The sequence below is a fragment of the Salmo trutta genome, chromosome 14 (genome assembly GCF_901001165.1).
Source record: "Salmo trutta chromosome 14, fSalTru1.1, whole genome shotgun sequence".
In the NCBI taxonomy this organism is placed as follows: Eukaryota; Metazoa; Chordata; class Actinopteri; order Salmoniformes; family Salmonidae; genus Salmo; species Salmo trutta.
In genome coordinates, this window is record NC_042970.1 from 1,309,846 (window position 1) to 1,454,024 (window position 144,179).

General features: G+C 45.5%; 5 protein-coding genes and 1 long non-coding RNA gene across 8 annotated transcripts; 3 read left to right on the forward strand and 3 right to left on the reverse strand.

The window, feature by feature from the left end:
• Positions 1 to 6,713: 6,713 nt before the first annotated feature.
• Positions 6,714 to 7,895, reverse strand: LOC115207166 (5-aminolevulinate synthase, nonspecific, mitochondrial-like; the record flags this gene model as incomplete). The annotated part of the gene is made up of 2 exons (XM_029774150.1): positions 6,714 to 7,095; positions 7,718 to 7,895. Coding segments are annotated over 2 exons (468 nt in total), but the record flags the coding sequence as incomplete, so codon positions are not given.
• A 4,178-nt stretch (positions 7,896 to 12,073) lies between these two features.
• Positions 12,074 to 25,032, reverse strand: LOC115207215 (5-aminolevulinate synthase, nonspecific, mitochondrial). The gene is made up of 11 exons (XM_029774188.1): positions 24,857 to 25,032; positions 20,738 to 20,965; positions 20,204 to 20,386; positions 18,529 to 18,642; positions 17,449 to 17,668; positions 16,662 to 16,846; positions 16,288 to 16,467; positions 14,911 to 15,075; positions 14,024 to 14,292; positions 12,919 to 13,081; positions 12,074 to 12,545 (listed from the first exon to the last, which is right to left on the reverse strand). The coding sequence occupies exons 2-11, from the start codon at positions 20,940 to 20,942 to the stop codon at positions 12,385 to 12,387; spliced, it is 1,845 nt and encodes a 614-aa protein (XP_029630048.1). The 5' UTR covers positions 20,943 to 20,965; positions 24,857 to 25,032; the 3' UTR covers positions 12,074 to 12,384.
• Positions 25,033 to 33,831: 8,799 nt separating this feature from the next.
• Positions 33,832 to 64,582, forward strand: LOC115207216 (protein shisa-4). Its single transcript, XM_029774190.1, has 5 exons — positions 33,832 to 34,156; positions 50,793 to 50,955; positions 60,066 to 60,190; positions 63,119 to 63,352; positions 64,279 to 64,582. The coding sequence occupies exons 1-5, from the start codon at positions 34,093 to 34,095 to the stop codon at positions 64,479 to 64,481; spliced, it is 789 nt and encodes a 262-aa protein (XP_029630050.1). The 5' UTR covers positions 33,832 to 34,092; the 3' UTR covers positions 64,482 to 64,582.
• Positions 64,583 to 78,677: 14,095 nt separating this feature from the next.
• Positions 78,678 to 115,204, forward strand: LOC115207217 (inositol-pentakisphosphate 2-kinase). Of its 3 annotated transcripts, none has more exons than XM_029774193.1 (14): positions 78,678 to 78,830; positions 85,078 to 85,137; positions 85,816 to 85,911; positions 87,921 to 87,987; positions 88,551 to 88,678; positions 99,102 to 99,191; positions 99,795 to 99,853; positions 101,856 to 101,928; positions 103,196 to 103,324; positions 104,397 to 104,547; positions 105,633 to 105,768; positions 113,882 to 113,984; positions 114,456 to 114,535; positions 114,747 to 115,204. In XM_029774193.1, exons 1-14 carry the CDS (start codon positions 78,819 to 78,821, stop codon positions 115,003 to 115,005), a joined length of 1,443 nt encoding a protein of 480 aa, XP_029630053.1. In that variant the 5' UTR covers positions 78,678 to 78,818; the 3' UTR covers positions 115,006 to 115,204. The 3 variants fall into 3 exon arrangements, with proteins under 3 accessions (XP_029630053.1, XP_029630051.1, XP_029630052.1); XM_029774191.1 differs by lacking the exon at positions 78,678 to 78,830 and adding an exon at positions 84,403 to 84,649; XM_029774192.1 differs by lacking the exon at positions 78,678 to 78,830 and adding an exon at positions 84,403 to 84,649 and having other exon boundaries at positions 103,244 to 103,324.
• Positions 115,205 to 115,581: 377 nt separating this feature from the next.
• Positions 115,582 to 116,535, reverse strand: LOC115207168 (nascent polypeptide-associated complex subunit alpha, muscle-specific form-like). The gene has a single exon (XM_029774151.1). It carries the CDS (start codon positions 116,533 to 116,535, stop codon positions 115,582 to 115,584), a length of 954 nt encoding a protein of 317 aa, XP_029630011.1.
• Positions 116,536 to 125,452: 8,917 nt separating this feature from the next.
• LOC115207218 (uncharacterized) lies at positions 125,453 to 129,108 on the forward strand. The gene is made up of 2 exons (XR_003880941.1): positions 125,453 to 125,710; positions 125,759 to 129,108. It is a non-coding gene; the product is annotated as an uncharacterized LOC115207218 (long non-coding RNA).
• The last annotated feature ends 15,071 nt before the right edge of the window (positions 129,109 to 144,179 follow it).

The window sequence follows — 144,179 nt, forward strand, 5'->3', positions numbered from 1 at the left end:
ATATGGTCATACATTTGGCAGGAGGTTAGGAAGTGCAGCTCAGTTTCCACCTCATTTTGTGGGCAGTGTTGCACATAGCCTGTGTTCTATTGACAGTCAGGTCAGCCTACAGCGGCCTTTCTCAATAGCAAGGCTATGCTCACTGAGTCTGTACATTGCCAAAGCTTTCCTTAAGTTTGGGTCATTAACAGGGGTTAGGTTAAATGCAGAAGACACATTTCAGTTGAATGCATTCAGTTGTACAACTGACTAGGTATCCCCTTTTCCAACTGACTAGGTATCCCACTTTCCAACTGACTAGGTATCCCCCTTTCCAACTGACTAGGTATCCCCCCTTTCCAACTGACTAGGTATCCCCCCCTTTCCAACTGACTAGGTATCCCCCCTTTCCAACTGACTAGGTATCCCCCCTTTCCAACTGACTAGGTACCCCCCTTTCCAACTGACTAGGTATCCCCCCCTTTCCCTTTCCAACTGACTAGGTATCACCCTTTCCAACTGACTAGGTACCCCCCTTTCCAACTGACTAGGTATCCCCCCCTTTCCCTTTCCAACTGACTAGGTATCCCCCCTTTCCCTTTCCAACTGACTAGGTATCCCCCCCTTTCCCATTCCAACTGACTAGGTATCCCCCCTTTCCAACTGACTAGGTATCCCCCCTTTCCAACTGACTAGGTATCCCCCTTTCCAACTGACTAGGTATCCCCCCCTTTCCAACTGACTAGGTATCCCCCCCTTTCCAACTGACTAGGTATCCCCCCTTTCCAACTGACTAGGTATCCCCCCTTTCCCTTTCCAACTGACTAGGTATCACCCTTTCCAACTGACTAGGTACCCCCCTTTCCAACTGACTAGGTATCCCCCCCTTTCCCTTTCCAACTGACTAGGTATCCCCCCTTTCCCTTTCCAACTGACTAGGTATCCCCCCCTTTCCCATTCCAACTGACTAGGTATCCCCCCTTTCCAACTGACTAGGTATCCCCCCCTTTCCCATTCCAACTGACTAGGTATCCCCCCTTTCCAACTGACTAGGTATCCCCCTTTCCAACTGACTAGGTATCCCCCCTTTCCAACTGACTAGGTATCCCCCCTTTCCAACTGACTAGGTATCCCCCCCTTTCCAACTGACTAGGTATCCCCCCTTTCCAACTGACTAGGTATCCCCCCTTTCCCTTTCTTCCACTGTATAATCTCTGTTTAGGTCCAAATAGCATTCTAGACTTCTCTGTTTTTTTATTTCTTTCCAATGTGTCAAGTAATTATATATTTCTTGTCTTTCTCTCTTGTTTCTGTCTCTCTTCTCTCTCTTTGTCTTTCACCATCCCTCTCCTCTGGTTCCTAACTGAATTATTTTGCAATTAGATACTTGGGTAACAGTTGCTAGCCAGGTTAATCTCGTCTAGATATAGTTACATATCATGGGGGGACACATCCGAGGCCAAATGAGGCAACCAGAAGAGGAAGAATGCTTACAGGTAGCAGTATCCGTTGTCAGGTCAGTAGGACCTAGTAATAATATGACTAATAAACTATATTGAAACCATACACATCACACTCACAATACATCAACCAAATCACCTATATTTCACATCCGGTATTTCCACAAAGACATAGTTCCTTTATGTTTTTGGTTTTAAGAGATGTTGAAGCAACCTTGATACAGGAACCTTACACAATGTTTACCATGAGAGATGTAGGAAGTTAAGCCGACTCCTGGTTTGACTCTGTTGTGTATGTGTGCCCTATAACCAGCACGTTTCAGATATCCAGTATTTGAACTGAGACTGGTGAGCTTCCCTGCATTTCAACACGGGGTACTCCTCGACATTTCAACACCCCAATTCAGCTTCTTATCAACTGAAATGGTTGTATTGTTAATATCCTTGTTCGTTCAGTCCAGTCGTACTGTTATGTTTGTGAGCAAGGTAGTGGAGGACAGACAGACAGGTAGTGGAGGACAGACAGACAGGTAATGGAGGACAGACAGGTAGTGGAGGACAGACAGACAGGTAGTGGAGGACAAATAGACAGGTAGTGGAAAACAGACAGACAGGTAGTGGAGGACAGACAGACAGGTAGTGGAGGACAGATAGACAGGTAGTGGAGGACAGACAGACAGGTAGTGGAAGACAGACAGACAGGTAGAGGAGGACAGACAGACAGACAGACAGACAGACAGACAGACAGACAGACAGACAGACAGACAGACAGGTAGTGGAGGACAGAAAGACAGACAGACAGGTAGAGCAGGACAGACAGACAGGTAGTGGAGGACAGACAGACAGGTAGTGGAGCCCTTTCAGAGACAGTAGAGCTGCCAAGCCAAGCAGCATTTCTGTTATTATGAACACACTCCACCAATGGCTGTGTTGTATTTTGATACGCAGGTAAGAAGCTGCCCTGCATTTCAGACTGAGAACTGTTTTCTTTTATGGTGTGATATTGCTGTTGTGTAAAGGTGGTTGTTGTGTTGATTCTGGACCACTATGTTTTCATTTTGAATCTGGGTCATATTGTCTAATCATCCCCAGCTTACAATTGGCTCATTCATCCCCCTCCTCTCCCCGGAAACTATTCCCCAGGTCGTTGCTGTAAATGAGAATGTGTTCTCAGTCAACTTACCTGGTAAAATAACGGTAAAATAAAAAAATAAAAATAAATAAATAAAATAAAATATTAGATATCAGGGGTTTCCTGTTCTTCAGCTATATACCGTCAGAATAAGGCCTGGGTAATTACTCTACGCCACAGAGACAGAGCTGTGTCTCTTCTTGTTCAGTGTAGAGAGGAGACCCAGCCCTGCATGTGGTAAAACAGCAGCTGTCCTTGGTGCCTATTCAACAAAGCTGATGTAACAAAATGGAGTGGTCAAATCCATCATGATTTATCTGTTCTAACATGCCCACAATTTGGTTACTAAAATCACATTTGGATATACAGTTGAAGTCAGAAGTTTACATACACCTTAGACAAAGACATTTAAACTCAGTTTTTCGCAATTCCTGACATTTAATCCTAGTAGAAATTCCCTGTTTTAGGTCAGTTAGGATCACCACTTTATTTAATAATGTGAAATGTCAGAATAATAGTAGATAGAATGATTTATTCCAGCTTTTATTTCTTTCATCACATTCCCAGTGGGTCAGAAGTTTACATACACTCAATTAGTATTTGGTAGCATTGCCTTTAAATTGTTTAACTTGGGTCAAACGTTTTGGGTAGCCTTCCACAAGCTTCTCACAATAAGTTTGGTGAATTTTGGCACATTCCTCCTGACAGAGCTGGTGTAACTGAGTCAGGTTTGTAGGCCTCCTTGCTCGCACACGCTTTTTCAGTTCTGCCCACACATTTTCTATAGGATTGAGGTCAGGGCTTTGTGATGGCGACTCCAATACCTTGACTTTGTTGTCCTTAAGCCATTTTGCCACAACTTTGGAAGTATGCTTGGGGTCATTGTTAATTTGGAAGACCCATTTGCGACCAAGCTTTAACTTCCTGAATGATGTCTTGAGATGTTGCTTCAATATATCCACATAATTTTCCTGCCTCATGAGCCATCAATTTTGTGAAGTGCACCAGTCCCTCCTGCAGCAATGCACCCCCACAACATGATGCTGCCTCCCCCGTGCTTCACGGTTGGGATGGTGTTCTTCGGCTTGCAAGCATCACCATTTTTCCTCCAAACATAACGATGGTCATTATGACCAAACAGTTATATTTTTGTTTCATCAGACCAGAGGACATTTCTCAAAAAAGTATGATTTATGTCCCATGTGCAGTTGCAAACCGTAGTCTGGCTTTTTTATGGCGGTTTTGGAGCAGTGGCTTCTTCCTTGCTGAGCGGCCTTTCAGGTTATGTCGATATAGGACTTGTTTTACTGTGGATATAGATACTTTTGTACCTGTTTCCTCCAGCATCTTCACAAGGTTCTTTGCTGCTGTTCTGGGATTGATTTGAACTTTTCACACCAAAGTACGTTCATCTCTAGGAGACAGAACGCTTCTCCTTCCTGAGCGGTATGGAGGCTGCATGGTCCCATGGTGTTTATACTTGCGTACTATTGTTTGTACAGATGAACGTGGTACCTTCAGGCATTTGGAAATTGCTCCCAAGGATGAACCAGACTTGTGGAGGTCTACAATAATTTTTCTGAGGTCTTGGCTGAGTTCTTTTGATTTTCCCATGATGTCAAGCAAAGAGGCACTGAGTTTGAAGGTAGGCCTTGAAATACATCCACAGGTACACCTCCAATTGACTCAAATGATGTCAATTAGCCTATCAGAAGCTTCTAAAACCATGACATTTTCAGGAATTTTCCAAGCTGTTTAAAGGCACAGTCAACTTGGTGTATGTAAACTTCTGACCCACTGGAATTGTGATACAGTGAATTATAAGTGAAATAATCTGTCTGTAAACAATTGTTGGAAAAATTACTTGTGTCTTGCACAAAGTAGATGTCCTAACCGACTTGCCAAAACTATAGTTTGTTAACAAGGAATCTGTGGAGTGGTTTAAAAACGAGTTTTAATGACTCCAACCTAAGTGTATGTAAACTTCCGACGATAATACTTAGAAGTTGTCCTTTTCGGTTTTGGATCAAATGTCTGCTACTGGATGACTCCTGTTCGTATAAGCTGGTAGCATAGCTAGCCGGATAGAACTCGTTGGTGGTAGTGGATGCCGTTTTCAAGTGTAATGCAGATGATTGGTGACGATGACATGAACATGTGTTAGAGTTGACATCCATACCAATACCCATATCAACAATAGCCTGAATGTAGGTCAATGTTGCTGAGGGAAATGAGGGGGATTCGAATCCACAGGGGGATTCGTATGTGGCGTTTCCATGGCGTTTCCATTGTTTTGGTAGAATTCCATTGATCTCTTTACCACATCTATGAAGACTAAGGTCAGAGTGACCTGTCCTTCATCTATAGTCTGTCTACAGATGAAGGGCCTGTCGCCTCCTAGTTTTTCTACTCCTCAGAGACAGGGCTGGGTCTCCTCTCTACTCCTCAGAGACAGAGCTGGGTCTCCTCTCTACTCCTCAGAGACAGGGCTGGGTCTCCTCTCTACTCCTCAGAGACAGAGCTGGGTCTCCTCTCTACTCCTCAGGGACAGAGCTGGGTCTCCTCTCTACTCCTCAGAGACAGGGCTGGGTCTCCTCTCTACTCCTCAGAGACAGAGCTGGGTCTCCTCTCTACTCCTCAGAGACAGGGCTGGGTCTCCTCTCTACTCCTCAGAGACAGGGCTGGGTCTCCTCTCCACTCCTCAGAGACAGGGCTGGGTCTCCTCTCTACTCCTCAGAGACAGGGCTGGGTCTCCTCTCTACTCCTCAGAGACAGGGCTGGGTCTCCTCTCTACTCCTCAGAGACTGGGCTGGGTCTCCTCTCTACTCCTCAGAGACAGAGCTGGGTCTCCTCTCTACTCCTCAGAGACAGAGCTGGGTCTCCTCTCTACTCCTCAGAGACAGGGCTGGGTCTCCTCTCTACTCCTCAGAGACAGGGCTGGGTCTCCTCTCTACTCCTCAGAGACAGGGCTGGGTCTCCTCTCTACTCCTCAGAGACAGAGCTGGGTCTCCTCTCTACTCCTCAGAGACAGGGCTGGGTCTCCTCTCTACTCCTCAGAGACTGGGCTGGGTCTCCTCTCTACTCCTCAGAGACAGAGCTGGGTCTCCTCTCTACTCCTCAGAGACTGGGCTGGGTCTCCTCTCTACTCAGAGACAGGGCTGGGTCTCCTCTCTACTCCTCAGAGACTGGGCTGGGTCTCCTCTCTACTCAGAGACAGAGCTGGGTCTCCTCTCTACTCCTCAGAGACAGAGCTGGGTCTCCTCTCTACTCCTCAGAGACAGGGCTGGGTCTCCTCTCTACTCCTCAGAGACAGAGCTGGGTTTCCTCTCTACTCCTCAGAGACAGAGCTGGGTCTCCTCTCTACTCCTCAGAGACAGGGCTGGGTCTCCTCTCTACTCAGAGACAGAGCTGGGTCTCCTCTCTACTCCTCAGAGACAGAGCTGGGTCTCCTCTCTACTCCTCAGAGACAGGGCTGGGTCTCCTCTCTACTCCTCAGAGACAGAGCTGGGTTTCCTCTCTACTCCTCAGAGACAGAGCTGGGTCTCCTCTCTACTCCTCAGAGACAGGGCTGGGTCTCCTCTCTACTCCTCAGAGACAGGGCTGGGTCTCCTCTCTACTCCTCAGAGACAGAGCTGGGTCTCCTCTCTACTCCTCAGAGACAGGGCTGGGTGTCCTCTCTACTCAGAGACATGGCTGGGTCTCCTCTCTACTCAGAGACAGGGCTGGGTCTCCTCTCTACTCAGAGACAGGGCTGGGTCTCCTCTCTACTCAGAGACAGGGCTGGGTCTCCTCTCTACTCAGAGATAGGGTTATGTCTCCTCTCATTCTTCTGCATATACACTCGTTTACACAGGCAGTCCAATTTAGATTTTTTTGGCCAAATATTGGCAAAAGAGATGATCTGATTGGACAAAAGACCAATTAGAAGTCGGAATTGGGCTGTCTGTGTGAACGCGGCCATCAGTGGCGACCCGTCATTCAGGGCAGGTGGGGCAATTTTTTTTATATATGTATATATACTGTACATACAATAGCATTCAAAAAGTCACTTAAAAACGTCCTTGGTCAGTTTGTCATTTGGGAAGATTAAAGGATTAATTGTATTAATTCCGCGCACCTGAAATTTAAAGGTAATTTCTGATTGAGCTGACATACGCAGCGTTTACCATGAATGCAGTCTCATTGAAAGCGGAAACATTGCCTTTAAATTTCATTCACGCTATAGTGCTGAACCCTAAGTTGTAGTGATTCTTACTCTGACAGGGATGATGTGAGAGGGACAGTTGACGACGGGCAGTCCAGAGTCCATGAGCATCTGTCTCAGCAGCTTCACGTTACGCTGGTGTTTCCTCCTGAGGGCGCGGCCCTCCTCCCCTTTAAGGGTCTGGATGGACTCGCGGGCGCCCGCCAGCAGCATGGGAGGTAGAGACGTGGTGAATATGAAGCCTGCAGCGTAACTACGCACTGTGTCCACCAGGGCATCGGTACTGGCGATGTAGCCTCCAACACAGCCAAACGCCTTGCCTGGAAGAACACATCATTAACACTAATTAGGACAAACAAATTAAACCCATGTTTTCTTTGTGTTTTTTTTTTTTTTTAGGCGTTAATGTTAAAGGAGACATTCTAGTCCTTTAGAAAGCGCCCAGCGTGATGTTCACCAGCTGTTCTGTCTGGTCATCTTGACTTGCCTCTATTCCAACAGACAAAGCACCTCCAGAGTGTCCCAGTGTGTGTGTGTGTGTGTGTGATGATTGGTCTCTCAGCAGTCCCCAGGCTTAGAGGAAATGTAAGAAGCACCGTGGTCTCCTAGCAACAGGTCGTGAACAGATCCTAGTTCCTGTTTCTCCAGTGCCCCAAGGAGCGTTAAGCAACAACCTCAACCTCCTGTATTAGAGACCAGACATCTGGTTCGTCTCAGGGTTTCAGATAAACAAAGACTGGTTCAGGGATGTGAATGTAACAGACAAATCTGGAAGTTGTCTAGGAGACAGGGCAGTTTCAAATAGAACTGAATTCAGGATAAAGCAGGAATTCCTTGTTTTTCAGGACAAATCACATCCCTGATTTGTAAAGCCAAGTGAATGAACTTGAAAGTTTAAACATAATTCCCTGGGGCCATTTTGCTTGTTAGTTGAGTACTGACCCAGTGTTCCAGAGATGATGTCCATCTTGTGCATGATGCCGTCTCGGTCCCCGATACCTCCTCCCCTGGCGCCATACAGCCCCACCGCATGGACCTCGTCTACAAACGTGATGGCTCCAAACTCATGGGCCACATCACACAACTCATTCAGAGGACACACCGCTCCTTTAAGACAAGATACACAGTATTATATAACCATTTCAGCGGGAGGCATTTTAAACAAGGTTACAGTGGGACACAACGCTTTAAGAGACAAACGATTAATATCATATAATCCGTTTCATAGAGGTTGGATAGTATAGAAGAACATTATATAAACATTATATAAACAGGGCAGTGTTCATTTTGGAACCTATTTTAGAGGTAGTTTTAGTCTTAAAATATATATAAACTTAGCAAAATAAGAAACGTCCCATTTTCAGGACCCTGTCTTTCAAAGATAATTCGCACAAATCCAAATAACTTCACAGTTCTTCATTGTAAAGGGTTTAAACACTGTTTCCCATGCTAGTTCAATGAACCATAAACAATTAAGACACTAACAGCTTACAGACGGTAAGCAATTAAGGTCACAGTTATGAAAATGTAGGACACTAAAGAGGCCTTTCTACTGACTCTGAAAAACACAAAAAAAAATATGCCCAGGGTCCCTGCTCATCTGCGTGAACGTGCCTATGAGGACTGCAGATGTGGCCAGGGCAATAAATTGCAATGTCCGTACTGTGAGACGCCTAAGACAGCGCTACAGGGAGACAGGACGGACAGCTGATCATCCTCGCAGTGGCAGACCACGTGTAACAACACCTGCACAGGATCGGTACATCTGAACATCACACCTGAACATCACACCTGCGGGACAGGTACAGGATGGCAACAACAACTGCCCAAGTTGGATGAGGAATAGGGTCATTCCCCCCAGAAATGTCCGGGAACTTGCAGGTGCCTTGGTGGAAGAGTGGGGTAACATCTCATAGCAAGAACTGGCAAATCTGGTGCAGTCCATGATGAGATACCCTACAGTACTTAATGCAGCTGGTGGCCACACCAGATATTGACTTTTACTTCTGATTTTCACTTGTTCAGTTTATGAACTTGTTCAGTTTATGTCTCAGTTGTTGAATCTTGTTATGTTCATACAAATATTTACACATGTTAAGTTTGCTGAAAATAAACACAGTTGACAGTGAGAGGACGTTTATTTTTTTGCTGAGTTTTTATATATATATATATACACTGCCATTCAAAATTTTGGGGTCACTGAGAAACATCATTGTTCTTGAAAGAAAAGCAAATTTTTTGTCCATTAAAATAACATCAAATTGATCAGAAATACAGTGTAGACATTGTTAATGTTGTAAATGACTATTGTAGCTGGAAACGGCAGATTTTTTATGGAATATCTACATAGGCGTACAGAGGCCCATTATCAGCAACCATCACTCCTGTGTTCCAATGGCACGTTGTGTTAGTTAATCCAAGTTTATCATTTTAAAAGGCTAATTGATCATTAGAAAACCCTTTTGCAATTATGTTAGCACAGCTGAAAACTGTTGTACTGAGTAAAGGAGCAATAAAACTGGCCTTCTTTAGATGAGCTGTGTATCTGGAGCATCAGCATTTGTGGCTTCGATTACAGGCTCATAATGGCAAAGAACTTTCTTCTGAATCTCGTCAGTCTATTCTTGTTCCAAGAAACAAAGAACTTTCTTCTGAAACTAGTCAGTCTATTCTTGTTCTGAGAAATGAAGGCTATTCCATGTGAGAAATTGCCAAGAAACTGAAGATCTCATATAACACTACTCCCTTCACAGAACATTCCAAACTGGCTCTAACCAGAATAGAAAGATTAGTGGGAGGCCCCGGTGCACAACTGAGCAAGAGGACAAGTATTAGAGTGTCTAGTTTGAGAAACGCCTCACAAGTCCTCAACTGGCAGCTTCATTAAATAGTACCCGCAAAACACCAGTCTCAACATCAACAGTGAAGAGGCGACTCCGGGATGCTGGCCTTCTAGGCAGAGTTCCTCTGTCCAGTGTCTGTGTTCTTTTGCCCATCTTAATCTTTTATTTTTATTGGTCAGTCTGAGATGTGGCTTTTTCTTTGCAACTCTGCTAGAAGGCCAGTATCCCAGAGCCGCCTTTTGACTGTTTTTATTGTTCATTCTGTGTTTGAAATTCACTTCTCGACTGAAGGACCTTACAGATAATTGTATGTATGCGGTACAGAGATCATTAACATAATTTTTTTCATCATCATTATTGCACACAGGAGTTCAATTTATCAGACTTGTTAAGCAAATATTTACTGCTGAACTTATTTAGGCTTTCCATAACAAAGGGGTAGAATACTTGACAAGACATTTCAGCTTTTTATTTGTTGTAAATAAAAAATAAATAAAAAATTCACTTTGACATTATGGGTTATTGTGTATAGATCAGTGACACAAAATCTCGAATTCAGGCTGTAACATCAAAATATGGAAAAAGTAAAGGGGTATGAATACTTCCTGAAAGGCTCTGTAATACAGGGAGTTTATAGACAAGGAAACACCAAACACACCAACAGCCGTAAAGAGGTGACAATAACGCCTCTTAGCAGGGCCCTCAGATCCTCAAAATATTCTACCTCTGCACCATTGAGAGCATCTTGACAGGCTGCATCACCACCTGGTATGACTTGGCATCGCTACAGAGCGTAGTGTGGATGACCCAGTACATCACTGGGACAGTTCCCTGCCATCCAGGATCTCTATACCAGGTGGTGTCAGAGGATGGCACTAAAAAATGTCAAAGACTCACCCAAGTCATAGACAGTTCACTCTGCTAGGAACCTGAACAGTTTCTACCCCCAAGCCATAACACTACTAAATAGTTACCTGGACTATCTACATTGAACCTTTTTGCACTATTTTATTTAACTAGGCAAGTCAGTTAAGAATAAATTCTTATTTACACTGATGGCCTAGGAACAGTGGGTTAACTGCCTTGTTCAGGGGCAGAACGACAGATTTTTATCAGCTCGGGGATTCGATCTAGCAACCTATCGGTTACTGGCCCAACAACTCTTAACACTTGGCTACCTGCCGCCACTAACTTGGACTCATCACATATACTGCTGCTGTTTGTGTCACTTTATTCCCAGTTCTATGTCTACATCAATTACCTCGTACCCCTGCACATCAACTCAGTACTGCTACCCCTTTTATATAGCCGAGTTATTACTCCATGTGTAGCTATTGTTACCTGTTTACCTTGATTACACCTGTTAACTCTCTCTGCATTGTTGGAAAGGTCCTGTCAGTAAACATTTCACTGTTAGTCTACGCCAGTTTAAAGCATGTGACAAACACAATTTGTTTTTGTTCATTGGCTGCATTTAGACAGGCAATCCAATTCATATTTTTTCCCCACTAAATTGGTCTTTTGACCAATGCATTGGACAGACAATTGTAAGGCGTGAGATGCGACTGTAATTATGTGGTGAGGAAAGAGCAAGAGAGGGTGGAGGAGGCTTGAAGCACTAGGCATCTTATGGCATGCATTATCTGAATTATACCTACGGAGGAGCGGCATCTACAGAGGAACTTTGGTCCAAAGAGGTTCAGAGGTAGCTAGCAAGTGAACAAGCTTGTGTATGTAGCGTGGCACCAGAATTAAACTGAAGTCTTACTTTTTAGTAGTTAAATCCAATGTGAAACGTGATGACTATAGTATCCTTATCTAGTATTGAAAACATGAATCCAGTCTTCTCCAATTAAAAATCTCCCTGATTTCTGAATCACTCTTGAAACATTTGTAGGCTATGCTTGAGGGTGAGGGACAGGTAGCCTATATACGGAAAGATTTTCAGCCGTCAGATAGACATTGGAATAAGTTTGAGTGACAGGGTGATGGCTTTGCATAGGCTGTTTTTGTGGGACTGGGGGGTGTAAAAGATTTATTAAACAGTTCCCATGCGTTTAAAATGAACAGTATTGATTGCTTTTGTTCCTGGTTCTGTTAATTCAAAAAATTCCCTTTGTTTTTAGTCCACTGAACCGGTTCCAACCGCTGGTCAAAAGACCATTCAGTGGAGAGAAATAAAACAGTGTAGAATCCGTGTTAGGCTGTCTGTCTAAATTGCAGCCATAGAGTAATGTCAGGACCCAGAACTGTCAAGAGGCTACTTCCTATTCAGCGTGTATCTGGGGATGCCATCTATGATGCAAGCCTGATCCCAGATCTGTTGGTCATGGCAACTCCACATTCAGTGACAAGGAGTAGGCACTAAATCACCAAGACTGGTACTCTGGCTACCGTCATGAATATTAAGTATATAGGACACTGTTATAAAACGTCCTCATTGGAGTGGATTTCATGTTCAAACCAAACGACTTTAATGTGACCAAGTGAACGTGACAATAACACAGAAACATTCAAGTTATTTATTTCGACAATCTAGTGCACATGGAATACTCAATAATAAGTTATGACACTTATAAAATACAAATATAGATATAAATTCTATGACGTCACAAACGGTACCCTATTCCATTGTTAGTGTGCTACTTTTGACGAGAGCCCTATGGCCCCTGGTGAAAACAGTAGCGCACTAGCAAGGGAATAAAAATACAAAAAAGTGCCAATGACTGACGGAGGAATGGGTTGAGTGTATTCCGTAGTGTGTCATCATGCGTGAGCTGAGATGGAGTGACTCAGGCCTCTGAAGTAAGACTGTTCTCTCTCGGTCATCAGCTCAAAGTGAAGCGGCTGCCGGCAGAAGTTACACTCCGCTGATGATTGGGACTTCAGAGGTAGACCCGACTCCTTCCACGTCTGAACCAGCTTCTCTGAAGGAGGGGGACAATATTGTTTTTTTAAGGAGGATGTACATGGCTATTTCAGTATGTTTCCTTAAGTTATATGCTTACTGAAAAACCAACAAGGTTTTACAAAACAAAATCATAAAGTTATTATTTTACTACCGGGGTCTTCACGCTGTCACAAATATTATTTGTCCAGCTACAGAAGTATATCTGGATAAACATGGCGTTAAAGTGGGAGTTGAACCCTTGACCCCCCCACCTCAAAACATTCCCTTCAGTTTTATGCCGAGTACTGAACGACAAAAAGGTTCACAACAAAAAAAAAAAACGTTTGAGGAAACCATTGACCGCAGTCAGTCCCTGTTTACTAGCCAGCTAGACCGAACATGTCTCTTACCGACAAAGTAGGTCATCATCTGAGGGGTGTGGTGTGGCGTGGGGGCGATGCGTAGAAGCTCCTCCCCCCTGGCGACCGTGGGATAGTTGATGGCCTGGACGTAGATGTTGTAACGACTCATCATGATGTCAGAGACCTCCGTGTTCTTCTCCGCGTCGGACACCTGCAATAAATCAATCCATCCATTTAGGACCACGTCCATAGTGACACGGGTGAGGTCTATCAATAAACAACTGTGTTTTAGGTCAAAGTGTCATAAGGCTGAGGTTGTCGATAAACAGTGACAAGGTTGATGGAGGACAACACCGAGCTCTCTAGGTGTGAGAATGGGCAGGGCCAGGAGTTCTGCTCAGGGATAACTCTAGGCTCTAGTTAAGCTATGATCATGTCATGTGCAGCATCCTGCCGGTAAACTACACCGAGTGGACAAAACATTAAGAACACCTTCTGAATATTGAGTTACGTGTCTCCCCATCCTTTTGCCTTCAGAACAGCCTCAATTCTTCAGGGCATGGACTCTACAAGGGGTGGAAATCATCCTACAGGGACGCTGGGCCACGTTGACTCAAACACTTCCCAGTTAAATTTGTGTCCAGTTGGCTGGATGTCCTTTGGGTGGTGGACCATTCTTGAGACACACAGGGAACAGTGGAAAGTGAAAAACCCAGCAACGTTGCAGTTCGACACAAACCGGTGTGCCTGGCACCTACTACCACACCCTGTTCGAAGGCACTTCAATATTTTGTCTTGTCCATTCACCCTCTGAATGGCACACAGACACAATCCATGTCTCAATTGACTCAAGTCTTAAAATTCCTTCTTTAACCCATCTACTCCCCTTCATCTACACTGATTGAAGTGGATTTAACAGGTGACATCAATAAGGGATCATAGCTTTCACCTGGATTCACCTGGTCAGTTTGTCATTTGGGAAGATTAAAGGATTAATTGTATTAATTCGGCGCACCTGAAATTTAAAGGTAATTTCTGATTGAGCTGACATACGCAGCGTTTACCATGAATGCAGTCTCATTGAAAGCGGAAACATTGCCTTTAAATTTCATTCATGCTATAGTGCTGAACCCTAAGTTGTAGTGATTCTTACTCTGACAGGGATGATGTGAGAGGGACAGTGGACGACCGGCAGTCCAGAGTCCATGAGCATCTGTCTCAGCAGCTTCACGTTACGCTGGTGTTTCCTCCTGAGGGCGCGGCCCTCCTCCCCTTTAAGGGTCTGGATGGACTCGCGGGCGCCCGCCAGCAGCATGGGAGGTAGAGACGTGGTGAATATGAAGCCTGCAGCGTAACTACGCACTGTGTCCACCAGGGCATCGGTACTGGCGATGTAGCCTCCAACACAGCCAAACGCCTTGCCTGGAAGAACATATCATTAACACTAATTAGGACAAACAATTTAAACCCATGTTTTCTTTGTGTTTTTTTAGGCGTTAATGTATGTTAAAGGAGACATTCTAGTCCTTTAGAAAGCGCCCAGCGTGATGTTCACCAGCTGTTCTGTCTGGTCATCTTGACTTGCCTCTATTCCAACAGACAAAGCACCTCCAGATTGTCCCAGTGTGTGTGTGTGTGTGTGTGATGATTGGTCTCTCAGCAGTCCCCAGGCTTAGAGGAAATGTAAGAAGCACCGTGGTCTCCTAGCAACAGGTCGTGAACAGATCCTAGTTCCTGTTTCTCCAGTGCCCCAAGGAGCGTTAAGCAACAACCTCAACCTCCTGTATTAGAGACCAGACATCTGGTTCGTCTCAGGGTTTCAGATAAACAAAGACTGGTTCAGGGATGTGAATGGAACAGACAAATCTGGAAGTTGTCTAGGAGACAGGGCAGTTTCAAATAGAACTGAACTCAGGATAAAGCAGGAATTCCTCGTTTTTCAGGACAAATCACATCCCTGATTTGTAAAGCCAAGTGAATGAACTTGAAAGTTTAAACATAATTCCCTGGGGCCATTTTGCTTGTTAGTTGAGTACTGACCCAGTGTTCCAGAGATGATGTCCATCTTGTGCATGATGCCGTCTCGGTCCCCGATACCTCCTCCCCTGGCGCCATACAGCCCCACCGCATGGACCTCGTCTACAAACGTGATGGCTCCGAACTCATGGGCCACATCACACAACTCATTCAGAGGACACACCGCTCCTTTAAGACAAGATACAGTATTATATAACCATTTCAGCGGGAGGCATTTTAAACAAGGTTACAGTGGGACACAACGCTCCTTTAAGAGACAAACGATTAATATCATATAATCCGTTTCATAGAGGCTGGATAGTATAGAAGAACATTATCTAAACATTATATAAACAGGGCAGTGTTCATTTTGGAACCTATTTTAGAGGTAGTTTTAGTCTTAAAATATATATAAACTCAGCAAAAAAAGAAACGTCTTATTTTCAGGACCCTGTCTTTCAAAGATAATTCTTACAAATCCAAATAACTTCCCAGATCTTCATTGTAAAGGGTTTAAACACTGTTTCCCCATGCTTGTTCAATGAACCATAAACAATGCACTGCAGTACTTAATGCAGCTGGTGGCCACACCAGATACTGACTGTTACTTTTGAACCCCCCTTTGTTCAGGGACACATTATTCCATTTCTGTGGAACTTGTTCAGTTTGTCTCAGTTGTTGAATTTTATGTTCATAAATATTTTTCTGTTTGCTGAAAATAAAACGCAGTGAAAGGACGTTTATTTTTTTGCTGAGTTCATATTTTACACTTTTCAGCCTTCATTAGTTTTAGTTAAGTCAACAAACTCTGGACAATATGATTCTAGTTGTTTGTCAGTGCATTTCCCCCCCCCCCCCTCATTAAAAAAAATATATTTTTTAAAACTCAGAAATCATGTCGCTATTTCCTGGTTGCTAAAATTCTAGCAGTTTTCCTAAACTGCTACAATTTTCCTTCAGTTTATGACAAAACAAGCAAGTCTAGTGTAGAGAATCATTGTACCATCTAAACCACTATGAAATACATTTTCCACATTAAAAAAATATTATATTTTCATCTGGTGAACAATACATTAAAAAAATTTTTTTTTTACAGAAAGCATAGAATAGTGCACATAAAACAGATCTACCACTTCTTAGACTTTGATTTCAATGAGAATGACAGATCTATATAAACCATTTCTATGTTAATTTGGTCAGGTAACCCCCCAAAAAAAATTGAAAAGTAAAATATTGCTGATTTAATATCTACTGCATCAAGTAACACCAAATTTGTGTTCCAAATGTCAACCTATATAGTGCACTACTTTTGACCAGAGACCTATGGGCTGTGCCCCCCAGTCAAAAGTAGGGCACTATATAGGGTACCCTATTAGGACACATTACAAGAACTCCACTCACCATCCATGGAGTGGACCGTCTCGAAGGCCACGATCTTTGGAGAGGAGGGGTCTGACTTCAGCAGCAGCTCTCTCAAATGGTCGGGGTCATTGTGACGGAAGATGAACTTCTTGGCTCCGCTGTTCCTGATGCCTTGGATCATGGAGGCGTGATTCCCTGCATCAGAGTAGATCTCACAGCCTGGAGAGAGACGGGAATAAACAGGCTGTTCAGTACCATGAACCAGATCAACTCTAAAAATGCGCAAACTCTGCACACCTGGGCGATGCAAAAAAAAAAAAAAAAAAAAAAAATAATAAATAAAAAAATAGCCCATTGTTACCTGGAAGAACAGTTTATGGTGCTAGAGCAGGTGAGTAATGGGGTGTGGTTACCTGGCATCATCTTGGCCAGGGTGAACAAGGTGGAGTCATTGGCTACGAAGCAGGAAGTGAAGAGGAGCGCAGCGTCCTTTCTGTGGAGGTCTGCTAGTTCCTGCTCCAGTTCTACGTGGAACTTACTGGTCCCAGAGATGTTCCTGGTTCCTCCAGCCCCACTGCCGTGCTTATGCAACGTCTCCCTGTAAAACAACAGCGGGTAAAGTCAACAGCTGCCCTGGAACCAACCCAACATCTGTCAACACCACCAGGTAAACAGGCCAATTAACTAGATCACACCTTCACTGAGCCATTAACAGACTGCCCTTTGTGGGCATCTACATATAAGCCAAGGGATAGTTGATTGGTCCTCGGGGGAGGGGGGGACAGTGAAACTAACAGTCTGTTCTGTCCTCAGGGATCAATTAAGCCTCTTGTTTCCATGGTTGTGTTCAGTAGGCAGCATGAGAAAAAAATTGAAATGAAAACAGGTTACCTACTACTAATCTGGGGAAAGAAAAATGTAATTTGTTTCAAATGGGTTTTCCTACTGTGTGTTCTAGTAAACACGACCCACCCATCAAAACCACCGGTCTGTTCACCTCATTTCTCTATCCAGCAAATCAAATGTATTTATAAAGCCCTTCTTACATCAGCTGATATCTCAAAGTGCTGTACAGAAACCCAGCCTAAAACCCCAAACAGCAAGCAATGCAGGTGTAGAAGCACAGTGGCTAGGAAAAACTCCCTAGAAACTCCCTATCCATCCAACTATCCACTCGTCGCCAGTTGGCCAGCTACTTACGTGATGGAGTTGACGACCCGTGGATGTCTGCTCATGCCCAGGTAATCATTGGAGCACCACACAGACACGTCTCTCCTGTTGCTAAGGGAATCGGTGTAGTCGTCACCCATGGGGAAGTCCGTGGCCCGCCGGTTAACCGTCTTAAAGACACGGTACGTGTGGTCACTCTTCTTCTCCTCAATCTTCCTCTCAAAGAACTCATCGTAGTGGAAGTTAGAGACTGCAGGGAGAGGAAGGAAACATGATTACAAGACAAGGTAAAGACAGTTTCCTGTTTCAGTAAAAAGGGAACATTTCGTAACAACTGAAATATCCGGTATGGCCGACGACAAAGCCTCCATTTTTATTTCCGCCAACCAACCTAGCTATGATCGGGGCAATTTAAAAGTCCTGCCAACCTCTCAGTATAAAACATCACCTTTTAACTTAACAGCTTTGGCTGTAATTAATGATTCAACATATTGTCATTATGAAAAAAGTATAAACACAAACAGCAGTCCGTATTAACATGTCATCTGCTTGGTCCAAAATCAAAACGTTACATGCTCTATTTTTTACAACTAAAAATCCAAACTTTAAAATGTATTTAGGATTTATGGCAATCTAACAAGCCAGGTAACAACTAAAAGCAACTTTTCAGAGACAAAGATGTGGTTTGTTAACTAACTAGCTGGGTCAATTACCAGAACAAAAATCTGACAACATTCTGTTCAACCACTGCAAACTTTTTAAAATCACCATAAATGGAAAACACATTAAAAGGTAATGATTACATCTATGGTGATCTGATGACTGCGAACGTGAAGAAATTAATGCAATGTCACGTCTCCATGACATCATTCACAACACATTCAAAGTTTAACGTCACTTGGGACAAGCAAGGCGATATAAAAAGACTAACGCTGACAAGAATGGTTAACATAGTTGTTTGAAAAAGGAACCATAAACATGAACCAATTCTTTTTTCCCAGGACACATAGTTACAAATCCTATAAAAGACAGCTTTATATGCTTCAGGCTGCACAATTAACTTCCCTACAGGGATAATAAAGTTTGGTTTGAACAGGTGTTGTGACTCACAGCTGGGCATGTTCTCCTGCAGCAGTTGGGAAACCCTGATTGGACGTTGCTTCAGCAGCTTCTTCATCAGATTGGAGGTGTTGACCGGACCAGAGGAGCTGGCAAGGACCTGGGCTGGGGTCACATCGAGAGAGACACACCGTGATTATCAGTGACTGAAGACAGTTTACATTTTTATTATTTATATGGGCTGTATCTGGCAGACAGGTCATGGCTAGACCCTAGATGTACACTACATGACCAAAAGTATGTGGACACCATCCAAAAGTATATGCTCCTTAGACACGTCATTCTAAAATCATGGGCATTAATATGGAGTTGGTCCCCCCCCTTTGCTGCTATAACAGCCTCCACTCTTCTGGGAAGGCTTTCCACTAGATGTTGGAACATTGCTTCCATTCAGGTACAAGAGTATTAGTGAGTTCAGGCACTGATGTTGGGCAATTCGGCCTGGCTCAAAGCTGTTCAAATTCATCCTAAAAGTGTTCGATGGGGTTGAGGTCAGGGGCTCTATGCAGGCTGATCAAGTTCTTCCACACCGATCTCAGCAAACCATTTCTGTATGGACCTTGCTTTGTGCACAGGGGCATTGTCATGCTGAAACAGGTAAGGGCCTTCCAACTTTTGCCACAATGTTGGAAGCACAGAATCATCTAGAATGACATGCTGTAGCTTTAGGATTTCCCTTCACTGGAACTAAAGGGCCTAGACCGAACCATGAAAAACAGCACCATTATTCCTCCACCAAACTTGACAGTTTGCACTATGTATTGGGGCAGGTAGAGTTCTCCTGGCATCCTCCAAACCCAGATTCGTTCATCGGACTGCCAGATGGTGAAGCGTGATTCATCACTCCAGAGAACGTGTTTCCACTGCCCCAGAGTCCAATGGCAGCGAGCTTAACGCCACTCCACCCAACGCTTGGCATTGCCCATGGTGATTTTAGCCTGCTCGGACATGGAAACCCATTTCATAAAGCTCCCGACGAACAGTTCTGTGCTCACTTTGCTTCCAGAGACAGTTGAGAACTCAGTGAGTGTTGCAAACGAGGACAAGCGATGTTTACTCGCTACAGTAGTCGGTGGTCCTGTTCTGTGAGCTTGTAGCACCTACCACTTTGTGGCAGAGCAGTTGTTGCTCCTAGACATTTCCACTTCACAACTTGTTGGAAAGGTGGCATCCTAGGACGGTGCAACTTCAAAAGTCACTGATCTCTTCAGTAAGGCCATTCTACTGACAATGTTTGTCTATGGAGATTGCATGACAGCGTGCTTGATTTTATATAGCCGTCACCAACGGGTATGGCTGAAATAGCCAAATCCACTAATTTGAAGGGATGTCTACATACTTGTGAATACATATAGTGTATATAAATTAACTCTTGTTATGGCCTGAACAGTAATGTCAGTGTAATAGGCAGAATATCACCGATGAGGAAGGACATTGAAAAAGACAAGGAAAACATGTCTAGTATTTATTTTGTATGGCTTTAACGGCCTACATCTGTATTAGTCAAACAATATCAGCCTCCAGGTTATTAGGACTATTGTTATGTACCTGTGAATAATAAAGTAGATGTTTAAATTGTGAGCCTTAACCTGTAATAAAAGCCTATGATGCTTCTGCATTAGTACTAAAAGGCATATAACTCCAGCTGGTTTAACCTCTTGTTTACCTTTCTGGACGGTGCGGACCTCCTGCACATCCTCCTGCAGCTGGATGCTAGCCTGGCGCACCACACCACTGTTCTGGCCCATCTCAGCTGCCAGGAAGGGGCACTTTGAGGTACCCGAGGCTTGGCCAGAGAGGGGCATGGGGTGGCTTTGAGGCAACTTGATGGTGGTGCCCCCATTGGCTCCTAAAAAGGACAGAAGATACTAGGGTTAGCAGATGAAGAGCAACACACACAGCATTGAAACTACACCATACTCTGTCCTGGGGATCTCCATGGGTGCACGTTTGGGTTTTTTTGCCCTGGAACTACACAGACGATTAAAATAATTACAGCTTGACGAGTCAGTTATTGGAATCAAGAGTTTCTTGCCATGAGTCCCAGCTGTACTCCTATAGACTGTTGTAATGCCATAGAAGTTAAAAACTCATGTCTCAGGGCAAGAATTTCCCTGATCATGTGATCTGACCACCATGAAGATTCCTGCCTCAACATAACCCAGCAAGGTTCAGTCTAAGATGATATCCCTCCACTTACCTGGTGTCTGGGCTGAAGTCACGGTGTCCTCAGTCTTCTGCAAGCTAGCTGAGGAGGAGCAGAGAGAGCGGGCCAGAGGCTTGGAGGCCAGGTTCATCATCACAGGACATTTCTGGGCATAGACCACCAGGGACTTCCGGGCCTGCTGGAGGAAGGACTGGGGTACGCGGGACAGGAACGGGCAGCGGCGAATTAAAGTCTCCATCCTTACACAGTGATTTTCAAAGCCTGAGGGGAAACAAAGGTGAAGATTAGAACATCTCTCCTTTAGAGCCCAACCAGGCTAGACAACATTTCATTTAGAGCCCAACCGATATAGCCATTCACCCATGTTGTAGGCCGATATTGGCGCTATACATTGTGTCGGCCGATAACGGATAATAAATAGGATGAAAAGGGGAATGTCATGTGATCTGAACACTAGCGGCCATTCTCATAATGTCCTTCTTGTCACTATGTACGAAATCAACAATTGAAGCATAACTTATTGGACAGTTACTCTTTTGGATGGCAATTTATGAGAATTCAGTGTTGAAACATGACTCACTTCCCTGCTGTAAAACAGTCTATCAGCAGGTATATTGGTGTCAGACCCAAATTAACATACCGTTGGGGCTTTAATCTCCTTTGAGTCAGACTTTACAAGTAAAAAAAACATAAATAAATTAGAAATTGTGCTACTAATGCACATGACAGCACAAACACGTCTCGTCTCATAAAAGTAATGTTTTTGTTTGGTTAGCTTTTGGAACATTTTAAAATAAAACATTTTCCTTCTTTAGAAGTTCCAGCTAGGCAGGCTAACATAAGCGAATTCATTTGCTAGCTTTCATACAGTCGGCAAATAACATATTTAATGTAAGTAGACATGCAATCATAATTGACTTTAGTGCATATAAAGCACCCACAAGATACCGGTGGCTGAAAACAATCATTGCGGGACAAACGAGTGACGAATTTCCAGACAAGGGCAGTCCATTTAAAACGCATTCCTTCCTCCCTCGCCCTGCAAGTGTAAACTCGTCAAACGTCATCAGAAGTGTCCACTTAAAAGACACACCCTCAAGTTAGGTGTTTGGAACACAGACCAAGGTTTCCTAAACAACCTCCCTTCCTTGGAAACACTGTTGCAGTTGGAAGGAAGGAAACATCAAAAGCATGCCTCGTCTAGGACCGTGTTGTTCCAGTAGGGAGGGTAAACATTCAGGCAGTTCTGACCCTAATGAAGCTCTGTATACAGCCTCCAGTTAAATTGTGTTTCAGGTATTTTAACCAGTCAATTTTAAAAACTAGTAAAAATGTAATTGTTCCAATAGATTGGGAGTGGGCAACATACCAGCATCCAAAATAGACATGTTTAATTATTTTGGCATATTAAATTTTAGAATGCCCTAATTTCCCCCCAATGTAATCGGGACAATATGCATTACTACCTTAAGACAAGCTCTCATTTTCACCTCAAACAAGCGAGTGAAATTACACAATTTGTACCTCAGATTGTCAATGTCAAAGTAAGCTTAACATCTGATTTGGTACTGTTGAATTTATACACACCTGACAGGCGTGTATAGATGGACGCAGCTGTCCATTTCAGACTCAAATGGCGAAGAAAATTTATGGCGCCCTCTAAAAAAGAGCCACTGCCCACAAACAAACACACATGCCAGTCAAGCCAGCACTCAAATGAGATCCAATTCCTGTCTATGTAGAGATGAAGTTATCCAGTCAAAAATAAAGTTGTTTCATTGTTTGTTTTGGCCGTCTACCGTAAACTGTCCAACAGGTAGCCTGAAGGTTCAGAGCGTTGAGACAGTACTAGTGACCGAAAATACGCTGGTTTTTGAATTCCTGAACTGATTAGGGGAAGAAAAAAAAATACTGGTCATTGTGCCCTTGAGCAAGGCTCTTATCCAGAGCCACATACAGGAGCAATTAGGGTTAAGAGTGTTAAATGACTGACTATTGTAGTGTCTCTGGATCAGAGAGTCTGCTAAATGACTCACTACTGTAGTGTCTCTGGATAAGAGAGTCTGCTAAATGACTCTACAGTCAATGTAAACAAAGAGTTGATAAATGGCCACTACAGTTTCTCATGAAGTATACCCAAGTTTGTTGTGGTTAGTCTTTTAGCAGAGCGCAAAGGGCTCATGTAGCAGCAGAGAAATGTCCCAGTTTCAGTGATTTACATACAATATCGATGTGATTAATTGAACACAAATTTGTTAACATCTTATTTACTTAATTCAATTGACCGATTTCCTTATATGAACTTAAACTCTAAAATCGTTGCACACACACCATGACCTAAAGCATGTGGACAACTGCTTGCCAAACATCATCGCAAAACTATACGCATTAATATGGAGTTGGTCCCCCCCTTCAATGCTATAACAGCCTCCACTCTTCTGGGAAGGCTTTCCACTAGATGTTGGAACATTTGTAGCTGAATGAAACCAGAGCATTAGTGAGTTCAGGCACGGATGTTGGGCAATTAGGACTGGCTTGCAGTTGTTCAAATAAGTGTTGCAACCAAGGACAGATTTTTTTAAAAAAAAATTTTTAACACGCTTCATCACTCGGCGCTCCCATTGTGCGAGCTTGCCTGGCCTACCACTTTGTGGATGAGCCGTTATTGATCCTTGACAATTCCACTTCACAATAACAGCACTTAGTTGACCCAGGGCAGAAATTTGACAAACTGACTTGTTGGAAAGGTGTATAGTATGTCTGAATCTAGTTGATAATACCCATTAAAAAAAAAAGTTATAATTTAACTAAATAAAAGTAATATGAACAAGCGTGACATGTAATTGTAAAGAATCCCTTTACACCAAAAATATTGTATTTTCAGCTGGTGTACAAAACCTAATGTAATGCAAAAACAAAATGGAAAGAATAGAAATAGTGCACATAGAACACATCTACCGCTTCTTAGACTCAATGAGAATGATCTGTGTGAATTTCATCTGGTCACCCAAGAAGTTACATATTGCAGATTTAAAATAAAAAATAAAGTCTAAACTACCGAATGAGCCCAAAAACATGCTGATTTTTTAATTTTAACAAGTGAAAATGAGTTTGTCCTGCCTTCTTCCAGTCCATATGAATTGTTTTTAGTCATGTTTTTTCGTTTTTTTATAAACATTGTTTCTATTTAACATGCCATACTAATAAAGGCATTTTAATCAATTATATGAAGAGTGCCTTGGTCCTCCTTTCTTTTTGATGACAAAAAAACATGTGACATTTAAAAGTATTTTACAATCTAGTTAAATTACATGTGTGATCTGACTGGCCAAATTAAGTCAAGTGAGCCTAAAATACCAGCAGTTAGTTGTAAATCAATTCAAGACAAAGTTTCATATCTACTGGGTTAAGTATCTACACTTATATTTTCAATGCCATAACTCGCATGCCATAACTCGCATGCTGACCACACCGTTTTATTGAGCAAAATACAGTTACATGTTATTCAGTCACCGCACCAACACTTCTCACGGACGTCAAAGAGCGTCTGCGTCGCTAGCTGAATTACCATACAGGTTTAATACTTCTCGACCTGTCCCCAAATTAATATAGTTTGGTTCAGAGTTAGTTTTCATACACCCGAGTGTCTTGATGGACACATTTAACATGATGGTGTTGGACGCACCCGGACCAGTCAGCATGTTACCCAATCAATCACTTTAGCAAAAAAAGGTTTCTTTCTCTTATTTTAAAATAAATATAAATAAGTTAGCTAAATTAACTAGCAAGCTGAGCATAGTCTGTGTTAAACGGTATGTTTAGGACGCCCCATTGAAAGTGACAGTTATAAAAGGTAAAGGTTAGCCGAAGGAGCTCGGTTAGCACTGACAAGCTAATCACTGGCCCCGGTTAGCCCCTCTCCATGACGACCAGAACTCAATTCTTCCGCTTCTCTATACATTCATCCACTACATACTTCATTGCGGATAACAAACGAACATCAACGGTCCGTGATGTAACGTTAACAATTTGACCGGAGCCTAAATATTCTGGGTAGACATGCAAGGTTAGCCCTACTAACTAGCATACCGGGCATGCTAGCTAACGAAACCTAATAAATGAAGGACGAATGTCTATATCTAGTTTGCTTACCAGACTCGGTATGTTTCGGGTCACCTTCTCACGAACGAAGAAAGAAAGAAATCAAAAGATAACTTGGTAGGACCTCAACACTGGTTTCAGTGTAAATATAACTCTAATGCTTCGTTATCCTGCACTGAGGACGAACGGAAGGACAGGGATATGCAACCGGCTTATAACATCTACTGCGGCTATTAAATATCGCGAGAATGGGAGTGTGTACGTCATAACCCCGTCCCAAGACAGTACCGTCACTAGTTACCACAGCCACAAAGTCATTACCCCCCATCCCAGACAGTCCAGGCTATCGTCACTAGTTACCACAGCCACAAAGTCATTACCCCCCATCCCAGACAGTCCAGGCTACCGTCACTAGTTACCACAGCCACAAAGTCATTACCCCCCATCCCAGACAGTCCAGGCTATCGTCACTAGTTACCACAGCCACAAAGTCATTACCCCCCCCATCCCAGACAGTCCAGGCTACCGTCACTAGTTACCACAGCCACAAAGTCATTACCCCCCCTCCGCCTGTTTCTTCAATTTCGCTTCTTACAATGTTTTTAAATGTCACCTTCACTTAACTAGGCAAGTCAGTTAAGAACAAATTCTTATTTACAATGACTGCCAACCGGGGAACAGTGGGTTAACTAACTGCCTTGTTTAGGGGCAGAACGACTGATTTTTTTTTACCTTGTCAGCTAGGGGATTCGATCTAACAACCTTTCGGTTACTGGCTCAACGCTCTAACCTGCCTCAACGCTACCTGCAGTCCCAAATGTGATTGTAAACCTACCCTTAAACCACATTGCTAACCTTAAATGATGACCAAAAAGCTCATTTTAGTTTTCATGATTTTTTTTTTACAATATAGACTATTTAGATGTTGTGGCTGTGGTAACTAGTGGAAACCGCAGTCCCCCCTTGCCCCCAGGTAATGTTCCTTTATTTCAAAATCAACATGTATGACTCACTCATATCCTCTTTTTCTATAAACAATTAGCCTACGTGTAGCTAAACATTCATTTATGAAGTCTGCATTTAGAGTTTGTGGTTTCGAATACATGTTTTTGTAATTGTTGTCTTGGGAAATAAAATAACTTTCTTGAAAGAGAATGGTCGTACGTTGTATTTGGTAATACAGTTTAAATTGAATTGACCAAACACAATTTTAACCTTCCATTGTTGGTCAACTTAAGAGACCGTCAAACGTGTTACTGAAGATGGGGAAGTGCTGAAACAAAAAGCTTGACTGTGATTTGTTGTGTAAGTGCTCCCTTTAGTGGCAGAGCTGCAATATAGCAGCATTGCATCGTGTCCTTATTTTGACTTGATCAAATCAATTAGGTGAATGATATTCTGGATATGTGAAGCATCTTTCCATTCAACAATTTTCTGTAAATGATGTCTGTAAATTGAATCTTGCAGAGAACTTGTGTATTGAATGTTAAGCACGTTTAAATGCCCATTAAACACGGGGACAGCCCTGCAGTCAGCAGAACTGTCTTTGTTTCCAGCTATTACATTTGTGTAAAATATTCAAAAGCAATACGCTCAGATCTACTACTTAAAGATGGAATTAATGATAAGACCACCACTTACAGCTGCCACTTCTTCTGTGGATAGTTTTTTTTATGGCAGTTGGCAAACAACTTTAAGGTGCATTACTGCCACCAACTGGCCTGGAGTGTAGACCATTTTTTACATTTACATTTTAGTCATTTAGCAGACGCTCTTATCCAGAGCGACTTACAGTAGTGAATGCATACATTTCATAATTTTTTTTCTCCGTACTGGTCCCCCGTGGGAATCAAACCCACAATCCTGGCGTTGCAAACACCATGCTCTACCAACTGAGCTACACGGGACCAGAGACAGGGAAGGTATAAATCCTACCCAATAATCTCATAACATCCCCTGAAGATTTCCCCAGCAGTTCACTTAATCCTGGCTCTTCAACCCAATTATTCCTCAAATCTAATAACAATCGTTCCCTTTCTCTCACATATTTCTGGCACTGAAATAGAACACGCTCCACTGTCTTCATCTTCTCCTGACAACGATCACACCTCTCAGTCGGATGTTTTCCCACCAATTTCAATGTACTGTTGAGCCTTGTTGTGTCTCAGTCTCAGCCTTGTGATACACTTTCCTCCCTTCTCAGCCTGAGGACCTTCCTGCCCTCCACCTTTTCCTCGATTTTATACAGGTGTCTTCCCCCTCCCCTCCCTGTTCCTTTCCCCTCCCTGTTCCCCTCCCCTCCCTGTCCCTTTCCCCTCCCTGTTCCCCTCCCCTCCCTGTCCCTTTCCCCTCCCTGTCCCTTTCCCCTCCCTGTTCCCCTCCCCTCCCTGTTCCCCTCCCCTCCCTTTCCCCTCCCCTCCCTGTCCCTTTCCCCTCCCTGTTCCCCTCCCCTCCATGTCCCTTTCCCCTCCCAGTTCCCCTCCCCTCCCTGTTCCCCTCCCCTCCCTGTTCCCCTCCCCTCCCTGTCCCTTTCCCCTCCCTGTTCCCCTCCCCTCCCTGTTCCCCTCCCCTCCCTGTTCCCCTCCCCTCCCTGTCCCTTTCCCCTCCCTGTTCCTTTCCCCCCCTGTCCCTTTCCCCTCCCTGTTCCCCTCCCCCCCCTGTCCCTTTCCCCTCCCTGTTCCCCTGCCTCCCTGTTCCCCTCCCCCCCTGTCCCTTTCCCCTCCCTGTTCCTTTCCCCTCCATAGAAAATTTGTGGGCAGAACTGAAAAAGTGTGTGTGAGCAAGGAGACCTACAAATCTGACTCAGTTACACCAGCTCTGTAAGGAGGAATAGGCTAAAATTCACCCGACTTATTGTGGGAAGCTTGTGGAAGGCTACCCGAAACGTTTGACCCAAGTCCAACAATTTAAAGGCAATGCTACCAAATACTAATTGAGTGTATTTAACTTCTTACCCACTGGGAATGTGATGAAAGAAATAAAAGCTGAAATAAATCACTCTCTACACTATAATTCTGACATTTCACATTCTTAAAATAAAGTGGTGATCCTAACTGACCTAAAACAGGGATTTTTTTTACGAGGATTAAATGTCAGGAATTGTGAAAAACTGAGTTTTAATGTATTTGTCTAAGGTGTATGTAAACTTCTGACTTCAACTGTACACACATACCATTTACCACATAGAAGATAAATATTTTTACAATTAAATTATAGGTTGCCCTTTTTCTTTCATTCCTTTATCTAAATATTCTGCAAATGGAAATACCCAATGGACAAAAAAACAATTTCAGTTTCTCCTCATCGCTCAGCCACATAATACCAGGGTATATCTGGTGGTCTGTCTCCTCATCGCTCAGCCACATAATACCAGGGTATATCTGGTGGTCTGTCTCCTCATGGCTCAGCCACATAATACCAGGGTATATCTGGTGGTCTGTCTCCTCATCGCTCAGCCACATAATACCAGGGTATATCTGGTGGTCTGTCTCCTCATCGCTCAGCCACATAATACCAGGGTATATCTGGTGGTCTGTCTCCTCATGGCTCAGCCACATAATACCAGGGTATATCTGGTGGTCTGTCTCCTCATCGCTCAGCCACATAATACCAGGGTATATCTGGTGGTCTGTCTCCTCATCGCTCAGCCACATAATACCAGGGTATATCTGGTGGTCTGTCTCCTCATGGCTCAGCCACATAATACCAGGGTATATCTGGTGGTCTGTCTCCTCATCGCTCAGCCACATAATACCAGGGTATATCTGGTGGTCTGTCTCCTCATCGCTCAGCCACATAATACCAGGGTATATCTGGTGGTCTGTCTCCTCATCACTCAGCCACATAATACCAGGGTATATCTGGTGGTCTGTCTCCTCATGGCTCAGCCACATAATGCCAGGGTATATCTGGTGGTCTGTCTCCTCATCGCCCAGCCACATAATACCAGGGTATATCTGGTGGTCTGTCTCCTCATCGCTCAGCCACATAATACCAGGGTATATCTGGTGGTCTGTCTCCTCATCACTCAGCCAAATAATGCCAGGGTATATCTGGTGGTCTGTCTCCTCATCGCTCAGCCACATAATACCAGGGTATATCTGGTGGTCTGTCTCCTCATCGCTCAGCCACATAATGCCAGGGTATATCTGGTGGTCTGTCTCCACATCGCTCAGCCACATAATGCGAGGGTATATCTGGTGGTCTGTCTCCTCATCGCTCAGCCACATAATGTGAGGGTATATCTGGTGGTCTATCTCCTCATCGCTCAGCCACATAATACCAGGGTATATCTGGTGGTCTGTCTCCTCATCGCTCAGCCACATAATACCAGGGTATATCTGGTGGTCTGTCTCCTCATCGCTCAGCCACATAATACCAGGGTATATCTGGTGGTCTGTCTCCTCATCACTCAGCCACATAATGCCAGGGTATATCTGGTGGTCTGTCTCCTCATCGCTCAGCCACATAATACCAGGGTATATCTGGTGGTCTGTCTCCTCATCGCTCAGCCACATAATGCCAGGGTATATCTGGTGGTCTGTCTCCTCATCGCTCAGCCACATAATGCCAGGGTATATCTGGTGGTCTGTCTCCTCATCGCTCAGCCACATAATACCAGGGTATATCTGGTGGTCTGTCTCCTCATCGCTCAGCCACATAATACCAGGGTATATCTGGTGGTCTGTCTCCTCATCGCTCAGCCACATAATACCAGGGTATATCTGGTGGTCTGTCTCCTCATCGCTCAGCCACATAATGCCAGGGTTTATCTGGTGGTCTGTCTCCTCATCGCTCAGCCACATAATGCCAGGGTATATCTGTTGGTCTGTCTCCTCATCACTCAGCCACATAATACCAGGGTATATCTGGTGGTCTGTCTCCTCATCGCTCAGCCACATAATGCCAGGGTTATCTGGTGGTCTGTCTCCTCATCGCTCAGCCACATAATGCCAGGGTATATCTGTTGGTCTGTCTCCTCATCACTCAGCCACATAATACCAGGGTATATCTGGTGGTCTGTCTCCTCATCACTCAGCCACATAATACCAGGGTTATCTGGTGGTCTGTCTCCTCATCACTCAGCCACATAATACCAGGGTTATCTGGTGTGATTAATTGTGCTTTCTCCAATAAGAGCAAGTGTATATTGTGGTAGAAAAGGGAGTAGAGAATCAAATGAGTTTCATTCTCTATTTATTCGAGGTCACAATAATTACATATTCTTTCCCCTTCCGTTTCACCACAATACCGACCTGTTTCAATACACAGAGGCAACATCCCTGATCTGACCTGTTTCAATACGCAGAGACAATATCCCTGATCTGACCTGTTTCAATACGCAGAGGCAATATCCCTGATCTGACCTGTTTCAATACGCAGAGGCAATATCCCTGATCTGACCTGTTTCAATACGCAGAGGCAATATCCCTGATCTGACCTGTTTCAATACACAGAGGCAATATCCCTGATCTGACCTGTTTCAATACACAGAGGCAATATCCCTGATCTGACCTGTTTCAATACGCAGAGACAATATCCCTGATCTGACCTGTTTCAATACACAGAGGCAATATCCCTGATCTGACCTGTTTCAATACGCAGAGGCAACATCCCTGATCTGACCTGTTTCAATACGCAGAGACAATATCCCTGATCTGACCTGTTTCAATACACAGAGGCAATATCCCTGATCTGACCTGTTTCAATACGCAGAGGCAATATCCCTGATCTGACCTGTTTCAATACGCAGGGACAATATCCCTGATTTGACCTGTTTCAATAAACAGAGGCAATATCCCTGATCTGACCTGTTTCAATAAACAGAGGCAATATCCCTGATCTGACCTGTTTCAATACGCAGAGGCAACATCCCTGATCTGACCTGTTTCAATACACAGAGACAATATCCCTAATCTGACCTGTTTCAATACACAGAGGCAATATCCCTGATCTGACCTGTTTCAATACGCAGAGGCAATATCCCTGATCTGACCTGTTTCAATACGCAGGGACAATATCCCTGATCTGACCTGTTTCAATAAACAGAGGCAATATCCCTGATCTGACCTGTTTCAATACGCAGAGGCAACATCCCTGATCTGACCTGTTTCAATACACAGAGACAATATCCCTGATCTTACCTGTTTCAATACACAGAGGCAATATCCCTGATCTGACCTGTTTCAATACGCAGAGACAATATCCCTGATCTGACCTGTTTCAATACGCAGAGGCAATATCCCTGATCTGACCTGTTTCAATACACAGAGGCAATATCCCTGATCTGACCTGTTTCAATACACAGAGACAATATCCCTGATCTGACCTGTTTCAATACGCAGAGGCAATATCCCTGATCTGACCTGTTTCAATACACAGAGACAATATCCCTGATCTGACCTGTTTCAATACACAGAGGCAATATCCCTGATCTGACCTGTTTCAATAAACAGAGGCAATATCCCTGATCTGACCTGTTTCAATACACAGAGGCAATATCCCTGATCTGACCTGTTTCAATACGCAGAGGCAATATCCCTGATCTGACCTGTTTCAATACGCAGAGACAATATCCCTGATCTGACCTGTTTCAATACGCAGAGGCAATATCCCTGATCTGACCTGTTTCAATACACAGAGGCAATATCCCTGATCTGACCTGTTTCAATATGCAGAGGCAATATCCCTGATCTGACCTGTTTCAATACGCAGAGGCAATATCCCTGATCTGACCTGTTTCAATACACAGAGACAATATCCCTGAATTGACCTGTTTCAATACACAGAGGCAATATCCCTGATCTGACCTGTTTCAATACGCAGAGGCAATATCCCTGATCTGACCTGTTTCAATACGCAGAGGCAATATCTCTGATCTGACCTGTTTCAATACGCAGAGGCAATATCCCTGATCTGACCTGTTTAAATACACAGAGGCAATATCCCTGATCTGCCCTGTTTCAATAAACAGAGGCAATATCCCTGATCTGACCTGTTTCAATACGCAGAGGCAACATCCCTGATCTGACCTGTTTCAATACACAGAGACAATATCCCTGATCTTACCTGTTTCAATACACAGAGGCAATATCCCTGATCTGACCTGTTTCAATACGCAGAGGCAATATCCCTGATCTGACCTGTTTCAATACGCAGGGACAATATCCCTGATCTGACCTGTTTCAATAAACAGAGGCAATATCCCTGATCTGACCTGTTTCAATAAACAGAGGCAATATCCCTGATCTGACCTGTTTCAATACGCAGAGGCAACATCCCTGATCTGACCTGTTTCAATACACAGAGACAATATCCCTAATCTTACCTGTTTCAATACACAGAGGCAATATCCCTGATCTGACCTGTTTCAATACGCAGAGGCAATATCCCTGATCTGACCTGTTTCAATACGCAGGGACAATATCCCTGATCTGACCTGTTTCAATAAACAGAGGCAATATCCCTGATCTGACCTGTTTCAATACGCAGAGGCAACATCCCTGATCTGACCTGTTTCAATACACAGAGACAATATCCCTGATCTTACCTGTTTCAATACACAGAGGCAATATCCCTGATCTGACCTGTTTCAATACGCAGAGACAATATCCCTGATCTGACCTGTTTCAATACGCAGAGGCAATATCCCTGATCTGACCTGTTTCAATACACAGAGGCAATATCCCTGATCTGACCTGTTTCAATACACAGAGACAATATCCCTGATCTGACCTGTTTCAATACGCAGAGGCAATATCCCTGATCTGACCTGTTTCAATACACAGAGACAATATCCCTGATCTGACCTGTTTCAATACACAGAGGCAATATCCCTGATCTGACCTGTTTCAATAAACAGAGGCAATATCCCTGATCTGACCTGTTTCAATACACAGAGGCAATATCCCTGATCTGACCTGTTTCAATACGCAGAGGCAATATCCCTGATCTGACCTGTTTCAATTCGCAGAGACAATATCCCTGATCTGACCTGTTTCAATACGCAGAGGCAATATCCCTGATCTGACCTGTTTCAATGCACAGAGGCAATATCCCTGATCTGACCTGTTTCAATATGCAGAGGCAATATCCCTGATCTGACCTGTTTCAATACGCAGAGGCAATATCCCTGATCTGACCTGTTTCAATACACAGAGACAATATCCCTGATTTGACCTGTTTCAATACACAGAGGCAATATCCCTGATCTGACCTGTTTCAATACGCAGAGGCAATATCCCTGATCTGACCTGTTTCAATACGCAGAGGCAATATCTCTGATCTGACCTGTTTCAATACGCAGAGACAATATCCCTGATCTGATCTGTGCACATAGCGATCTCTTCCTTTTAGTTCGGTTATACATAATATATATCTCACATACGAATTCACCCTTAATCAAACAAAAGGTTCTCAATTTGGGTTTATGATTAATCTCCTCCACCCAGTTTGTTCCCCCACATTGCATCAACAGTTGTTTTAAAAGGTCAGATGTTCACAGTCAGACTGTTGAAAAAGGTCAGATGTTCACAGTCAGACTGTTGAAAAAGGTCAGACTTCCCTTATGGACAGATCCTATTGAAAAACTTTACTAGCTATTCTGGCAGTTGGCATATCCAATAGTCTGAGTGTGAAGAAGGTGGATTTTACGGTATTTATCACACATGTGATTCATTGTACTGCACAAACAAAACAACAAGTCCAAGAAACTGGACATTATAGTATCTGTGGCTGAAAAAGTGTTTTGGGGGTTTCCAGGAATTCACTATCAAAACATTGCAATGAATACTGTTACTCTTCATTCTCAGGCCCCAAAGCCTGTAGGGATCTGAATAATGAGTACATTGCGTTTTGTTTTTGTTTATTTTTATTGTGTTTTAAATGTTTTGGGCTGATAGTAAGTGGCGTCATGGACATCTAGAATGTGTTTGTGGACCACCGTAATAATCAAAGAGTCTGTACACTAGGTGGAGACAAAACACCAATAGGTGTAGTGTGCCATAAAAGTTTATTAAGGAAGAAGAAGGATAAGGGAGGGAGGGAGCTAGACAGCCTGCGGTACCGCTTTTGTGGACAACAACTCCCATTGTTGGGCGGAGAGACAAATATCTTGTTGGTATTTCCAAAAACCGCCATCTGTAGATCGTTTCGGATTAGTAGTATGCGTTGAATACTTGCATCAATCTCCCATCATTAGTTGGTTTAGTATTTTTGGTAGGGACATAGAAAGTAGCTGTTGTACCCGGTGGTGGGGGGCCGTGTTACCGTCTGCATTTAACGGAGCCATGGCGAAAAGTCTGTCCCTTCTTACTGTCATTTTGTGTGGGACTCTGATCCCCTTCGTGACAGGTGAGTTTGGTCATCTTATAACGAACAAACCTTTTTTTCTCCCTCTGTTCCAACTTTTTATATCAGTCTGGTTATTTGTTAAGTTTGGTTTTGTTTGTATTATTTCCAGAGCTAGCCTAGCTAACTAAGTGAAATGACATCATCTGCTGTTTGCATTGCTCAATGTCTTGAGGTGGGGCGAGTCTGTCTCTCTGTGTCTGCCTGTCTGCCTGCCTGCCTGCCTGCCTGTCTGTCTGTCTGTCTAACATGCTCATGTCTGTTGCTAGCTACATGTTTCTATGACTAGTTATAGCATGACTTTGCCTTTCTAACTAAAGCGTGTTTCAGACATCCAGTGGTATGTCGCCCAGTGCAGAAGTTGTGGTAAATCTGAGCTCTGCATTGGGCCATGCAGTATTTACGGTGATATGCAGTATTTACGGTGATATGCAGTATTTACGGTGATATGCAGTATTTACGGTGATATGCAGTATTTACGGTGATATGCAGTATTTACGGTGATATGCTGTATTTACGGTGATATGCTGTATTTACGGTGATATGCTGTATTTACGGTGATATGCTGTATTTACGGTGATATGCTGTATTTACGGTGATATGCAGTATTTACGGTGATATGCAGTATTTACGGTGATATGCTGTATTTACGGTGATATGCTGTATTTACGGTGATATGCTGTATTTACGGTGATATGCAGTATTTACGGTGATATGCAGTATTTACGGTGATATGCTGTATTTACGGTGATATGCTGTATTTACGGTGATATGCTGTATTTACGGTGATATGCTGTATTTACGGTGATATGGCCTCTGCAGAAGTCAGGAGATTCATACTTCCTGTGCTTCTTATCCTGGACATGGCAGAGTTGTTGCCAAGGAAGTGAGTTTTTGTGTGTTTTTTATACAGGAGCTCCATCTTTCACCTACCGTCAACCAGTCATGTGAATGCTCAGTCCTCCGCATTGTTAAACATGTTGAGAGGCGCAAAGCGACGCGGTATCGTCCATAGAGCCTGCGAGGCTCCGCATTTTGCGTCACACCATCCAGCTGGCAACTCCGACCACATTTTCAGATTTAACAACAACAAAAATATTTCCCCTTTATTTAACTAGGTAGGCTAGTTGAGAACAAGTCCTTTATTTAACTAGGTAGGCTAGTTGAGAACAAGTTCTCATTTACAATTGCGACCTGGCCAAGATAAAGCAAAGCAGTTCGACACATACAACAACACAGAGTTACACATGGAGTAAAACAAACATAGTCAATAATACAGTAGAAACATCTATATACAGAGTGTGCAAATGAGGTAAGGCAATAAATAGGCCATAGTTGCGAAGTAATTACAATTTAGCAATTTACACTGATATGTGCAGATGAGGAGGTGCAAGTACAAATACTGGCGTGTAAAAAAACAAAAGCAAATATTGTGATCGGTAAGCTGCTCTGACAGCTGATGCTTAAAGTTAGTGAGGGAGGTATAAGTCTCCAACTTCAGTGATTTAAAAAAATATATATGTATATATATGTGTGTATGTATGTATGTATGTATGTATGTATGTATGTATGTATGTATGTATGTATGTATATGTATGTGTGTATATATATATATATGTGTGTGTGTATATATATATATGTGTGTGTGTGTGTATATATGTATGTATGTATGTATGTATGTATGTATGTATGTATGTATGTATATTATATTATATTATATATTTTTTTTTTGCAATTCGTTCCAGTCATTGGCAGCAGAGAACTGGAAGGAAAGGCGGCCAAAGGAGGTGTTGGCTTTGGGGGTGACCAGTGAGCTGAGATAAGGCGTAGCTTTACCTAGCAAAGACGTATAGATGACCTGGAGCCAGTGGGTTTGGCGAGGACCAGCCAACGAGAGCATACAGGTCGCAGTGGTGGGTAGTATATGGGGCTTTGGTGACAAAACGGATGACACTGTGATAGACTGCATCCAATTTGCTGAGTAGACTGTTGGAGGCTATTTTGTAAATGACATCGCCAAAGTCAAGGATCGGTAGGATAGTCAGTTTTACGAGGGTATGTTTGGCAGCACGAGTGAAGGAGGCTTTGTTGCGAAATGGGAAGCCGATTCTAGATTTGATTTTGGATTGGAGATGTTTAATATGAGTCTGGAAGGAGAGTTTACAGTCTAGCCAGACACCTAGGTATTTGTAGTTGTCCATATTCTAGGTCAGAACCGTCCAGGGTAGTGATGCTAGACGTGTGGGCGGGTGCGGCAGCGAACGGTTGAAGAGCATGCATTTAGTTTTACTAGCATTTAAGAGCAGTTGGAGGCCACGGAAGGAGAGTTGTATGGCATTGAAGCTCGTTTGGAGGTTAGTTAACACAGTTTCCAAAGAAGGGCCAGATGTATACAGAATGGTGTCGTCCGCGTAGAGGTGGATCAGAGACTCACCAGCAGCAAGAGCGACATCATTGATGTATACAGAGAAAAGAGTTGGCCCAAGAATTGAACCCTGTGGCACCCCCATAGAGACTGCCAGAGGTCCGGACAACAGGCCCTCCGATTTGACACACTGAACTCTATCAGAGAAGTAGTTGGTGAACCAGACGAGGCAGTCATTTGAGAAACCAAGGCTGTTGAGTCTCCCAATAAGAATATAGTGATTAAGAGAGTCAAAAGCCTTGGCCATGTCGATGAAGACGGCTGCACAGTACTGTCTTTTATCGATGGCGGTTATATCGTTTAGAACCTTGAGCTTGGCTGAGGTGCACCCGTGACCAGCTCTGAAACCAGATTGCACAGCGGAGAAGGTACGGTGGGATTCGAAATGGTCAGTGATCTGCTTAGGCAGGATGGATATAGGTCTATAACAGTTCCGCGGTAGCTTTCCAATCTTTAGGGATCTCAGACGATACGAGAGAACAGACTGGTAATAGGGGTTGCAACAATGGCGGCGGATCGTTTTAGAAAGAGAGGGTCCAGGTTGTCTAGCCCAGCTGATTTGTACGGGTCCAGATTTTGCAGCTCTTTCAGAACATCTGCAATCTGGATTTGGGTGAAGGAGAAGCTGGGGAGGCTCGGGCAAGTAGCTGGGGGGGGTGGAGCTGTTGGCCGGGGCTGGGGTAGCCAGGATGAAAGCATGGCCAGTCGTGAGAAATGCTTGTTGAAATTTTTATTGGTGGTGACCTTGTTACCTAGCCTCAGTGCAGTGGGCAGCTGGGAGGAGGTGCTCTTGTTCTCCATGGACTTTAGTGTCCCAAAACCTTTTGAAGTTAGAGCTACAGGATGCAAATTTCTGCTTGAAAAAGCTAGCCTTTACTTTCCTGATTGACTGCGTATATTGGTTCGTGACTTCCCTGAACAGTTGCATATCGCTGGGACTATTCAATGCTATTGCAGAACACCACAGGATGTTTTTGTGCTGGTCAAGGGCAGACAGGTCTGGAGTGAACCAAGGGCTATATCTGTTCCTGGTTCTACATTTTTTGAATGGGGCATGCTTATTTAAGATGGTGAGGAAATTACTTTTTAAAGAACGATCAGGCATCCTCGACTGACGGGATGAGGTCAATATCCTTCCAGGATACCTGGGCCAGGTCGATTAGAAAGGCCTGCTCGCAGAAGTGTTTTAGGGAGCGTTTGACAGTGATGAGGGGTGGTCGTTTGACCGCGGGCCCATAGCGGATGCAGGCAATGAGGCAGTGATGGCAAGTTTTTCAGGATAATACAGTGAGGGGAAAAAAGTATTTGATCCCCTGCTGATTTTGTACGTTTGCCCACTGACAAAGAAATGATCAGTCTATAATTTTAATGGTAGGTTTATTTGAACAGTGAGAGAGAGAATAACAACCGAAAAACGCATGTCAAAAATGTTATAAATTGATTTGCATTTTAATGAGGGAAGTAAGTATTTGACCCCTCTGCAAAACATGACTTAGTACTTGGTGGCAAAACCCTTGTTGGCAATCACAGAGGCCAGATGTTTCTTGTAGTTGGCCACCAGGTTTGCACACATCTTAGGAGGGATTTTGCCCCACTCCTCTTTGCAGATCTTCTCCAAGTCATTAAGGTTTCGAGGCTGACGTTTGGCAGCTCGAACCTTCAGCTCCCTCCAGATTTTCTATGGGATTAAGGTCTGGAGACTGGCTAGGCCACTCCAGGACCTTAATGTGCTTCTTCTTGAGCCAGTCATTTGTTGCCTTGGCCGTGTGTTTTGGGTCATTGTCATGCTGGAATACCCATCCACGACCCATTTTCAATGCCCTGGCTGAGGGAAGGAGGTTCTCACCTAAGATTTGACGTTACATGGCCCCGTCCATCGTCCCTTTGATGCGGTGAAGTTGTCCACTCCCAAAGCATAATGTTTCCAACTCCATGTTTGATGGTGGGGATGGTGTTCTTGGGGTCATTGGCAGCATTCCTCCTCCTCCAAACACGGCGAGTTGAGTTGATGCCAAAGAGCATTGGTCTCATCTGACCACAACACTTTCACTCAGTTGTCCTCTGAATCATTCAGATGTTCATTGGCAAACTTCAGACGGGCATGTATATGTACTTTCTTGAGCAGGGGGACCTTGCGGGCGCTGCAGGATTTCAGTCCTTCACGGCGTAGTGTGTTACCAATTGTTTTCTTGGTGACTATGGTCCCAGCTGCCTTGAGATCATTGACAAGATCCTCCCGTGTAGTTCTGGGCTGATTCCTCACCGTTCTCATGATCATTGCATCTCCACGAGGTGAGATCTTGCATGGAGCCCCAGGCCGAGGGAGATTGACAGTTCTTTTGTGTTTCTTCCATTTGCGAATAATCACACCAACTGTTGTCACCTTCTCACCAAGCTGCTTGACGATGGTCTTGTAGCCCATTCCAGCCTTGTGTAGCTCTACAATCTTGTCCCTGACATCCTTGGAGAGTTCTTTGGTTTTGGCCATGGTGGAGTGTTTGGAATCTGATTGATTGATTGCTTCTGTGGACCGGTGTCATTTATACAGGTAACAAGCTGTGGTTAGGAGCACTCCCTTTCAGAGTGTGCTCCTCATCTCAGCTCGTTACCTGGGAGCCAGAAATCTTTCTGATTGAGAGGGGGTCAAATACTTATTTCCTTCATTAAAATGCAAATCAATTTATAACATTTTTGACATGCGTTTTTTTTCTGGATTTTTGTTGTTGTTATTCTGTCTCTCACTGTTCAAATAAACCTACCATTAAAATTATAGACTGATCATTTCTTTGTCAGTGGGCAAACGTACAAAATCAGCAGGGGATCAAATGCTTTTTTCCCTCACTGTTTCTGGTGCCCATGTTTACGGATATAGGGTTATACCTGGTAGGTTCCTTGATGATTTGTGTGAGATTGAGGGCATCTAGCTTAGATTGTAGGACTGCCGGGGTGTTAAGCATATCCCAGTTTAGGTCACCTAACAGAACGAACTCTGAAGATAGATGGGGGGCAATCAATTCACATATGGTGTCCAGGGCACAGCTGGGAGCTGAAAGGGGTCTATAACAGGCGGCAACAGTGAGAGACTTATTTCTGGAGAGATACATTTTTAAAATTAGAATCTCGAATGTTTGGGCATTGAACTGGAAAGTATGACAGAACTTTGCAGGCTAACTCCTCCCCCTTTGGCAGTTCTATCTTGACGGAAAGTGTTGTAGTTGGGGATGGAAATTTCAGAAGTTTTGGTGGTCTTCCTAAGCCAGGATTCAGACACGGCTAGGACATCAGGGTTGGCGGAGTGTGCTAAAGCAGTGAGTAAAACAAACTTAGGGAGGAGGCTTCTGATGTTAACATGCATGAAACCAAGGCTTTTTCGATCACAGAAGTCAACAAATGAGGGTGCCTGGGGACATGCAGGGCCTGGGTTAACCTCCACATCACCCAAGGAACAGAGGAGGAGTAGGATCAGGGTGAGCTAAAGGCAAGCAAAACTGGTCGTCTAGTGCGTTGGGGACAGAGAATAAAAGGAGCAGATTTCTGGGCATGGTAGAATAGATTCAGGGCATAATGTGCAGACGGGTATGGTGGGGTGCGGGTACAGTGGAGGTAAACCCAGGCACTGAGTGATGATAAGAGAGGTTGCATCTCTGGACATGCTGGTTATACTGGGTGAGGTCACCGCATGTGTGGGAGGTGGGACAAAGGAGGTATCTGAGGCCTGTAGAGTGGGACTAGTGTCTCCACTGTAAACTAAAACAATGATAACTACCCTAAACAACAGTATACAAGGCATATTGACATTTCAGAGAGACATAAAGCGAGGCATAAAGCAATCACAGGTGTTGATTGGGTGAGCTAGCTAAGACAACAACGGATAAGACAACAACCGCTAATCAGCTAAGACAACAACAACAGGTAAAACGGCGATGAATGGGCAGAGAGGGTCGGTTAACTACACACAGGGCCTGATTGACAGAGTCGAAAGCCTTGATCAAGTGTAAGTTGACTCTCACAAGGGGACAGCCCAGTCTATGCGATGGCCGCCGGTGACCATATTAACGAAATAAACAAACGTTATCGAAGTGCAAAAAAAAAACTACGCGTAACGACACAAGCGTGGATAAAAATGTATTAACATGTAACAGAAATTATTAATAAAAACCATTTTTTTAATGTTAAACGTGACTGCTAGTGTTAGCCAGCTAGCTAGCTAGCTACATAGAGTGGTCATGTTAGCTTGTCCTGCTGGAGGTATGTCTTGGTGTATCACCACACAGGCTACGTTTCCTACTGTGATTGTCAACAAAGACGCCACTGCTTGCTTCCATGGGCAGAGCACATTGGCCGAGCATCGATGACCGCTCTGCCTGGATATAATTTAGTCCCCCCCCAGGCTTCATTCACCCCCCCCCGCCTCCCGCCTAGGCTTCATTTCAATGGAAGGGAATCGGAGTGGGTGGAGGACCATTGGGTGGTGTGAACGTGACGTGGGAGGCAGTGAAAAAGTTCAGCATTTCCCAACTTTATGCAAATCACCAGCTGCGAACGCTGGGCGATGAGCAATCGTTTTCGAGTCCCGATGACTAATTTGACCGTCTGCGATACAACGCTGGAGACTTTCTTAAGCAAAGATGGCCGACAAAAATACTAGGATGGAAGCTAATGTAAGTAATTATAACGTCATAACAAATCATGCAAAAAATGTACAGTTAAGAGGAATATGTTAGTTCACTTCTATGGGCTACGTGGGGTGCTAGCGTCACAGCCAGTGCGGCAAATTCAAAAACAACAAAATGTCATAATTCAACTTTCTCAAACATACAACTATTTTACACCATTTTAAAGATACACTTCTCCTTGATGTAACCACATTGTCCGATTTCAAAAAGGCTTTACAGCGAAAGCAAAACAGATTATGTTTGGAGAGTACATAGACAAAAATAATGACAGCCATTTTCCAAGCAAGGACATGTGTCAATAAAACCCAAAACACAGCTAAATGAAGCACTAACCTTTGACGATCTTCATCAGATGACAATCCTAGGACATCATGTTACACAATACATGTATGTTTTGTTCGATAAAGTTCATATTTATATCCAAAAACAGCATTTTACATTGGCGCGTGATGTTCAGAAAATGTATTCCCACCAAAACGTCCGGTGAATGTGAACATCAATTTACAAAAATACTCATCATAAACGTTGACAAAATATATAACAATTATTTAAAGAATTATAGATACACTACTTCTTAATGCAGCCGCTGTGTCAGATTTCAAAATAGCTTTACAGAGAAAGCACATTTTTCAATATTCTGAGTACATAGCTCAGCCATCACGGCGAGCTATACAGACACCCGCCAAGTTCGGGGCAACCTAAACTCAGAATTAGTATTAGAAATATTCTCTTACCTTTGCTGATCTTCGTCAGAATGCACTCCCAGGACTGCTGCTTCCACAAGAAATGTTGTTTTTGATCCAAATAATCCATATTTATGTCCAAATACGTGCGTGCAGATCACTTATCCAAAGGCATAACGCGCGAGCGCGGAACCAGAGACAAAGTCAAAATGTTCCATTACCGTACTTAGAAGCATGTCAAACGCTGTTTAAAATCAATCTTTATGGTATTTTTAACGTAAAAGTGCGATAATATTCCAACCAGACAATAGCGTATTCATTCAAGGAGAAAAAGAAGGAACGGCGTGCTCGCGTGACCGAGCATATCCAATCCCTTTGTCCCCAGGCAGTCCACTCAGAAACTGAGCTCCTATACTCTGCCCAGTTACAGGAGAATGCTCAAACCACTTTCTGAAGGCTGTTGACAGCCAATGGAAGCCTTAGGAAGTGCAACGTCCCCCACAGACACTGTAGTTTCGATAGAGAATCAAAAGAAGAACTACAATTCTCAGACTTTCCACTTCCTGCTTGGATTTTTCAGGTTTTTGCCTGCCATATGAGTTCTGTTATACTCACAGACACCATTCAAACAGTTTTAGAAATGTCAGAGTGTTTTCTATCCAAATATACTAATACTATGCATATTCTAGTTTCTGGGCCAGAGTAGTAACCTGTTTTAAATTGGGTACATTTTTCATCTGGCCGTGAAAATACTGCCCCCTAGCCCAGACAGATTAATGTAGAGACAAACGATTATGCATAATTTACAAAAATCGCTATTTAGCAAGCTAACTGACTAGCGAACATTAGCTATCTAGCTTTATGGGCGTTTTGACTTGAGTATGAAATTGTAATTCATGTTGAATGTTTTAGGGAACCAGCAAACCAGGCTGTTGTCTTGTGAAACAGTGGATGTAAAGAATCTGACTAGCTGATTCATTTACTGCAAATTAGTACAATTCTCTATAAGCTTTGCCTTGCTGATATTTGCCATGCAATGCAGTTGAAGTAACGTAGCTAGCTAACTCTCTTCTTGTTTACTGGAGGATAGAAATACCTGTATGCCTATGGATGTGTAGCTAGCTATGTAGCCCATCTGTGTTTGGACCTTAAAACGGTTTGTATAAATATTAGTTCTTGACAGTGTTTTTTAAATTTTTCCCACCAATTAATCATTAATCCCCAAGAAATTGCAGAAAAAACTGTTACACACACATTACTTTTACATGTCAATATTAGTTAGCTGGCTATGAACCTCGGCTATGAACCTCGGCTATGAACCTCGGCTATGAACCTCGGCTCGGCTATGAACCTCGGCTCGGCTATGAACCTCGGCTCGGCTATGAACCTCGGCTCGGCTATGAACCTCGGCTCGGCTATGAACCTCGGCTCGGCTATGAACCTCGGCTCGGCTATGAACCTCGGCTATGAACCTAGGCTATGAACCTAGGCTATGAACCTAGGCTATGAACCTAGGCTATGAACCTCGGCTAGGCTATGAAGCTAAGCTATGAACCTCGGCTAGGCTATGAAGCTAAGCTATGAACCTCGGCTAGGCTATGAAGCTAAGCTATGAACCTCGGCTAAGCTATGAACCTCTATGGATTGAGTAGATTATAATATAACATTATTGTGTCAAGGATACAAGTCGTATATACATGTAGTTATTACCATGCATGAGATCCCCCACATTGTAGCTTGTACATTTGAATATATTCACTGATCACTCTACCTTGGCAAATAAAGGTGTGGTTCAGGAATGACAGACAGAACTTTCTCAGTCGTATCCAATATCAGGAGTATCGAATTACAGTCTTTGAATGATGGTGTGTTTGCCATGTATGTATTACAATGATACACTTTAACAGTGTTTACCACTCCTGCTTCTGGGACATAGACTAGAACACATGATTTAACTAGTTTAAAGGCTGATTTGTAACAGTACACTAGACTTCCTATGCATCATGTAAATACTGTAAAACAGGTTCATCACACCTTCTCATTTCCTTCCATCTGCGCTGATCTGAGGACACGGGAACAGGTGTAGTATTTCATCAAATGAGACGTTTCATTTCAACCCGTCGAGAATGTGAAACGCTTTAATGAATGAAGTTCATTATCCAAGTGTTGTCAATACATAATAAATCCATAATAAATACAAGTTCAATCAGTAATTCAATGTGCATCTGGTGTGCATTTATTAAAACAGTAAGAAAGAGGAGGTGGGGAGAGAGGTGTGAGACAGAACGAGTTAAGACCAGAGGAGCAGGGAAGACGACGTATGATTAATGAATTATAGTAGCTACTAAACTTTTAATATTCTCTCAATTCATCACAATTGCGTAATAGTGTCTCTTGCGGTGTCTCCTAACCAGCCTTTTGGCCACAGTTGGCCTTAGAGCGAGTGATGATGATGATGATGACGGAACATCTTCTCGCATCAAAACATACCTGCAGACGAGAGACAGACGGAGAGTCATATGGCAGGATTAATCCTTGTCTTTTTAATTCTGCAAAACTGACCTTGGATCATTTAACCCTGGGACTAACTACATCTCTATCTGTATTTCAATGTAAAGCATCTCTTTAATAATACTTCCTGTATAATATAAACTGACCTGGGATCATTAACTCTGGGACTAACTACATCTCTATCTGTATTTCAATGTAAAGCATCTCTTTAATAATACTTCCTGTTGACCCGACAGTGACCTCTCACCTCTGATCATACTGTGCCCTCTGTATCAGCCAGTTCAGAAGTGGAAGGGGTTCACCAACACAGCTGATATATATATATATATAACCTAGACCAGTGGTTCCAAACCTTTTTATAGTGCCGTACCCCTTCAAACATTCACGCTCCAGCTGTACCCCTTCAAACATTCAACCTCCAGCCGTACCCCTTCAAACATTCAACCTCCAGCCGTACCCCTGCAAACATTCAACCTCCAGCTGTACCCCTTCAAACATTCACCCTCCAGCTGTACCCCTTCAAACATTCACCCTCCAGCTGCCTACCCCCTCTAGCACCAGGGTCAGCGCGCTCTCAAATGTTTTTTTTTTTTTGTTGCCATCATTGTAAGTCTGCCACACACACACACACACACACACACACACACACTATACGAAACATTTATTTAACATAAGAATGAGTGTGAGTTTTTGTCACAACCCGGCTCGTGGGAAGTGACAGAGCTCTTATAGGACCAGGGCACAAATAATAATAATAATAATAATAATAATAATAATAATAATAATCATCAATCATTTTGCTCTTTATTTAACCATCTGTCATATAAAACCTTATTTGTTGATAAAAAATTGTGAGTAACTCACCACAGGTTAATGAGAAGGGTGTGCTTGAAAGGATGCACAAAACTCTGCAATGTTGAGTTGTATTGGAGAGAGTCTGTCTTACATCATTTCCCACACACAGTCTGTGCCTGTATGTAGTTTTCATGCTAGTGAGGGCCGAGAATCCACTCTCACATAGGTACGTGGTTGCAAAGGGCATCAGTGTCTGAACAGCATGATTTGCCAAGGCAGGATACTCTGAGCGCAGCCCAATCCAGATATCTGGCAGTGGCTTCTGATTTAAATTCAATTTTCACAGAACCGCTTGTTGCAATTTCGATGAGGCTCTCTTGTTCAGATATCGGTAAGTGGACTGGAGGCAGGGCATGAAAGGGATAATGAATCCAGTTGTTTGTGTCGTCCGTTTCAGGAAAGTACCTGCGTAATTGCTCACCCAGCTCACTCAGGTGCTTCGCTATATCACATTTGACATTGTCCGTACGCTTGTTCATTTGAACACAAAAATCATACAATAATGGAAAGACCTGTGTGTTGTCCTTGTTCATGCAGACAGAAAAGAGCTCCAACTTCTTAATCATAGCCTCAGTTTTGTCCCACACATTGAATATAGTTGCAGAGAGTCCCTGTAATCCTGGATTCAGATCATTCAGGCGAGAAAAAACATCACCCAGATGGGCCAGTCATGTGAGAAACTCGTCATCATGCAAGAGGTCAGACAAGTGAAAATGATCAGAAATCAGTAAAGAACTTTAACGTGTCAATACTTTGCCCCTTGATAACCAGCGTACTTCTGTATGTTGTAAAGGTGTTACATGGTCTCGCTGCCCATATCATTGTGTAGTGCAGAAAATACACTAGTTCAGGGACCTTGCTTTAACAAAGTTAACCATTTTCTCTGTTGTGTCAAACGTCTTTCAAGCTGTCAGGCATTCCCTTGGCAGCAAGAGCCTCTCGGTGGATGCTGCAGTTACCCAAGTGCCGCGTAACCACTCCACTATGTCTCCCCTGTCATGGCTTTTGCACCATCACTACAGATACCAACACATCTTGACCACCAAAGTCCGTTTGATGTCACAAAGCTGTCCAGTACTTTTTTTAAATATCCTTTCCTGGTTTCCAGTGGTTTGCAGAAGAGGATGTCTTCCTTAATTGACCCCCCATAAACATAACGGACATATACCAGGAGCTGTGTCAGGCCCGCCACGTCTGTTGACTCATCCAGCTGTAACGCATAAAATTCACTGGCTTGTATGCGAAGCAGTAATTGTTTCAAAACATCTCCTGCCATGTCACTGATGTATCGTGAAACAGTGTTGTTTGATGAAGACATTGTCTGTTTTGGCCTTTTCACCCAGCATTGTCCTAGCCATATCCACGGCAGCAGGAAGAATGAAGTCTTCCACAATAGTATGGGGTTTGCCTGTCCTAGCCACTAAATCAGACCAGATAATCTTGTTTCTTATGGTCTGGAAGTCTTTTTAGGTGCCTTTTGGCAAACTCCAAGCGGGCTGTCATGTGCCTTTTACTGAGGAGTGGCTTCCGTCTGGTCACTCTACCATAAAGGCTTGATTGGTGGAGTGCTGCAGAGATGGGTGTCCTTCTGGAAGGTTCTCCCATCTCCACAGAGGAACTCTGGGGCTCTGTCAGTGACCAAGGCCCTTGTCCCCCGATTGCTCAGTTTGGCCGGGCGGCCAGCTCTAGGAAGAGTCTTGGTGGTTCCAAACTTCTTCCATTTCAGAAGGATGGAGGCCACTGTGTTCTTGGGGACCTTCAATTCTGCAGAAATGTTTTGGTACCCTTCCCCAGATCTGTGCCTCGACACAATCCTGTCTCGGAGCTCTACGGACAATTCCTTCGACCTCATGGCTTGGTTTCTGCTTTGACATGCACTGTCAACTGTGGGACCTTTATATAGACAGGTGTGTGTCTTTCCAAATCATGTCCAAATCAATTGAATTTACTACAGGTAGACTCCAATCAAGTGTTAGAAAAATCTCAAGGATGATCAGTGGAAACAGGATGCACCTGAGCTCAATTTCAAGTTCAAAATAAAGTGTCTGAATACTTATGTAAATAAGGTATTTCATTATTTTTTTCAACATTTGCAATGTCAACCTGTTTTTGTTTTGTCATTATGTGTGTGTGTGTGGATGAGGAAATGTTTTTATTTATTCCATTTTAGAGTAAGGCTGTACCATAACAAGAACATTTTGAGAAAGTCGAGGAGTCTGAATACTTTCCGAATGCACTAGTAGCTAAGTAAATAGAAGAATGCTTATTATGTGGGTGGCTCTTTTTTTTAAAAGAGTATTTTGGTTTCTTTATAGTGTAGTGTAGACACAAGGTGTTGCCAGGTAACAGCACCCTCCTCGAAGAAGTAGGAGGTGCTGCGTTGTTGACCCCATCCTGGCAACATCCTGCAGAGTAGCAAACCTCTCCTCTGGCGCACGGCTGAGAACTGCAGGTCCCCTTCTGGTCCTCCTGTCCATCGTCATGAAGTTATGCAGGACACACGCCTGAATTCCCCCACGAGGCAGTCCCAAATGGCCCTGGTAACACTCGCAGCAATGCACCCGTTCACTGCCCTACACGGTAGCTATAGGTAATCGTTTTGACGGAATCTCCAGTTGCAGTCTGTAGGAAGATGTCGTCATTAGACTGTTGCATCACCAGGTCATTGTTGATTTACTAAAGTGTATATAGTATCCCTGATAACAAATCAGGATATAACATTGGATAGATAGATAGATGCATGTGACAACAGAAAGATCATATCAAAGATAGCATCACAAATGAATACATAAATACCACTTGAAGCTTGATGATAAGTTGATAATTTGAGTCAGCTGTGCAGTGTGCTATGGTATGTATACATCAATGATGTCGCTCTTGCTGCTGGTGATTTTCTGATCCACCTCTATGCAGACGACACCATTCTGTATACTTCTGGCCCTTCTTTGGACACTGTGTTAACTACCCTCCAGATGAGCTTCAATGCCATTCAACTCTCCTTCCGTGGCCACCAACTGCTCTTAAATACAAGTAAAAGTAAATGCATGCTTTTCAACCAATCGCTGCTCATATGAAGACAACTACAAATACCTAGGTGTCTGGTTAGACTGTAAACTCTCCTTCCAGACCCACATTAACCATCTCCAATTCAAAATTAAATCTAGAATCGGCTTCCTATTTCGCAACAAAGCATCCTTCACTCATGCTGCCAAACATACCCTAGTAAAACTGACCATCCTACCGATCCTTGACTTTGGCGATCGTTAGCTGGCAATCGCTTCATATCCGTCGCCAAACCCACTGGCTCCAGGTCATCTACAAGACCCTGCTAGGTAAAGTCCCCCCTTATCTCAGCTCACTGGTCACCATAGCAACACCCACTCGTAGCACGCGCTCCAGCAGGTATATCTCACTGGTCACCCCCAAAGCCAATTCCTCAATTGGCCGCCTTTCCTTCCAGTTCTCTGCTGCCAATGACTGGAACGAACTGCAAAAATCACTGAAGCTGGAGACTCATATCTCCCTCACTAACTTTAAGCATCAGCTGTCAGAGCAGCTTACCGATCACTGCAGCTGTACATGTGTATGGGCACAATCAACATGCAAGTGATGGGGCGGGCGGGCGGGTGTGTGTGCGTGCGCGTTTGGTGTAGTCGGCACTAACACCCGATTTTAAAAATAAATAAAAAAAGTAGTTGTAGATAATGAATCACACAAGAATTATACATTTATAATTCCCTAAACCTGCCCGTCCTGTTATATAACCACAGGGGACTGTGGTTTATGAGTCATCCTGCGCTTCACAATTTTTTTTATTTAACCTTTTATGTAGGCAAGACAACAATCTTATTTACAATGATGGCCTACCGGGGAACAGTGGGTTAACTGCCTTGTTCAGGGGGCAGAACGACAGATTTTTACCTTATCAGCTCGGGGATTCGATCCAGCAACCTTTCAGTTACTGGCCAAACACTCTAGGCTACCTGCCACCCCTAGCTACATAATGTAACTCCTAGGGTGTGTTGGCAATTTGTTTTACTTGATTACATGTTTTTTTTTACCTTTTTAAAATAAAATATAAACTGCTTTTATTTAATTTTAAGACATTTTGTTGAGGTGATTCATGTAGTAGTTTCCAGGCTATTTCTGCAACTGTAAGCAGGTTACTTAGTAAATATAACGGCATATTGTCGAAGACTGGTCCACTACTCACAAATACATAAGATTTTTATTATAAACGAAAACACTTCAACAGTAATATCACCTTTCCATAATGTGATTCATTATTGGCGGCCATATTGGATTATCTAATATCAAGTAAAGCATCCCAGAAAGCATCTCTACCAAATATGACGCTTTTATTCTGCTCCATAACGGTTTCAGCACTTTTTGATGCTACGGGCCCTGGACTATATGTTCTGTCACTGTCAAACATGATTGAAATATAGAATTAGCTGAAGTATGATCTAGCTGGCTAACTGTCATTCTTATTTTTGCAATATCCACTGCTTGTGTGCTCCACTCACGTGTAGTTAAGCTGGTTGGAATGCATGCTACGTTAGCTTGTCACTAACTAGCTAAAAATAAGAAAAAATTCTGCTTCCATATTGTGTGTGTGTGTGTGTGTGAATAGGAGCAAACTGTATGTATGTATGTATGTATGTATGTATGTATGTATGTATGTATGTATGTATGTATGTATGTATGTATGTATGTATGTATGTATGTATATATATATATATATATAATCTCATTGCTTTCACCCCATCCTGGGTTGTGTTATGGTAAATGATGAAATTTGCGTATTGTGAGGGCATTTAATCACCCGTTTTTATAACTGTCTTTGCGCCCTGATTTGTGTTTCTTCAGCTATTCTTCTGCGCGCCGCCTCATGACGTCACAGTGCGCTCTGGTGGCTGTATGAGCATCAACCTCCATTTTTAGGCTTCAGATCATCAACCTCCATTTTTAGGCTTCAGATCATCAACCTCCATTTTTTTCAGATCATCTCCAAGCAGATCTTCAACTTTCTAAAAAGTCAACTAACTTGTAGATCCATCATCATCATCAGCCTGGGTTCCAGTCTGTTTTGTGCCACTTTGCTACTCTTTGACATGGCAAGGAGTGGAATGATGGCGCAAATGTATCTGGCATCAGGCTACATTCACCCACACCAATATCTCTGTTATTCTATACGTGTCAATATTGTTGTTGCTGTTGTCTTTGCTGTGTGTCTTTCGAACACAACTCCCAACCTAATGTATTTTCTACCCAGCTGTGTCCAACTCCAACCTAATAATGTGCTATCATTCCAGTCCCACTGCAGCTCAGTTGGTAGAGCATGGCGCTTGCAACGGCAGGGTTGTGGGTTCGATTCCCACGGGGGGGCAGTATGTAAAAATGTATGCACTGTACTGTAAGTCGCTCTGGATAAGAGCGTCTGCTAAAATGACTAAAAATGTAATAATGTATTTCTCTTTTCGACCCAGCTGGAGAAGACTGTGAAGCATACCTAAATGCCTTCGGACATTACCAAGCCAAACGGGACTGCGGTACATTCCAGTGGTGCTGTGGAACGTGTGACAATAGATACTGCTGCAACAGCCCGTCCCTCAGGCTGAGTGAGTCTGAACAGGACAACTGCATATTCAGGTAGGAGGACCAACAACAACAAAAAAACTATGTCCCAAATCAAATGGCACCCTATGCCCCATAGGGCTCTGGTTAAAAGTAGTGCACTATATAGGAATTTGGGTGCCATTTTGGGACTGACTCAAGATAAAACCACTGCCCAGGTAGTTATGTGATTACTAACCCTGTCTGAGACCTGAAGTACATTGACAGTCTCTGTATTGCACTAAAGCTGAAACCCCCCCGAGCCACCAACACATTAGTCTGGTTGTGTTTTGACATTCTGTTATGGTGTCAACCTCGACAACACCCCCTCCTTTCCTCTTTCCAACCAAGCTCAGTTCAGGTGCAACAAATGAAACGCCCCATTGCAGTAGATGGTTGGGCTCTGTCACAACCTCGGTATAAAAGAAACTCACATAGACTAGACCACTCTCATCAACCCCACAGATGAGTTACATTTACATTTACATTACATTTAAGTCATTTAGCAGACGCTCTTATCCAGAGCGACTTACAAATTGGTGCATTCACCTTATGATATCCAGTGGAACAACCACTTTACAATAGTGCATCTAAATCTTTTAAGGGGGGGGGGGGTTAGAAGGATTACTTTATCCTATCCCAGGTATTCCTTAAAGAGGTGGGGTTTCAGGTGTCTCCGGAAGGTGGTGATTGACTCCGCTGTCCTGGCGTCATGAGGGAGCTTGTTCCACCATTGGGGTGCCAGAGCAGCGAACAGTTTTGACTGGGCTGAGCGGGAACTGTGCTTCCGCAGAGGTAGGGAGGCGAGCAGGCCAGAGGTGGATGAACGCAGTGCCCTTGTTTGGGTGTAGGGCCTGATCAGAGCCTGAAGGTACGGAGGTGCCGTTCCCCTCACAGCTCCGTAGGCAAGCACCATGGTCTTGTAGCGGATGCGAGCTTCAACTGGAAGCCAGTGGAGAGAGCGGAGGAGCGGGTGACGTGAGAGAACTCGGGAAGGTTGAACACCAGACGGGCTGCGGCGTTCTGGATGAGTTGTAGGGGTTTAATGGCACAGGCAGGGAGCCCAGCCAACAGCGAGTTGCAGTAATCCAGACGGGAGATGACAAGTGCCTGGATTAGGACCTGCACCGCTTCCTGTGTGAGGCAGGGTCGTACTCTGCGAATGTTGTAGAGCAGGAACCTACAGGATCGGGTCACCGCCTTGATGTTAGTGGAGAACGACAGGGTGTTGTCCAGGGTCACGCCAAGGTTCTTAGCACTCTGGGAGGAGGACAAAAATGGAGTTGTCAACCCTGATGGCGAGATCATGGAACGGGCAGTCCTTCCCCGGGAGGAAGAGCAGCTCCGTCTTGCCGAGGTTCAGCTTGAGGTGGTGATCCGTCATCCACACTGATATGTCTGCCAGACATGCAGAGATGCGATTCGCCACCTGGTTATCAGAAGGGGGAAAGGAGAAGATTAATTGTGTGTCGTCTGCATAGCAATGATAGGAGAGACCATGTGAGGATATGACAGAGCCAAGTGACTTGGTGTATAGTGAGAATAGGAGAGGGCCTAGAACAGAGCCCTGGGGGACACCAGTGGTGAGAGCACGTGGTGCGGAGACAGATTCTCACCACGCCAACTGGTAGGAGCGACCTGTCAGGTAGGACGCAATCCAAGCGTGGGCCGCGCCGGAGATGCCCAACTCGGAGAGGGTGGAGAGGAGGATCTGATGGTTCACAGTATCAAAGGCAGCAGATGGGTCTAGAAGGATGAGAGCAGAGGAGAGAGAGTTAGCTTTAGCAGTGCGGAGAGCCTCCGTGACACAGAGAAGAGCAGTCTCAGTTGAATGACCAGTCTTGAAACCTGACTGATTTGGATCAAGAAGGTCATTCTGAGAGAGATAGCAGGAGAGCTGGCCAAGGACGGCACTTTCAAGAGTTTGAGAGAAAAGAAAGAAGGGATACTGGTCTGTAGTTGTTGACATCGGAGGGATCGAGTGTAGGTTTTTTCAGAAGGGGTGCAACTCTCGCTCTCTTGAAGACGGAAGAAACGTAGCCAGCGGTCAAGGATGAGTTGATAAGCGAGGTGAGGTTAGGGAGAAGGTCTCCGGAAATGGTCTGGAGAAGAGAGGAGGGGATAGGGTCAAGCGGGCAGGTTGTTGGGCGGCCAGCCGTCACAAGACGCAAGATTTCATCTGGAGAGAGAGGGGAGAAAGAGGTCAAAGCACAGGGTAGGGCAGTGTGAGCAGGACCAGCGGTGTCGTTTGACTTAGCAAACGAGGATCGGATGTCGTCGACCTTCTCTGCAGATCCTCTCAAGCTCTGTCAGATTGGATGGGGAGTGTTGCTGCATAGCTATTTTCAGATCTCCCCTGAGATGTTAGATCGGGTTCAAGTCCGGGCTCTGGCTGGGCCACTCAAGGACATTCAGAGGCTTGACCCGAAGCCACTCCTGCGTTGTCTTGGCTGTGTGCTTAGGGTCGTTGTCCTGTTGGAAGGTGAACCTTCACCCCCAGTCTGAGGTCCTGTGCGCTCTGGGGCAGGTTTTCATCAAGGATCTCTCTACTTTGCTCCGTTCATCTTTCCCTCGATCCTGACTAGTCTCCCAGTCCCTGCCACTGAAAAACATCCCCACAGCATGATGCTGCCACCACATTACTTCACCAGAGACTCGTGCCCAGCTTTGATGCACCTGTACTGACCTCGCCTTCTGGATGATAGCGGGGTGAACAGGCAGTGGCTCAGGTGGTTGTTGTCCTTGATGATCTTTTTGGCTTCCTGTGACATCGGGTGCTGTAGGTGTCCTGGAGGGAAGGCAGGCAGTTTTGGCCACGGTGATGCATTCTGCAGACCTCACCACCCTCTGGAGAGCCTTGCGGTTGTGGGCGGTGCAGTTGCCATACCAAGCGATTCCAGGCGGCGATACAGCCTGACAGGATGCTCTCAATTGTGCATCTCTAAAAGTTTGAGGGTTTTATTTGACAAGCCAAATTTCTTTAGCCTCTTGAGGTTGAAGAGGCACTGTTGGGCCTTCACCACACTGTCTGTGTGAGTGGACAATTTCAGTTTGTCAGTGATGTGTCAGTGATGTGTACGCAGAGGAACTTTAATTTCCACCTTCTCCACTTCTGTCCCGTCAATGTGCTCCCTCTGCTGTTTCCTGAAGTCCACCATCATCTCCTTTGTTTTGTTGACGTTGAGTGTGAGGTTATTTTCCTGACACCACACTCCGAGGGCCCTCACCACCTCCTTGTAGGCTCTCGTCGTTGTTGGTAATCAAGCCTACTACTGTTGTGTCATCTGCAAACTTGATAATTGAGTTGGAGGCGTGCTTGGCCATGCAGTCATAGGTGAACAGGGAGTACAGGAGTGGGCTGAGCACGCATCCTTGTGGGTCCCCAGTCTTGAGTGTCAGTGAAGTGGAGGTGTTTTTTCCTACCTTCACCACCTGGGGGAGGCCCGTCAAGAAGTCCAGGACCCAGTTGCACAGGGTGGGGTTCAGACCCTGGGTCTCCAACTTAATGATGAGCTTGGAGGGTACTATGGTGTTGAATGCTGAGCTATAATCAATGAACAGCATTCTTACATAGGTATTCCTCTTGTCCAGATTGGATAGGGCAGTGTGCAGTGTGATAGCGATTGCATCATCTGTTGACCTATTGGAGCGGTAAGCAAATTGAAGTGGGTCTAGGGTAACAGGTAAGGTGGAGGTGATCAATTCTATTTGTCACATGCGCCGAATACAGTGAAATGGTTACTTGCAAGCTGTTAATCAACGATGCAGTTTTAAGAAAATACCCCCCAAAAAGTATGACATAAAAATAAATAATTAAAGGGCAGCAGTAAATAACAATAGCGGGGCTATATACAGGGTATATATACGGTACAGAGTCAATGTACAGGGGGCACTGGTGTTGAGGTAATATGTACATGTAGGTAGAGTTGTTAAAGGGACTATGCATAGATAATAGAGAGTAGCATCAGTGTAGAAGGGGGGGGCAATGCAAATAGTCTGGGTAGCCATTTGATTAGATGTTCAGGAGTCTTATGGCTTGAGGGTAGAAGCTGTTTATAAGCCTCTTGGATTTGACTTGGTGCTCCGGTACTGCTTGCCGTGCGGAAGTAGAGAGAACAGTCTATGAATAGGGTGGCTGGAGTCTTTGACAATTTTTAGGGCCTTCGTCTGACACCGCCTGGTATAGAGGTCCTGGATGGCAGGTAGCTTGGCCCCGGTGATTTACTGGGCTGTACGCACTACCCTCTGTAGTGCCTTGCGGTTGGAGGCCGAGCAGTTGCCATACCAGGCAGTGATGCAACCCGTCAGGATGCTCACGATAGTGCAGCTGTAAAACCTTTTGAGGATCTGAGGACCCATGCCAAATCTTTTCAGTCTCCTAAGGGAAAATAGGTTTTGTCGTGCCCTCTTCACGACTGTCTTGGTGTGCTTGGACCATGTTAGTTTGTTGGTGATGTGGACGCCAAGGAACTTGAAGCTTTCAACCTGCTCCACTACAGCCCCATCGATGAGAATGGGGTCGTGCTCGGTCCTCTTTTTCCTGTAGTCCACAATCATCTCGTTTGTCTTGATCACGTTGAGGGAGAGGTTGTTGTCCTGGCACCACACGGTCAGGTCTCTGACCACCTCCCTATAGGCTGTCTCATTGTTGTCGGTGATCAGGCCTACCACTGTTGTGTCGACAGCAAACTTAATGATGGTGTTGGAGTCGTGCCTGGCCATGCAGTCATGAGTGAACAGGGAGTACAGGAGGGGACTGAGCATGCACCCCTGAGGGGCCCCCGTGTTGAGGATCAGCGTGGTGGATGTGTTGTTACCTACCCTTATCACCTGGGGGGCGGCCCGTCAGGAAGTCCAGGATCCAGTTGCAGAGGGAGGTGTTTAGTCCCAGGGTTCTTAGCTTAGTGATGAGCTTTGAGGGCACTATGGTGTTGAACGCTGAGCTGTAGTCAATTAATAGAATTCTCACCGCCTGGTGTCAGAGGAAGGCCCTAAAAATTGTCAAAGACCCCAGCCACCACAGTCATAGACTGTTCTCTCTACTACCTGTAGTCAACGTTGAGCTGTAGTCAATGAATAGCATTCTTATGCATGTGTTCCTTTTTGTCCAAGTGGGAAAGGGCAGTGTGGAGTGCAATAGAGATTGCGTCATCTGTGGATCTGTTGGTGCGGTATGCAAATTGGACTGGGTCTAGCATTTCTGGGATAATGGCGTATCTGAGACATGACCAGCCTTTCAAAGCACTTCATGGCTACAGATGTGAGTGCTACGGGTCAGTAGTCATTAGGCAGGTTACCTTAGTGTTCTTGGGCACAGGGACTATGGTGGTCTGCTTGAAACATGTTGGTATTACAGACTGGGTCAGGGACATATTGAAAATGTCAGTGAAGACACCTGCCAGTTGGTAAGCACATGCCCGGAGCACACATCCTGGTAATCCATCTGGCCCTGCGGCCTTGTGAATGTTGACCTGTTTAAAGGTCTTACTTGCAGAGCGTGATCACACAGTCGTCCGGAACAGCTGATGCTCTCATGCATGTTTCAGTGTTACTTGCCTCAAAGCGAGCATAGAAGTTATTTATCTTGTCTGGTAGGCTTGTGTCACTGGGCAGCTTTTGGCTGTGCTTCCCTTTTGTATTCTGTAATAGTTTGCAAGCCCTGCCACATCCGACGAGTTTCGGAGCCGGTGTAGAACAATTCGATCTTAGTCCTGTATTGACGCTTTGGCTGTTTGATGGTTCGTTGGAGGGCATAGCGGGATTTCTTATAAGCTTCCGGGTAGAGTCCAGCTCCTTGAAGCGGCGGCTCTACCCTTTAGCTCAGTGTGAATGTTGCCTGTAATCCAAGGCTTCTGGTTGGGGTATGTACGTACAGTCACTATGGGGACGACGTCCTCGATGCAGTTATTGATGAAGCCAATGACTGATGTGGTGTACTCCCCAATGCCATCGGAAGAATCCCGGAACATTTTCCAGTTTGTGCTAGCAAAACAGTCCTGTAGTTTAGCATCTGCTTCATCTGACCACTTTTTTTGTTGACCGAGTCACTGGTACTTCCTGCTTAAATTTTTGCTTTTAAACAGGAATCGGAAGGATAGAATTATGATCAGATTTGCCAAATGTAGTGCGAGGGAGAGCTTTGTACGTGTCTCTGTGTGTGGAGTAAAGGTGGTCTAGAATTTGCTTATCGAAATTAAGTAAAACTGATGTAAGTTTTCCTGCATTAAAGTCCCCGGCCACTAGGAGCGCCACCTCTGGGTGACCATTTTCCTGTTTGCTTATGGCAGAATACAGCTCATTGAGTGTGGTTTTAGTGCCAGCATCAGTCTGTGGTGGTATGTAGACAGCTACGAAAAATTTAGTTAAACTCGGTACGTAGTGTGGTCTACAGCTTATCATGAGATACTCTACCTCAGGCGAGCAATAGCTCGAGACTTCCTTAGATATCGTGCACCAGCTGTTGTTTATATATATGCATAGGCCTCCGCTCCGTGTCTTACCAGAAGCTGCTGTTCTATCCTGCCGATGGAGTGTATAACCCGCCATCTGTATGTTATTCATGTCGTCGTTCAGCAACGAATCGGTGAAACATAAGATATTACAGTTTTTAATGTCCCGTTGGTAGGATATACGTGCTTTCAATTCGTCCCATTTATTTTCCAGCGATTGAACGTTAGCTAGCAGGACGGAAGGCAAAGGCAGATTAGCCACTCGTCGCCTGATCCTCACAAGGCACCCTGAGCTTTTTCAGGAATCCCAGTTTCCTTCTCCAGCGAATGCCGGAGATCTGGGCCTGGACGGGTTGTCTGTAGTATATCCCTCCCGTCCGGCTCATTGAAGAAAAACTCTTAGTCTAATTCGAGGTGAGTAATCCAAGTTCTGATGTCCAGAAGCTCTTTTCGGACATAAGAGATGGTAGCAGCAACATTATGTGCAAAACAAGTTACGAACAATGCGAAAAAAACTAACAAAATAGCATGGTTGGTTAGACGGCAGCCATCACTGTTATCCTCAAAGCGGGCAAAGGTGTTTTGCTTGTATGTCAGCAAGACATCAGTGTCCACGACGTGGCTGGTTTTCCTTTTGTAGTCTGTGATTGACTGCAAACCCTGCCACATGCGTCTCGTGTCTGAACCGTTGAATTGCGATGCCACTTTTTCTCGATATTGACATTTTGCCTGTTTGATTGCCTTGCGGAGTGAACAACTACTCCGTTTGTATTCTGCCATATTCCCTGTCTCCTTGCCATGGTTAAATGCAGTGCTTTGTGCTTTCAGTTTTGCGCGAATGCCATCTATCCTGCCATCTATCCACGGTTTCTGGTTAGTATGTTTTAATAGCCACAGTGGGTACAACTTCTCCTATACACTTATTGATGAAATCAGTAATCGTCTCAGTATACACGTCAATATTATTCTCAGAAGGTACCCGGAACATGTCCCAGTCTGCATGATCAAAACTATCTTTAAGCGTGGATTCCGATTGGTCAGATCAGCGTTGAATAGTCCTTAGAATGGGTGCTTCCTGTTTGAGTTTCTGTCTATAGGAAGGGAGGAGCAAAAGGGAGTTGGTCAGATTTGCCAAAAGGAGGGTGGTGGAGGGCCTTGTATGCATTTCGGACGTTGGAGTAGCAGTGGCCGAGTGTTTTAGCAGCGCAAGTGCTACATTCAATTTGCTGATAGAATTTAGTTATCCTTTTCCTCAAATTTGCTTTCTTAAAATCCCCAGCTACAATAAATGCAGCCTCAGGATATATGGTTTCCAGTTTGCATAAAGTCCAGTGAAGTTCCTTGAGGGCTGTCTTGGTATCGGTTTGAGGGGGATATACACGGCTGTGACAACCAAAAGAGAATTCTCTTGGGAGATAATGCGGTCGGCATTAGGTTGTGAGGAATTCTAGGTCAGGTGAACAAAAGGACTTGAGTTCCTGTATGTTGTTACAATTACACCATGAGTCGTTAATCATGAAACATACACCCCCGCCCTTCTTCCTGGAGAGATGTTTATTCCTGTCGGTGAGATGTACTGAGAATCCAGGTGGCTATACCGACTCCGACAGAGTATCCCGATTGAGCCATCTTTCCTTGAAACAGAATATGTTACAATCCCTGATGTCTCTCTGGAAAGCAACCCTTGCTCTGGTCTCTTCAACTTTTGTTATCTATGGACTGGACATTAGCGAGAAATATACTCGGAAGCGGTGGGTGGTGTGCGCGCCTCTGACTAGAAGACTGCTCCGGCTCCCTTTTCTCTGGCGGCGTCGTTTTGGGTCGGCCTCTGGAATCAGTTCAAATGCCCTGGGTGGTGCGGACAACGGATCCGCTTCGGGAAAGTCGTATTCCTGGTCGTTGTGCTGGTAAGTTGACGCTGCTCTGATATCCAATAGTTCTACCCGGCTGTATGTAATAACACTTAAGATTTTCTGGACTAACAATAAAATAAATAATTCATTAAAAAAAAAAATACTATAAAGTTTCCTAAGGGCTAGAAGCGAGGCAGCCCTCTGTCTGCGCCATTTTCCACTTCCCTGACCAAGGCCCTTCTTCCCCGATTGTTCAGTTTGGCCAGGCGGCCAGCTCTGGGAAAAGTCTTGGTGGTACCGAACTTCTTCCATTTAAGAATGATGGAGGCCACTGTGTTCTTGGGGACCTTCAATGCTGCAGACAGTTTTTGGTATCCTTCCCCAGATTTGTGTCTCGGGGGACTACGGATAATTCCTTTGACCTCATGGCTTGTTTTTTTTCTCTGACCTGCACTGTCATCTGTGGGACCTTTTATATAGACAGGTGTGTGCCTTTCCAAATCATGTCCAATCAATTGAATTTACTACAGGTAGACTCCAATCATGTTGTAGAAACATCTCTAGGATGATCAATGGAAACAGGATGCACCTGAGCTCAATTTCGAGTCTCATAGTAAAAGGTCTGAATACTTATGTAAATAATAAGTTAACATTTCCAAAAACCTGTTTTTGCTTTGTCATTATGTGGTATTATGTGTAGATATAGGATAAAAAAATAAAAAAAATTAAATACATTTTAGAATAAGGCTGTAACGTAACAAAATGTGGGAAAGGTGAAGGGGTCTGAATACTTTCCGAATGCACTGTATGTTTCACTGACTGATGTTATGTCTCTCTATTCCAGTGGCAATATGAGCACTTTGACCATCTCGTCATTCGTAGTGACAGCTGTCATCTTCACGATCAGTTTAATCTGTTGCTGTGTGTGTCCCTGCTGCTGCTTGTACAAAATGTGTCGGAAGCCCAGACGTAAGTCTCCTTGCACCATCACAACATGAATACTAACATGTTAACTCCCAAGACTGATTTACATGTAAAAAAAAAAAGTATATGCTTTAATTGTTTTTCCTCAAGTGTGTGCACTCCTCTCCACGCCTCCTGTAGTAGTCTGGGGGTCAGTTCAGACTGTAGTATCTCTGTGTAGTCTGGTGGTCAGTTCTGACTGTAGTATCTCTGTGTAGTCTGGGGGTCCGTTCTGACTGTAGTATCTCTGTGTAGTCTGGGGGTCAGTTCTGACTGTAGTATCTCTGTGTAGTCTGGGGGTCAGTTCTGACTGTAGTATCTCTGTGTAGTCTGGGGGTCAGTTCTGACTGTAGTATCTCTGTGTAGTCTGGGGGTCAGTTCTGACTGTAGTATCTCTGTGTAGTCTGGGGGTCAGTTCTGACTGTAGTATCTCTGACCCTGTGTAATCTGGGGGTCCGTTCTGACTGTAGTATCTCTGTGTAGTCTGGGGGTCAGTTCAGACTGTAGTATCTCTGTGTAGTCTGGGGGTCAGTTCAGACTGTAGTATCTCTGTGTAGTCTGGGGGTCAGTTCAGACTGTAGTATCTCTCTGTATTGTGTTTTATAAGTACTTTGTGACTATATAAGCACATCTGCTGATGTAAAAAGGGCTTTATGATTAAATTAGATGTGATTATACAGGAAGTGGTTTGACCACTCCCACTGTGATCCCGGCCAGCAGGGCCTGTGTCCCAAATGGCAACCTATTCCGTTTGTAGTGCACTACCCTGATACAAAAAAAACTAGGGTACTACCCTGATCAAAACTAGGGCACTATATAGGGAATAGTGACATTTGGGACGCACAGCCTAGCCCTCCCTGGAGTGGGCTAGGACGTGAGGGTTGATTTTCAAACAACACCCAATTGTGTAAACTACTTCCTCCTTGCAATGGAACAGAAATCCACTGTCAGTAACCAAACCTTAGTGGAACAAAACATCTCTTCCTCTTTTTGAGTTTCTGGAAAAGATACAACTCAAAATTATGTATGTGTATGTATATGTGTGTATATATATATATATATATATATATTTATATATTATTTTTATTTTTTTTATTCCAAACTCTGTTTGCTCAACATGCAAAAAAAACCCACAGATTTATACACTTCCTGAACATTTCTGATTCATCCGACTGAATGATTCAACAAGACATCACCAGAATGTATTTATGTAACCTTTTCTATTTTGAAATGAACACAAAGATTGGCGTAGGCACATTTGGAAACTGGCAGCGTTGAGTAAGAGTGGAATGTTACCAGGTAGTTTGGCAAAACATTATTTTTAATATATAAATGAACATGCTCTATAAATGTCTAAGTCTGTGGCGTTATGAGACAGATATCCTTCTGAAAACCTATGCTGTTCTGATGGGTTTCTCACCGCTCTTTGTGATCATCAGGCTTTGTTGCTGCTGCCTACATATTACCCCTGTGTACACACACACACACACACACACACACCCTCTCTCTACTGCTAGCTCCTGTCTTTTGAGTATGACATGTATCTGTCAGACAACCCCTCTGCTTCCACCTTCACTCAAATCAAATCAAATGTATTTATAAAGCCCTTCTTACATCAGCTGATATCTCAAAGTGCTGTACAGAAACCCAGCCTAAAACCCCAAACAGCAAGCAATGCAGGTGTAGAAGCACAGTGGCTAGGAAAAACTCCCTAGGAAAAACTCCCCTAGAAAGGCCAAAACCTAGGAAGAAACCTAGAGAGGAACCAGGCTATGAGGGGTGGCTAGGAAAAACTCCCCTAGAAAAGCCAAAACCTAGGAAGAAACCTAGAGAGGAACCAGGCTCTGAGGGGTGGCTAGGAAAAACTCCCCTAGAAAGGCCAAAACCTAGGAAGAAACCTAGAGAGGAACCAGGCTCTGAGGGGTGGCTAGGAAAAACTCCCCTAGAAAGGCCAAAACCTAGGAAGAAACCTAGAGAGGAACCAGGCTCTGAGGGGTGGCTAGGAAAAACTCCCCTAGAAAGGCCAAAACCTAGGAAGAAACCTAGAGAGGAACCAGGCTCTGAGGGGTGGCTAGGAAAAACTCCCCTAGAAAGGCCAAAACCTAGGAAGAAACCTAGAGAGGAACCAGGCTCTGAGGGGTGGCTAGGAAAAACTCCCCTAGAAAGGTCCACTCTATGGTTAACACTAAGGTATTCCAAACACACTGGGAGTCTTCTCATCCCGCCACGCTCGTCTTGACTAGTGAACCGTAAACAAAGGAAACGTGAGCTGTCTGAGGCTGAAGGTCTGTTTTAGTGGTCGTCCAACTAATGGCTGTAATAGCCTGCTCGGCTGAAACGTATTCCTAAACGGTTTTTTGTTCTAATATTTTCCCTTTACTCTCAACTACCTTGAGAGCAACCCAGGTGTTCCTTTTACAGGGGACCCTATACAAGCCCAGCCCTAAATGCATTTCCCTGTATGTGATGTGGTGTATGTCTCGTCCTGACAGAGGTGATGGCCAGCCCCACCAGCCCCACCAGCCCCATTACCCCCACCAGCCCCATTACCTCCACCAGCCCCATTATCCCCACCAGCCCCACCAGCCCCATTACCCCCACCAGCCCCATTATCCCCCAGCAGCCCCATTATCCCCCAGCAGCCCCATTATCCCCCAGCAGCCCCATTACCCCCACCAGCCCCATTATCCCCAACAGCTAAAACAGCCCCATTACCCCCATTATGCCCACCAGCCCCATTATGCCCACCAGCCCCATTACCCCCATTATGCCCACCAGCCCCATTATCCCCACCAGCCCCATTATCCCCAACAGCTAAAACAGCCCCATTATCCCCAACAGCTAAAACAAATAGTAATGCCTGTCAGAATAGGGAACTGTGTGAGGGTTAGTCATTGTATTTCCATTTACCCCTGGTGCATCTCTCCTCCCCAGCGGTGATAGCCACGACCGCCCACACAACGGTGGTGAATACCCATTACCCCCAGCAGCCCGTCCAGCCCTACCAGGGGGCCCCCCAGTACCCTGCCTACCAGACCGTGCCGGTCCAACCTGGGTATGGGGTTCAGCCTCAACCCGGCTATGGAGGTGGCCAGCCCATACCCACAGCACCAGGCTACCAGGGACAGCCTTTCCAGCCAGGACCACCCCCTCCTTACCAAGAGACTGGTAAGTGTCAGGAGAGTCTGTCGTGAGGGGAGAGTCTGTCGTGAGGGGAGAGTCTGTCGTGAGGGGAGAGTCTGTCGTGAGGGGAGAGTCTGCCGTGAGGGGAGAGTCTGCCGTGAGGGGAGAGTCTGCCGTGAGGGGAGAGTCTGCCGTGAGGGGAGAGTCTGCCGTGAGGGGAGAGTCTGCCGTGAGGGGAGAGTCTGCCGTGAGGGGAGAGTGCCGTGAGGATCGTGTTTAGTGGGGCACACTGAAGCAAAACGTTTTACAACAGAAAATGGCATGTTATGATCATGATAGTTTTAAATGTATTACTTAGTTGTGTGGTAATGTATTACTTAGTTGTGTGGTAATGTATTACTTAGTTGTGTGGTAATGTATTACTTAGTTGTGTGGTAATGTATTACTTAGTTGTGTGGTAATGTATTACTTAGTTGTGTGGTAATGTATTACTTAGTTGTGTGGTAATGTATTACTTAGTTGTGTGGTAATGTATTACTTAGTTGTGTGGTTATGTATTACTTAGTTGTGTGGTAATGTATTACTTAGTTGTGTGGTAGTGTATTACTTAGTTGTGTGGTAATGTATTACTTAGTTGTGTGGTAATGTATTACTTAGTTGTGTGGTAATGTATAACTTAGTTGTGTGGTAATGTATTACTTAGTTGTGTGGTAATGTATTACTTAGTTGTGTGGTAATGTATTACTTAGTTGAAAACAAACAGAGGAGATGGAATGTGAAGCTTATTTGTAAGTGAAAAGAGGAGGAGCCCGACGCTTCCTGCCAAGGAGGAGGAGCCCGACGCTTCCTGCCAAGGAGGAGGAGCCCGACGCTTCCTGCCAAGGAGGAGCCGTCTGGTCTGGTGTGTTCTCAGTGTCTCTGGTGTGGTGTGTTTTTAATGTCCTTTCTCTCTCTCTCTCTCTCTCTACAAGGTCCAGCCTATCCTCCTGCTGTCCCAGTGTCTTATAGTCAGGCTGGGTTCAGTCCAGGACAGCTATCTTACCCCCTCCAGGCTCCAGCCCAGCCTCAGCCAGGCTATCCCTGTGCCCCTCCCGCCCAGCCCGACTTCCTCTCTGCCCAGCCTGCCTACAACCCTGCCTTCATGGAGACCCAGCCTCCCAAGACTGGCAACTGAAGAAGCTCCTCTCCCATTCTCCATCCACCCGCTCTCGTGGGACGGACAGACAGACAGACGGACGGACGGACGGACGGACAGACAGACAGGTGGGATAGAAACAGAGACGGACAGACGGACAGACGGACAGACTGGTGGGATAGAAACTGACAGACAGATGGACAGACGGACGGACGGACGGACTGGTGGGATAGAGACTGACTGACTGACTGACTGACTGGTGGGATAGAAACTGACTGACTGACTGACTGGTGGGATAGAAACTGACTGACTGACTGACTGGAGCCATACATCGTCATGATCCGGACAATTCCCTAAGCTGTTCTCACCTTATCAATATGACTCCAACCTGTTCTCACCTTATCAATATGACTCCAACCTGTTCTCACACCTGGGATTGAACTGAACTATGTTGGTATCTCAAATTGCACCCTATACGGTGCACTTCCCTGGTCAAAAAAGTAGTGCACTACATAGAAAATAGGGTGCAATTTGGGACGTATCCTGTGTGTTCACTTTGTTTTAGGGCCAGCAGTTTTTCTGGTTGCCTCGTAACCTGGCCAGGAGACTTTGGTCCAGGGTATATTTAGGGCCTGGTCAAGCCTTGGTTTTCATCTCAAATGGTACCATATTCCCTATATAGTGCACTACTTTTAACCAGGACCAATGGTCTTGGCTGTGGTCTAAAGTGGTGCACTATATAGGGAATATGGTGCCACTTGGGAATAACTCTGGGCCCCTATGTTAAGGGTAATGTCTCATGTTGTTGGTGTTCTCGTTAGAGTATGTTCATTACAAACCACACGGAGGAAAACTACCTTGGTTTCTGTTGCAAAACGTTTTTCTGATGAACCACAACCCAGAATAAAATTAAACCTCTGTCATTTCCATCAAGATACTTTTTTTTAATTTACCAGCGCCTTATTTACCAGAGTAATCATGTTAAAAACTGTTTCATAGACCGTAATTGCTTATTTTTTGTAACCTAATGGTGAAAGTACAGCGATACAGAAAGATTCCCTATCTGCTACCAGTCTTTAGTGTGCAATGCAAAACACCGGTGTTGTCAGATAAACAAAAAGTCATATTCTGATTTATTTTTTTAATTAAAAACAACAGATTTTGCACTGTAGATGACAGCCAAGAATGAAACGTCAGAATAGTATGTAAATGTAGTTTAGTGGTAAAACGTTCTACTAAAACGGACCCTGTCAAGTTCACAAAGCGGGTGAAGAAACTGAATGCAAGAAACTATTGTCTTTTTTACCACAAATTCTTCACCCAACCAAATATGAGATATTTTTATTAAACAATCAGTCTTTTTTTTTCTCTCGTTTCCATGTCGGTTGTATTTAGACGTTAAATCAGTGTTGACCGTTATGGCTGTGTCCCTAACGGGCACCTTAATCCCTACAAATGGTACCGTGTCGGGAACGGCATTCTTTACTTAACGGCATTCTTTACTTAACGGCATTCTTTACTTTACTTAACGGCATTCTTTACTTAACGGCATTCTTTACTTTACTTAACGGCATTCTTTACTTTACTTAACGGCATTCTTTACTTAACGGCATTCTTTACTTAACGGCATTCTTTACTTAACCAGGAAAGTCCCATTCAGGCAGTCTCTTTTTTTCAAGAAGGCAGCAGTAGTCAGGATGAAGGCATCAAACAACTTTGTTAAATCTTCACAACAACAACAAATATCTTCAGTGAAATGTTTCAGTATACGGTGTAGTATTAGGGTATCGTTTGACACAGCCCGTTTTTAGGAATGTCAAACGTCCACTATAATACGCCTTGTGGCGAACACTTGACACCCAGCATCATAACACGTTATGACATTGTCATAACAGTTGACATAACTTGTCATAACATGTTCATAACACTGTCATGACATACTTAGACCTGTTGTGACATATATTGTGTTATTTTAAGGCTGGTTACGACACCTCCATAAGAGTCCAAACCTACAACACAAGGCAAAGCACTCCATTACATCAGAGCCTACTGGTCAACAGTTTGTTAAAATGTTACATAATATTCTCTGAAATTGCCGTCATATTGACGTCAGACATGCACCTACCCCAGTGCTGTTTCTGATGACTGGGATGAACACAGGAGCAGGTTTCAGGAGCAGGACAATCTCTTTTCCACTGATGACTGACGTAAGGTCATGTACGTGATAGGACTATCTGGCTTATATGATTATGATGGTCATAATGCTTCATGACAGTGTTATAAAGTGTATTTTCTACAAGTTATTTAAAATATGAAATAACATGACTTTAAGGAATTCATTACGACAACAACAACAAAAGATTTAAGAAAACAAACTTTCAAATGAAAGAACTTCTTGTCAGAAAAAAACTAATTTGAATAAATGTGGGTTTTGACACTACTATGTAGGTGTTATGACAGCTGTTAGGACATATGACATGGTTATGACGTATTATGACACTGGGTGTCAAGTGAAGTGCCAGCGCCTTGTGTTTCCACTCATGCTGTGAGATCATTTAAAAGCTTTCTGCACCAAGCCTTACAGGTGAACCAAGCTGAATGAAATGCCTTCAAATCTCTTTCTATAAGTGACCTCTTTTGCTTCTTTCTCTGTATAGCCTCAGTCAATTTTCATGTCTCAAATGGCAACCTATTCCCTATATAGTGCACTACTTTTGACCAGTGTCCTAGTAAGTGCTCTAAATGGGGAATAGGGTGCCAGTGAAAAGTCAGGGGTTCTGTCCAGGAAGGAACAGTCAGATGGTGACAAGTCAGGGGTTCTGTCCAGGAAGGAACAGTCAGATAGTGACAAGTCAGGGGTTCTGTCCAGGAAGGAACAGTCAGATAGTGACAAGTCAGGGGTTCTGTCCAGGAAGGAACAGTCAGATAGTGACAAGTCAGGGGTTCTGTCCAGGAAGGAAAGTCGAATAGAAATATGTTATATAGAACAGACATGTTGAGGAAAGAATCATGTCCAATTGATTGCATTTCTATCTGCGTTCAATATGTTGTTGCACTTTTTTAACACAACCCTCTTGTTGTTGGAATTTGTTGCCCAGGGTATATTTTTTGTTGTTGGCTGCATGCCAAATGGACCCTATTCCTATCTAGTGGTAATAGTCCACTGCTTTGCTCTGGTTAAAAGTAGTACCATAATGCAGGCGAAGGGTATCCCTATCTCGGTCCTCGTTCTGGTTTTTTCCCTGACACTACCCAGCTGATTCAATGCTTGATGATGAGTTGATTCTTTGAATCAGTTGTGTAGTGCTATGGCAAATAGAAACCAAAATGTTCCCCCCCTTTGGGGTCTCCAGGACCAAGTCTGGTAAAACCCTGCTGTAGGGAATAAGGTGCCATTTTGGTATGTAGCATGTGTCTGTTCATGTGACTTCAGGCTGTGAGCACCTTGTCAGCCATATTACATTTTGTGTCTGCTTGTTTGACTATGAAATGAGTACATGCCATACTGTATGTAGTTTAAAAGTTATTTTATCAGGAATAAATACCAATCTGTTTAAATGGCAAATACACACTTTCTCTCCCCCCCCCCCCCCCCCCACACAACTCTTGTCACGATGGTACTTTATTTAGCCTGGTCCCAGATCTGTTTTGTGCTCTTGTCAACTCGATCTCATTGTCAAGCCAAATGGCAAGACAAGGAGTTGGCGTGATGGCACGAACAGACTGGCATTCAGGCTGGTATAATGATAATAGTTGTTTGCTCCAAGAGTTTTCTAGTCAGAATATATTGATGTTAATGTGAAAATGTAATTTTAATGGGTTGGACACATTCAAGTAAAAACTCACTGAGAGAAACGGAATCATAGGAAAACTGTTGAAAAATCACCCTTTTTTTTAACAGAATATTCCTACATCAAGAAAGGTTTTCCTTCGTCAACATTCACAGAAAGTATAAAAACATACGATTCCCAAATGGGACCCTATTCCTGATTTTAGGGCATCTTTGACCAGGGCTCTGTAGTGCCCTAAATAGTGAATATGGTGAAATTTGGAACGCAAATGTAATGGCACCATTGGCAGCGATTACAGCCTCAAGCCTTCTTGGGTATGACGCTACAAGCTTAGCACACCTGTATTTGGGGAGTTTCTCCCATTCTTCTCTGCAGATCCCCTCAAGCTCTGTCAGGTTGCATGGGGAGCGTCACTGCACAGCTATTTTCAGGTCTCTCCAGAGATGTTCGATCGGGTTCAAGACCAGGCTCTGGCTGGGCCACTCAAGGACATTGAGACTTGTCCCGAAGCCACTCCTACATTGTCTTGGCTACTTTCCCAGTCCCTGCCACTGAAAAACATCCCCACAGCATGATGCTGCCACCACCATGCTTCAGCGTAGGGATGGTGCCAGGTTTCCTCCAGATGTGACGCTTGGCATTCAGGCCATAGAGTTGGTTTCTTCAGACCAGAGAATCTTGTTTCTCACAGTGTCCTTTCGGTGCCTTTTGGCAAACTCCAAGCAGGCTGTTATGTGCCTTTTACTGAGGAATGGCTTCCGTCTGGCCACTCTACCATAAAGGCCTGATTGGTGGAGTGCTGCAGAGATGGTTGTCCTTCTGGAAGGTTCTCCCATCTCCACAGAGGAACTCTGGAGCTCTGTCAGAGTGACCATCGGGCTCTTGGTCACCTCCCTGACCAAGGCCCTTCTCCACCGATTGCTCAGTTTGGCCGAGTCTTGAACCATGGCTGGTAACCAGTATGCCCTAACCATGACTGACCTCTTCAGCAAATGGGTGATTGCTGAACCTTTTGGAGTGCAAATCGGGAACCGAGATCGCTTCAATAGTGACCAACAAACTTCTTGATTTTGGACATCATCATGGACAACATCACTGACCGGGGAGATGAGTTTGTAAACGATGTACGTAGTCTTACCGTCACCGATGTCAAAAATTTGGTCATGAAAACACTTTTTCAAATCATAAGAGCTATGTTCGTCACTTCTTTTTCAGCTCAACAGATCTATATATACACAAGGTTTGCCCAGCTGGAAACGGAAACGGAGACCTATGTGAGTATACAGTATTTTAGAAGCATAGTAATTAATGTAATGTCTATAATCTCCCCTCGTACACCACTGTAACATTTTGTCTGAATTAGTGAAAACCATGTATGCATTCGCATCCTGGTTACCCAGTTGGACTAACAGCAGACAACCATTTTTACCCCCAAGCCATAAGACTCTTGAACAGGTAATCAAATGGCTACCTGGACTATTTGCATTGTCCGCCCCCCCCCCCCAACCCCACTTTTTACTCTGCTGCTACTCTCTGTTTATCATATATGCATAGTCACTTTAACTATACATTCATGTACATACTACCTCAATTGGGCCGACCAACCAGTGCTCCCGCACATTGGCTAACCGGGCTATCTGCATTGTGTCCCATCCACCACCCGCCAACCCCTCTTTTACGCTACTGCTACTCTCTGTTCATCATATATGCATAGTCACTTTAACCATATCTACATGTACATACTACCTCAATCAGCCTGACTAACCGGTGTCTGTATGTAGCCTCGCTACTTTTATAGCCTCTCTACTGTATATAGCCTCTCTACTGTATGTAGCCTTGCTACTGTATATAGCCTGTCTTTTTACTGTTGTTTTTATTTCTTTACCTACCTATTGTTCACCTAATACCTTTTTTTGCACTATTGGTTAGAGCCTGTAAGTAAGCATTTCACTCTAAGGTCTACACCTGTTGTATTCAGCGCACGTGACAAATAAACTTTGATTTGATTTCCTGGTTACCCAGTTGGACTAACAGCGGACGTGTTCTGTCTTGTTACCTGAAGGTATGAAATGCAGATTGACTGAACTGAATTACTTTACTCTCCTGATTTTTAAATGTAGTTATTTATTTGTGAAGGTATTTAAATCCTTATCAACTCTAAACCCAAACAGGATGTTCAGAACCCAAACAGGATGTTCAGAACCCAAACAGGATGTTCAGAACCCAAACAGGATGTTCAGAACCCAAACAGGATGTTCAGAACCCAAACAGGATGTTCAGAACCCAAACAGGATGTTCAGAACCCAAACAGGATGTTTAGAACCCAAACAGGATGTTTAGAACCCAAACAGGATGTTTAGAACCCAAACAGGATGTTTAGAACCCAAACAGGATGTTCACAACCCAAACAGGATGTTCACAACCCAAACAGGATGTTCACAACCCAAACAGGATGTTCAGAAAAACAGTTATTCTTCTTTGGTGTGTGTGTGTGTGTGTTGATTCTGAGAAAGGGAACCATCCTTTAGGTGCGTGTCCACGTAATGAGATATGTGACATGTTGAAGACCTCAGACTAATTTCCATGTCATGTCATATGGTCTCATGAGATACGACATGTATGTAATAAATATATATATTTGACTGGCCTTTGATGGTGCGTCCAAGCAGATCAGAGTGTATGACTCAAATGGCTCCCCACCGAGGCTTCAGGTTCGAGGCTTCAGGTTCGAGGCTTCGGGTTCGAGGCTTCGGGTTCGAGGCTTCGGGTTCGAGGGTTCGAGGCTTCGGGTTCGAGGCTTCGGGTCGAGGCTTGCTGAGGTACCTCTACCCTCTCCCTACTTCAGATTCCAAAACACATGGGAAATCTTGGTTGTGATATATTTAAGCAATAAGGCCCGAGGCGGTGTGGTATATGGCCAATTTACCACGGCTGAGGGCTGTTCTTATGCACGACGCAACACGGACTGTATGGATACACCCCTTAGCCATGGTATTTTGCCCATATATCACAAATCCCAGAGGTGCCTTAATGCTTATAAACTGGTTACCAACGTAATTAGAACAGTACATTTTTTTTTTTATCATACCCGTGGTATACGGTCTGATATAACACGGCTTTCAGCCAATCAAATTAAATTGTATTTCACATGTGCCGAATACAACAGACCTTACCGTGAAATACAAGCCCTTAACCAACAATGCGGTTTAAGAAATTGTTAAAATATTTACTAAATAAACTAAAGATAAAAAATATACAAATTTACAAGTAACACAATAAAATAACAATAACGAGGCTATATACAGGGGGGTACCGGGTCGGAGTCAATGTGGAGGCAATATACAGGGTATTACGGTACAGAGTCAATGTGGAGGCTATATACAGGGTATTACGGTACAGAGGCTATATACAGGGTGTTACGGTACAGAGTCAATGTGGAGGCTATATACAGGGGGTACCGGTACAGAGTCAATGTGGAGGCTATATACAGGGGGGTACCGGTACAGAGTCAATGTGCGGGGGTACAGGTTAGTCGAGGTAGTTTGTACATGGAGGTAGGGGTAAAGTGACTATGCATAGATCATAAACAGCGAGGAGCAGTGGGGGGTGGTAAATAGTCCGGGTGGCCATTTGATTAGCTGTTCATCAGTCTTATGACTTGGGGGTAGAAGCTGTTAAGGAGCCTTTTGGACCTAGACTTGGCGCTCCGGTACCGCTTGCCGTGCGGTAGCATAGAGAACAGCCTGACTTGGGTGACTGGAGTCTTCGACGATTTTAGGGAACGGTTCCCTATTTTGGCCCTTCCTCTGACACCGCCTAGTATATAGGTCCTGGATGGCAGGAAGCTTGGCCCCAGTGATATACTGGGCCATACACACTACCCTCTGTAGCGCCTTACGGTCAGATACCGACCAGTTGCCATACCAGGCGGTGATGCAACCGGTCAGGATGCTCTCGATGGTGCAGCTGTAGAGCTTTTTGAGGATCTGGGAACCATGCCAAATATTTTCAATCTCCTGAGGGGGAAAGCTGTTGTCGTGCCCTCTTCACGACTGTCTTGGTGTGTTTGGAGTTTGTTGGTGTTGTGGAAACCAACTCTCAACCTGCTCCACTACAGCCCCGTTGATGTGAATGGGGGCGTGTTCGGCCCTCCTTTTCCTGTAGTCCACGATCATCTCCTTTGTCTTGCTCATGTGGAGGGAGAGGTCGTTGTCCTGGCACCACACTGCCAGGTCTCTGACCTCCTCCCTATAGGCTGTCTCATCGTTGTCGGTGATCAGGCCTACCACTGTTGTCATCAGCAAACTTAATGATGGTGTTGGAGTCGTGCTTGGCCATGCAATCGTGGGTGAACAGGGAGTACAGAAGAGTAACTAACCACGCACCCCTGAGGGGCCCCAGTGTTGAGGATCAGTGTGGCGGATGTGTTGTTACCTACCCTTACCACCTGGAGTCGGCCCATCAGGAGGTCCAGGATCCAGTTGCAGAGGGAGGTGTTTAGTCCCAGGGTCCTTAGCTTAGTGATGACTTTTGTGGGCACTGTGGTGTTGAACGCTGAGCTGTAGTCAATGAACAGCATTCTCACATTGGTGTTCCTTTTGTCCAGGTGGGAAAAGGCAGCGTGGAGTGCGATTTGAGACTGCTTCATCTGTGGATCTGCGGTGTGCGAATTGGAGTGGGTCTAGGGTTTCCTGGATGATGGTGTTGACGTGAGCCATGACCAGCCTTTCAAAGCACTTCATGGCTACAGACCTGAGTGCCGCGGGGCGGTAATCATATAGGCAGGGTACCTTCGCTTTCATGGTCACAGGGACTATGGTGGTCTGCTTGAAACATGTAGGTATTACAGACTCGGTCAGGGAGAGGTTGAAGACACTTGGCAGTTGGTTCATGCATGCTCTGAGTACACGTCCTGGTAATCCATCTGTGTATGTTGACCTGTTTTAAAGGTCTTGCTCACATCGGCTATGGAGAGCGTGATCACACAGTCTTCCGGAACAGCTGGTGCTCTCATGCATGCTTCAGTGTTGCTCGCTTCGAAGCGAGCATAGAAGTGATTTAGCTCATCTGGTAGGCTTGCATCACTGGGCAGCTCGCGGCTGTTTCCCATCGTAGTCCATAATAGTTTGCAAGCCCTGCCACAGCCGACAAGCATCAGCGCCGGTGTAGTAGGATTCAATCTTAGTCCTGTGCTTTGTCTGTTTGCTTTGTCTGTTTGACGGTTCATCTGAGGGCATAACGGAATTTCTCATAAGCATCTGGACTAGTGTCCTGCTCCTTGAAAGCGGCAGCTCTACCCTTTAGCTCGATGCGGATGTTGCCTGTAATCCATGGCTTCTAGTTGGGATATGTATGTAGGGTCACTGTGGGGATGACGTCATCGATGCACTTATTGATGAAGCCGATGACTGAAGTGGTATACTCCTCATTGCCATTGGATGAGTCCCGTGACATATTCCAGTCTGAGCTAGAAAAATAGTCCTGTAGCATTCGTGTCATCTGACCACTTCCGTATTGAACGAGTCACTGGTCCTGCTTTAGTTTTTGCTTGTAAGCTGGAATCAGGAGGATAGAATTATGGTCAGATCTTCCAAATGGAGGGCAGGGGAAAGCTTTGTATGTGTCTCTGTGTGTGGAGTAAAGGTGGTCTATAGTTGTTTTTTTTCCCTCTGGTTGCACATGTGACATGCTGGTGGAAATGAGATTTCAGTTGGATTTAAGTTTGCCTGCATTAAAGTTCCCGGCCACTTGGAGCGCTGCCTCTGGATGAGAATTTTCTTGTTTGCTTATGACTTTATACAGCTCATTGAGTGCGGTCTTAGTGCCAGCATCAGTTTGTGGTGGTAAATAGACGGCTACGGAAAATATAGATAAACGCTCTTGGTAAATAGTGTGGTCTACAGCTTATCATGAGGTACTCTACCTCAGGCGAGCAATACCTCAAGACTTCCTTAATATTAGACATGGCGCACCAGCTGTTATTGACAAATAGACACACCCCCCCACCCCTCATCTTACTAGACGTTGCTGTTCTGTCCTTTGCACGGAAAACCCAGCCAACTGTATATTATCTGTGTCGTCGTTCAGCCACGAACGATGCAACATAAGATATTACAGTTTTTAATATCTCGTTTGTAGGAACTGAGATCATCCAGTTTATTCTTCAGTGATTCCACGTTGGCCAATAGAATGGATGGTAGAGGCAGGTTACCCACTCGCCGATCAATTCTCACAAGGCACCCTAAACTCCGCCCCCTGTATTTCCATATTTTCTTCGCACAAATGACAGGGATTTGGGCCTCGTCTCAGAGAAGCAGTATATCCTTCGTCGGACTCAGAAAAATAAAAACATCTTCGTTCAGTTCGAGGTGAGTAATCGCTGTTTTGATATCCAGAAGCTCTTTTTGATCATAAGAGGCGGTAGCAGCAACATTATGTACAAAATTACAAATAATATGAGAATCATGGGGATCTGGGCCTGGTGTCCGTAGTATATCCCTACCATCCGACTCATCGAAGAAGAACTCCTCGTCCAATTCGAGGTGAGTAATCCCAGTTCTGATGTCCAGAAGCTCTTTTCGGTCATAAGAGACGGTAGCAGCAACATTATGTACAAAATAAGTTACAAACAATGCGAATAAACACACAAAATAGCACAGTTGGTGAGGAGCCAGTAAAACGGCAGCCATTATTGCAATCAGGGCTTGAACCACCCGGTTTATAATAACCCTTTACACTCGTGGGAATTGGCCTGTATGGGCTAAATTGAAATGTTTCTTACAGAATAAATTTGAAAAACATGCATAACCTTTTGTAGTAATTGAAAGGATTAGATTAGACCAAAGGTGAGGATAACAGTAGCAGAAGTGTATTAACGAAATCTGAAAATACTCTTGATACAATCGGAAACATGATAAGAATATTCCTGGAAAATACAGTGCATTTGGAAAGTATATTTCTGTGCCACTTCCGGCGCACGTTTTATTGAGAACACTGAGGCTGTACCTGCTTTAAGTTACAGTTTTACTGTGAACACTGAGGCTGTACCTGCTTTAAGTTACAGTTTTACTGTTAACACTGAGGCTGTACCTGCTTTAAGTTACAGTTTTACTGTGAACACTGAGGCTGTACCTGCTATAAGTTACAGTTTTACTGTGAACACTGAGGCTGTACCTGCTTTAAGTTACAGTTTTACTGTGAACACTGAGGCTGTACCTGCTTTAAGTTACAGTTTTACTGTGAACACTGAGGCTGTACCTGCTTTAAGTTACAGTTTTACTGTGAACACTGAGGCTGTACCTGCTTTAAGTTACAGTTCTAACAGTGGCCAAGTAGGCTACTGTGGCTATTTGATCATAATGTAGGCCTACCAGAGTGGTCTACCATCAAAAGCAATGGAGAAATGCATCTCATACACATTTTAACATGGAAATAGCTGTTCTATCATTCAGCCTACAGTAGCAGCTAATGTGTGGTGTTCAATGTATTTAAAAAAAAAAAAAATCTTTATTTAACCAGGTCGGCCAGTTAAGAACAAGTTCTCATTTACAACTGCGACCTGGCCAAGATAAAGCTAAGCAGTGCGACACAAACAACAACACAGAGTTACATGGAATAAACAAACGTACAGTCAATAACACAATAGAAAAAATCTATATACAGTGTGTGCAAATGAGGCAAGATTAGGGAGGTAAGGCAATAAATAGGCCACAGTGGTGAAATAATTACAATTTAGCATTAACACTGGAGTGATAGATGTGCAGAAGATGAATGTGCAAGTAAGCCTACGTTCCATGAGACTTTTGGAACAAAAGAAACATGCAGGCTTGGCATTAACCTGTTTATCCACTTGTCCATCAGACAAGGAGGTGACCACTTTACAAAATAAAAATGCATTATTATTCCCATACCATTATTATCAGAGGAAACTCCAGAAAGTTGAGTGAAGTTGAATCTCGTGCTTCTCTGCACGCGCTAAAATGTCTTCTGGATGGCAGTCATGCAGCTTAGAGGGAACATGTTCTGAGTGTTGGACGTTCTGAACTAAGATGTTCAACTCCATCATATTGTTGATGATGTATTAGAGATGTTCAACTCCATCATATTGTTGATGATGTATTAGAGATGTTCAACTCCATCAGGCCGTCCATTGTAAATAAGAATTTGTTCTCAACTGACTTGCCTCGATTAATAATAAAAACTGTAATAATCCTCATTGTGGTTTGTTAGGTTCAACCTAAGACATATTGTTTCTGTATTATATGGAAGTCCATGTATCCAGATAAATATTGAATAATCTTGAAAGACAAAGCTGTTCCTCCCTATTAACACGTATGTCATTTATTCTGCAACGTCTCCATCGTATTGTAACACCAGCACACCGTTCTTCTCGCTCATCAAGTAAATCTAGGATTTATAACTTTCGTTTTCTTCTAGAGCCCATCTTTGTTATTGTGGTCTGCTTCTAACTGAACAAAATATAAACGCAACACCTGCGCCTCTCGTTAACGGGACGTCTTGTGTAAACACAAGCTCACTTCCTTGACACCTTCCTTCTCGACACCTCTGCGCTGCTCGGCGAACCGCAAGAAGTATGAATATCCTGACTTCTGCAGTGGGGCCGTATCACCGTAAATACTGCACGGCCCAATGCAGACGTCAGATTTACCATGTAGTGTCTTTTAGAACAGACATAGCTCTGGACCTTGGTGGCTGGAGCAGCGTCAATGGAATGGCATTAAATCATGTTTGATACCATTCCACTGATTCCGCTCCAGCCTTTACCACGAGCCCCAATTAGTGTGCCACCAACCTCCTGTGGTTGGAAGTATACAGATTACAGAATGTACGACTATTTTTGTTGGTCATCTATACTAATTTGATTAGCTTTTTAAACGTGTTATAGAATACCCTGCTATAAGACCGTAGATCGCTAAGCCGTGACTTGTTTATGCAGGTGTTTTTATTTTTATTTATTTTTTACATCTGACTTGTTCACCAGACATGCTACCTGTCCCAGACCTGCTGGAACCCTGACCTGTTCACCGGACGTGCTACCTGTCCCAGACCTGCTGTTTTCAACTCTCTAGAGACAGCAGGAGCGGTAGAGATACTCTCAATGATCGGCTATGAAAAAGCCAACTGACATTTACTCCTGAGGTGCTGACCTGTTGCACCCTCGACAACTACTATGATTATTATTATTTGACCATGCTGGTCATTTATGAACATTTGAACATCTTGGCCATGTTCTGTTATAATCTCCACCCGGCACAGCCAGAAGAGGACTGGCCACCCCTCATAGCCTGGTTCCTCTAGGTTTCTTCCTAGGTTTTGGCCTTTCTAGGCAGTTTTTCCTAGGCACTGTGCTTCTACACCTGCATTGCTTGCTGTTTGGGGTTTTAGGCTGGGTTTCTGTACAGCACTTTGAGATATCAGCTGATGTAAGAAGGGCTATATAAATAAATTTGATTTGATCTAATTGTTTTGGTCTGATATCTGCCTGAGGGAGGACGGTGGATTCACCTGTAATGTCTCTTCCCCTCATACCCGGAGATAAAATATGTTCACTCAAATATTTCACTGTCAATTTATGTTAACCTACTAATTTAAGCATAAAATTATGGCCATAAATGACATGAAGGACTTGCTTTCGCCATAGCAATGTTCAGGCGACAAACTTGGAAGACACTTGCAAGACAGTCGAGTCTTAACGCATCACTGCACTCTATACTCCTCTGTAAACTGGTCATCTCTGTATACCCGTCGCAAGACCCACTGGTTGATGCTTATTTATAAAACCCTCTTAGGCCTCTCTCCCCCCCCCTATCTGAGATATCTACTGCAGCCCTCATCCTCCACATACAACACCCGTTCTGCCAGTCACATTCTGTTGAAGGTCCCCAAAGCACACACATCCCTGGGTCGCTCCTCTTTTCAGTTCACTGCAGCTAGCGACTGGAAGGAGCTGCAACAAATACTCAAACTGGACAGTTTTATCTCCACCTCTTCATTCAAAGACTCAATCATGGACTCTCTTACTGACAGTTGTGGCTGCTTTGTGTGATGTATTGTTGTCTCTACCTTCTTGCCCTTTGTGCTGTTGACTGTGCCCAATAATGTTTGTACCATGTTTTGTGTTGCTACCATGTTGTGTTGCTACCATGTTGTGTTGCTACCATGTTGTGTTGCTACAGTACCATGTTGTTGTCATGTGTTGTTGTCTTAGGTCTCTCTTTATGTAGTGTTGTCTGTCTTGTCGTGATGTGTGTTTTTTATTTTATTTTAAATCCCAGCCCCCATCCCCCCAGCACACCTTTTGGTAGGATTTCATCGTAAATAAGAATTTGTTCTTAACTGTAGTTAAATAAAGTAAATACATATTCAGTACCACATTACGACAGTAGAGGCCACTCAAGTGACAAATGACAACAAAAACATGCTTTTGGAGAAATTGCAGTAGCATTAGATTAGTTGATTAGGCTGTCCCACGAATTAGCAATGTATTTATTTGCAGTGCTGCCATTTACTTTCCAGCCCAGGATTGCGCCTGCAGAGGCTACCACGGTACTGTTGGCTTTGGGTAATGTTTTACACGGTGGGTAAAGTTACAAACTAGCTTGTGTACAATATCATGTGATACACGGAATGGCAGATATATTGCGCAATACATTTGATTATCAAAATAACATCTTTGAACAATGTAAAAGTAACTAGTTTAGATGTGAACCCGTTGTTAATACTTTGGTTAAAACCTAGTTTTTATTCTCGTTTATTTGTTTAGCTATACAAACAAGCTAAAACTGCACCCCTCAACCAGCCATTTCGACCAGCTGACAGCTAATTAATCAAAAGATAGGTAGGCTAGAGGAATTTATTGACTTTCAATACCTCAATCAAATTCACTACGGTTTATTGACTTTTAATATCTCAATCAAATTCACTACGGTTTATTGACTTTCAATACCTCAATCAAATTCACTACGGTTTATTGACTTTTAATATCTCAATCAAATTCACTACGGTTCGGGTAATCAATGAACCAGCTGTTCTACCAACAGACCAGACAGGTGTAGAGTTTGTCTCCACACCAGGCGCCATCATGACACGCAGGATCAAATATCAAAACTGAACGTGAAATATTCATGGACATTTATCTTGCTGTTGTTAGTTAAATTTTCCTGGGAGATTATTATTGGCTTGTTATTTTACATGAAATGCATATGGTCCTTTTTTAGTTTTTTTAGTTTTTTTTTACTGCATCTTCATATAATTTTGTCCCAGAGTCATGCAAAATCGAGCAATCCCGTTCTGAACCAATGCATTCTAACATAGTTTATTATTACAAATTTCATATGTGCTATTGCAAAAATAATGATTTGGTTGTGTTTATGAAGGTATCTGGGAACATTTAGAATACGAAGGGAAAAAAACTTCAACACAAAACACTGTAATTCAAATAAATGCATTATTATTGTAAGGCAGGTATTAAGAAACAACAAAAAAAACTATTGTATTTAAAAAAGAAATTGTAGCTGAGTGCCCACTCCGCGACCTACATATCTGATGTCTCTCCTCCGTCCTTAGTCGTTTTTGCAGCTATGTTTTAGACAATTTACGGACATGTTCATACAAACTTCGTTGTCAGTATTGCAAACATAAGCACGACACAAACAGGCAGTCTTAGCGCTGCTATGTTCTCCTTAGCTGTTACATGCAGCAACTTACTCTCGCTACTATTTCAGCATACGGGATATTTGTATTTATTATGGATCCCCATTATCTACTCTTCCTGGAGTCCAGCAAAATGAAGGCAGTTGTATGTATTTTACAAACATTACAATACACAACAAATTTCACACCAAAAAAAAATGTTTTAACCAGATAAATTGACTGAGAACACAGTCTCATTTACAGCAGCAACCTGGACCATAGTTACAGGGGAGTTAAAAGAGCAAATAGGAAGCTACCATGAGGACTATATGTGTTTTAGTAATGTCACGTGTATACTACAGTCACGTTACCATGGAATGCCCCACAATGCAACCATAGTACAAACACACGGCGCAGTACACATGAAGGCCACTAGGTGGGGATGTTGTCCCACTAACAGGTAAAATAATCCCTGTAACAAGGACCAGATTAGGGATTGAGCCAGAACACCAGAGTTAACACCCCTACTCTTACAATAAGTGCCATAAATCACTAAATATTATATCTGAAGACAGCACCCTACACAGAGCAATGTGCCTGGGGATTCTTTAAAAAAAAATGTTTAGCCTAGAGGTGAGAGTGCCTCCTACTGACCCTCCAGCACAACTTCCAACAGCATCTGGTCTCCCATCCAGGGACTGACAAGGACCAACCCTGCTTAGCTTCAGAGGCAAACCTGTAGTGTGATGCAGGGTGGTATGTTGCTGGCCAAGGGACAGAGGAGCAGGCGAGGAAGAGAGAGGATCGGGGCAGACAGTCAGAACCATGTGTATTGGCTATATCTTGGTCATATGTATCGAACAATGTCTTGACGAGCAATGCCTCGTAAATTCACCAAAAGTTTAATAAAGTATTTATTAGGCGATCAATGAGTATGGCTAAGCTATTCTTCATTGTGCCAGTGAATTGAAGTTGAATATTGACAATTGCATCAGTATAATTTGGCCTAAATGTGCAATAAAAAGCATTGCCTATAACTTATTTAATGAAACCCTGGCTGGCTGTTGATGTCCTATCAGGGCTCTCCAACCCTGTTCCTGGAGAGCTACCTTCCTGTTGGTTTTTGCACCAACCCCAGTTGTATTTAACCTGATTCATTTTATCAACGAGTTAGGCTAATTATTGAATCGGATGCTCTAGATTAGGGTTGGAGTGAAAACCTACAGCTCTCCACAAACAAGGTTGGAGAGGCCTGTCCTAGGCAATAGATCGCAAAGCACAATCCCTGCTAAACTTATTGGAAATGGCAAGTTCCCTTTCTCATCCATAAACACAGTCAAGTGCAAATACGGTTCAGTAGCTCAAATCAGCAGGATGTGGGGTATTGTTATTAGGAAGGACGTCTACCATGGACAGATCGCTATAATAATGATTATGATCACACTTCATCAATTTAAATATTGTGGGTGCACCATCTGGCAGCCAAGCACAAGTTATCAGTGCAGCGTCCAGACGTGACGTTAAATATCTTCACGCCTACATGAAAAACCTCCAAGCTTCCGTCATAAGTGTCAATTCATTTTGAAAATATTAAGAATTACAGGGGGCAGTTTGGAGAGACTAACTAATCCTGTGTGAATAGTCTTCTGGAATAACGCACGTGCTTCGATAATAATTACAAAACCAACGTCTCTAGTAATACCTGTCTGAATAGGGCAATAACATGGCAAAGAATAGGCTTATCAGCACAGAAGTATCACTGAAATATTGTACAATGAACAAAAAATATAAACGCAACATGCAACAATTTCAATAGTACCTGATCTATGGATTTCACATGAATGGGAATACAGATATGCATCTGTTTGTCACGGATACCTTAAAAAAAAGGGGGTAGGGGTGTGGATCAGAAAACCAGTCAGTATCTGGTGTGACCACCATTTGCCTCATGCAGCACGACACATCTCCTTCGCATAGAGTTGATCAGGCTGTTGATTGTGGTCTGTAGAATGTTGTCCCACTCGTCTTCAATGGCTGTGTGAAGTTGCTGGATACTGGCGGTAACTGGAACACGCTGTCGTACACGTCGATCCAGAGCATCCCAAACATGCTCAATGGGTGACATGTCTGGTAAGTATGGAGGCCATGGAAGAACTGGGACATTTTCAGCTTCCAGGAATTGTGTACAGATCCTTGTGACATGGGGCCGTGCATTATCATGCTGAAACATGAGGTGATGGCGGCAGATGAATGGCACCACAATGGGCCTCAGGATCTCATCATGGTATCTCTGTGCATATGCTGATTCAATTTTGCTTTACCTCACTAAACTGAAAGAATATGGGACTGGCCTGAACAAAAGGAGATGAAATAACAGTACTTACAGTTGACCGTGGCAGCTCTAGCAGGGCAGAAATTTGACAAACTGACTTGTTCGAAACGTCATATGACGGTGCCACGTTGAAAGTCACTGAGCTCTACAGTAAGGCCATTCTACTGCCAATGTTTATCTATGGAAATTGCATGGCTGTGTGCTCGATTTTATACACCTGTCAGCAACGGGAGTGGCTGAAGTAGCCGAATCCACTAATTAAAAAGGGTGTCCACATACTATTGTATACATAGTGTCGTTTGTTTACAAAATAATCCAGAAATTGCAGTAAATAGTCCCACACTCAGGCAGAATGTTCAACTGAATGTTCTGTTCTCAGCCAGGCCCATCTTTTCAAAGAAAACACCATTTAATTATATCTCTATTTGAGCAAAATAAGTAGTGTTGTTGTGATTACAAGAAAATCCTAATAATTCAGGTAAAGAGCCCCACAGTCAGGCAGACACATCTGAATGTTCTATCATAAAGTGAGCACAATTAGTTTCCCTGGCTGATATGGCTTCTACTTATAAATACTACGAGTAAATGAATAGATGACATTCACTGTTATAAAGTAATGTTAGGATATATGAGTTATGCTGTTTAGAGCTTTTGTGCCAAATCCACTGCGGTGTTCTAGGTGCCAAGCGTATGGTCATGTCACAGCAGTGTGTAGGAGGGAGATTCCAAGACATGGGAAGTGTGCAGGAGGACATGGGACAGAGGAATGTGTGTCAACTGTAGGGGTGCCCATGTCAAATCAAATCAAATTTTATTGGTCACATACACATGGTTAGCAGATGTTAATGCGAGTGTAGCGAAATGCTTGTGCTTCTAGTTCTGACAGTGCAGAAATATCTAACAAGTAGTCTAACAATTTCACAACAACTACCTTATACACACAAGTGTAAAGGAATGAATAAGAATATGTACATATAAATATATGGATGAGCGATGGCTGAACGGCATAGGCAAGATGCAGTAGATGGTATAGAGTACAGTATATACATATGAGATGAGTAATGTAGGGTATGTAAACATTATATAAAGTGGCATTGTTTAAAGTGGCTAGTGATACATTTATTACATCCAATTATTCATTATTAAAGTGGCTGGAGATTTGAGTCAGTATGTTGGCAGCAGCCACTCAATGTTAGTGATGGCTGTTGAACAGTCTGATGGCCTTGAGATAGAAGCTGTGTTTCAGTCTCTCGGTCCCAGCTTTGATGCACCTGTACTGACCTCGCCTTCTGGATGATAGCGGGGTGAACAGGCAGTGGCTCGGGTGGTTGTTGTCCTAGATGATCTTTTTTGCCCTTTGACATCGGGTGCTGTAGGTGTCCTGGAGGGCAGGTAGTTTGCCCCCGGTGATGCGTTGTGCAGACCTCACCACCCTCTGGAGAGCCTTGCGGTTATGGGAGGAGCAGTTGCCGTACCAGGCGGTGATACAGCCCGACATGATGCTCTCGATTGTGCATCTAAAAAAAAAGTGTGTGAGTGTTTTCGGTGTGGGTGGACCATTTTCAGTTTGTTGCTGAGGATCGGAGGTGTCCTGTGCGAGAGAGAGAGGCAGGTTGAGTTGGCCATGGTCAGAGTAGTACAGAAGGTGTTGTACTGTATTGCTGAGGCATTGAAGAAAGTAGAGGAGGATGGATCAACGGTATTCTGAGAGGATCCCTGTGAATATATCATCTGTTCCAGAGCTGAGGGCTTCATTAATGTTGGCTTACTGTATAGTGTTCATAGCAACGGTTACCAACTGTACTGCAGAGGTTGAACGTAAATCACAGAAAATATGATGATGTGGTGGCAGCTACAGAGAAGCACTTGGGGGTGTGAGATTTGACTTCAGACGAGTTGACAGGGTGTGTTGAGTGGTGTCCCGTCCTCTCTGGTCATTGGCCTGTGGTAGGATCAGATCGGGTTAAAGTAGTAGAATAAGGCGATGGGATTTAATGAGTATAGGGTTAGTTGGAAGGGTAATTAAAAATAGATGTATATTTTTATTGTATATCATTTTGTATCACTAAGTGTAATGTATCTATACTACACTTCATTTGGGGGCGGTAATGAACCGCCGTTAAACCTCACCGAAGAAGAAGACGACATCAGTGGGCGGGACATCCTCCAGAAACCGGTAGTTGCAGCAAAACATTTTTTTTTTTTAATAATGAACTATCTGTGGTAGCACTGTCTTGGTGTCAGTAGCTGAACTTATTGTTACAACATCGGAACTTGTGGTGTGTTGGCCTTGGAAAGTTATTGGGAGTTTATCCAGAGATATACATTTGCGTACATCGCATAGTTGTGTTATGGAACTGGATAAAATGGACGAGAACGACTGGAAATACCACGGGGAGGGCAACAAAAGCCTAGTGGTTTCTCATGTTCAGGTGAGCTAGTTAGCTACAGTAGCATATGCAGCTAGCTAGCTAACATTAGTAAGCTTAGAGCTAATACCTAGCTGGCCAAGTTGTCTGTCGCCGTCCATGTTTAGCAGTGGAAAGTTAAATATTGTTTGCTTTAGTTGCTACAAGATAGTTTCACTAGAAGTCTTCTTGTTCTTGTACTTTTCCACACCAGTTGCTAGGTGACAAGCTAGCCAATTAACGTTAGCGTCATAGCTAACGTTAACTAAACTTAGCTGCATGTCTTTGATGCCTTGGAAGTCAAACGAGCTAGCTAGCGATCTAACCTTGCCGAGTTATCAAGTGGGTTTCAGCAAATACATTTTACTCCACCGTATTTATGTTTAAATACCTTTTTTTTTAATAAATACAACTTTGTGAATCCTAACAACTCTCTCCTCTGTCCTATCCAGCACGCCAGAGTCCTTCGGCTACTGAAGTATTCTACAGAAGATGCCGAAAACTCACATAAGGTTAGAAAATCCTATCTAACAGAAGTTGTCTCAGTAGACTTGTTAGTTAATAAACATTCCAACCGTAACTTGGTTGGTAACAAATGTACTACCATATGTCTAGGACGGGTTTATTCTGGGAAACGTTTAGTGTCATATGGTTAATTAACAACTCAATTCAATTGGGCTCCCGAGTGGCGCAGTGGTCTAAGACACTGCATCTCAGTGAGGCATCATTGCAGTACCTGGTTCGAATCCAGGCTGTATCACATCTGGCAGTGATTTGGAGTCCAGTGTCGTCTGGGTTTGGCCGGGGGGATAGGCCGTCATTGTAAATAAGAATGTGCTCTTAACTGACTTAAAAGGTTGGATAAATACATTAATAAACTCCTTGTGATAATTTCTAAGGAATTTGATATACATTTTGATTTTGGAAATCAGCACTGGTGGGAGCCAGGCTAGGGTGAAGTTGCCCCTTAGTTTTGCATTTCATCCTCTAATGGGGAAGGGGAAGTCTTGTGTTAAAAAGGCCCGAGAAAGTCCAGCTTGGAGTTAAAGGCTTTCATTGACTGCTTGTATCAACCAAGCAAGCGAAGCCACAAACACAAGTATGCATCATCCATAACTATGAAAAATGAACACACTCAGGATTGTTACATAAACCTAATTTCTCTTTACGGTCTGTTTCTTCTCTTCCAGACAACAGAACAAGCTTTCCGCCACATACAGAACATAGTTGACTATAGTCAAAATGTCATGAAGCCACTGCTGGGGGAGAAATTCATCCACAATGGAGTAAGATATTGTTGCAAACAGCATGATGCCTTTTCCTCCACATGGTAGCGGTGTCATGTAATGCCATTAGCTTGGTAGCGGTGTCATGTAATGCCATTAGCTTGGTAGCGGTGTCATGTAATGCCATTAGCTTGGTAGCGGTGTCATGTAATGCCATTAGCTTGGTAGCGGTGTCATGTAATGCCATTAGCTTGGTAGCGGTGTCATGTAATGCCATTAGCTTGGTAGCGGTGTCATGTAATGCCATTAGCTTGGTAGCGGTGTCATGTAATGCCGTTAGCGTGGTAGCGGTGTCGTGTAATGCCGTTAGCGTGGTAGCGGTGTCGTGTAATGCCGTTAGCGTGGTAGCGGTGTCGTGTAATGCCGTTAGCGTGGTAGCGGTGTCGTGTAATGCCGTTAGCGTGGTAGCGGTGTCGTGTAATGCCGTTAGCGTGGTAGCGGTGTCGTGTAATGCCGTTAGCGTGGTAGCGGTGTCGTGTAATGCCGTTAGCGTGGTAGCGGTGTCGTGTAATGCCGTTAGCGTGTGGTAGCGGTGTCGTGTAATGCCGTTAGCGTGGTAGCGGTGTCGTGTAATGCCGTTAGCTTGGTAGCGGTGTCGTGTTATGCCGTTAGCGTGGTAGCGGTGTCATGTCATGTTATGCCGTTAGCGTGGTAGCGGTGTCATGTTATGCCGTTAGCGTGGTAGCGGTGTCATGTAATGCCGTTAGCGTGGTAGCGGTGTCATGTAATGCCGTTAGCGTGGTAGCGGTGTCATGTTATGCCGTTAGCTTGGTAGCGGTGTCATGTTATGCCGTTAGCGTGGTAGCGGTGTCATGTAATGCCGTTAGCGTGGTAGCGGTGTCATGTAATGCCGTTAGCGTGGTAGCGGTGTCATGTAATGCCGTTAGCGTGGTAGCGGTGTCATGTAATGCCGTTAGCGTGGTAGCGGTGTCATGTAATGCCGTTAGCTTGGTAGCGGTGTCATGTAATGCCGTTAGCGTGGTAGCGGTGTCATGTAATGCCGTTAGCTTGGTAGCGGTGTCATGTAATGCCGTTAGCTTGGTAGCGGTGTCATGTAATGCCGTTAGCGTGGTAGCGGTGTCATGTAATGCCGTTAGCGTGGTAGCGGTGTCATGTTATGCCGTTAGCGTGGTAGCGGTGTCATGTTATGCCGTTAGCGTGGTAGCGGTGTCATGTTATGCCGTTAGCGTGGTAGCGGTAACGGTGTCATGTTATGCCGTTAGCGTGGTAGCGGTAACGGTGTCATGTAATGCCGTTAGCGTGGTAGCGGTGTCATGCCGTTAGCGTGGTAGCGGTGTCATGCCGTTAGCGTGGTAGCGGTGTCATGCCGTTAGCGTGGTAGCGGTGTCATGCCGTTAGCGTGGTAGCGGTGTCATGCCGTTAGCGTGGTAGCGGTGTCATGCCGTTAGCGTGGTAGCGGTGTCATGCCGTTAGCGTGGTAGCGGTGTCATGCCGTTAGCGTGGTAGCGGTGTCATGCCGTTAGCGTGGTAGCGGTGTCATGCCGTTAGCGTGGTAGCGGTGTCATGCCGTTAGCGTGGTAGCGGTGTCATGCCGTTAGCGTGGTAGCGGTGTCATGCCGTTAGCGTGGTAGCGGTGTCATGCCGTTAGCGTGGTAGCGGTGTCATGCCGTTAGCGTGGTAGCGGTGTCATGCCGTTAGCGTGGTAGCGGTGTCATGCCGTTAGCGTGGTAGCGGCGTCATGTCATGCCGTTAGCGTGGTAGCGGCGTCATGTCATGCCGTTAGCGTGGTAGCGGCGTCATGACGTTAGCGTGGTAGCGGCGTCATGCCGTTAGCGTGGTAGCGGCGTCATGCCTTTAGCGTGGTAGCGGCCTCAAGCCGCTAGCGTGGTAGCTGTTATTTGAAATGGAAGTACTTTATTAGTTCCATATGGCAGTCAAATAGTTCAAACTTCAGAGATTATAGTCAGTTCTTATGTTCCCTGATATAGATTTTAATGGTATAGATTAATGATGTAGATTAATTCATTAGTTAATCCATGTTGTTGCAGGAGGCTGTGAAGCTCCCATTAGACTTTGTCCGCCAGCTGTCATTGAAGGTCCAGCAGGAAAGGCCAGGTACGTGTTGTCTTTACTTTATTATCAGGGTTTGACATGTTTCAGGTTTTATCATGCCTGCGTCCCAAATAGCACCCTATTTCCTTCATAGTACACTGCTTTTTGATTGAATGAGCCAGAGGAAATTCCTCCTTTGCGACTGTAGAATGTTATTTTTTAGTTGATGACTATGTTTATGTCTGTAGTGTAGAGGTTTCAGCTCTATATTCTACAGTCGCAAAGGAGGCAGTCCTTTCCTCTGGCTCATTCAATGAAAAGCAGTGTACTATGAAGATAATAGGGTGCTATTTGGGACGTAGCCATATTCCACAACACAATAGGAGGAAATAACATATTCCACAACACAATAGGAGGAAACGACATATTCCACAACACCATGAGGAAATTAGATTCTCCATTGAGTTTTTTGTTTTTGTCCACAGCCAGGCTAAATAGGAGTCTGGGAAACCTGCCCCTAATGTCTTTGACTGTAAATTTGTGTATGTGTTTATAGAATGTTGTCACCAAAGCCTGTTATGAATGTGTTATAACAACAACGCTGTCTGTGTTCTATGTCATGGCAGAGTCTCGCTGTGACAAAGTGATGGATACGTTGAGTGGATGTGCCTTGTGTCTGCCTAACCTCACCCAGCTCTCCTCCTGCTGCTGCTGCAGCAGAGAACACAGACCTCCTCTCTGCATAGAGATTAAGGTACAGTCTCAGCCCTCTCCTCTCTGTATAGAGATTAAGGTAGAGTCTCAGCCCTCTCCTCTCGGTATAGAGAATAAGGTACAGTCTCAGCCCTCTCCTCTCTGTATAGAGATTAAGGTACAGTCTCAGCCCTCTCCTCTCTGTATAGAGATTAAGGTACAGTCTCAGCCCTCTCCTCTCTGTATAGAGATTAAGGTACAGTCTCAGCCCTCTCCTCTCTGTATAGAGATTAAGGTACAGTCTCAGCCCTCTCCTCTCTGTATAGAGATTAAGGTACAGTCTCAGCCCTCTCCTCCCTGCATAGAGAATAAGGTACAGTCTCAGCCCTCTCCTCCCTGCATAGAGATTAAGGTACAGTCTCAGCCCTCTCCTCTCTGTATAGAGAATAAGGTACAGTCTCAGCCCTCTCCTCTCTGTATAGAGAATAAGGTACAGTCTCAGCCCTCTCCTCTCTGTATAGAGATTAAGGTAGAGTCTCAGCCCTCTCCTCTCGGTATAGAGAATAAGGTACAGTCTCAGCCCTCTCCTCTCTGTATAGAGATTAAGGTACAGTCTCAGCCCTCTCCTCTCTGTATAGAGATTAAGGTAGAGTCTCAGCCCTCTCCTCTCTGTATAGAGATTAAGGTACACTCCTCTCCTTCAAGACTCTTGGAAGAGCATTCCAGGTGAAGCTGGTTGAGAGAATGCCCAGAGTGTGCAAAGCTGTCATAAAGGCAAAAGGTGGCTATTTGAAGAATCTCAAATATAAAATATATTTTGATTTGTTAAACACTTATATAGTTCTCATGTCTTCACTATTATTCTACAATTTAGAAAATAGTACAAATAAATAAAAACCCTGGAATGAGTAGGTGTTAGCTTTTGACTGGTACTGTGTATGTCTATCAACTCAAGGGGCTTTATTGGCATGGGAAACGTATGTTAACGTTGCCAAAACATGTGAAGTTGATGAGTGAAATAAACAGTAAACATTACACTCACAGAAGTTCCAAAAGAATAAAGACATTTCAAATGTCATATTATGTGTATATACAGTGTTGTAACTATCTCTATCAAACACACACTATTCCCCCCCCTCCCCAAGAACACAGTGGCCTCCATCTTTCTTAATTGGAAGAAGTTTGGAACCACCAAGACTCTTCTTAGAGCTGGCCGCCCGGCCAAACTGAGCAATCAGGGGAGAAGGGCCTTGGTCACTGACACTTAACCTTTATTTAACTAGGCAAGTCAATAATTCCTTTTAATAAGCAATTCGGCCTTTTTGCTAGAGTGGCCAGACACAGTATTCCCACCCTTTTACCTCTTGTTTCTCAGGGGGGGGTCAGCTTTAATATTCCGGCTAGATTGTTGCTTCCATCAATGTGATTGTCTGCATCATTTCCTATATATATATATATATATATATATATTTATTTATTTATTTATTTGTGTATACCTTCATTATTCCCTGCACACCCTACCACCCTTCCCCCAATTGGAGTAAACTAATAAACAATAACACTTAGGCTTCTACCTTCAGTTTATTCATCTTATAAACATTTTACAGACACCATCTATTTTACAATAGTTATATTTTATTTGTTTTTAGTCCTTCCCTCTTTCTGATGTCCATCCAGTTTGATTTCTATTTGTAACTGTGCTATTTCACAATTTCTGAACCTATATACATTTTACAGACCAGTATGTTTTACATTTATCTTATTAGTCCCACTCTTAAGCTCCATTCAACCCCTCCCATCTTTCTCTCAACACCATCCATTTTGGATTTCTATTGGCCATATGTTTTTCAACTGTGCTGTGATGCTTCACAAAAGTACTGAACCTTTCTATTCTCATTGTTTCTACAGATTGTAAATTAAACATTTTTGCTAAAATAATTATATTATTAATTGACAATTGTATTTATTTCACCTTTATTTAACCAGATAGGCTAGTTGAACAAGTTCTCATTTGCAACTGCGACCTGGCCAAGATAAAGCAAAGCAGTTCGACACAAACAACACAGAGTTACACATGGAACAAACAAAACATACAGTAGAACAAAAGAAAACAAAAAGTCTATATACAGTGAGTGCAAATGAGGTACGTTAAGGCAATAAATAGGCCATGGTGGTGAAGTAATTACAATATAGCAATTAAACACTGGAATGGTAGATGTGCAGAAGATGAATGTGCAAGTAGAGATACTGGGGTGCAAAGGAGCAAGATAAATAAATAAATACAGTATGGGGATGAGGTTGTTGGATGGGCTATTTACAGATGGGCTATGTACAGGTGCAGTGATCTGTGAGCTGCTCTGACAGCTGGTGCTTAAAGTTAGTGAGGGAGATATGAGTCTCCAGCTTCAGTGATTTTTGCAATTTGTTCCAGTCATTGGCATCAGAGAACTGGAAGGAAAGGCAGCCAAAGGAGGAATTGGCTTTGGGGGTGACCAGTGAGATATACCTGCTGGAGCGCATGCTACGAGTGGGTGCTGCTATGGTGACCAGTGAGCTGAGATAAGGGGGGACTTTACCTAGTAGGGTCTTGTAGATGACCTGGAGCCAGTGGGTTTGGCGACGAGTATGAAGCGAGGGCCAACCAACGAGAGCGTACAGGTCGCAATGGTGGGTAGTATATGGGGCTTTGGTGACAAAACGGATGGCACAGTGATAGACTGCATCCAGCTTGTTAAGTAGGGTATTGGAGGCTATTTTGTAAATGACATCGCCGAAGTCGAGGATCGGCAGGATGGTCAGTTTTACGAGGGTGTGTTTGGCAGCATGAGTGAAGGAGGCTTTGTTGCGAAATAGGAAGCCGATTCTAGATTTAACTTTGGATTGGAGATATTTGATGTGAGTCTGGAAGGAGAGCTTACAGTCTAACCAGACATCTAGGTATTTGTAGTTGTCCACGTCGTCTAAGTAAGAGCCGTCCAGAGTAGTGATGCTGGACGGGCGAGCAGGTGCAGGCAGCGATCGGAATAGCATGCATTTAGTTTTACTTGCTTTCAAATCACCCAGCTTTACTATGGCTTTTCAAATCACCCAGTATTGCTATCTGCAGCGTTAGTTCTAGGCAAATGTTACAATTCTTCAGCCATTCCTGGACCTGTGACCAAAAACGAGCTACATATGGACAATACCAAAATAAATGATCTAATGACTCTGCCTCCTCACAGCAGAATCTGCAGAGCGGGAAAGATTGTATCCCCCTTATTTATACAGTCGTGGACAACATTTTTGAGAATGATAAAAATATAAATTTCTACAAAGTTTGCTGCTTCAGTGTCTTTAGATATTTTCGGCAGATGTTACTATGGAATACTGAAGTATAATTACAAGCATTTCATAAGTGTCAAAGGCTTTTATTGACAATTACATGAAGTTGATGCAAAGAGTCAATATTTTCAGTGTTGATTCTTCTTTTTCAAGACCTCTGCAATCCGCCCTGGCATGCTGTCAATTAACTTCTGGGCCACATCCTGACTGATGGCAGCCCATTCTTGCATAATCAATGCTTGGAGTTTGTGGGTTTTTGTTTGTCCACCCGCCTCTTGAGGATTGACCACAAGTTCTCAATGGGATTAAGGTCTGGGGAGTTTCCTGGCCATGGACCCAAAATATCAATGTTTGGTTCCCCGAGCCACTTAGTTATCACTTTTGCCTTATGGCAAGGTGCTCCATCATGCTGGAAAAGGCATTGTTCGTCACCAAACTGTTCCTGGATGGTTGGCAGAAGTTGCTCTCGGAGGATGTTGGTACCATTCTTTATTCATGGCTGTGTTCTTAGGCAAAACTGTGAGTGAGCCCACTCCCTTGGCTGAGAAGCAACCCCACACATGAATGGTCTCAGGATGCTTTACTGTTGGCATGACAGAGGACTGATGGTAGCGCTCACCATGGCTTCTCCCCAGACAAGCTTTTTTTCCATATGACCCAAACAATCGGAAAGGGGATTCATCAGCGAAAATGCCCTTCTTGACACCAGACCATCCTCCAAAAGTTCACCTCACTGTGTGTGCAGATGCACTCACACCTGCCTGCTGCCATTCCTGAGCAAGCTCTGTACTGGTGGTACCCTGATCCCGCAGCTGAATCAACTTTAGGAGACAGTCCTGGTGCTTGCTGGACTTTCTTGGGCTCCCTGAAGCCTTCTTCAAAACAATTGAACCGCTCTCCTTGAAGTTCTTGATGATCCGATAAATGGCTGATTTAGGTGCAATCTTACTGGCAGCAATATCCTTGCCTGTGAAGCCCTTTTTGTGCAAAGCAATGATGACGGCACGTGTTTCCTTGCAGGTAACCATGATTGACAGAGGAAGAACAATGATTCCAAGCACCACCCTCCTTTTGAAGCTTCCAGTCTGTTATTTGAACTCAATCAGCATGACAACGTGATCTCCAGCCTTGTCCTCGTCAACACTCACACCTGTGTTAAGGAGAGAATCACTGACATGATGTCAGCTGGTCCTTTTGTGGCAGGGCTGAAATGCAGTGGAAATGTTTTGGGGGGATTCAGTTCATTTGCATGGCAAAGAAGGACTTTGCAATTAATTGCAATTCATCACATTCTGGAATATTTGCAAATTGCCATCGTACAAATTGAGGCAGCAGACTTTGTGAAAATTAATATTTGTGTCATTCTCAACTTTTGGCCATGACTGTACATACATTTTTCTATTGTGTTTTTGACTGTACATTTGTTTATTCCATGTGTAACTCTGTGATGGTGTTTTTGTCGCACTGCTTTGCTTTATCTTGGCCAGGTCGCAGTTGTAAATGAGAACTTGTTCTCAACTGGCTAACCTGGTGAAATAAAAATTGTAGTATTTTGAATTTTTTTTTTAAATGTAATGGAGCTGATCTGATGAAATGTGATACCTCTTTCCCCCCTCAGGAGGAAAAAATAAAAAGATAAAAAATAGTGTGTGTGTGTATGGAGAATAGCATCTGCCAGAGAGACCAGCTGTCCTGTAGACTCCTCCGGGTGCTTTGCTGCTAAAGACAGTACGTCAAGGCCAGCATCCCGTAGTCGCCTCTTCACTTTTGACGTTGACACTTGTGTTTTGGTGCACTGGTGCACAACTGAACAAGAGGACAAGTACATTAGTGTCTAGTTTGAGAAACAGACGCCTCACAAGTCCTCAACTGGCAGCTTCATTAAATAGTACCCGCAAAACCAGTCTCAACGTCAACAGTGAAGAGGCGGCTCCGGAATGCTGGCCGTCTAGGCAGAGTTGCAAAAGAAAAAGCCACACATCAGACTGGCCAATAAAAAGAAGAGATTAAGATGAGAAAAAGAACACAGACACTGGACAGAGGAACTCTGCCTAGAAGGCCAGCATCCCAGAGTCGCCTCTTCACTGTTGACGTTGAGATGTATATATATTACTCCAGTCGTACTTTATCAAAAGCCTTTTCTAAATCAGCTATGAAAACCAGGCCTGGTGTCCCCGATATTTCATAGTATTCTATTGTTTCCAGTACTTGTCTTATATTATCTCCAATGTATCGTCCATGTAAAAAAACCTGTCTGATTAGGATGAATAATATCTGTCAAAACCTTTTTTAATTCTATCCGCTAAGCATTTAGCTAGAGGTTTTTAACAACACTGAAGTTTAAGAGGTCTCCCAATTTCTTAAATCGACTGGATCTTTATATTTACCACTTGGATCCTGTTTCAGTAATAATGAAATCAGACCCTGTTGCGTGTCTGATAATCTACCATTTTATATAGGAGTGGTTATAACATGCTAATAATGGTCCTCTGAGTATATCAAAGAACGTTTTGTATACTTCCACTGGTATGTCATCCAGCCCTGGAGTTTTCCTGGACTTAAAGGTTCCTCTGTAATTTGTCCTTCACATGAGTCTTTCTGTACAGGTGTTCATTTTACATTATTAATAGGGGGGGAAAAAATCCATACAATTAGCTTTGGGTAGTGGAGAAGACTGAAACGAAAGCTTAAAGTACTTCCTCGTTCAAAATATCGTTGAGTGAATCATGCGTGACTCCATTTGTAACAAGTTTTTTTGGTAGCATTTCCATGTTGACGATTGAAAAAGAATTTAATGCATTTTTCCCCCATCTTCTGTCCAGTTCACTTTATTTTTATAATATTTAACACTGGATCTTTCTTGAATAAGTTCCTCCGTTTTTTTTGTTTGTTTTTTCCCCTCTAACTTATTCTTTGCCCCTTGACTTTTTCTTCATTTTCTTATGTTACAGCCGTATTCTAAAATGGATTAAATAAAACAATCTACACACAATACCCCTTAATGACATTGCGGAAATTTTGCAAATTTATTAAAACCAGAATTACCTTATTTACATAAGTATTCAGACCGTTTGCTATGAGACTTGAAATTGAGCTAAGATAGTCAGGTGCATCCTGTTTCCATTGATCATCCTTGAGATGTTTCTACAACTTGATTGGAGTCCACCTGTGGTAAATTAAATTGATTGGACATGATTTGGAAAGGCACACACCTATCTATATAAGGTCCCACAGTTGACAGTGCATGTCAGAGCAAAAACCAAGCCATGAGGTCGAAGGAATTGTCGGTAGAGCTCTGAGACAGGATTGTGTCGAGGCACAAATTTGGGGAAGGGTACCAAAACATTTCTGCAGCATTGAAGGTCCCCAAGAACACAGTGGCCTACATCATTCTTAAATGGACAAAGTTTGGAACCACCAACACTCTTCCTAGAGCTGGCCGCCCGACCAAACTGAGCAATCAGGGGGAGAAGGACCTTGATCAGGGAGGTGACCAAGAACCTGATGGTCACTGACAGAGCTCCAGAGTTCCTCTGTGGAGATGGGAGAACCTTCCAGAAGGACAACAATCTCTGCAGCACTCAACCAATTTCTTATTTTATTTTTTTAATTTAACCTTTATTTAACTAGGCAAGTCAATGATGCCTTTTTAATAAGCAATTAGGCCTTTTTGCTAGAGTGGCAAGACACAAGCCACTCTATAGTAAAATGCACATGACAGCCAGTTTGGATTTTGCCAAAAGGCACATAAAGGCCCAAGATTGAACTCTGGCTTGAATGCCAAACGTCATGTCTGGAGGAAACCTGGCACCATCCTTACAGTGAAGCATTATGATGGCAGCATCATGCAGTGTGGATGTTGTTCAGAGACTAGTCAGGATCGAGGGAAAGAACCGAGCCAAGTACATAGAGATCCTTGATGAAAACCTGCTCCAGAGCGCTCAGGACCTCCGACTGGGGTGAAGGTTCATCTTCCAACAGGACAACGACCCTAAGCACACAGCCTAGACGACGCAGGAGTGGCTTCGGGACAGGTCTCTGAATGTCCTTGAGTGGCCCAGCCAGAGCTCAAACATCGCTGGAGAGACCTGAAAATAGCTCTACAGCGACACTCCCCATCCAACCTGACAGAGCTTGAGAGGATCTGCAGAGAAGAATGGGAGAAACTCCCCAAATACAGGTGTGACAAGCTTGTAGCGTCATGCCCAAGAAGACTCGAGGCTGTAATCGCCAAAGGTGCTTCAACAAAGTACTGAGTAAAGAGTCTGAATACTTATGTAAATGTGATATTTCCATTTGTTTTATTTTATAAACTTGCTAGAATTTCAACAGAAAGTGTGTTTGTCATTATGGGGTATTGTAGGTTGGGGGGGGAACAATTTAATCAATTTTAGAATAATTATGTAACTTAACAAAATGTGACAAGTCAAGCGGTTTGATTACTTTATAAGGCATAAGATGTATATGGAGGAGTCTCTCCTCTCTGTATATTGATATATTAAGGTCTATAGGTGAGGTGTGTCTCCTCTCTGTATATTGATATATTAAGGTCTATAGGTGAGGTGTGTCTCCTCTCTGTATATTGATATATTAAGGTCTATAGGTGAGGTGTGTCTCCTCTCTGTATATTGATATATTAAGGTCTATAGGTGAGGTCTCTCCTCTCTGTATATTGATATATTAAGGTCTATAGGTGAGGTGTGTCTCCTCTCTGTATATTGATATATTAAGGTCTATAGGTGAGGTGTGTCTCCTCTCTGTATATTGATATATTAAGGTCTATAGGTGAGGTGTCTCTCCTCTCTGTATATTGATATATTAAGGTCTATAGGTGAGGTGTGTCTCCTCTCTGTATATTGATATATTATGGTCTATAGGTGAGGTGAGTCTCCTCTCTGTATATTGATATATTAAGGTCTATAGGTGAGGTGTCTCTCCTCTCTGTATATTGATATATTAAGGTCTATATGTGAGGTGTGTCTCTGTATATTGATATATTAAGGTCTATAGGTGAGGTGTGTCTCCTCTCTGTATATTGATATATTAAGGTCTATAGGTGAGGTGTCTCCTCTCTGTATATTGATATATTAAGGTCTATAGGTGAGGTGTGTCTCCTCTCTGTATATTGATATATTAAGGTCTATAGGTGAGGTGTGTCTCCTCTCTGTATATTGATATATTAAGGTCTATAGGTGAGGTCTCTCCTCTCTGTATATTGATATATTAAGGTCTATAGGTGAGGTGTGTCTCCTCTCTGTATATTGATATATTAAGGTCTATAGGTGAGGTGTGTCTCCTCTCTGTATATTGATATATTAAGGTCTATAGGTGAGGTGTGTCTCCTCTCTGTATATTGATATATTAAGGTCTATAGGTGAGGTGTGTCTCCTCTCTGTATATTGATATATTAAGGTCTATAGGTGAGGTGTGTCTCCTCTCTGTATATTGATATATTAAGGTCTATAGGTGAGGTGTGTCTCCTCTCTGTATATTGATATATTAAGGTCTATAGGTGAGGTGTGTCTCCTCTCTGTATATTGATATATTAAGGTCTATAGGTGAGGTGAGTCTCCTCTCTGTATATTGATATATTAAGGTCTATAGGTGAGGTGTGTCTCCTCTCTGTATATTGATATATTAAGGTCTATAGGTGAGGTGTGTCTCCTCTCTGTATATTGATATATTAAGGTCTATAGGTGAGGTGTGTCTCCTCTCTGTATATTGATATATTAAGGTCTATAGGTGAGGTGTCTCCTCTCTGTATATTGATATATTAAGGTCTATAGGTGAGGTGTGTCTCCTCTCTGTATATTGATATATTAAGGTCTATAGGTGAGGTGTGTCTCCTCTCTGTATATTGATATATTAAGGTCTATAGGTGAGGTGTGTCTCCTCTCTGTATATTGATATATTAAGGTCTATAGGTGAGGTGTGTCTCCTCTCTGTATATTGATATATTAAGGTCTATAGGTGAGGTGTGTCTCCTCTCTGTATATTGATATATTAAGGTCTATAGGTGAGGTGTGTCTCCTCTCTGTATGGGGATATTAAGGTCTATAGGCGAGGTGTGTCTCCTCTCTGTATATTGATATATTAAGGTCTATAGGCGAGGTGTGTCTCCTCTCTGTATATTGATATATTAAGGTCTATAGGCGAGGTGTGTCTCCTCTCTGTATATTGATATATTAAGGTCTATAGGCGAGGTGTGTCTCCTCTCTGTATATTGATATATTAAGGTCTATAGGTGAGGTGTCTCCTCTCTGTATATTGATATATTAAGGTCTATAGGTGAGGTGAGTCTCCTCTCTGTATATTGATATATTAAGGTCTATAGGTGAGGTCTCTCCTCTCTGTGTATTGATATATTAAGGTCTATAGGTGAGGTCTCTCCTCTCTGTATATTGATATATTAAGGTCTATAGGTGAGGTGTCTCCTCTCTGTATATTGATATATTAAGGTCTATAGGTGAGGTCAGTCTCCTCTCTGTATATTGATATATTAAGGTCTATAGGTGAGGTGAGTCTCCTCTCTGTATATTGATATATTAAGGTCTATAGGTGAGGTGAGTCTCCTCTCTATATATTGATATTTTAAGGTCTATAGGTGAGGTGTCTCCTCTCTGTATATTGATATATTAAGGTCTATAGGTGAGGTGTCTCCTCTCTGTATATTGATATATTAAGGTCTATAGGTGAGCTGTCAGTGGTTTGTTAACATCAGAATGATTAAAGGAACACCCATTTTGTTTCTGTTATGAATGGCCAGCTGTCCTCACCTCATAGCCACATTATGGGCTGACTGAAAAATGTCATTAACTACAGTAAATAAACAGATAGGACTTTACTGATCAGTGAGTCAAAACGCAGAACTGGTTCTCAAATCAATTGACATTCCTGCTTAAACAAACTTGACAGAGTATTTCTTAAACAAATACGTGATGATACTCCGAGTATAATGAATAGGTAAGGCCCTGGGTTAATGAAAACAGTATTTAAGGGAAGGGTGAGTCAGGGTGCATGGGTTTGGAAGTCATGATAAGAAATGGATAAATGTGTTCAGCTGAAAAGAGACGTTTTGTTGGAATCAATTAATCAAATCAACTCATCCACCAGCCACCGTTGACTCACGTTTTGTTTCTTCATTCTTGTCTTGTGTTTTACAGCCCAAATGTGGATTTCTACCAGCCTCTAGACACATTACGAAAGACATCAAAAGGAAGGTGTGTCGCTTTTGTATGCATCAACATTTTAAGGTGAGTTGATTAGTGTTTTGGGAGAGTGGGAGGAGCCTGTTGTTCTATTGGCTGAGGGTTCTTCACTGAGAAATGACATGTACATTTTCATAATGAAATCGAACAAGAGAATCTATATAGAAAGACATGGAATCACTGGCCACTTTAATAATGTTGACATACTGCTTTAGTCGTTTCATATGTATATCCTGTATTCTATTCTACTGTACTTTAGTCAACGCCTCTCAGACATTGCTCGTCCTAATATTTATGTATTTCTTAATTCCCTTCTACTTTTTCGATTTGTGTGTATTGTTGTGAATTGTTACATATTACTGCACTGTTGGAGCTAGGAACACAAGCATTTCACTACACCCGAAATAACATCTGCTAAACATGTATATGTGACAAATAAAATTAATTAATTTGCATATATGCTTAATTTTACTCCTTGTTATGACTACACCAAAGAATAGAAATGGGTTTGAAATATTGTAGAAGGTATTTGTTGTGAAAGTTGGCTGTTCTGGTGTATTCAGTATCTCGCCCCCTGGTGGTGGGATTGTAGAATTGTACCTGATGGAGACCGACTGACTGACTGTGGTCTTCTCTCTAAATAAACAGTTAGCCAATGGAAAGTGGAAACGGCTGAGCCACTACTGTCCCTTGGACCTGTTCTCAGGGTAAGTAACAGTGCACGTCACCTGCCCAGTTATCAATGTTCCTTGTGGCATACTTGGAGGGCTTGACATTGAACTTTTTTAGCCACTTGTCCTTCAGATAACAGGACTGATTTTTTTTTACTTGTCCGAAAGCTGAAGTCACTTGTCCCGACGACAACAAAAAAGGTCCCTTAACCATGTCGGCCAAAAGTGTGACTGAAATGAGTGAAGTATGAAAGTAACTGTCTATACTATCGCGCCTTAGCAGCCATCCAAAAATAATGGATGGGGAAAAAGGAGTCATTGACAAAAGATATGTAGGGGAGCCAATTATTTCCTAGTAGCCTTTTCCTCTATGGTGGAGCTGTGGTACTAAAGAGCTGTCTGGTAGTCTGGGTCTGTCTGCGGAGTAGTCTGGGTCTGTCTGCGGAGTAGTCTGGGTCTGTCTGCGGAGTAGTCTGGGTCTGTCTGCGGAGTAGTCTGGGTCTGTCTGCGGAGTAGTCTGGGTCTGTCTGCGGAGTAGTCTGGGTCTGTCTGCGGAGTAGTCTGGGTCTGTCTGCGGAGTAGTCGGGGTCTGTCATATCCACTGAGGGGTTTAATAGGCCAGGTCATATCCACTGAGGGGTTTAATAGGCCAGGTCATATCCACTGAGGGGTTTAATAGGCCAGGTCATATCCACTGAGGGGTTTAATAGGCCAGGTCATATCCACTGAGGGGTTTAATAGGCCAGGTCATATCCACTGAGGGGTTTAATAGGCCAGGTCATATCCACTGAGGGGTTTAATAGGCCAGGTCATATCCACTGAGGGGTTTAATAGGCCAGGTCATATCCACTGAGGGGTTTAATAGGCCAGGTCACTGAGGGCTTTAATAGACCAGGTCACTGAGGGCTTTAATAGACCAGGTCACTGAGGGCTTTAATAGACCAGGTCACTGAGGGCTTTAATAGACCAGGTCACTGAGGGCTTTAATAGACCAGGTCACTGAGGGCTTTAATAGACCAGGTCACTGAGGGCTTTAATAGACCAGGTCACTGAGGGCTTTAATAGACCAGGTCACTGAGGGCTTTAATAGACCAGGTCACTGAGGGCTTTAATAGACCAGGTCACTGAGGGCTTTAATAGACCAGGTCACTGAGGGCTTTAATAGACCAGGTCATATCCACTGAGGGGTTTAATAGACCAGGTCACTGAGGGGTTTAATAGACCAGGTCACTGAGGGGTTTAATAGACCAGGTCATATCCACTGAGGGGTTTAATAGACCAGGTCACTGAGTGGTTTAATAGACCAGGTCATATCCACTGAGGGGTTTAATAGACCAGGTCACTGAGTGGTTTAATAGACCAGGTCATATCCACTGAGGGGTTTAATAGACCAGGTCACTGAGTGGTTTATTAGACCAGATCATATCCACTGAGGGGTTTAATAGACCAGGTCACTGAGTGGTTTAATAGACCAGGTCATATCCACTGAGGGGTTTAATAGACCAGGTCACTTAGGGGTTTGACACACCAATCAGACAGACACTGGAGTTTCCGCTAGAAAAATACCCTTCAGCTATTGGCCCAGATCATCCAACATTCGAGAAACTATATTTTCTGAGCTGATATTTTCTGCCGCTTTGATGAGACTGTTAGCTCTGTCTACATTGTTCTCTTGCTTTGTGTAAATATAACCTATTTATAACCTATTTATAGGTTATAGGGATATAGGCAATTTACTCAATGTCAATGATGCACTGCCCTGCTGTGCGCTGCGGCACTGCCTGATCTAATTCTGATCAGAGTTTGATTTTGTGATTTTATATTTTGTATAAGTATGTCCAATCGGACAACTGAAATCTATATTCTGGTTGTTCGACCTTTTTTTTTTCTTTTTGACTAGCCCCGTTGTGTTGAACAATATCAAGCCCTGTTTAGAGTAGGGCTTGGTGCTCTTTAAAACATCCTGTTGGGGTGTTTTTGATTCCACAGCATGTCAATAAAAGATAAATGAATACTCACCCTGATTCTCTCTGCCCAGGAACAAACAGAGAATGTCTCTAGCCATCAAGCACTTGATAGAGGAACCACAGAATAACTTCAACATTTTCAAGGTATGTCAAATATCTCTGCTTTCACCAAGGTCAGCTTTTATCCGAATGCCAACAAGCATTTCGATACACTCGCAATAATATCAGCTAAGCGTGACCAGTGAAATGTGATTTATCCTGTGCCACAGTCTAGGTAACCAAGATGTAGGTTCATTTCTGTTATAGTATAGACCCTGCAGAACTAGAGGGGAGGACACTGATTTGGCTTGTAGTAATGGTGGAAAAATCAATAGTTGCATTTTGGGATATTATTGTTGATATATTACTTTTGTCAATAATATTTTTTTTTCCCTAGTTGGTTGTACCTGCACCAAAACTCCTGTATTTTCCCCTTCATAGCTTGTTCTCCGTCTTTAAGTAGTAAGCCAACATGTTTTCAGCACTTTATTTCCGTGACTGATCAAAACGTGTTTTTCTCACGGCTCTCTCGAATCACTCTGCAGCAGACGTAATGGTGAGCAATAGGTTTGGAGAATCGAATCACAAAATCAGAAATACATATAGAATCTGCATCTAAGTATTGTGATATCATATTGTTTGGTCTCTGGCAATTCCCAGCCCTATTGGCTTGACAAATAAGTTACAGCACCTTTTTTTTATTTTTTATCTTTACTTACTGTCTGTCCAGGGTTTTTAAATCTTTCCTTCCTGTCTGTCCAGGGTTTTTAAATCTTTCCTTCCTGTCTGTCCAGGGTTTTTAAATCTTTCCTTCCTGTCTGTCCAGGGTTTTTAAATCTTTCCTTCCCGTCTGTCCAGGGTTTTTAAATCTTTCCTTCCCGTCTGTCCAGGGTTTTTAAATCTTTCCTTCCTGTCTGTCCAGGGTTTTTAAATCTTTCCTTCCCGTCTGTCCAGGGTTTTTAAATCTTTCCTTCCCGTCTGTCCAGGGTTTTTAAATCTTTCCTTCCCGTCTGTCCAGGGTTTTTAAATCTGTCCTTCCCGTCTGTCCAGGGTTTTTAAATCTGTCCTTCCTGTCTGTCCAGGGTTTTTAAATCTGTCCTTCCTGTCTGTCCAGGGTTTTTAAATCTGTCCTTCCTGTCTGTCCAGGGTTTTTAAATCTGTCCTTCCTGTCTGTCCAGGGTTTTTAAATCTGTCCTTCCTGTCTGTCCAGGGTTTTTAAATCTGTCCTTCCTGTCTGTCCAGGGTTTTTAAATCTGTCCTTCCTGTCTGTCCAGGGTTTTTAAATCTTTCCTTCCCGTCTGTCCAGGGTTTTTAAATCTGTCCTTCCTGTCTGTCCAGGGTTTTTAAATTTGACCTTCCTCTGTCTGTCCAGGGTGGAGAGTGTATCTACACCTGTAATGATGATGCTGACGTGTTACAGGACCTAGATGAACTGGCTCAGCATCTACGACCGTACTTCCTCCCTAGTGGCAGCCTTCTCAGCAGGCAGCAGTCTAGTAAAGTTGGTATCCAAACTAGTCATCCACCTATTGGTGTTTGACTTTCCTTTTTAATGTTGGTTGTTGTGGGTGACGTTGTTGTTGTTGTGGGTGACGTTGTTGTTGTTGTGGGTGACGTTGTTGTTGTTGTGGGTGACGTTGTTGTTGTTGTGGGTGACGTTGTTGTTGTTGTGGGTGACGTTGTTGTTGTGGTGGGTGACGTTGTTGTGGTTGTGGGTGACGTTGTTGTGGGTGACGTTGTTGTTGTGGTGGGTGACGTTGTTGTTGTGGTGGGTGACGTTGTTGTTGTGGTGGGTGACGTTGTTGTGGGTGACGTTGTTGTGGGTGACGTTGTTGTGGGTGACGTTGTTGTTGTTGTGGGTGAGGGGTTTTCTGGTTACAAGCAGGATTTTGGTCATATTTGGGAGCGTTGAAATTGGTTTGCAGATGTATAATGTTTCTGTGTTAGATACTTTGTCCAGCCCTTGTTATTATGGGTAAAACACACCCTTCATCGTTTCCCTACTCACCCTGCACATGCAAGTTTATTTACACTGAACAAAAATATAAACGCAACATGCAACAATTTCAAAGATGTTATTGAGTTACAGTTCATATAAGGAAATCAGTCAATTTGAAAATACTCGTGAAATCCATAGATTAGGGTTTAATATGACTGGGAATACAGATGCATCTGTTGGTTACAGATCCCTTAAAAAAAAAGGTAGGGGCGTGGATCAGAAAACAAAATTCAACATTTTTAAATGGCCTTTTCTTGTCCCCAGCACAAGGTGCACCTGTGTAATGATCATACTGTTTAATCAGCTTTGTTGATATGCCACACCTGTCAGGTGGAAAGGAGAAATGCTCACTAACAGGGATGTAAACACATTTGATAGATATGTTCTTTATGTGTATGGAACATTCCTGGGATCTTTTTATTTCAGCTCATGTAACACTTTACATGTTGCGTTTTTATATTGTTGTTCAGTATATTTACGTCGTCGTCACTCTGTCAACAATAACACAATACAGGATATTTGAGGAATGTGTTTATTATGTCCTCTTAACCTCTAACTTTGTTTAAACCCCCAGGTGGTTCTGAATGAGTTAATTCAGGTGATCGTGAGCGCCCTGTTGAGCACCTGGGACTGTCCTCGCTCCGGGCAGCTCAGGAAGACACACCTGTCTGAGGGCAGAGTGACGTGTGAAGCCAGTCTGCTGCACCGGGACCTGCTACGGAACGGTGAGACTTTGACAGGGAGACTTGGCTCTAGGCTGATCTGGTGCACGGGGACCAGGTTTACGCTATGCTTCACTGCAGTGTTTTCTAATGACTTCACAGATGTGGTTCAACCTGTTATGCCTTCATCAAGGCGTGAATGGGGGATGTCAACGAATGGCCCGTTTTTAACTCTTTAAGATGTATACAATGTGGCCAGTTTATTAGGTACACCACCCTGTTCAAACGGTTCGCTCCTACAGACCCTGAGTAACTTGGTTGTGGCTTGTTATATCAAGCAGGCAGACGGGCATCAAGACATTCAGTTACTGTTCGGTTGAATGTTAGAATGAACTAAACCAGTGACCTAAGCAACTTTGAGTGTGGTGGGATCGTCGGTGCCAGGCGTGCCAGTTCCAGTACCTCAGAAACGTCCTCCTGGGCTTTTCACGCTCCACGGTGTCTAGGCTTTACAGAGAATGGTGGGACAAACAAAACATCCAGTCAGAACCGGTCCTGTGGGAGAGAAAACAGCTTGGTAATGAGAGAGGTCTAAGGAGAATGGTAAGAGTCACACAAGCTAACAGACGGGCCACAAACAGGCAAATAACGGAACAGTACAACAGTGGTGTGCAGAACAGCATCTCAGAACAAACAACTCGTCGGTTCTCGTCACGGATGGGCTACTGCAGCAGACGACCACACCGGGTTCCTATCAGATAAAAACAAGAAGAAGCAGCTCCAGTGGGCAGGTGATTACTGACACTGGACAAATAAGAAGTGGAAAAAAACATTGCCTGGTCCGACAAATCCTGCTTCCTGTTACGTCATTCTGATGGCAGTCAGGATTTGGCGTAAACAGCATGACTCCATGGGCCCCGTCCTGCCTGGTGTCACCGGTACAGGCTGGTGGCGGTGGTGTGACGGTGTGGGGAATGTTTTCCTTGCACACGTTAGGTCCCTTGATACCGATGGAGCAATGTTCCCACGCCTCGAAGAATTCAGGCTGTTCTGGAAGCATAAAGGGGTTCGACCCAGTACTAGATAATAATAAATTAACTGGCCGCTGAGCGTATTGTTTTTAAGTCTAATCAATATTTTTATTTCAGGTAACCACTGCCTACCCAAAGATTGTGTCTTGGACAAAATCCTGTCGACTCAGATGTTGGATAATTTAGACATTGAGGGTTTGAGCCCCCTTTTTAAACGAGTGGAACAGCATCTACAGATGTTCCCCAAAGAGAGGTGAGAACCTGAACCAGATGAATGGGACCTTCCAATTCAAATCACTGTTCTATCATGGGGGGACCGGCGGCCATATTGAGTGTACTGTAACTGTAATGTTGTATGTTTTTTGTACTGTTCTCCAGTGAAGTATTTAGATGTACTGTGTAAATTCATGAACTAATTTGACGTGTACTAAGACACGGTCAAATCACCAGTGTGGGTTACTTTCTAAATGTAATACGTTAGTTACTAGTTATGGTAATACAATTGTAATCAGAAACCTCCATTTTGGATAACACAAACTCAGTAATGTAATCGGATTACTTTCAGTTGCTTTTAGGTGACAATAAGGATCCCTCAGACCCATTTGGTGTGTCACCATATTGGTCTCTGATTGGTGGTCTGACTCGCTCTGCTGGTACGTTCTTAGCTAGGGCTGGGCCGTATGGCCTTGAAGTCTATTTTATTCAACTCTGGTTCTACTTTCTTAGTTGGAGCTGGGCTGTATGGCCTTATATATTTATATATAATAAAAAATATATTCTTTAAATAAGCTCTGTTGTGTAAACGGAGAGGAAGAGGTGAATATCACGCAAAAACTCATTTGAAATGATTGAATTTGATACATTGCACCTTTGTTCAATGCTGAATTGCACGTCATTCAGAACAAAGGTGTCATAATGTATTATAATGTCAATGTCATAATGTATTACTGTATTTTACCAACATCCTCTCTGAAGTCATCCAAGTAATCAGCTAGTTTTTTCAGAAGTATTTTTTTCTTGTAAGTTAACAGATTCGGGTTTCTTTAGTAATCAGAATACGTGTGTTCTCTACCCCTGCAAATCAGTCTCATGTAGGCTTACACATGATCTGATTGGTGTTCCTGGTAGTCTCTACTGGAATCATGGTCTGGTCTGGTAGTCTCTACTGGAATCGTGGTCTGGTCGTCTCTACTGGAATCGTGGTCTGGTCGTCTCTACTGGAATCGTGGTCTGGTAGTCTCTACTGGAATCATGGTCTGGTAGTCTCTACTGGAATCATGGTCGGTCTGGTAGTCTCTACTGGAATCGTGGTCTGGTCTGGTAGTCTCTACTGGAATCGTGGTCGGTCTGGTAGTCTCTACTGGAATCGTGGTCGGTCTGGTAGTCTCTACTGGAATCGTGGTCGGTCTGGTAGTCTCTACTGGAATCGTGGTCTGGTCTGGTAGTCTCTACTGGAATCGTGGTCTGGTCTGGTAGTCTCTACTGGAATCGTGGTCTGGTCTGGTAGTCTCTACTGGAATCGTGGTCTGGTCTGGTAGTCTCTACTGGAATCGTGGTCTGGTCTGGTAGTCTCTACTGGAATCGTGGTCTGGTCTGGTAGTCTCTACTGGAATCGTGGTCTGGTCTGGTAGTCTCTACTGGAATCGTGGTCTGGTCTGGTAGTCTCTACTGGAATCGTGGTCTGGTCTGGTAGTCTCTACTGGAATCGTGGTCTGGTAGTCTCTACTGGAATCGTGGTCTGGTCGTCTCTACTGGAATCGTGGTCTGGTCGTCTCTACTGGAATCGTGGTCTGGTCGTCTCTACTGGAATCGTGGTCTGGTCGTCTCTACTGGAATCGTGGTCTGGTCGTCTCTACTGGAATCGTGGTCTGGTAGTCTCTACTGGAATCGTGGTCTGGTAGTCTCTACTGGAATCGTGGTCTGGTCTGGTAGTCTCTACTGGGATTGTGGTCTGGTCTGGTCGTCTCTACTGGAATCGTGGTCTGGTCGTCTCTACTGGAATCGTGGTCTGGTCGTCTCTACTGGAATCGTGGTCTGGTCTGGTCGTCTCTACTGAAATCGTGGTCTGGTAGTCTCTACTGGAATCGTGGTCTGGTCTGGTCGTCTCTACTGGAATCGTGGTCTGGTAGTCTCTACTGGAATCGTGGTCTGGTCTGGTCGTCTCTACTGGAATCGTGGTCTGGTAGTCTCTACTGGAATCGTGGTCTGGGCTGTTAGTCTCTACTGGAATCGTGGTCTGGGCTGGTAGTCTCTACTGGAATCGTGGTCTGGGCTGGTAGTCTCTACTGGAATCGTGGTCTGGGCTGGTAGTCTCTACTGGAATCGTGGTCTGGGCTGGTAGTCTCTACTGGAATCGTGGTCTGGTAGTCTCTACTGGAATCGTGGTCTGGTAGTCTCTACTGGAATCGTGGTCTGGGCTGGTAGTCTCTACTGGAATCGTGGTCTGGGATGGTAGTCTCTACTGGAATCGTGGTCTGGGATGGTAGTCTCTACTGGAATCGTGGTCTGGGATGGTAGTCTCTACTGGAATCGTGGTCTGGGATGGTAGTCTCTACTGGAATCGTGGTCTGGGATGGTAGTCTCTACTGGAATCGTGGTCTGGTCTGGTCGTCTCTACTGGAATCGTGGTCTGGTAGTCTCTACTGGAATCGTGGTCTGGTCGTCTCTACTGGAATCGTGGTCGGTCTGGTAGTCTCTACTGGAATCGTGGTCTGGTCTGGTAGTCTCTACTGGAATCGTGGTCTGGTCTGGTAGTCTCTACTGGAATCGTGGTCTGGTCTGGTAGTCTCTACTGGAATCGTGGTCTGGTAGTCTCTACTGGAATCGTGGTCTGGTCTGGTGGTCTCTACTGGAATCGTGGTCTGGTAGTCTCTACTGGAATCGTGGTCTGGTCTGGTCGTCTCTACTGGAATCGTGGTCTGGTCTGGTAGTCTCTACTGGAATCGTGGTCTGGTAGTCTCTGCTGGAATCGTGGTCTGGTCTGGTCGTCTCTACTGGAATCGTGGTCGGGTCTGGTCGTCTCTACTGGAATCGTGGTCTGGTCTGGTAGTCTCTACTGGAATCGTGGTCTGGTAGTCTCTACTGGAATCGTGGTCTGGTAGTCTCTACTAAAATCGTGGTCTGGTAGTCTCTACTGGAATCGTGGTCTGGTCTGGTAGTCTCTACTGGAATCGTGGTCTGGTCTGGTAGTCTCTACTGGAATCGTGGTCTGGTCTGGTAGTCTCTACTGGAATCGTGGTCTGGTCTGGTAGTCTCTACTGGAATCGTGGTCTGGTCTGGTAGTCTCTACTGGAATCGTGGTCTGGTCTGGTAGTCTCTACTGGAATCGTGGTCTGGTTGTCTCTACTGGAATCGTGGTCTGGTAGTCTCTACTGGAATCGTGGTCTGGTCGTCTCTACTGGAATCGTGGTCTGGTCGTCTCTACTGGAATCGTGGTCTGGTCGTCTCTACTGGAATCGTGGTCTGGTCGTCTCTACTGGAATCGTGGTCTGGTCGTCTCTACTGGAATCGTGGTCTGGTCGTCTCTACTGGAATCGTGGTCTGGTCGTCTCTACTGGAATCGTGGTCTGGTCGTCTCTACTGGAATCGTGGTCTGGTCGTCTCTACTGGAATCGTGGTCTGGTCGTCTCTACTGGAATCGTGGTCTGGTCGTCTCTACTGGAATCGTGGTCTGGTCGTCTCTACTGGAATCGTGGTCTGGTCTGGTCGTCTCTACTGAAATCGTGGTCTGGTAGTCTCTACTGGAATCGTGGTCTGGTCTGGTCGTCTCTACTGGAATCGTGGTCTGGTCTGGTCGTCTCTACTGGAATCGTGGTCTGGTAGTCTCTACTGGAATCGTGGTCTGGTCTGGTAGTCTCTACTGGAATCGTGGTCTGGGATGGTAGTCTCTACTGGAATCGTGGTCTGGTCTGGTCGTCTCTACTGGAATCGTGGTCTGGTCGTCTCTACTGGAATCGTGGTCTGGTAGTCTCTACTGGAATCGTGGTCTGGTCGTCTCTACTGGAATCGTGGTCGGTCTGGTAGTCTCTACTGGAATCGTGGTCTGGTCTGGTAGTCTCTACTGGAATCGTGGTCTGGTCTGGTAGTCTCTACTGGAATCGTGGTCTGGTCTGGTAGTCTCTACTGGAATCGTGGTCTGGTCTGGTAGTCTCTACTGGAATCGTGGTCTGGTAGTCTCTACTGGAATCGTGGTCTGGTCTGGTGGTCTCTACTGGAATCGTGGTCTGGTAGTCTCTACTGGAATCGTGGTCTGGTCTGGTCGTCTCTACTGGAATCGTGGTCTGGTCTGGTAGTCTCTACTGGAATCGTGGTCTGGTAGTCTCTGCTGGAATCGTGGTCTGGTCTGGTCGTCTCTACTGGAATCGTGGTCGGGTCTGGTCGTCTCTACTGGAATCGTGGTCTGGTCTGGTAGTCTCTACTGGAATCGTGGTCTGGTAGTCTCTACTGGAATCGTGGTCTGGTAGTCTCTACTAAAATCGTGGTCTGGTCTGGTAGTCTCTACTGGAATCGTGGTCTGGTAGTCTCTACTGGAATCGTGGTCTGGTAGTCTCTACTGGAATCGTGGTCTGGTAGTCTCTACTGGAATCGTGGTCTGGTAGTCTCTACTGGAATCGTGGTCTGGTAGTCTCTACTGGAATCGTGGGCTGGTAGTCTCTACTGGAATCGTGGTCTGGGATGGTAGTCTCTACTGGAATCGTGGTCTGGTCTGGTCGTCTCTACTGGAATCGTGGTCTGGTCGTCTCTACTGGAATCGTGGTCTGGTAGTCTCTACTGGAATCGTGGTCTGGTAGTCTCTACTGGAATCGTGGTCGGTCTGGTAGTCTCTACTGGAATCGTGGTCGGTCTGGTAGTCTCTACTGGAATCGTGGTCTGGTCTGGTAGTCTCTACTGGAATCGTGGTCTGGTCTGGTAGTCTCTACTGGAATCGTGGTCTGGTCTGGTAGTCTCTACTGGAATCGTGGTCTGGTCTGGTAGTCTCTACTGGAATCGTGGTCTGGTCTGGTAGTCTCTACTGGAATCGTGGTCTGGTCTGGTAGTCTCTACTGAATCGTGGTCTGGTCTGGTAGTCTCTACTGGAATCGTGGTCTGGTCTGGTAGTCTCTACTGGAATCGTGGTCTGGTCTGGTAGTCTCTACTGGAATCGTGGTCTGGTAGTCTCTACTGGAATCGTGGTCTGGTTGTCTCTACTGGAATCGTGGTCTGGTAGTCTCTACTGGAATCGTGGTCTGGTCGTCTCTACTGGAATCGTGGTCTGGTCGTCTCTACTGGAATCGTGGTCTGGTCGTCTCTACTGGAATCGTGGTCTGGTCGTCTCTACTGGAATCGTGGTCTGGTCGTCTCTACTGGAATCGTGGTCTGGTCGTCTCTACTGGAATCGTGGTCTGGTCGTCTCTACTGGAATCGTGGTCTGGTCGTCTCTACTGGAATCGTGGTCTGGTCGTCTCTACTGGAATCGTGGTCTGGTCGTCTCTACTGGAATCGTGGTCTGGTCGTCTCTACTGGAATCGTGGTCTGGTCGTCTCTACTGGAATCGTGGTCGGTCTGGTAGTCTCTACTGGAATCGTGGTCTGGTCTGGTAGTCTCTACTGGAATCGTGGTCTGGTCTGGTAGTCTCTACTGGAATCGTGGTCTGGTAGTCTGTACTGGAATCGTGGTCTGGTAGTCTGTACTGGAATCGTGGTCTGGTAGTCTCTACTGGAATCGTGGTCTGGTCTGGTAGTCTCTACTGGAATCGTGGTCTGGTCTGGTAGTCTCTACTGGAATCGTGGTCTGGTCTGGTAGTCTCTACTGGAATCGTGGTCTGGTCTGGTAGTCTCTACTGGAATCGTGGTCTGGTAGTCTCTACTGGAATCGTGGTCTGGTAGTCTCTACTGGAATCGTGGTCTGGTCTGGTAGTCTCTACTGGAATCGTGGTCTGGTCTGGTAGTCTCTACTGGAATCGTGGTCTGGTCTGGTAGTCTCTACTGGAATCGTGGTCTGGTCTGGTAGTCTCTACTGGAATCGTGGTCTGGTCTGGTAGTCTCTACTGGAATCGTGGTCTGGTAGTCTCTACTGGAATCGTGGTCTGGTAGTCTCTACTGGAATCGTGGTCTGGTAGTCTCTACTGGAATCGTGGTCTGGTTGTCTCTACTGGAATCGTGGGCTGGTAGTCTCTACTGGAATCGTGGTCTGGTCGTCTCTACTGGAATCGTGGTCTGGTCGTCTCTACTGGAATCGTGGTCTGGTCGTCTCTACTGGAATCGTGGTCTGGTCGTCTCTACTGGAATCGTGGTCTGGTCGTCTCTACTGGAATCGTGGTCTGGTCGTCTCTACTGGAATCGTGGTCTGGTCGTCTCTACTGGAATCGTGGTCTGGTCGTCTCTACTGGAATCGTGGTCTGGTCGTCTCTACTGGAATCGTGGTCTGGTAGTCTCTACTGGAATCGTGGTCTGGTCTGGTAGTCTCTACTGGAATCGTGGTCTGGTCTGGTAGTCTCTACTGGAATCGTGGTCTGGTCTGGTAGTCTCTACTGGAATCGTGGTCTGGTCTGGTAGTCTCTACTGGAATCGTGGGCTGGGCTGGTAGTCTCTACTGGAATCGTGGGCTGGGCTGGTAGTCTCTACTGGAATCGTGGGCTGGGCTGGTAGTCTCTACTGGAATCGTGGGCTGGGCTGGTAGTCTCTACTGGAATCGTGGGCTGGGCTGGTAGTCTCTACTGGAATCGTGGGCTGGGCTGGTAGTCTCTACTGGAATCGTGGGCTGGGCTGGTAGTCTCTACTGGAATCGTGGGCTGGGCTGGTAGTCTCTACTGGAATCGTGGGCTGGGCTGGTAGTCTCTACTGGAATCGTGGTCTGGTCTGGTAGTCTCTACTGGAATCGTGGGCTGGGCTGGTAGTCTCTACTGGAATCGTGGGCTGGGCTGGTAGTCTCTACTGGAATCGTGGGCTGGGCTGGTAGTCTCTACTGGAATCGTGGGCTGGGCTGGTAGTCTCTACTGGAATCGTGGGCTGGGCTGGTAGTCTCTACTGGAATCGTGGGCTGGGCTGGTAGTCTCTACTGGAATCGTGGTCTGGGCTGGTAGTCTCTACTGGAATCGTGGGCTGGGCTGGTAGTCTCTACTGGAATCGTGGGCTGGGCTGGTAGTCTCTACTGGAATCGTGGGCTGGGCTGGTAGTCTCTACTGGAATCGTGGGCTGGGCTGGTAGTCTCTACTGGAATCGTGGGCTGGGCTGGTAGTCTCTACTGGAATCGTGGGCTGGGCTGGTAGTCTCTACTGGAATCGTGGGCTGGGCTGGTAGTCTCTACTGGAATCGTGGGCTGGGCTGGTAGTCTCTACTGGAATCGTGGGCTGGGCTGGTAGTCTCTACTGGAATCGTGGGCTGGGCTGGTAGTCTCTACTGGAATCGTGGGCTGGGCTGGTAGTCTCTACTGGAATCGTGGTCTGGGCTGGTCGTCTCTACTGGAATCGTGGTCTGGGCTGGTCGTCTCTACTGGAATCGTGGTCTGGGCTGGTCGTCTCTACTGGAATCGTGGTCTGGGCTGGTCGTCTCTACTGGAATCGTGGTCTGGTAGTCTCTACTGGAATCGTGGTCTGGTCGTCTCTACTGGAATCGTGGTCTGGTAGTCTCTACTGGAATCGTGGTCTGGTAGTCTCTACTGGAATCGTGGTCTGGTAGTCTCTACTGGAATCGTGGTCTGGTAGTCTCTACTGGAATCGTGGTCTGGTAGTCTCTACTGGAATCGTGGTCTGGTAGTCTCTACTGGAATCGTGGTCTGGTAGTCTCTACTGGAATCGTGGTCTGGTAGTCTCTACTGGAATCGTGGTCTGGTCTGGTAGTCTCTACTGGAATCGTGGTGTTCCTTGTAGTCTCTACTGGAATCATGGTCTGACATGTCCAATATATGGATCTTTCATTTAAATGCAAATATCAGAGTGGACCTACGGTGACTGACGGCTTCTCTGACTGTCACAGAGTGGACCTACGGTGACTGACGCCCCCCTCTGACTGTCACTGAGTGGACCTACGGTGACTGACGCCCCCCTCTGACTGTCACTGAGTGGACCTACGGTGACTGACGCCCCCCTCTGACTGTCACTGAGTGGACCTACGGTGACTGACGCCCCCCTCTGACTGTCACAGAGTGGACCTACGGTGACTGACGGCTTCTCTGACTGTCACAGAGTGGACCTACGGTGACTGACGCCCCCCTCTGACTGTCACTGAGTGGACCTACGGTGACTGACGCCCCCCTCTGACTGTCACTGAGTGGACCTACGGTGACTGACGCCCCCCTCTGACTGTCACTGAGTGGACCTACGGTGACTGACGCCCCCCTCTGACTGTCACTGAGTGGACCTACGGTGACTGACGTCCTCTCTCCTCCAGATGCAGGCTTCAGATGGACGGGCCGTACAATGCCAGCTTCCTGGAGAAGGTCCAGAACTGTCCCGCGGAAGACGACGGCTCTATCGAATACGCTGTAGGGAAGGTGAGGATCTCTTCTTCCTGACCAATGTGACGTAACGATGCAAACCTGGTAAACCGACAGTATTGAAGCAAACCGTCTTGCTTCTTTACAGACGACTGTTTAAATATCAGTTGAATTGATGAGGGGCTTTTTGTGGTTGGTGTGTTTTCCCATTTTAGATGCAATTTTATATAATACATTTTTCCATTGAAATGTCAATGTGTATAATATGATACATGCAGTTTAATGTAATATCATGTCGTATAATATGATAGATTCTGTATTATGTCGTATGTGACACATGCAGTATTACGCAATATAATGTCGTATATGATACATGCAGTTTTATGTAATATGTTGTATAATATGATACATGCAGTTTTATGTAATATGTTGTATAATATGATACATGCAGTTTTATGTAATATGTTGTATAATATGATACATGCAGTTTTATGTAATATGTTGTATAATATGGCTGCTTCCCATCAGGTCCACCAGTACAGAGTTGCCATGACAGCCAAGGACTGCTCCATCATGGTCGCCATAGCGACCTGTGGGGAAGACGACGGGTGAGAACTCTTACTGCTGGGCTGGAACAACACCCTGCATGCACACCAGGACACCTTACACCTAGGGTTGTCCAACCCTGCTTTTAAAGTGTACAAATGTGCTCTTCACTGTGCTTGTTGCTATTGTCTGTCTACTTTTTAAAGTAAAAAAAACAAATAAAATAATACTTTACAGATTCGTAAAGATTTACGATATGTTTCCTGCGTGTAGGTTGGACCAGAGCCTGGAGATCCAGCCTACGAAGCCTCGTTTCACGTGCTCCGTGTCCATCTTAGACCTGGACCCTAAACCCTACGAGAGCATCTCTCACCAGAGCAGACTGGACTATAAGATAGTCAACCACTACCTGAGACGGACACAGCCCAACAACCAGGAACTAGACAACCTGGAGGAACTGGCCAATCAGAGCCTGTTCCTGGGCCGGGACAGAGACGGAGAGGACTGTACTCTGGTGTTCCATCCTGTATAGCAACTCCCTCCGCCGCCTGGCCTTGTGCTGTCTGGCTGTTACCCCCCCTCCCCTGTACCTGGACCCTAAACCCTCCTTGTACCCCCAGACCGACCGCTGCTGTGGAACTGAAATAATAATAATACAATTGAATGAACTGAACTGAGAAACTTATCCTTATTTTTTAGATTTGTGTTTTCTCTTTAAAAACAAAACATAATATGGCATGTCTTTTTTCGGTTTTCTAGACCTGAATGAAGGGGGGCGGTGGGCTGGGATGATGGTGTTTAAAGGCATTGGTTATCGATGCATCCCAAATGACACACTATTCCCTGTAGGGCCCTGGTGAAATGGAGTGCACATACAGATCTCATGAAGCGCATGGCAGGAAGTGACATCTCACTGAGGCTGAGAGAGGAGACCAGGGTCGTAGGTACTAGTAAGACTCTCTCTGGCACTGATACAAACGGCAGCGCAGATGCGTCCCAAAACAGCATCCTGTTCCCTATATAGTGCACTACAGCTCTGTGTTTTCATTCAAGTGCAAAAAGTTGCTGGTGTGTTTTAGCAAATGTTTTCAGCACATCGACCAGCCTTTCAGTAGTGGTGTGGCTGTGGCGTGGCTGCATGATCGTGTGGCGTGGCTGTGTGGTGCGTGGCTGGCTGCACGGTCGTGGTGGCATGGCTGGCTGCATGGTGGCGTGGCTGCGCGGTGGCGTGGCTGCGACGTGGCGTGGCTGCGACGTGGCGTGGCTGCGACGTGGCGTGGCTGCGGCGTGGCGTGGCTGCGGCGTGGCGTGGCTGCGCCGTGGCGTGGCGTGGCTGCACATCGACCAGCCTTTCAGTAGTGGTGTGGCTGTGGCGTGGCTGCATGATCGTGTGGCGTGGCTGCGTGGTGCGTGGCTGGCTGCACGGTCGTGGTGGCATGGCTGGCTGCATGGTGGCGTGGCTGCGCGGTGGCGTGGCTGCGCGGTGGCGTGGCGTGGCTGCGCGGTGGCGTGGCTGCGACGTGGCGTGGCTGCGCCGTGGCGTGGCTGCGCGGTGGCGTGGCTGCGCGGTGGCGTGGCTGCGCCGTGGCGTGGCTGCGCCGTGGCGTGGCTGCGGCGTGGCGTGGCTGCGGCGTGGCGTGGCTGCGGCGTGGCGTGGCTGCGGCGTGTCGTGGCTGCGCGGTGGTGGCTGATTGCATGGTGGCGTGGCTGGCTGCATGGTGGCGTGGCTGGCTGCATGGTGGCGTGGCTGCCTGGTGGCGTGGCTGGCTGCCTGGTGGCGTGGCTGGCTGTGTGGCTGGCTGCCTGGTGGCGTGGCTGGCTGTGTGGCTGGCTGCATGGTGGCGTGGCGTGGCTGGCTGCATGGTGGCGTGGCGTGGCGTGCTGCCTGGCGGCGTGGCGTGCTGCCTGGCGGCGTGGCTGGCTGCATGGCGGCGTGGCTGGCTGCATGGCGGCGTGGCTGGCTGCATGGCGGCGTGGCGTGGCTGGCTGCATGGCGGCGTGGCGTGGCTGGCTGCATGGCGGCGTGGCGTGGCTGGCTGCATGGCGGCGTGGCTGGCTGCATGGCGGCGTGGCGTGGCTGGCTGGCTGCCTGGCGGCGTGGCGTGGCTGGCTGGCTGCCTGGCGGCGTGGCGTGGCGTGGCTGGCTGGCTGCCTGGCGGCGTGGCTGGCTGGCTGGCTGCCTGGCGGCGTGGCTGGCTGCCTGGCGGCGTGGCTGGCTGCCTGGTGGCGTGGCTGGCTGCATGGTGGCGTGGCTGCGCGATATAGTTGGAGGTTGAACCATAACATGCATCCCAAGTGGCACCATGACCCTAGGGAGCCCATAGATCTCTGTTCAGAAGGAATGCCCCATATAGGGAATAGGGGGCTATTTCAGATGCAGGGAGCCTCTCTTCCAGGGGGGGCTAGTACCTGAAGGGTGACTATTCCTGTGAGGGGGGGGGGGGCTAGTACCTGAAGGGCCTCTATTCCGGTGAGGGGGGGCTAGTATCTGAAGGGTGTCTATTCCAGTGAGGGGGGGGGGGCTAAGCCTAAAATGTCTCTGACTTGACTGTATCTGTTGTGACTTACCTGAAGAAATGAAGATGCTTTTGAGGTTTCAGAGAGAGATACTGGTCCTGGGACATTCCATGGGGTTTCAGAGATACTGGTCCTGGGACATTACATGGGGTTTCAGAGATACTGGTCCTGGGACATTAAATGGGGTTTCAGAGATACTGGTCCTGGGACATTACATGGGGTTTCAGAGAGATACTGGTCCTGGGACATTACATGGGGTTTCAGAGAGAGATACTGGTCCTGGGACATTACATGGGGTTTCAGAGAGAGATACTGGTCCTGGGACATTACATGGGGTTTCAGAGATACTGGTCCTGGGATATTACATGGGGTTTCAGAGAGAGATACTGGTCCTGGGACATTACATGGGGTTTCAGAGAGAGAGATACTGGTCCTGGGACATTAGATGGGGTTTCAGAGAGAGATACTGGTCCTGGGACATTAGATGGGGTTTCAGAGAGAGATACTGGTCCTGGGACATTACATGGGGTTTCAGAGAGATACTGGTCCTGGGACATTACATGGGGTTTCAGAGAGAGATACTGGTCCTGGGACATTACATGGGGTTTCAGAGAGAGATACTGGTCCTGGGACATTACATGGGGTTTCAGAGAGAGAGATACTGGTCCTGGGACATTACATGGGGTTTCAGAGAGAGAGATACTGGTCCTGGGACATTACATGGGGTTTCAGAGAGAGATACTGGTCCTGGGACATTACATGGGGTTTCAGAGAGAGATACTTGTCCTGGGACATTACATGAGGTTTCAGAGAGATACTGGTCCTGGGACATTACATGAGGTTTCAGAGAGATACTGGTCCTGGGACATTACATGGGGTTTCAGAGAGAGATACTGGTCCTGGGACATTACATGGGGTTTCAGAGAGAGATACTGGTCCTGGGACATTACATGGGGTTTCAGAGAGATACTGGTCCTGGGACATTACATGGGGTTTCAGAGAGAGATACTGGTCCTGGGACATTACATGGGGTTTCAGAGAGAGATACTGGTCCTGGGACATTACATGGGGTTTCAGAGAGAGATACTTGTCCTGGGACATTACATGAGGTTTCAGAGAGATACTGGTCCTGGGACATTACATGGGGTTTCAGAGAGAGATACTGGTCCTGGGACATTACATGGGGTTTCAGAGAGATACTGGTCCTGGGACATTACATGGGGTTTCAGAGATACTGGTCCTGGGATATTAGATGGGGTTTCAGAGAGAGATACTGGTCCTGGGACATTACATGGGGTTTCAGAGAGATACTGGTCCTGGGACATTACATGGGGTTTCAGAGAGATACTGGTCCTGGGACATTACATGGGGTTTCAGAGAGAGATACTGGTCCTGGGACATTACATGGGGTTTCAGAGAGAGATACTGGTCCTGGGACATTACATGGGGTTTCAGAGAGAGATACTGGTCCTGGGACATTACATGGGGTTTCAGAGAGAGATACTTGTCCTGGGACATTACATGAGGTTTCAGAGAGATACTGGTCCTGGGACATTACATGGGGTTTCAGAGATACTGGTCCTGGGATATTACATGGGGTTTCAGAGAGAGATACTGGTCCTGGGACATTACATGGGGTTTCAGAGAGAGAGATACTGGTCCTGGGACATTAGATGGGGTTTCAGAGAGAGATACTGGTCCTGGGACATTAGATGGGGTTTCAGAGAGAGATACTGGTCCTGGGACATTACATGGGGTTTCAGAGAGATACTGGTCCTGGGACATTACATGGGGTTTCAGAGATACTGGTCCTGGGATATTACATGGGGTTTCAGAGAGAGATACTGGTCCTGGGACATTACATGGGGTTTCAGAGAGAGAGATACTGGTCCTGGGACATTAGATGGGGTTTCAAAGAGAGATACTGGTCCTGGGACATTAGATGGGGTTTCAGAGAGAGATACTGGTCCTGGGACATTACATGGGGTTTCAGAGAGATACTGGTCCTGGGACATTACATGGGGTTTCAGAGAGAGATACTGGTCCTGGGATATTAGATGGGGTTTCAGAGAGATACTGGTCCTGGGACATTACATGGGGTTTCAGAGAGATACTGGTCCTGGGACATTACATGGGGTTTCAGAGAGAGATACTGGTCCTGGGACATTACATGGGGTTTCAGAGAGAGATACTGGTCCTGGGACATTACATGGGGTTTCAGAGAGAGATACTGGTCCTGGGACATTACATGGGGTTTCAGAGAGAGATACTGGTCCTGGGACATTACATGGGGTTTCAGAGAGATACTGGTCCTGGGACATTACATGGGGTTTCAGAGATACTGGTCCTGGGATATTAGATGGGGTTTCAGAGAGAGATACTGGTCCTGGGACATTACATGGGGTTTCAGAGAGATACTGGTCCTGGGACATTACATGGGGTTTCAGAGAGATACTGGTCCTGGGACATTACATGGGGTTTCAGAGAGAGATACTGGTCCTGGGACATTACATGGGGTTTCAGAGAGAGATACTGGTCCTGGGACATTACATGGGGTTTCAGAGAGAGATACTGGTCCTGGGACATTACATGGGGTTTCAGAGAGAGATACTTGTCCTGGGACATTACATGAGGTTTCAGAGAGATACTGGTCCTGGGACATTACATGGGGTTTCAGAGATACTGGTCCTGGGATATTACATGGGGTTTCAGAGAGAGATACTGGTCCTGGGACATTACATGGGGTTTCAGAGAGAGAGATACTGGTCCTGGGACATTAGATGGGGTTTCAGAGAGAGATACTGGTCCTGGGACATTAGATGGGGTTTCAGAGAGAGATACTGGTCCTGGGACATTACATGGGGTTTCAGAGAGATACTGGTCCTGGGACATTACATGGGGTTTCAGAGAGAGATACTGGTCCTGGGACATTAGATGGGGTTTCAGAGAGATACTGGTCCTGGGACATTACATGGGGTTTCAGAGAGATACTGGTCCTGGGACATTACATGGGGTTTCAGAGAGAGATACTGGTCCTGGGACATTACATGGGGTTTCAGAGAGAGATACTGGTCCTGGGACATTACATGGGGTTTCAGAGAGAGATACTGGTCCTGGGACATTACATGGGGTTTCAGAGAGATACTGGTCCTGGGACATTACATGGGGTTTCAGAGATACTGGTCCTGGGATATTAGATGGGGTTTCAGAGAGAGATACTGGTCCTGGGACATTACATGGGGTTTCAGAGAGATACTGGTCCTGGGACATTACATGGGGTTTCAGAGAGATACTGGTCCTGGGACATTACATGGGGTTTCAGAGAGAGATACTGGTCCTGGGACATTACATGGGGTTTCAGAGAGAGATACTGGTCCTGGGACATTACATGGGGTTTCAGAGAGAGATACTTGTCCTGGGACATTACATGAGGTTTCAGAGAGATACTGGTCCTGGGACATTACATGGGGTTTCAGAGATACTGGTCCTGGGATATTACATGGGGTTTCAGAGAGAGATACTGGTCCTGGGACATTACATGGGGTTTCAGAGAGAGAGATACTGGTCCTGGGACATTAGATGGGGTTTCAGAGAGAGATACTGGTCCTGGGACATTAGATGGGGTTTCAGAGAGAGATACTGGTCCTGGGACATTACATGGGGTTTCAGAGAGATACTGGTCCTGGGACATTACATGGGGTTTCAGAGATACTGGTCCTGGGATATTACATGGGGTTTCAGAGAGAGATACTGGTCCTGGGACATTACATGGGGTTTCAGAGAGAGAGATACTGGTCCTGGGACATTAGATGGGGTTTCAAAGAGAGATACTGGTCCTGGGACATTAGATGGGGTTTCAGAGAGAGATACTGGTCCTGGGACATTACATGGGGTTTCAGAGAGATACTGGTCCTGGGACATTACATGGGGTTTCAGAGAGAGATACTGGTCCTGGGATATTAGATGGGGTTTCAGAGAGATACTGGTCCTGGGACATTACATGGGGTTTCAGAGAGATACTGGTCCTGGGACATTACATGGGGTTTCAGAGAGAGATACTGGTCCTGGGACATTACATGGGGTTTCAGAGAGAGATACTGGTCCTGGGACATTACATGGGGTTTCAGAGAGAGATACTTGTCCTGGGACATTACATGAGGTTTCAGAGAGATACTGGTCCTGGGACATTACATGGGGTTTCAGAGATACTGGTCCTGGGATATTACATGGGGTTTCAGAGAGAGATACTGGTCCTGGGACATTACATGGGGTTTCAGAGAGAGAGATACTGGTCCTGGGACATTAGATGGGGTTTCAGAGAGAGATACTGGTCCTGGGACATTAGATGGGGTTTCAGAGAGAGATACTGGTCCTGGGACATTACATGGGGTTTCAGAGAGATACTGGTCCTGGGACATTACATGGGGTTTCAGAGATACTGGTCCTGGGATATTACATGGGGTTTCAGAGAGAGATACTGGTCCTGGGACATTACATGGGGTTTCAGAGAGAGAGATACTGGTCCTGGGACATTAGATGGGGTTTCAGAGAGAGATACTGGTCCTGGGACATTAGATGGGGTTTCAGAGAGAGATACTGGTCCTGGGACATTACATGGGGTTTCAGAGAGAGATACTTGTCCTGGGACATTACATGAGGTTTCAGAGAGATACTGGTCCTGGGACATTACATGGGGTTTCAGAGAGAGATACTGGTCCTGGGACATTACATGGGGTTTCAGAGAGAGATACTGGTCCTGGGACATTACATGGGGTTTCAGAGAGAGAGAGATACTGGTCCTGGGACATTACATGGGGTTTCAGAGAGAGAGAGATACTGGTCCTGGGACATTACATGGGGTTTCAGAGAGAGAGATACTGGTCCTGGGACATTAGATGGGGTTTCAGAGAGAGATACTGGTCCTGGGACATTAGATGGGGTTTCAGAGAGAGATACTGGTCCTGGGACATTAGATGGGGTTTCAGAGAGAGAGATACTGGTTCTGGGACATTACATGGGGTTTCAGAGAGAGATACTGGTCCTGGGACATTACATGGGGTTTCAGAGAGAGATACTGGTCCTGGGACATTACATGGGGTTTCAGAGAGATACTGGTCCTGGGACATTACATGGGGTTTCAGAGAGATACTGGTCCTGGGACATTACATGGGGTTTCAGAGATACTGGTCCTGGGATATTACATGGGGTTTCAGAGAGAGATACTGGTCCTGGGATATTACATGGGGTTTCAGAGAGAGAGATACTGGTCCTGGGACATTAGATGGGGTTTCAGAGAGAGATACTGGTCCTGGGACATTAGATGGGGTTTCAGAGAGAGATACTGGTCCTGGGACATTACATGGGGTTTCAGAGAGATACTGGTCCTGGGACATTACATGGGGTTTCAGAGAGATACTGGTCCTGGGACATTACATGGGGTTTCAGAGAGAGATACTGGTCCTGGGACATTACATGGGGTTTCAGAGAGAGATACTGGTCCTGGGACATTACATGGGGTTTCAGAGAGAGAGATACTGGTCCTGGGACATTACATGGGGTTTCAGAGAGAGATACTGGTCCTGGGACATTACATGGGGTTTCAGAGAGAGATACTTGTCCTGGGACATTACATGAGGTTTCAGAGAGATACTGGTCCTGGGACATTACATGGGGTTTCAGAGAGAGATACTGGTCCTGGGACATTACATGGGGTTTCAGAGAGAGATACTGGTCCTGGGACATTACATGGGGTTTCAGAGAGATACTGGTCCTGGGACATTACATGGGGTTTCAGAGAGATACTGGTCCTGGGACATTACATGGGGTTTCAGAGAGAGATACTGGTCCTGGGACATTACATGGGGTTTCAGAGAGAGATACTGGTCCTGGGACATTACATGGGGTTTCAGAGAGAGAGATACTGGTCCTGGGACATTACATGGGGTTTCAGAGAGAGATACTGGTCCTGGGACATTACATGGGGTTTCAGAGAGAGATACTTGTCCTGGGACATTACATGAGGTTTCAGAGAGATACTGGTCCTGGGACATTACATGGGGTTTCAGAGAGAGATACTGGTCCTGGGACATTACATGGGGTTTCAGAGAGAGATACTGGTCCTGGGACATTACATGGGGTTTCAGAGAGATACTGGTCCTGGGACATTACATGGGGTTTCAGAGAGAGATACTGGTCCTGGGACATTACATGGGGTTTCAGAGAGAGATACTGGTCCTGGGACATAACATGGGGTTTCAGAGAGAGATACTGGTCCTGGGACATTACATGGGGTTTCAGAGAGAGAGATACTGGTCCTGGGACATTAGATGGGGTTTCAGAGAGAGATACTGGTCCTGGGACATTACATGGGGTTTCAGAGAGAGAGATACTGGTCCTGGGACATTACATGGGGTTTCAGAGAGAGAGATACTGGTCCTGGGACATTACATGGGGTTTCAGAGAGAGAGATACTGGTCCTGGGACATTACATGGGGTTTCAGAGAGAGAGATACTGGTCCTGGGACATTACATGGGGTTTCAGAGAGAGAGATACTGGTCCTGGGACATTACATGGGGTTTCAGAGAGAGAGATACTGGTCCTGGGACATTACATGGGGTTTCAGAGAGAGAGATACTGGTCCTGGGACATTACATGGGGTTTCAGAGAGAGAGATACTGGTCCTGGGACATTACATGGGGTTTCAGAGAGAGAGATACTGGTCCTGGGACATTACATGGGGTTTCAGAGAGAGATACTGGTCCTGGGACATTACATGGGGGTCTCAGAGAGAGATACTGGTCCTGGGACATTACATGGGGGTCTCAGAGAGAGATACTGGTCCTGGGACATTACATGGGGGTCTCAGAGAGAGATACTGGTCCTGGGACATTACATGGGGGTTCAGAGAGAGATACTGGTCCTGGGACATTACATGGGGTTTCAGAGAGAGATACTGGTCCTGGGACATTACATGGGGTTTCAGAGAGAGATACTGGTCCTGGGACATTACATGGGGTTTCAGAGAGAGATACTGGTCCTGGGACATTACATGGGGTTTCAGAGAGAGATACTGGTCCTGGGACATTACATGGGGTTTCAGAGAGAGATACTGGTCCTGGGACATTACATGGGGTTTCAGAGAGAGAGATACTGGTCCTGGGACATTAGATGGGGTTTCAGAGAGAGAGATACTGGTCCTGGGACATTACATGGGGTTTCAGAGAGAGATACTGGTCCTGGGACATTACATGGGGTTTCAGAGAGATACTGGTCCTGGGACATTACATGGGGTTTCAGAGAGATACTGGTCCTGGGACATTACATGGGGTTTCAGAGATACTGGTCCTGGGATATTACATGGGGTTTCAGAGAGAGATACTGGTCCTGGGACATTACATGGGGTTTCAGAGAGAGAGATACTGGTCCTGGGACATTAGATGGGGTTTCAGAGAGAGATACTGGTCCTGGGACATTACATGGGGTTTCAGAGAGATACTGGTCCTGGGACATTACATGGGGTTTCAGAGAGATACTGGTCCTGGGACATTACATGGGGTTTCAGAGAGAGATACTGGTCCTGGGACATTACATGGGGTTTCAGAGAGAGATACTGGTCCTGGGACATTACATGGGGTTTCAGAGAGAGAGATACTGGTCCTGGGACATTACATGGGGTTTCAGAGAGAGAGATACTGGTCCTGGGACATTACATGGGGTTTCAGAGAGAGAGATACTGGTCCTGGGACATTACATGGGGTTTCAGAGAGAGAGATACTGGTCCTGGGACATTACATGGGGTTTCAGAGAGAGAGATACTGGTCCTGGGACATTACATGGGGTTTCAGAGAGAGAGATACTGGTCCTGGGACATTACATGGGGTTTCAGAGAGAGATACTGGTCCTGGGACATTACATGGGGTCTCAGAGAGAGATACTGGTCCTGGGACATTACATGGGGGTCTCAGAGAGAGATACTGGTCCTGGGACATTACATGGGGGTCTCAGAGAGAGATACTGGTCCTGGGACATTACATGGGGGTCTCAGAGAGAGATACTGGTCCTGGGACATTACATGGGGTTTCAGAGAGAGATACTGGTCCTGGGACATTACATGGGGTTTCAGAGAGAGATACTGGTCCTGGGACATTACATGGGGTTTCAGAGAGAGATACTGGTCCTGGGACATTACATGGGGTTTCAGAGAGAGATACTGGTCCTGGGACATTACATGGGGTTTCAGAGAGAGATACTGGTCCTGGGACATTACATGGGGTTTCAGAGATACTGGTCCTGGGACATTACATGGGGTTTCAGAGATACTGGTCCTGGGACATTACATGGGGTTTCAGAGAGAGATACTGGTCCTGGGACATTACATGGGGTTTCAGAGAGAGATACTGGTCCTGGGACATTACATGGGGTTTCAGAGAGAGATACTGGTCCTGGGACATTACATGGGGTTTCAGAGAGATACTGGTCCTGGGACATTACATGAGGGTTTCATCCCAAATGGTACCCTTTTCCCTATTTAGTGCACTTCCTATGGACCCTGGACGAAAGCAGTGCACTATTATTTTGCCATTTTAAAATGCACAGTATCTCCTAATACAAAAGGCCTGACACCTAATCACCATTTGCTTCAGGACGGGGGTTTCCAAAATGGGGTCTGAGGGTAATCACCCTGTGCTTCAGGACGGGGGTTTCCAAAATGGGGTCTGAGGTAATCACCCTGTGCTTCAGGACGGGGGTTTCCAAAATGGGGTCTGAGGTACTGCAGGGGGTCCACAATGTATGTACAAATATTTTTGTGGGAGATTTAGGTTTTTGTGGGGTGAAGAATGATTTTATGAATATTGCTAGCTACAACAGAATACCATCCCGGATACCATGTTTGTCCCTGCTGCCAGCATGAAGGAAGTCAGAGGTAGTTTCACAAGTCAATGCTAACTAGCGTTAGCGCAATGACTGGAAGTCTACAGGAACAGTTAGTATGCAAGCTGTTCCTGTTAATCCGACTACTAAAGTAGATAAATGACTTCATTTCCAACATCTCCAACTATCCCTTTTTAATATGGAAATTAGTCATTGGTGCTAATTACAGGGGTTTTTCTGTATAGAAAACTATTAGGCAGACCGTTTTAAGTGGTCATTTTCGGGATGGAAAGATCGTTTGTATCAACTTTTAAACGACCAAAACCAGATAGAAAGCATTAAAAAAAACAATATTGAGTTGTATGTCTTTTTTTTACATAACACCATCTTTCAGAACTAACAATCAAATAAAAGCTAGACAGTCCTGGAGAATCAAATTCTCAAAACAAGGCACCTGTCCATTTTGATTTAGTTATGTTTTGGCAGAGGAACCGTGTTAGAATGGCAGGAAATTAGCTTTTAAAACTGACCAATGTTCTTTCGGGCTAAATGTAAACCTAATTTAACACTTTTTTTTCCCAACCATACCATTTTCTTTCTCTACGCTGCCAAGATGACTTGGCCTTTTCTAATAGACGGTTAGTTTACACCTCTTGCCATTAACTGCAGGTCGTTCAAAATAATGAAACCGTCTACCAAATCTATTCACTTTAAAATGTTGATTTACTTCTGCTTGCCGTTATTATTTACGTGATGATACAAGACGTGACTTTTTAATCTTTTTGCTAACATATGATGGGGGTCCCTTTGTCGCCGGTTTGCCTGGGCGGGGGTCCCTGGGTCATGGGTTTGCCTGGACGGGGGTCCCTGGGTCATGGGTTTGCCTGGGTGGGGGTCCCTGGGTCATGGGTTTGTGTGGACGGGGGTCCCTGGGTCATGGGCTTGCCTGGACAGAGGTCTGGGTTTGCCTGGGCGGGGGTCCCTGGGTCATGGGTTTGCCTGGACGGGGGTCCCTGGGTCATGGGTTTGCCTGGACGGGGGTCTGGGTTTGCCTGGACGGGGGTCATAGGTTTGCCTGGGCGGGGGCTGTATAACAGCAAACTCTGTCTTCAATGCCCCCCTATTCACTACAGGACACTACTTCAATGCCCCCCTATTCATGACAGGACACTACTTCAATGCCCCCCTATTCATGACAGGACACTACTTCAATGGCCCCCTATTCACGACAGGACACCGGCGGCCAGGGCCCATAGAGGTCTAGATGGACACCAGTGCCCAGGGCCCATAGAGGTCTAGATGGACACCAGTGGCCAGGGCCCATAGAGGTCTAGATGGACACCAGTTGCCAGGGCCCATAGAGGTCTAGATGGACACTAGTGGCCAGGGCCCATAGAGGTCTAGATGGACACTAGTGGCCAGGGCCCATAGAGGTATATCTAGACGGACACCAGTGGCCAAGGCCCATAGAGGTCTAGATGGACACCAGTGGCCAGGGCCCATAGAGGTGTAGATGGACACCAGTGGCCAGGGCCCATAGAGGTGTAGATGGACACCAGTGGCCAGGGCCCATAGAGGTCTAGATGGACACCAGTGGCCAGGGACCCTAGAGATCTAGATGGACACTAGTGGCCAGGGCCCATAGAGGTCTAGATGGACACTAGTGGCCAGGGCCCATAGAGGTCTAGATGGACACCGGCGGCCAGGGCCCATAGAGGTCTAGATGGACACTAGTGGCCAGGGCCCATAGAGGTCTAGATGGACGCCAGTGGCCAGGGCCCATAGAGGTCTAGATGGACGCCAGGGCCCATAGAGGTCTAGATGGACACCGGTGGCCAGGGCCCATAGAGGTCTAGATGGACACCGGTGGCCAGGGCCCATAGAGGTCTAGATGGACACCGGCGGCCAGGGCACATAGAGGTCTAGATGGACACCGGCGGCCAGGGCACATAGAGGTCTAGATGGACACCGGCGGCCAGGGCACATAGAGGTCTAGATGGACACCGGCGGCCAGGGCACATAGAGGTCTAGATGGACACCGGCGGCCAGGGCCCATAGAGGTCTAGATGGACACCGGCGGCCAGGGCACATAGAGGTCTAGATGGACACCGGCGGCCAGGGCACATAGAGGTCTAGATGGACACCGGCGGCCAGGGCACATAGAGGTCTAGATGGACACCGGCGGCCAGGGCACATAGAGGTCTAGATGGACACCGGCGGCCAGGGCACATAGAGGTCTAGATGGACACCGGCGGCCAGGGCACATAGAGGTCTAGATGGACACCGGCGGCCAGGGCACATAGAGGTCTAGATGGACACCGGCGGCCAGGGCACATAGAGGTCTAGATGGACACCGGCGGCCAGGGCCCATAGAGGTCTAGATGGACACTGGTGGCCAGGGCCCATAGAGGTCTAGATGGACACTAGTGGCCAGGGCCCATAGAGGTCTAGATGGACACTAGTGGCCAGGGCCCATAGAGGTCTAGATGGACACTAGTGGCCAGGGCCCATAGAGGTCTAGATGGACACTAGTGGCCAGGGCCCATAGAGGTCTAGATGGACACTAGTGGCCAGGGCCCATAGAGGTCTAGATGGACACTAGTGGCCAGGGACCCTAGAGATCTAGATGGACACTAGTGGCCAGGGCCCATAGAGGTCTAGATGGGCCGTTTTCAGGACATTTCCAGGAACATTGGAACGAGCAGATGGAGAAACTAACCACTGATCTGATTAGTAACTTTGTGACTGGATTAACCAACGTTTCGCTCTGAAATAGAACCTTTATTCCCTATATAGTGTACTGCTTTTCACGCTGTAGTGCCTTAACTAGGGAATAAGGTGCCATTTTGGATGCGCACTCTGAAACCTAAGATATAACACTTACGTGTACAATATAAATACAAACATTTTTTTTTTTTTAAATACATAGGACATTGCTGTCTAGCGTTTTGTATTTAAATTATTTATTTTTTTAGATATCGTATTAATGCTATATTGACATGCGTATATAAATGTGTACATACATGTGGCATTAACAGGTATTTCGGGTAACACTAGACACCCAGCGTCATATAACATGTTATGACACTGTCATATAACCATCTCATAACTGTTGACATAACTTGTCATAACACTCATGATGTATATTTACACATGTTGTGACATTTTGTTAGTTTATGGCTGGTTATGACGCCTGTGTAAGTGTCCAAACCAACATTTTAATTAAAATGTGTTTTAAGAAGTTTCCTTTCGTTTGAATGTTTGTTTCAATGAAGTCTTTTAGTTATATTTCTTTTTCCTGATTTTTAATTAACTTGTAGAAAATACACTTTATAACACTGTCATGAAGCATTATGACCATCATAATCATATAAGCCAGATAGTCCTATCACGTACATGACCTTACGTCAGTCATCAGTGGAAAAGAGATTGTCCTGCTCCTGAAACCTGCTCCTGTGTTCATCCCAGTCATCAGAAACAGCACTGGGGTAGGTGCATGTCTGACGCCAATATGACGGCAATTTCAGAGAATATTATGTAACATTTTAACAAACTGTTGACCAGTAGGCTCTGATGTAATGGAGTGCTTTGCCTTGTGTTGTAGGTTTGGACTCTTATGGAGGTGTCGTAACCAGCCTTAAAATAACACAATATATGTCACAACAGGTCTAAGTATGTCATGACAGTGTTATGAACATGTTATGACAGGTTATGACACTGGGTGTCAAGTAAAGTGTTACTGATATTTTTAAGAAGGTGATTGTAAAGAGGTGTTTTTATATTGATTAAATTACACCACTGGATTCTTGACTCTCACAGCGGGGCTGTGTTCATTAGGATACGCCTGACTGTCACAGCGGGGCTGTGTTCATTAGGCTGCGCCTGACGTTCACAGCGGGGCTGTGTTCATTAGGCTGCGCCTGACGTTCACAGCGGGGCTGTGTTCATTAGGCTGCGCTGACGTTCACTGCGGGGCTGTGTTCATTAGGCTGCGCCCGACTCTCAGCGGGGCTGTGTTCATTAGGCTGCGCCCGACTCTCAGCGGGGCTGTGTTCATTAGGCTGCGGACCTGTGTTCATTAGGCTGCGCTGACGTTCACTGCGGGGCTGTGTTCATTAGGCTGCGCTGACGTTCACAGCGGGGCTGTGTTCATTAGGCTGCGCCCGACGTTCACAGCGGGGCTGTGTTCATTAGGCTGCGCCCAACTCTCAGCGGGGCTGTGTTCATTAGGCTGCGCCCGACTTTCACTGCGGGGCTGTGTTCATTAGGCTGCGCCCAACTCTCAGCGGGGTTGTGTTCATTAGGCTGCGGGGCTGTGTTCATTAGGCTGCGCCCGACGTTCACAGCGGGGCTGTGTTCATTAGGCTGCGCCCGACTTTCACAGCGTTGGATGCAGAAGGCTTTCACATAGATTGAATAAATAACTGCTATAGCCTACCGCCATCACGCGTTCACTCTTCTTTCAAATTAACTATTGGCTGCTGTATTTAACCTTCCGCAAACAAGCGCTTGTGTCCCTCTTTGAATTGTCCATTGGTATAAGAAACGCTAAAACAACATGTCCAGCAAGCTATTCTAGTCTAGCTTTTCCTGCATGGGACTCCCAAGAGCTAATGAGCGTTTCTTTTAAGGAGAGAGGCCAACAGAGCACAAGGAAAGGTGAAGGGGGATACCTAGTCAGTTGGAAAGGGAAAGGGGGATACCTAGTCAGTTGGAAAGGGGGGATACCTAGTCAGTTGGAAAGGGGGGATACCTAGTCAGTTGGAAAGGGGGGATACCTAGTCAGTTGGAAAGGGGGGATACCTAGTCAGTTGGAAAGGGGGGATACCTAGTCAGTTGGAAAGGGGGGATACCTAGTCAGTTGGAAAGGTGGGGATACCTAGTCAGTTGGAAAGGTGGGGATACCTAGTCAGTTGGAAAGGGGGGATACCTAGTCAGTTGGAAAGGGGGGATACCTAGTCAGTTGGAAAGGGGGGATACCTAGTCAGTTGGAAAGGGGGGATACCTAGTCAGTTGGAAAGGGGGATACCTAGTCAGTTGGAAAGGGAAAGGGGGGATACCTAGTCAGTTGGAAAGGGAAAGGGGGGATACCTAGTCAGTTGGGAAAGGGGGGATACCTAGTCAGTTGGAAAGGGGGGGATACCTAGTCTGATGGAAAGGGGGGGATACCTAGTCAGATGGAAAGGGGGGGATACCTAGTCAGTTGGAAAGGGGGGGATACCTAGTCAGTTGGAAAGGGGGGGATACCTAGTCAGTTGGAAAGGGGAGGATACCTAGTCAGTTGAAAACGGGGGGATACCTAGTCAGTTGGAAAGGGAAAGGGGGGATACCTAGTCAGTTGGAAAGGGAAAGGGGGATACCTAGTCAGTTGGAAAGGGAAAGGGGGATACCTAGTCAGTTGGAAAGGGGGGATACCTAGTCAGTTGGAAAGGGAAAGGGGGATACCTAGTCAGTTGGAAAGGGGGGATACCTAGTCAGTTGGAAAGGGAAAGGGGGATACCTAGTCAGTTGGAAAGGGGGGATACCTAGTCAGTTGGAAAGGGAAAGGGGGATACCTAGTCAGTTGGAAAGGGAAAGGGGGATACCTAGTCAGTTGGAAAGGGGGATACCTAGTCAGTTGGAAAGGGGGATACCTAGTCAGTTGGAAAGGGGGGATACCTAGTCAGTTGGAAAGGGGGGGATACCTAGTCAGTTGGAAACGGGGGGATACCTAGTCAGTTGGAAAGGGGGGGATACCTAGTCAGTTGAAAACGGGGGGGATACCTAGTCAGTTGGAAAGGGGGGGATACCTAGTCAGTTGGAAAGGGGGGAATACCTAGTCAGTTGGAAAGGGGGGATACCTAGTCAGTTGAAAACGGGGGGGATACCTAGTCAGTTGGAAAGGGAAAGGGGGATACCTAGTCAGATGGAAAGGGAAAGGGGGGATACCTAGTCAGATGGAAAGGGAAAGGGGGGATACCTAGTCAGTTGGAAAGGGAAAGGGGGGGATACCTAGTCAGATGGAAAGGGAAAGGGGGAATACCTAGTCAGTTGGAAAGGGGGGGATACCTAGTCAGTTGGAAAGGGGGGGATACCTAGTCAGTTGGAAAGGGGGGATACCTAGTCAGTTGGAAAGGGGGGGATACCTAGTCAGTTGGAAAGGGGGGGGATACCTAGTCAGTTGGAAAGGGGGGATACCTAGTCAGTTGGAAAGGGGGGATACCTAGTCAGTTGGAAAAGGGGGATACCTAGTCAGTTGGAAAGGGGGGATACCTAGTCAGTTGGAAAGGGGGGATAACCAGTCAGTTGGAAAGGGGGATACCTAGTCAGTTGGAAAGGGGGATACCTAGTCAGTTGGAAAGGGGGATACCTAGTCAGTTGGAAAGGGGGGATACCTAGTCAGTTGGAAAGGGAAAGGTGGATACCTAGTCAGTTGGAAAGGGGGGTTAACTAGTCAGTTGGAAAGGGAAAGGGGGGATACCTAGTCAGTTGGAAAGGGAAAGGGGGATACCTAGTCAGTTGGAAAGGGGGGTTAACTAGTCAGTTGGAAAGGGAAAGGGGGCTACCTAGTCAGTTGGAAAGGGAAAGGGGGATACCTAGTCAGTTGGAAAGGGGGGTTAACTAGTCAGTTGGAAAGGGAAAGGGGGGATACCTTGTCAGTTGGAAAGGGGGATACCTAGTCAGTTGGAAAGGGGGGTTAACTAGTCAGTTGGAAAGGGAAAGGGGGGATACCTAGTCATTTGGAAGGGGAAAGGGGGATACCTAATCAGCGGGAAAGGGGGATACCTAGTCAGCGGGAAAGGGGGATACCTAGTCAGCGGGAAAGGGGGATACCTAGTCAGTTGGAAAGGGGGATACCTAGTCAGTTGGAAAGGGAAAGGGGGGATACCTAGTCAGTTTGAAAGGGAAAAGGTGGATACTTACTCAGTGGGAAAGGGAAAGGGGGGATACCAAGTCAGTTGGAAAGGGGGGAAACCTAGTCAGTTGGAAAGGGAAAGGTGGATACCTAGTCAGTTGGAAAGGGGGGATACCTAGTCAGTTGGAAAGGGGGATACCTAGTCAGTTGGAAAGGGAAAGGGGGATACCAAGTCAGTTGGAAAGGGGGGATACCTAGTCAGTTGGAAAGGGGGATACCTAGTCAGTTGGAAAGGGGGATACCTAGTCAGCGGGAAAGGGGGATACCTAGTCAGTTGGAAAGGGAAATGGGGGATACCTAGTCAGTTGGAAAGGGGGATACCTAGTCAGTTGGAAAGGGAAAAGGTGGATACCTAGACAGTTGGAAAAGGGGATACCTAGTCAGTTGGAAAAGGGGATACCTAGTCAGTTGGAAAGGGGGATACCTAGTCAGTTGGAAAGGGAAAGGGGGATACCTAGTCAGTTGGAAAGGGAAAAGGTGGATACCTAGTCAGTTGGAAAGGGGGGATACCTAGTCAGTTGGAAAGGGAAAGGGGGGGGATACCTAGTCAGTTGGAAAGGGGGGAAACCTAGTCAGTTGGAAAGGGGGATACCAAGTCAGTTGGAACGGGGGATACCTAGTCAGTTGGAAAGGGAAGGGGGGATACCTAGTCAGTTGGAAAGGGAAAGGGGGGATACCTAGTCAGTTGGAAAGGGGGGATACCTAGTCAGTTGGAAAGGGGGGATACCTAGTCAGTTGGAAAGGGGGGATACCTAGTCAGTTGGAAAGGGGGATACCTAGTCAGTTGGAAAAGGGGATACCTAGTCAGTTGGAAGGGGAGAGGGGGATACCTAGTCAGCGGGAAAGGGGGGATACCTAGTCAGTTGGAAAGGGAAAGGGGGATACCTAGTCAGTTGGACAGGGAAAGGGGGGATACCAAGTCAGTTGGAAAGGGGGGGATACCTAGTCAGTTGGAAAGGGGGATACCAAGTCAGTTGGAATGGGGGATACCTAGTCAGTTGGAAAGGGAAGGGGGGATACCTAGTCAGTTGGAAAGGGAAAGGGGGATACCTAGTCAGTTGGAAAGGGAAAAGGTGGATACCTAGTCAGTTGGAAAGGGGGGATACCTAGTCAGTTGGAACGGGAAAGGGGGATACCTAGTCAGTTGGAAAGGGCAAGGGGGGATACCTAGTCAGTTGGAAAGGGGGATACCTAGTCAGTTGGAAAAGGGGATACCTAGTCAGTTGGAAAGGGGGATACCTAGTCAGTTGGAAAGGAAAAGGGGGGATACCTAGTCAGTTGGAAAGGGAAAGGGGGGATACCTAGTCAGTTGGAAAAGGGGATACCTAGTCAGTTGGAAAGGGAAAGGGGGGATACCTAGTCAGTTGGAAAGGGAAAAGGTGGATACCTAGTCAGTTGGAAAAGGGGATACCTAGTCAGATGGAAAGGGAAAGGGGGGGATACCTAGTCAGTTGGAAAGGGAAAGGGGGGATACCTAGTCAGTTTGAAAGGGAATGGGGGATACCTAGTCAGTTGGAAAGGGAAAGGGGGGATACCTTGTCAGTTGGAAAGGGAAAAGGTGGATACCTAGTCAGTTGGAAAAGGGGATACCTAGTCAGATGGAAAGGGAAAGGGGGGATACCTAGTCAGTTGGAAAGGGAAAGGGGGGATACCTAGTCAGTTTGAAAGGGAAAGGGGGGATACCTAGTCAGTTGGAAAGGGGGGATACATAGTCAGTTGGAAAGGGAAAGGGGGATACCTAGTCAGTTGGAAAGGGGGGATACCTAGTCAGTTGGAAGGGGGGGATACCTAGTCAGTTGGAAAGGGGGATACCTAGTCAGTTGGAAAGGGGGGATACCTAGTCAGTTGGAAAGGGGGGATACCTAGTCAGTTGGAAAGGGGGGATACCTAGTCAGTTGGAAAGGGGGGATACCGAGTCAGTTGGAAAGGGGGATACCTAGTCAGTTGGAAAGGGGGGATATCTAGTCAGTTGGAAAGGGGGGATACCTAGTCAGTTGGAAAGGGGGATACCTAGTCAGTTGGAAAGGGGGATACCTAGTCAGTTGGAAAGGGGGATACCTAGTCAGTTGGAAAGGGGGGATACCTAGTCAGTTGGAAAGGGGGGATACCTAGTCAGTTGGAAAGGGGGGATACCTAGTCAGTTGGAAAGGGGGGATACCTAGTCAGTTGGAAAGGGGGGATACCTAGTCAGTTGGAAAGGGGGGGGATACCTAGTCAGTTGGAAAGGGGGGGATACCTAGTCAGTTGGAAAGGGGGGGATACCTAGTCAGTTGGAAAGGGGGGGATACCTAGTCAGTTGGAAAGGGAAAAGGGGGATACCTAGTCAGTTGGAAAGGGGGATACCTAGTCAGTTGGAAAGGGGGGATACCTAGTCAGCGGGAAAGGGGGGATACCTAGTCAGTTGGAAAAGGTGGATACCTAGTCAGTTGGAAAGGGAAAGGTGGGATACCTAGTCAGTTGGAAAATGGGATACCTAGTCAGTTGGAAAATGGGGATACCTAGTCAGTTGGAAAGGGGATACCTAGTCAGTTGGAAAGGGGGATACCTAGTCAGTTGGAAAGGGGGATACCTAGTCAGTTGGAAAGGGGGATACCTAGTCAGTTGGAAAGGGGGGATACCTAGTCAGTTGGAAAGGGGGGATACCTAGTCAGTTGGAAAGGGGGATACCTAGTCAGTTGGAAAGGGAAAGGTGGATACCTAGTCAGTTGGAAAGGGAAAGGGGGATACCTAGTCAGTTGGAAAGGGGGGATACCTAGTCAGTTGGAAAGGGGGGATACCTAGTCAGTTGGAAAGGGGGATACCTAGTCAGTTGGAAAGGGAAAGGTGGATACCTAGTCAGTTGGAAAGGGAAAGGTGGATACCTAGTCAGTTGGAAAGGGAAAGGTGGATACCTAGTCAGTTGGAAAGGGAAAGGGGGATACCTAGTCAGTTGGAAAGGGGGGATACCTAGTCAGTTGGAAAGGGGGGGATACCTAGTCAGTTGGAAAGGGGGGGATACCTAGTCAGTTGGAAAGGGGGGGATACCTAGTCAGTTGGAAAGGAAAAAGGTGGATACCTAGTCAGTTGGAAAGGGGGATACCTAGTCAGTTGGAAAGGGGGATACCTAGTCAGCGGGAAAGGGGGATACCTAGTCAGTTGGAAAGGGGGGATACCTAGTCAGTTGGAAAGGGGGATACCTAGTCAGTTGGAAAGGGGGGATACCTAGTCAGTTGGAAAGGGGGGATACCTAGTCAGTTGGAAAGGGGGGATACCTAGTCAGTTGGAAAGGGGGGATACCTAGTCAGTTGGAAAGGGGGGATACCTAGTCAGTTGGAAAGGGGGATACCTAGTCAGTTGGAAAGGGGGGGATACCTAGTCAGTTGGAAAGGGGGATACCTAGTCAGTTGGAAAGGGGAAAGGTGGATACCTAGTCAGTTGGAAAGGGGGGATACCTAGTCAGTTGGAAAGGGGGGATACCTAGTCAGTTGGAAAGGGGGGATACCTAGTCAGTTGGAAAGGGGGGATACCTAGTCAGTTGGAAAGGGAAAGGTGGATACCTAGTCAGTTGGAAAGGGGGGATACCTAGTCAGTTGGAAAGGGGGGATACCTAGTCAGTTGGAAAGGGGGGGATACCTAGTCAGTTGGAAAGGGAAAGGGGGGATACCTAGTCAGTTGGAAAGGGAAAAGGTGGATACCTAGTCAGTTGGAAAAGGGGATACCTAGTCAGATGGAAAGGGAAAGGGGGGGATACCTAGTCAGTAGGAAAGGGAAAGGGGGGATACCTAGTCAGTTTGAAAGGGAATGGGGGATACCTAGTCAGTTGGAAAGGGAAAGGGGGGATACCTAGTCAGTTGGAAAGGGAAAAGGTGGATACCTAGTCAGTTGGAAAGGGAAAAGGTGGGGATACCTAGTCAGTTGGAAAGGGGGGATACCTAGTCAGTTGGAAAGGGGGGATACCTAGTCAGTTGGAAAGGGGGGATACCTAGTCAGTTGGAAAGGGGGGATACCTAGTCAGTTGGAAAGGGGGGATACCTAGTCAGTTGGAAAGGGGGGATACCGAGTCAGTTGGAAAGGGGGATACCTAGTCAGTTGGAAAGGGGGGATACCTAGTCATTTGGAAAGGGGGATACCTAGTCAGTTGGAAAGGGGGGGATACCTAGTCAGTTGGAAAGGGGGGGATACCTAGTCAGTTGGAAAGGGGGGGATACCTAGTCAGTTGGAAAGGGAAAAGGTGGATACCTAGTCAGTTGGAAAGGGGGATACCTAGTCAGTTGGAAAGGGGGATACCTAGTCAGCGGGAAAGGGGGATACCTAGTCAGTTGGAAAGGGGGGATACCTAGTCAGCGGGAAAGGGGGATACCTAGTCAGTTGGAAAAGCTGGATACCTAGTCAGTTGGAAAGGGAAAGGTGGGATACCTAGTCAGTTGGAAAATGGGATACCTAGTCAGTTGGAAAATGGGGATACCTAGTCAGTTGGAAAGGGGATACCTAGTCAGTTGGAAAGGGGGATACCTAGTCAGTTGGAAAGGGAAAGGGGGATACCTAGTCAGTTGGAAAGGGGGGATACCTAGTCAGTTGGAAAGGGGGGATACCTAGTCAGTTGGAAAGGGAAAGGTGGATACCTAGTCAGTTGGAAAGGGGGGATACCTAGTCAGTTGGAAAGGGAAAGGTGGATACCTAGTCAGTTGGAAAGGGGGGATACCTAGTCAGTTGGAAAGGGGGGATACCTAGTCAGTTGGAAAGGGGGATACCTAGTCAGTTGGAAAGGGAAAGGTGGATACCTAGTCAGTTGGAAAGGGGGGATACCTAGTCAGTTGGAAAGGGGGATACCTAGTCAGTTGGAAAGGGGGGATACCTAGTCAGTTGGAAAGGGGGGATACCTAGTCAGTTGGAAAGGGGGATACCTAGTCATTTGGAAAGGGAAAGGTGGATACCTAGTCAGTTGGAAAGGGGGGATACCTAGTCAGTTGGAAAGGGAAAGGGGGATACCTAGTCAGTTGGAAAGGGGGGATACCTAGTCAGTTGGAAAGGGGGGATACCTAGTCAGTTGGAAAGGGGGGATACCTAGTCAGTTGGAACGGGGGATACCTAGTCAGTTGGAAAGGGGGGATACCTAGTCAGTTGGAAAGGGGGGATACCTAGTCAGTTGGAAAGGGGGGATACCTAGTCAGTTGGAAAGGGGGATACCTAGTCAGTTGGAAAGGGGGGGACACCTAGTCAGTTGGAAAGGGGGGGGATACCTAGTCAGTTGGAAAGGGGGGGATAACTAGTCAGTTGGAAAGGGGGGGATACCTAGTCAGTTGGAAAGGGGGGGATACCTAGTCAGTGGGAAAGGGGGATACCTAGTCAGTTGGAAAAGGTGGATACCTAGTCAGTTGGAAAGGGAAAGGTGGGATACCTAGTCAGTTGGAAAATGGGGATACCTAGTCAGTTGGAAAATGGGGATACCTAGTCAGTTGGAAAGGGAAAGGGGGATACCTAGTCAGTTGGAAAGGGGGATACCTAGTCAGTTTGAAAGGGAATGGGGGATACCTAGTCAGTTGGAAAGGGAAAGGGGGGATACCTAGTCAGTTGGAAAGGGAAAAGGTGGATACCTAGTCAGTTGGAAAGGGAAAAGGTGGGGATACCTAGTCAGTTGGAAAGGGGGGATACCTAGTCAGTTGGAAAGGGGGGATACCTAGTCAGTTGGAAAGGGGGGGATACCTAGTCAGTTGGAAAGGGGGGATACCTAGTCAGTTGGAAAGGGGGGACACCTAGTCAGTTGGAAAGGGGGGATACCTAGTCAGTTGGAAAGGGGGGATACCGAGTCAGTTGGAAAGGGGGATACCTAGTCAGTTGGAAAGGGGGATACCTAGTCATTTGGAAAGGGGGGATACCTAGTCAGTTGGAAAGGGGGGGATACCTAGTCAGTTGGAAAGGGGGGATACCTAGTCAGTTGGAAAGGGAAAAGGGGGATACCTAGTCAGTTGGAAAGGGAAAGGGGGATACCTAGTCAGTTGGAAAGGGAAAGGGGGATACCTAGTCAGTTGGAAAGGGGGGATACCTAGTCAGTTGGAAAGGGGGGATACCTAGTCAGTTGGAAAGGGGGGATACCTAGTCAGTTGGAAAGGGGGGATACCTAGTCAGTTGGAAAGGGGGATACCTAGTCAGTTGGAAAGGGAAAGGTGGATACCTAGTCAGTTGGAAAGGGGGGATACCTAGTCAGTTGGAAAGGGGGATACCTAGTCAGTTGGAAAGGGGGGATACCTAGTCATTGGAAAGGGGGGATACCTAGTCAGTTGGAAAGGGGGATACCTAGTCATTTGGAAAGGGAAAGGTGGATACCTAGTCAGTTGGAAAGGGGGGATACCTAGTCAGTTGGAAAGGGAAAGGGGGATACCTAGTCAGTTGGAAAGGGGGGATACCTAGTCAGTTGGAAAGGGGGGATACCTAGTCAGTTGGAAAGGGGGGATACCTAGTCAGTTGGAAAGGGGGATACCTAGTCAGTTGGAAAGGGGGGATACCTAGTCAGTTGGAAAGGGGGGATACCTAGTCAGTTGGAAAGGGGGATACCTAGTCAGTTGGAAAGGGGGGGACACCTAGTCAGTTGGAAAGGGGGGGATACCTAGTCAGTTGGAAAGGGGGGGATAACTAGTCAGTTGGAAAGGGGGGGATACCTAGTCAGTTGGAAAGGGAGGGATACCTAGTCAGTGGGAAAAGGTGGATACCTAGTCAGTTGGAAAGGAAAAGGTGGGATACCTAGTCAGTTGGAAAAGGTGGATACCTAGTCAGTTGGAAAGGGAAAGGTGGGATACCTAGTCAGTTGGAAAATGGGGATACCTAGTCAGTTGGAAAGGGGATACCTAGTCAGTTGGAAAGGGAAAGGGGGATACCTAGTCAGTTGGAAAATGGGATACCTAGTCAGTTGGAAAATGGGGATACCTAGTCAGTTGGAAAATGGGGATACCTAGTCAGTTGGAAAGGGGATACCTAGTCAGTTGGAAAATGGGATACCTAGTCAGTTGGAAAGGGAAAGGGGGATACCTAGTCAGTTGGAAAGGTGGATACCTAGTCAGTTTGAAAGGGAATGGGGGATACCTAGTCAGTTGGAAAGGGAAAGGGGGGATACCTAGTCAGTTGGAAAGGGAAAAGGTGGATACCTAGTCAGTTGGAAAGGGAAAAGGTGGGGATACCTAGTCAGTTGGAAAGGGGGGTTACCTAGTCAGTTGGAAAGGGGGGATACTAGTCAGTTGGAAAGGGGGGATACCTAGTCAGTTGGAAAGGGGGGATACCTAGTCAGTTGGAAAAGGGGGGACACCTAGTCAGTTGGAAAGGGGGGATACCTAGTCAGTTGGAAAGGGGGGATACCGAGTCAGTTGGAAAGGGGATACCTAGTCAGTTGGAAAGGGGGGATACCTAGTCATTGGAAAGGGGGATACCTAGTCAGTTGGAAAGGGGGGGATACCTAGTCAGTTGGAAAGGGGGGGATACCTAGTCAGTTGGAAAGGGAAAAGGTGGATACCTAGTCAGTTGGAAAGGGGGATACCTAGTCAGTTGGAAAGGGGGATACCTAGTCAGCGGGAAAGTGGGATACCTAGTCAGTTGGAAAATGGGGATACCTAGTCAGTTGGAAAATGGGGGATACCTAGTCAGTTGGAAAGGGGATACCTAGTCAGTTGGAAAGGGGGATACCTAGTCAGTTGGAAAGGGAAAGGGGGATACCTAGTCAGTTGGAAAGGGGGGATACCTAGTCAGTTGGAAAGGGGGGATACCTAGTCAGTTGGAAAGGGGGATACCTAGTCAGTTGGAAAGGGAAAGGTGGATACCTAGTCAGTTGGAAAGGGGGGATACCTAGTCAGTTGGAAAGGGAAAGGGGGATACCTAGTCAGTTGGAAAGGGGGGATACCTAGTCAGTTGGAAAGGGGGATACCTAGTCAGTTGGAAAGGGGGATACCTAGTCAGTTGGAAAGGGAAAGGTGGATACCTAGTCAGTTGGAAAGGGGGGATAACTAGTCAGTTGGAAAGGGGGGAAAACTAGTCAGTTGGAAAGGGTGATACCTAGTCAGTTGGAAAGGGGGGATACCTAGTCAGTTGGAAAGGGGGGATACCTAGTCAGTTGGAAAGGGGGATACCTAGTCAGTTGGAAAGGGAAAGGTGGATACCTAGTCAGTTGGAAAGGGGGATACCTAGTCAGTTGGAAAGGGAAAGGGGGATACCTAGTCAGTTGGAAAGGGGGGATACCTAGTCAGTTGGAAAGGGGGATACCTAGTCAGTTGGAAAGGGGGATACCTAGTCAGTTGGAAAGGGGGGGGATACCTAGTCAGTTGGAAAGGGGGGGATACCTAGTCAGTTGGAAAGGGGTATACCTAGTCAGTTGGAAAGGGGGGGATACCTAGTCAGTTGGAAAGGGGGGGGATACCTAGTCAGTTGGAAAGGGGGGATACCTAGTCAGCGGGAAAGGGGGATACCTAGTCAGTTGGAAAAGGTGGATACCTAGTCAGTTGGAAAGGGAAAGGTGGGATACCTAGTCAGTTGGAAAATGGGATACCTAGTCAGTTGGAAAATGGGGATACCTAGTCAGTTGGAAAGGGGATACCTAGTCAGTTGGAAAGGGGGATACCTAGTCAGTTGGAAAGGGAAAGGGGGATACCTAGTCAGTTGGAAAGGGGGGGATACCTAGTCAGTTGGAAAGGGGGGATACCTAGTCAGTTGGAAAGGGGGGATACCTAGTCAGTTGGAAAGGGGGGATACCTAGTCAGTTGGAAAGGGGGGATACCTAGTCAGTTGGAAAGGGGGGATACCTAGTCAGTTGGAAAGGGGGATACCTAGTCAGTTGGAAAGGGAAAGGTGGATACCTAGTCAGTTGGAAAGGGGGGATACCTAGTCAGTTGGAAAGGGAAGGGGATACCTAGTCAGTTGGAAAGGGGGGATACCTAGTCAGTTGGAAAGGGGGATACCTAGTCAGTTGGAAAGGGGGGGATACCTAGTCAGTTGTAAAGGGGGGATACCTAGTCAGTTGGAAAGGGGGGGGGATACCTAGTCAGTTGGAAAGGGGGGATACCTAGTCAGTTGGAAAGGGGGGGATACCTAGTCAGTTGGAAAGGGGGGATACCTAGTCAGTTGGAAGGGGGGGATACCTAGTCAGTTGGAAAGGGGGGATACCTAGTCAGTTGGAAGGGGGGGGATACCTAGTCAGTTGGAAAAGGGGGGATACCTAGTCAGTTGGAAAGGGGGGATACCTAGTCAGTTGGAAAAGGGGGGATACCTAGTCAGTTGGAAAGGGGGGATACCTAGTCAGTTGGAAAGGGGGGGATACCTAGTCAGTTGGAAAGGGGGATACCTAGTCATTTGGAAAGGGGGGATACCTAGTCAGATGGAAAGGGAAAGGGGGATACCTAGTCAGATGGAAAAGGAAAGGGGGATACCTAGTCAGTTGGAAAGGGGGGGGGATACCTAGTCAGTTGGAAAGGGGGGGATACCTAGTCAGGTTGGAAAGGGGGGATACCTAGTCAGTTGGAAAGGGGGGATACCTAGTCAGATGGAAAGGGAAAGGGGGATACCTAGTCAGTTGGAAAAGGGGGGATACCTAGTCAGTTGTAAAGGGGGGATACCTAGTCAGTTGGAAAGGGGGGATACCTAGTCAGTTGGAAAGGGGGGATACCTAGTCAGATGGAAAGGGAAAGGGGGATACCTAGTCAGATGGAAAGGGAAAGGGGGGGATACCTAGTCAGATGGAAAAGGATAGGGGGATACCTAGTCAGTTGGAAAGGGGGGGGATACCTAGTCAGTTGGAAAGGGGGGATACCTAGTCAGTTGGAAAGGGGGGATACCTAGTCAGATGGAAAGGGAAAGGGGGATACCTAGTCAGATGGAAAAGGATAGGGGGATACCTAGTCAGTTGGAAAGGGGGGGGATACCTAGTCAGTTGGAAAGGGGGGATACCTAGTCAGATGGAAAGGGAAAGGGGGATACCTAGTCAGATGGAAAGGGAAAGGGGGATACCTAGTCAGATGGAAAAGGATAGGGGGATACCTAGTCAGTTGGAAAGGGGTGATACCTAGTCATTTGGAAAGGGAAAGGGGGATACCTAGTCAGTTGGAAAGGGGGATACCTAGTCAGTTGGAAAGGGGGATAGCTAGTCAGTTGGAAAGGGCGGATACCTAGTCAGTTGGAAAGGTGGATACCTAGTCAGTTGGAAAGGGGGGATACCTAGTCAGTTAGAAAGGGGGATACCTAGTCAGTTGGAAAGGGAAAGGGGGGATACCTAGTCAGTTGGAAAGGGGGGATACCTAGTCAGTTGGAAAGGGAAAGGGGGATACCTAGTCAGTTGGAAAGGGAAAGGGGGATACCTAGTCAGTTGGAAAGGGGGATACCTAGTCAGTTGGAAAGGTGGGTTAACTAGTCAGTTGGAAAGGGAAAGGGGGATACCTAGTCAGTTGGAAAGGGGGGTACCTAGTCAGTTGGAAAGGGGGATACCTAGTCAGTTGGAAAGGGAAAGGGGGATACCTAGTCAGTTGGAAAAGGGGGGTACCTAGTCAGTTGGAAAGGGGGATACCTAGTCAGTTGGAAAGGGGGATACCTAGTCAGTTGGAAAGGGGGGATACCGAGTCAGTTGGAAAGGGGGGATACCTAGTCAGTTGGAAAGGGAAAGGGGATACCTAGTCAGTTGGAAAGGGGGGATACCTAGTCAGTTGGAAAGGGGGATACCTAGTCAGTTGGAAAGGGAAAGGGGGATACCTAGTCAGTTGGAAAGGGGTTACCTAGTCAGTTGGAAAGGGGGGATACCTAGTCAGTTGGAAAGGGGGGATACCTAGTCAGTTGGAAAAGGGGTTACCTAGTCAGTTGGAAAGGGGGATACCTAGTCAGTTGGAAAGGGGGATACCTAGTCAGTTGGAAAGGGGGGATACCTAGTCAGTTAGAAAGGGGGATACCTAGTCATTTGGAAAGGGGGGGATACCTAGTCAGTTGGAAAGGGGGATACCTAGTCAGTTGGAAATGGAAAATGTGGAAACCTAGTCAGTTGGAAAGGGGGGAAACCTAGTCATTTGGAAAGGGGGGGATACCTAGTCAGTTGGAAAGGGAAAGGGGGGATACCTAGTCAGTTGGAAAGGGAAAGGGGGGATACCTAGTCAGTTGGAACGGGGGATACCTAGTCAGTTGGAAAGGGGGGATACCAAGTCAGTTGGAAAGGGAAAGGGGGGATACCTAGTCAGTTGGAAAGGGAAAGGGGGGATACCTAGTCAGTTGGAAAGGGGGGATACCTAGTCAGTTGGAAAGGGGGGATACCTAGTCAGTTGGAAAGGGGGGATACCTAGTCAGTTGGAAGGGGGGATACCTAGTCAGTTGGAAGGGGGGATACCTAGTCAGTTGGAAAGGTGGATACCTAGTCAGTTGGAAAGGGAAAGGTGGATACCTAGTCAGTTGGAAAGGGAAAGGGGGATACCTAGTCAGTTGGAAAGGGAAA

Bases quoted from the DNA above. Each gene is read 5' to 3' on its own strand.
- LOC115207215 (XM_029774188.1), bottom strand. From the start codon at position 20,942: ATGGAGACTTTAATTCGCCGCTGCCCGTTCCTGTCCCGCGTACCCCAG. The intron at 20,387-20,737 runs GTAAGTGGAGGG...TGTCCTTTTTAG, and splicing joins GACTTCAGCCCAGACACCAG to GAGCCAATGGGGGCACCACC. The intron at 15,076-16,287 runs GTGAGTGGAGTT...CTTGTCTTAAAG, and splicing joins GACGGTCCACTCCATGGATG to GAGCGGTGTGTCCTCTGAAT.
- LOC115207216 (XM_029774190.1), top strand. From the start codon at position 34,093: ATGGCGAAAAGTCTGTCCCTTCTTACTGTCATTTTGTGTGGGACTCTG. The intron at 34,157-50,792 runs GTGAGTTTGGTC...TTTTCGACCCAG, and splicing joins TCTGATCCCCTTCGTGACAG to CTGGAGAAGACTGTGAAGCA. The intron at 63,353-64,278 runs GTAAGTGTCAGG...TCTCTCTACAAG, and splicing joins CCCTCCTTACCAAGAGACTG to GTCCAGCCTATCCTCCTGCT.
- LOC115207217 (XM_029774191.1), top strand. From the start codon at position 84,569: ATGGAACTGGATAAAATGGACGAGAACGACTGGAAATACCACGGGGAG. The intron at 87,988-88,550 runs GTACGTGTTGTC...ATGTCATGGCAG, and splicing joins GGTCCAGCAGGAAAGGCCAG to AGTCTCGCTGTGACAAAGTG. The intron at 88,679-99,101 runs GTACAGTCTCAG...TGTGTTTTACAG, and splicing joins CTCTCTGCATAGAGATTAAG to CCCAAATGTGGATTTCTACC.
- LOC115207168 (XM_029774151.1), bottom strand. From the start codon at position 116,535: ATGCAGCCAGCCACGCCGCCATGCAGCCAGCCACGCCACGCCGCCATG.